The sequence below is a fragment of the Globicephala melas genome, chromosome 2 (assembly GCF_963455315.2).
Source record: "Globicephala melas chromosome 2, mGloMel1.2, whole genome shotgun sequence".
NCBI classification, from domain to species: domain Eukaryota; kingdom Metazoa; phylum Chordata; class Mammalia; order Artiodactyla; family Delphinidae; genus Globicephala; species Globicephala melas.
In genome coordinates this window covers 103300804-103420032 of record NC_083315.2, presented here as the reverse complement: position 1 = coordinate 103420032, position 119229 = coordinate 103300804, and the positions used below count along the sequence as shown (strand labels likewise).

Below are 119229 nucleotides of genomic sequence, written 5' to 3'. Positions count from 1 at the left end.
TTTGTAGTATAGTCTGAAGTCAGGGAGCCTGATTCCTCCAGCTCCATTTTTCGTTCTCAAGATTGCTTTGGCTATTCGGGGTCTTTTGTGTTTCCATACAAATTGTGAAAGGTTTTGTTCTAGTTCTGTGAAAAATGCCAGTGGTAGTTTGATAGGGATTGCATTGAATCTGTAGATTGCTTTGGGTAGTAGAGTCATTTTCACAATGTTGATTCTTCCAATCCAAGAACATGGTATATCTCTCCATCTATTTGTATCATCTTTAATATCTTCCATCAGTGTCTTATAATTTTCTGCATACAGGTCTTTTGTCTCCTTAGGTAGGTTTATTCCTAGATATTTTATTCTTTTTGTTGCAATGGTAAATGGGAGTGTTTTCTTGAGTTCACTTTCAGATTTTTCATCATTAGTGTATAGGAATGCCAGAGATTTCTGTGCATTAATTTTGTATCCTGCTACTTTACCAAATTCATTGATTAGCTCTAGGAGTTTTCTGGTAGCATCTTTAGGATTCTCCATGTATAGTATCATGTCATCTGCAAACAGTGACAGCTTTACGTCTTCTTTTCCCATTTGGATTTCTTTTATTTCCTTTTCTTCTCTGATTGCTGTGACTAAAACTTCCAAAACTATGTTGAATAAGAGTGGTGAGAGTGGGCAACCTTGTCTTCTTCCTGATCTTAGTGGAAATGCTTTCAGTTTTTCACCATTGAGGACGATGTTGGCTGTGGGTTTGTCATATATGGCCTTTATTATGTTGAGGAAAGTTCCCTCTATGCCTACTTTCTGCAGGGTTTTTATCATAAATTGCTGTTGAATTTTGTTGAAAGCTTTCTCTGCATCTATTGAGATGACCATATGGTTTTTCTCCTTCAATTTGTTAATATGGTGTATCACGTTGATTGATTTGCATATAATGAAGAATCCTTGCATTCCTGGAATAAACCCCACTTGATCATGGTGTATGATCCGTTTAATGTGCTGTTGGATTCTGTTTGCTAGTATTTTGTTGAGGATTTTTGCATCTATGTTCATCAGTGATATTGGCCTGCAGTTTTCTTTCTTTGTGACATCCTTGTCTGGTTTTGGTATCAGGGTGATGGTGGCCTCATAGAATGAGTTTGGGAGTGTTCCTCCCTCTGCTATATTTTGGAAGAGTTTGAGAAGGATAGGTGTTAGCTCTTCTGTAAATGTTTGATAGAATTCGCCTGTGAAGCCATCTGGTCCTGGGCTTTTGTTTGTTGGAAGATTTTTAATCACAGTTTCAATTTCAGTGCTTGTGATTGGTCTGTTCATATTTTCTATTTCTTCCTGATTCAGTCTTGGCAGGTTGTGCATTTCTAAGAATTTGTCCATTTCTTCCAGGTTGTCCATTTTATTGGCATATAGTTGCTTGTAGTAATCTCTCATGATCTTTTGTATATCTGCAGTGTCAGTTGTTACTTCTCCTTTTTCATTTCTAATTCTATTGATTTGAGTCTTCTCCCTCTTTTTCTTGATGAGTCTGGCTAATGGTTTATCAATTTTGTTTATCTTCTCAAAGAACCAGCTTTTAGTTTTATTGATCTTTGCTATCATTTTCTTCATTTCTTTTTCATTTGTTTCTGATCTGATTTTTATGATTTCTTTCCTTCTGCTAACTTTGGGGTTTTTTCGTTCTTCTTTCTCTAATTGCTTTAGGTGCAAGGTTAGGTTGTTAATTTGAGATGTTTCCTGTTTCGTAAGGTAGGATTGTGTTGCTATAAACTTCCCTCTTAGAACTGCTTTTGCTGCACCCCATAGATTTTGCGTCGTCGTGTCTCCATTGTCATTTGTTTCTAGGTATTTTTTAATTTCCTTTGTGATTTCATCAGTGATCACTTCGTTATTAAGTAGTGTATTGTTTAGCCTCCACGTGTTTGTATTTTTTACAGATCTTTTCCTAGTCTCATAGCATTGTTGTCGGAAGAGATACTTGATACAATTTCAATTTTTTTTAATTTACCAAGGCTTGATTTGTGACCCAAGATATGATCTATCCTGGAGAATGTTCTATGAGCACTTGAGAAAAATGTGTATTCTGTTGTTTTTGGATGGAATGTCCTATAAATATCAATTAAGTCCATCTTCTTTAATGTATCATTTACAGCTTGTGTTTCCTTATTTATTTTCATTTTGGGTGACCTGTGCATTGGTGAAAGTGGGGTGTTAAAGTCCCCTACTATGAATGTGTTACTGTTGATTTCCCCTTTTATGGCTGTTAGTATTTGCCTTATGTATTGAGGTGCTCCTATGTTGGGTGAATATTTACAATTGTTATATCTTCTTCTTGGATTGATCCCTTGATCATTATGTAGTGTCCTTCTTTGTCTCTTCTAATAGTCTTTATTTTAAAGTCTATTTTGTTTGATATGAGAATTGCTACTCCAGCTTGCTTTTGGTTTCCATTTGCATGAAATATCTTTTTCCATTCCCTCACTTTCAGTCTGTATGTGTCTCTAGGTCTGAAGTGGGTCTCCTGTAGGCAGCAAATATATGGGTCTTGTTTTTGTATCCATTCAGCCAATCTGTGTCTTTTGGTGGGAGCATTTAGTCCATTTACATTTAAGGTAATAATCGATATGTATGTTCCTATTCTCATTTTCTTAATTGTTTTGGGTTCGTTATTGTATGTCTTTTCCTTCTCTTGTGTTTCTTGCCTAGAGTATTTCCTTTAGCAGTTGTTGTAAAGCTGGTTTGGTGGTGCTGAACTCTCTCAGCTTTTGCTTGTCTGTAAAGCTTTTAATTTCTCCATCAAATCTGAATGAGATCCTTGCTGGGTAAAGTAATCTTGGTTGCAGGTTTTTCTCCTTCAACACTTTAAATATATCCTGCCAGTCCCTTCTGGCTTGCAGAGTTTCTGCTGAACGATCAGCTGTTAACCTTATGGGGATTCCCTTGTGTGTTATTTGTTGTTTTTCCCTTGCTGCTTTTAATATGTTTTCTTTGTATTTAATTTTTGACAGTTTGATTAATATGTGTCTTGGCATATTTCTCCTTGGATTTATCCTGTATGGGACTCGCTGTGCTTCCTGGACTTGATTAACTATTTCCTTTCCCATATTAGGGAATTTTTCAACTATAATCTCTTCAAATATTTTCTCAGTCCCTTTCTTTTTCTCTTCTTCTTCTGGAACCCCTATAATTCAAATGTTGGTGCATTTGATGTTGTCCCACAGGTCTCTGAGACTCTCCTCAGTTCTTTTCATTCCTTTTTCTTTATTCTGCTCTGCAGTAGTTATTTCCACTATTTTATCTTCCAGGTCACTTATCCGTTCTTCTGCCTCAGTTATTCTGCTATTGATCCCATCTAGAGTATTTTTAATTTCATTTATTGTGCTGTTCATCGTTGTTTGTTTCATCTTTAGTTCTTCTAGGTCCTTGTGAAATGTTTCTTGCATTTTGTCTATTCTATTTCCAAGATTTTGGATCATCTTTACTATCATTATTCTGAATTCTTTTTCAGGTAGACTGTCTATTTCCTCTTCATTTGCTAGGTCTGGTGGGTTTTTATCTTGCTCCTTCATCTGCTGTGTGTTTCTCTGTCTTCTCATTTTGCTTATCTTACTGTGTTTGGGGTCTTATTTTTGCAGGCTGCAGGTTTGTAGTTCCCGTTGTTTTTGGTGTCTGTTCCCAGTGGCTAAGGTTGGTTCAGTGGGTTGTGTAGGCTTCCTGGTGGAGGGGACTAGTGCCTATGTTCTGGTGGATGAGGCTGGATCTTGTCTTTCTGGTGGGCAGGTCCATGTCTGGTGGTGTGTTTTGGGGTGTCTGTGGACTTATTATGATTTTAGGCAGCCTCTCTGCTAATGGGTGGGGTTGTGTTCCTGTCTTGCTAGTTGTTTGGCATAGGATGTCCAGCACTGTAGCTTGCTGGTCGTTGAGTGAAGCTGGGTGCTGGTGTTGAGATGGAGATCTCTGGGAGAATTTCACCATTTGATATTATGTGGAGCTGGGAGGTCTCTTGTGGACCAGTGTCCTGAAGTTGGCTCTCCCTCCTCAGAGGCACAGCACTGACTCCTGGCTGCTGCACCAAGAGCCTTTCATCCACACGGCTCAGAATAAAAGGGAGAAAAAGTAGAAAGAAAGAATTAGTAGAAGTAGAAAGAGAGAAAGAAAGGACGGAGGGAGGGAGGAAGGAAGGAAGGAAGGAGGGAAGGAAGGAAAAAAGAAAGGAGATAAAGTAAAATAAAATAAAGATAAAATATAATAAAGTTGTTAAAATAAAAAAATAATTATTAAGAGAAAAAGAAAAGAAAAAAAATTTTTTAAACGGACGGATAGAACCCTAGGACAAATGGTGGAAGCAAAGCTATACAGACAAAATCGCACACAGAAGCATACACATACACACTCTCAAAAAGAGGAAAAGGGGGAAAATATCATAAATCTTGCTCTCAAAGTCCACCTCCTTAATTTGGGATGATTCGTTGTCTATTCATGTATTCCACAGATGCAGGGTACATCAAGTTGATTGTGGAGCTTTAATCCGCTGCTTCTGAGGCTGCTGGGAGAGATTTCCCTTTCTCTTCTTTGTTCTCACAGCTCCCAGGGGCTCAGCTTTGGATTTGGCCCCGCCTCTGCGTGTGGGTCGCTGGAGGGCGTCTGTTCTTCGCTCAGACAGGACGGGGTTAAAGGAGCCGCTGATTCGGGGCTCTGGCTCACTCAGGCCGGGGGGGAGGGAGGGGCACGGAGTGCGGGGCGAGCCTGTGGCGGCAGAGGCCGCCGTGACGTTGCACCAGCCTGAGGCGCGCCGTCCGTTCTCCCAGAGGAGTTGACCCTGGATCCCGGGACCCCGGCAGTGGCGGGCTGCACAGTCCCCCCGGAAGGGAGGTGTGGAGAGTGACCTGTGCTCGCACACAGGCGTCTTGGTGGCGGCAGCAGCAGCCTTAGCGTCTCCTGCCCGTCTCTGGGGTCCGTGCTTTTAGCCGCGGCTCGCGCCCGTCTCTGGGGCTCCTTTAAGCAGCGCTTTTAATCCCCTCTCCTCGCGCACCAGGAAACAAAGAGGTAAGAAAAAGTCTCTTGCCTCTTCGGCAGGTCCAGACTTTTCCCCGGACTCCCTCCCGGCTAGCCGTGGCGCACTAACCCCCTGAAGGCTGTGTTCACGCCGCCAACCCCAGTCCTCTCCCGGCGCTCCGACCGAAGCCCGAGCCTCAACTCCCAGCCCCGCCCGTGCCGGCGGGTGAGCAGACAAGCCTCTCGGCCTGGTGAGTGCCGGTTGGCCCTGATCCTCTGTGCAGGAATCTCTCTGCTTTCCCCTCCGAACCCCTGTTGCTGCGCTCTCCTCCGCGGCTCCGAAGCGTTCCCCCTCCGCCACCCACAGTCTCCGCCCGCGAAGGGGCTTCCTAGTGTGTGGAAACCTTTCCTCCTTCACAGCTCCCTCCCACTGGTGCAGGTCCCGTCCCTATTCTTTGGTCTCTGTTTATTCTTTTTTCTTTTGCCCTACCCAGGTACGTGGGGGCTTTCTTGCCTTTTGGGAGGTCTGAGGTCTTCTGCCAGCGTTCAGTAGGTGTTCTTTAGGAGTTATTCCGCGTGTAGATGTATTTCTGGTGTATCTGTGTGAAGGAAGGTGATCTCCGCGTCTTACTCTTCCGCCATCTTCCTTATCAATTTGTCCTTTAATGAAGCATGCTTTTGGTGTCATATCTAAGAAGTCTTTGCCAAACTCAAGGTCACAAGGATTTCCTCCCATATTTTCTTCTAAAATGCTAGAAATCTAGACTTACAGTTTTGTATTCACATTAGGAATATGATTCATTTTGAGTTAATTTTTCTATATGATTTGAGGTATGGATTAAAGTCCTTGTGTGTGTGTGTGTGTGTCTTTTGTTTTTGTTTTCTTCATATAGATATCCAATTGTTCAAGGACCATTAGTTGAAAAGATCTTTTTTAAACTAAATTGCCTTTGTCAAAAGTCAGTCGTCTATGAGAAAACAATTCCATTTACAAAAGTATCAAAAAAGAATAAAATACTTAGAAATAAATTTAACCAAGGAGATGCAAGACTTGTACATAGAAAACTACTTAATATTGCTGATAATATTACCCAAAGTGATATACAGATTCAATGCAATCCCTATCAAAATCCCAATGGTGTTTTTTGCAGAAATTGAAAAACTCATCCTAAAATTCATATGGAATTTCAAGGGATCCAGAATAGCCAAAACAATCTTGAAAAAGAAGAATAAAGTTGGAGGAGTTACAATTCCCAAATTTAAAAGTTACTATACAAAGTTACCATTATCAAAACAGTGCAGTGCTGGCATAAGGATAGACATATAGACCAATGGAGTAGAATTAAGAATCCAGAAATAAACTCTCACATCTATGGTCAATTGATATTCAACAAGGATGCCAAGACCCTTCAATGGGGGGAAAAATAATCCCTTCAACAAACTGTGCAGGGAAAACTGGATATCCACGTGAAAAAGAATAAGGTTGGAACCTTACCTTACACTATATACAAAAATTAACTAAAAATGGATCAAATATCTAAATGTAACAGCAAAAAACATAAAATTCTTAGAAGAAAATTTAGGGGCAAGTCTTAATGACCTTGAATTTGGCCATGGTTCCTAACTATGACAAAAGCACAGACAATAAAAGAAAAAGTGGACAAATTGGACTTCATTAACATTAAAAACTTTTGTGTATCAAAAGACACTATCAAGAGAGCAAAATGACAGCACACAGAATGAGAGAAAATATTTGCAAATCATATATCTCCTACAACTTAACAACAAAGACCCAAACAACTCAGTTAAAAAATGGGCAAAGGACTTGATTAGACATTTCTTGATTAGACAGATGGCCAATAGACACATGAAAGGATGCTCAATATCATTACTCATGAAGGAAATGCAAATCAAAACCACAGTGAGTTACCATTTCACACCTATAAGGATGGCTATACTTTTTTTTAAAGAAAGCCATAGTGTTGGGGAGGATGCAGAGAAATTGGAACCCTTGTATATTGCTGGTGGGAATGTACAATGGTGCCTTTGCTGTGGAAGACAGTTTGGTGGTTCCTCAAAAAGTTAAACATAGAACTACCCTACCATATGACCTAGCAATTCCATGCCTAGGTATATACCCCAAAGTATTGAGAACATGGATTTAAACAGGCACTTGTACATCAACGTTCACAATATTGATGCAGCATTATTCATGATAGCCAAAAGAAGGGAACAACCCAATTGTCCAACAATAGATAAATGGATAAACAATGTGGTATATACATACAATGGGATATTTTTCAGCAATAAAAAAGAATGAAGTTCTGATACACACCACACCATTAATGAACCTTGGAAACAATGGTAAATGAAATAAGCCAGACACAAAAGGACAAATATTGTATGATTCCATTTATGTGAAATATCTGGAATAGTCAAATTCATAGAGACAGAAAATAGATTAGAGGTTAACAGAGGCTGAGAGAAGGAGAGAATGGGAGTTGTTGCTTAATAGGTACAGAATTTCTGTTTGAGGTGATGAAAAATTATGGAACTAGAGGTGATGGTTGTACAACGTTGTGATGATATAATTTAAAAATGAATACTACTTGGTTAAGGTAGTGTTTCCCAGGTTTCCCCACTTTAAAGTTAATGTTTTCCCTTTCTGTATTCTTTGGAAGCAAGACTGCAAGTCCAGCGCAGCCTCAAAACTAGAAAGAAGTGTTTAAGTACCACCTCTTATAAGGAAGAGTATCTCCATACATTACTTGGAATTCTTCTGTAAAGGTTTGCTTCTACTCCACCAGTTAGTTATGTATTCAGTCATTTATGTGTCTCAGTATGGACTCATGTACATTTATTTTGTACTTTGGATTATAATCTAATAGTACATTATTTATTTTGTTGCTCAAATTATTCCATTTGGCCATTGGGAAAATCTTTCAGGTGGACTCCTACATCCTTTTAAAATTTTAAACATTTCCTTTTTGGTACTACAAGATGCTCCAGAATTATTTTGTATTTTCCTTGCCCCAGCTCTAAAATTAGACATTTCTCCAAGGATCTTTGGTTACCTTTATTGGAGAATGGTATTTTGAAAACAAAATTTGGACATAAGGTGTTCTCATCGCTATGGAGATGTCATTGTTTCTAGGCCCTTTCAGTGGACAGAGCTAGGTAATATATGTACGTATACTAACTTGTGGATACACACTTTTTCTCATTGTTTCTGTCTGTTTATTTCTACATATATTAAGCTAAACATGAGTTCATGCTGATGTCTCCAAATCTATTTCCAGTACCACAGGGTTCATTCCAGTCTTCCCTTCTTGCTTTCTCCCCGTCTTCTCTTTCTGACAGTGAGAACCCTAGCTCCCAACACCCATTATACATTTACTTATTTGATCAACCCCAGTATACATGTAAAGCAGTTTTTTAAAAAAATTGATATCAAAGAATTATCCTTAATTTTTAGGTGTGATAATGACCTTGTAGTTATATAAGAAAATGTCTGTATTTTTAAGAGATGCTTGTTGAGATATGTTGGATAGAATGTCTGGAATTTTCTTTAAAATATGCTGCAAGGGAATTGCCTGGCGGTCCAGTGGCTAGGATGCGCTTTCACTGCCAGAGTTCCACCCCTAGTCAGGGAACTAAGATCCTTCAAGCCACGAGCGCAGCCAAAAATAAAAAAGTGATAGGACTTCCCTGGTGGCACAGTGGTTGCGAGTCCGCCTGCCGATGCAGGTGACACGGGTTCGTGCCCCAGTCCGGGAAGATCCCACATGCCGCGGAGCGGCTGGGCCCGTGAGCCATGGCCGCTGAGCCTGCGCGTCCGGAGCCTGCGCTCCGCAACGGGAGAGGCCACAACAGTGAGAGGCCTGTGTACCGCAATAAATAAATAAATAAATAAATAAATAAATAAATAAGAATCCACCTGCCAACGCCGGGGACATGGGTCCCATCCCTGGTCAGGGAAGATCCCACATGCCGCGGAGCAAGTGCGCCACAACTACTAAAGCCAGCACACCTAGAGCCGTGCTCCACAACAAGAGAAGCCAGTGCAATGAGAAGCCCGCACACCGCAAAGAAGGGTAGCCCCCACTCGTCGCAACCAGAGAAAGCCCGCGTGCAGCCAAAAATTAAATATATACATATATATAATTTCAGACTTACAAAAAAGTGAAAATATAGAAGAATCCCTGTTTACTTTAATCCAGATTCCCCAAATGTTAACATTTTACCACATCTATTATTTTTTCTGTTCCGTTTGAGAATCCGTTGCAGACGTAAGGCCCCATTACTCCTAAATATTTCACTGTGAATTTCCCATAAACAAGGACATTCTCTCCCATAAAGTCAGTACCATTATCAAAATCAAAGAATTAACATTGATATGGTACTATTATCTAATCTAGAAACCTTATTCAAATTTCACCAATTCTTCCACAAATGTCCTTTATAGAAAGAGAAGAAATGTTTTTTTCTATCCAGGCTCACATGTTGCATTTAGTTTTGAAAAAAATGAAAACACAAGTTTATAAATTGGAAAATGAAAACCCATCACCCCGACCCTATTCCCCAAAGACAAACATGGTTGACAGTCTTTATGTAAATCCTTCCAGAATTTCTTTCAATGCATATACCACCACACAATACACATATGTTATACGCATTTAAACAAAAATGTGATATTATACACATAAGATCAATTTACAATTTGTTTTCAGTTAATATTTTTATTTTTATACATCATTCTTTTTATTGTTTTTATTGGAGTGTAAGTGCTTTACAATGTTGTGTTAGTTTCTTCTGTACAATGAAGTGAATCAGCTATATGTATACCTATATCCCCTCCCTCTTGGACTCTCCTCCCACCCCCCATCCCACTCATCTAGGTCGTCACAGAACATGGAGCTGAGCTTCCTGTGCTTTATAGCATGTTCACGATAGCTATCTATTTTACGCATGGTAGTATATATATGTCAATCCTAATCTCCCATTTCATCCCACCCTCCTCCTCCTCCCATGTCCACACATCCATTCTCTACCTCTGTGTCTCTAGTCCTACCCTGCAAATAGGTTCATCTGTACCATTTTTCTAGATTCCATATATATGCATTAATATACAATATTTGTTTTTTCTCTTTCTGGCTTACTTCACTTTGTATGACAGACTCTAGGTCCAGCCACATCTCTACAAATGACCCAGTTTCTACATCATTCTTTTTAAAGTTTGCATGCTTTGATTAGTAATAATTTAATTAATCTCATATTGATGGACATACAGTGTTTCCAATTTTTAATTATTGCTAAAACATGATGTAATAAACATCTTTACATTCATTTATCTTTAAGCACCATGCAATTATTTCTGTAAGTAGTTTTCTAGACATACAAGTGTTCATTGAGTATATATTTTATAAATATACCTTGAATCCATCATCTTTCTATTTTCATCACTCTTGCTTTGTTTCTCTTTATTCCTTATTTTGATTACTCTAATCACCTCTTAACTGTTCTCTGCCTATAGATTTGCCCAATCAATTCCATCCTACCAAGCTGCCAGATCCAATCACTGTTCTGCTTAAAACTGCCCAACACTTTCAAGACAATTTACTGAGTATGGCACTAAAGCTCTTCATGATCTGCATTTTTTTTTTTTTTGCATCTCTCAATGTTTGATCAAGAGGATGGTGCACTTCAGTCACAATGAATTTATTTATTTATTTTAATTAATTAATTTATTTTTATTTTTGGCTGCGTTGGGTCTTCGTTGCTGCACGCGGGCTTTCTCTAGTTGCGGCGAGCAGGGGCTACTCTTTGTTGAGGTGCGCAGCCTTCTCATTGAGGTGGCTTCTCTTGTTGAGGAGCACGCGCTCTAGGCGCACGGGCTTCAGTAGTTGTGGCATGGTGGGCTCAGTAGTTGTGGCTCGCGGGCTGTAGAGCACAGGCTCAGTAGTTGTGGCGCATGGGCTTAGTTGCTCCGTGGCATGTGGGATCTTCCCAGACCAGGGCTTGAACCCGTGTCCCCTGCATTGGTAGGTGGATTCTTAACCACTGCACCACCAGGGAAGTCCTAGTCACACTGCATTTAAATCACACTCTCCTGCTGGTGTGCCTTTTGGGCAAGCTGTTTCCTTTGTTTGGCATATTCTCCAGGTTAACTTCTACTCGTCCTTCCAGACTCAGCTCAGAGATCACTTTCTCCAGATGCCTATTCTGGCCTGCCCACTGAGGGGTGCTCCCAGAGCAGCCTTTGCATGTCACTATCATGACCCTTGTCCCATTGTGTTCACTTCCGTCTTTAACCAAACTGGGTCTATATTTTTACTTTGGGCTTACCAGTCCTTCCACAGTGTCTGATATGTGGTAGGTGCTCAGTAAATATTTGATAAACAATGGAATAGGAAAGGAAATTATCAGGGAGAATTTTACCTTGCTTCAAGACACACTTTAGCACACTCAAACAGGAATACATCTCAATGGGAGAAGAGAAATTTAGGAATAAAATGAAGATTAGTGGTTAATACCACCAGGAACTATGGGAGAAGGCTCTATCTGGTAATTATAATCATTCAGCCAACAAATATTTACTAAGCAAATGCCAGGGACCAAGCACTATTCTAGCCCCTGGGGATATGGCAAGGGAGAAGACAAAGTCATGGCTCTCTTGGAATCTGCATTCTCCTGGGATATTCATGGGGCAATTTTATCTAAGTTTCCACTCTATCCCAGGCACAGATCTAGGTGGGGATAGGGGTGTGGTACAAAGACATAAGAAATTTTATCTGTCTCTTCAAAAAGCCTATGGCTGAATAAGGAATCCAAATATATACAGATATAATTACACACACTACAAAACAGAATATATGATCATTTCAAAACCATTAATTAACCCAGTCAACAAATGTTATTGAGCATCTATATTATGTACCCTCTGTACATGGTAATAGATATGGCTCTTGCCTCCAAGTCACTTCCAGTATAGTAGGAGAGGAAGACATTTTCTTTAATCTCAATAATAGGTATATAACTATTAAGTACTTTAAGTACTGTCATATAAGACAAAGCACCAGTTACTATGGGAGCATACAGTCCGGGAAGGCTTCCCTGAGGAAGTAGGGAATGCTATGAGAACACAGAAAAAAAGAGAGATAAGGTCAATTTGGGCAGGTTTCCTAGAGGAACAGGCATTTGAATGAGCCTTAAAAAATGGGAAAGTTTTATCCTGCAGGTGGAGAGGAGGGGCATTCCAATCAGGGGAAAAGCATCAGTAAACACATTAGTATGGGAAAGTACAGTCTGGTCCAGTGTGGCTAAAGGGAAGAGTGAATGGGACACCAAAAGGATGATGAGGATAAGAAGATATTATGGGGAAGAAGCTAGAGAGATGGATTGATGCCTCCATCCAAGAGTTTAGACTTTATTTGTTAAGCTAGTGGTTCCCCCAACCATTAGGCAGATCCATCTTAATTAGAATCTCAGAGGGAATTTTGTGGGTAAAATGAAAGTCAGCCATTGCATGGAGTTGCCACCAGAGGGTACCATAGGAGAAGGTCTACCTGAGCACTTCCCTGTGGCCAGTATATTTTTTAATTTTAAAAGCTCCTTGGGTGATTTTGATGCTCACTCAGCCAGCCTTAGGGACCACTGCTTTATACAATAGAGAACCATCAGAGGCTTTTAAGCAGGATAGAAACATGATCAACCCCGTGTTTTATGAAACATAACTCTGGGGACAGAATGAAGGGATGGAAGGTTGCAGATGGGGGATTAAGTGGTAGGCTATTGCAATGGGACTGGATGAATAGTTCTGGAGTAGGGCAGCAGCTATGGGATAGTAAGACAGCTGTGAGACAATTTCAGAGGCAGAACCAACAGGACTTGGTGACCAATTGGATATGGGGTTAAAAAGGGAGAGGGAGGGAAAAAGATGAAGGCCTCAGGCCTGGGTGATTGAGATCATGATGCTATGATAACGTGATACTATGGCCATGACAAAATGAGGAACACAGGAATTTGGTTTTGTCTGGGGAACTGAGAGGAGTTTGGTTTTGAACCAGTAACTGGCATGACCTAATGGGGCTATTACCTGGCCTCAGAACTGGGTCCTATCTTCTCACTCTAATTCCCCTTTCTGAGTATAGTAATTGTAATTTTTTGGAAGTTTTCTTCTGCTTCTTTCTTTCTTTCTTTCTTCCTTTCTTTCTTTCTTTCTTTCTTTCTTTCTTTCTTTCTTTCTTTCTTTCTTTCTTTCTTTCCTTCCTTCCTTCCTTCCTTCCTTCCTTCCTTCTTTCTTTCTTTCTTTCTTTCTTTCTTTCTTTCTTCATGGCTGTGTTGGGTCTTCGCCTCTGTGTGTGGGCTTTCTCCAGCTGCAGCAAGTGGGGGCCACTCTTCATCGCAGTGCACTGGGCCTGTCACTATCACGGCCTCTCCCGCTGCGGAGCACAGGCTCCAGATGCGCAGGCTCAGTAGTTGTGGCTCACGGGCCTAGTTACTCCGTGGCATGTGGGATCCTCCCAGACCAGGGCCCGAACCCGTGACTCCTGCATTGGCAGGCAGACTCTCAACCACTGCGCCACCAGGGAAGCCCTTCTTCTGCTTCTTGCATCACCTATGTTTGTTATTGTCATGCTGGAGCTTTCCTCAAATGTCCAGTGATCCTTTGTTGGGGAGTCAAGATGTTGCAGGAAAATAGGGCATGATAGGCTGGTCAGGTCCCAGGTCTCAGGTGAGTCCCCGGAATGGGCCACCAAGTGAGGGTCCTGGCTTTTCAGAGCAAAAATTCAAGAGTGAGCCACAGTAAAGTGAAAGCAGGTTTATTTAGAGAGGAATACACTATTCCATAGGCAGAATGCTGTCCACCTCAGAAGGCGAGAGTGGCCCTGGGCTGCAGGGGTGGTTAGTTTTTATGGGCTGGGTAATTGCCTATGCTAAGTGGGAGGAATATTCTAACTGTTTTGGAGAAGGGGAAGCAGTTTTCAGGAATTGGGCCACCGCCCACTTTTTGGCCTAAAATGGTCAGCCTCTGTCGTCATGGCGCCAGTGGGTGGCTGTCATTTAGCATGCTAATATATTACAATGAGCATACAATGAGGCTCAAGGTCTATTGGAAGTTGAATTTTCCGCCATCTTGGGCCTAGTAGGTTCTAACCAGTTTTCGTCGTATCCTCAAGGGCTATGTCATTCTTTTAAAGGTTGTGTCCTGCCCTCTTCCCTCCTGTCTCATAGGAAACTAAGCTGCACCTGGACTTTAGGAGGAAAGAGAAAGATCTAAAGTGTTGGCATCTAAGGTCCTTGTCTTAGTCAGGGTTCCCCAAAGAAACAGAATCAGTAGGAGATATATGTGTGTATATATATGGGGGTAGGGAGAGAGAGAGATTTATTTATAACAAATTGGTTTACTCAATATGGAAGCTGGGAAGTCCCATGATCTTCTGTCTGCAGGCCAGAGGCTCAGGAAAGATGTTGGTGTAAGTCAGTCTGTGTCCAAAGGCCAGAGAATCAGGGAAGTCAATGGTTTAAATCCCAATCTGAGGGGTAGAGAAGGTGAGATGAGATGTCCCAACTCCAGCAGGCAGATAGGAAGCAACAAGGGGTGAATTCCTCCGTCCTTTGCTTTTTCTCCTATTCAGGCCCTCAACAGATTTGATGATGCTCACTCACGTGAGGAAAGGCAATTTACTTTAATGGACCCGTCAATTCAAATGCTAATCTTATCCAGAAACACTCTTACAGACACACCCAGAAATAATGCGAACTCTGGGTACCCTGTGGCTAGTCAAGTTGACACCTAGAATCAATCATCACAGTCCTTGAGGTTCTTGAAGGCAGATGGTGTTTGTCGCCATTATATTCCCTGTATCTATAGCACAGTAAACAGTTGATCAGTATTGGCTGAATATGCAAGTGAAATTAATTGAGCACATCCCTGTATATGTAATAAAATTTCTATTAGAATTTATTTCTCTATTAATCTGATTAATTGTGTAGTATTGAAGATTTCCTAAAAGACCACATTCTCTTACTATAGATTGTACGTTCTACATCAGTGAGCTCCACACTGTAGCCTTTTATTTTTTATTTTTTATTTTGGCTGCGTTGGGTCTTCATTGCTGCATGCGGGCTTTTCTCTAGCTGTGGCGAGCGGGGGCTACTCTTTGTTGCGGTGCGCGGGTTTCTCATTGCGGTGGCTTCTCTTGTTGCAGAGCACGGACTCTAGGAGAGCAGGCTTCAGTAGTTGTGCTTCACGGGCTCTAGTTGCTCCGCAGCATGTGGGATCTTCCTGGAACAGGGCTCGCACCCGTGTCCCCTGCATTGGCAGGCAGATTCTTAACCACTGTACCGCCAGGGAAGTCCACTATAGCCTTTTAGATTTTTGTATTTTCTTCCCAACTTTGCTTCACAATTTTAGTAGTATAGGAGATGACGGTTAATTATCATGATTTGGTGAGAAAGAGGTGAGAAATTAAGCCATATATATATAGTAAAGATCTTTATTGGAGTATAATTGCTTTACAATGGTGTGTTATTTTCTGCTTTATAACAAAGTGAATTAGTTATACATACACATATGACCCCATATCTTCTCCCCTCTTGCATCTCCCTTCCTCCCACTCTCCCTATCCCACCCCTCCAGGCGGTCACAAAGCACCGAGCTGATCTCCCAGTTAAGCTATATTTTTAAAAATTGCTCTTAAGTTTAGTTTTTGGCATTCCCACAATTAAGACATTCTTGGATGTGAAGCCTGGAAGGGAATACTCTTTATAAAATCTCCTTTGGAACTTAGATTTCAACAATTGGCAGTAAATGATTAACTTTTATCTTGAAAATATACCTTTACTCTCCTGATTCAAAGTGCAATAACTATTAAATAAATATGTATTTATTGAATTCCTTCTATATGTCAAGTACTGCTCTGGACATTAGGGAGATGATGATAAAGAAACGAGCAAAGATTGTGTTTGTTTTTATAGGAAAATGTAAACATATACAAAGCTAGAGAAGACAGTATAATGGACTCCTACCTACCCATCACCCAGCTTAAACAATATCAACTCACAGCCTTCTTTCATTGATAAACTACCGCTCTATCACTTCCCCTTATATTATTATTATTTTTTTTAATTTTTATTTTTTTTGCGGTATGCGGGCCTCTCACTGTTGTGGCCTCTCCCGTTGCGGAGCGCAGGCTCCGGACGCGCAGGCTCAGCGGCCATGGCTCACTGGCCCAGCCGCTCCGTGGCACGTGGGATCTTCCCAGACCGGGGCACGAACCCGTGTCACCTGCATCGGCAGGCGGACTCTCAACCACTGCGCCACCAGGGAAGCCCCCCCTTATATTATTTTGAAGCAAATCCAAGACATCAAATTATTTCATCCATAAATATATTGGCATATATAACTAAAAGATAGGGACTTCCCTGGTGGCGCAGTGGTTAGGAATCCTCCTGCTAACGCAGGGGACACGGGTTCCATCCCTGGTCTGGGAGGATCCCACATGTCACGGATTAACTAAGCCCGTGCTCCACAACTATCGAGCCTGCGCTCTACAGCCTGTGAGCCACAACTACTGAGCCCTCATGCCACAACTACTGGAGCCCACATGCCTAGAACCCGTGCTCCACAACAAGACAAGCCACCTCAATGAGAAGACTGCAACAAAGAGTAGCCCCCGCTCGCCACAACTAGAGAAAGCCCATGTGCAGCAACGAAGACCCAATGCATCCAAAAATAAATAAATAAAAGAAGACACCCTAAAAAAAAAAGATAAAGATTCTTTACTTATAACTATAATATCATTTCCCTACTTACATTTTAACAGAGGAAACAAGGAACAAACAAGCAAATGAATAATGTTAGGTAATAATGACAAAAAATAGGTCCAGGTGATGGAATAAAGATTGATTTTCTATTGGGTGATCAGAGAAATCCTCTGCAAGGTGACATTTGATGAGAGATAAGCCTAACACGAGGGAACAGAGCATGTGACTGTCTAGAGGAAGAGTGTTCCTCACAGAAGCTCCAGCTAGTGTAAAGGCCTGAAGCAGAGCTCGGTGTTCACAAGAATAGGAAGGAGTCTGGAAGGACTAAGTGGAAGGAAGATTATACGGATATGATTTTGGAGTGGTCACCAGAGGCCATGAGAAAGATGACTTCAGATTTGATTCTAATTAGGTGTGATGAGTAGCCGCTGGAGGATTTTGAGCAATGGAGAGATATGACCTGATTTACGATTTTTAAAAAATATTTATTTATTTATTTGGTTTCACTGGGTCTTAGCTGTGGCTCGCCGGCTCCTTAGTTGTGGCAGGCGGGCTCCTTAGTTATGGCAGGTATGTGGGATCTAGTTCCCTGACCAGGGATCGAACCCAGGCCCTCTGCAATGGGAGCTCGGAGTCTCATTCACTGCGCCACCAGGGAAGTCCTTGACTTATGATTTTAAAGGATTATTCTGGTTGCTCTGTTGAGAATGATGTATAGGAGGACGTTTTAGGACAACAGGTGTCGAAACAGGGAGCCCAGTGGAATAGTCCAGGTGAGAGCTGGTGAGGAGGCGGTAATAAACCAGGGTAGTAGCAGTGAAGATGGTAAGAAGTGAGTCATTTCTAAATGAGTTTAAATTAACAGCTAACAGGATTGGCTGATAAACCAAATGCTGAATAAAAGATAAGAGAAAAAGGTAAGTCAAGGTTAACTCCAAGATATTTGGCCTGACCAAGGAGTGCCATTTACTAAAGTGGGGAATACTGGAGGAAGAGCAGGTTTGAAGGGGCATGCAGGCACTGGGCTTTTTAAGTTTCAGATACCTATTAAACATCCAACAGAGACATCATGTAGACAGATAGCTAATTCTAGAATTTCTGGGAGAGATGAGGGCTGGATTTATAAATTTGGGAAATATCAGTGTGTAGATGCCACTGAAAGTCATAGGGCTGGATGAGATCACCCAGGTAGTGAGGGAGGATAGAGGAGAGGTTGGGAAGAGAAAAGGATCCAGCTGAGGAACCTAAGAGGCCAGTGAGGTAGGGGAAAGCCAGAAGAGTGGATCCCAGGAGCCAAGGCTGCTGTGAGATCAGTAAGCCGAAGACTGAGAAACGCTTGCTAGATTGGGCCCTGCGGTGGCTACTGGTGACCTTGACAGGAATGGCTTCATCATGGGGATAGGGACAAAAGCTTAAGACTAGTGGATTCAAGCATGAATGGAGGTGAAGAAGTGAAAACAGGGGAGCAGAGAAGTTGGGTGGCAGCTGAATAGGGGAGTAAAGTCAAGGGAGGTTCTGTTAGTTTTGTTTTTTTAAACAGAAGCTGTTACAGCATATTTGCATGCTGATAGGAATAATCCAGGAGAGAGTAAAAAACTGATAATGCAGGAAAGAAAGGAGTAATTGCAGGAGCAAAGTTCATGAGTAGGTAAGAAAGAACAGGGAATCGAGTGCACAAGTCAGGGAGATAGATACACAGGAGCATGGACACCACATCTGTTTCTATGGGAGGGGAGGTCGAGTATGTGGGGAAAGATGTACAGATTTAGTGGTAGGAGGATGTGGATGTTTTCTTCCACTTATTTCTATTTTCTCACCATGAAACAATAGGCAAGAATGTCAACTGAAAGTGAGGATTTGGGGGATGGTGTTGCTTTGCAGAGAGGAGGAGATAAGTGGAAGAGGCAATGACTACAGGACTGTGGTAGGATCGCTGTGCAGGGTTGAGGGCCTGCTTGAGATCTGTGCTCTGTAAGAAATGATCTTTAAGTCAAACCCTGGATGGTGTTTTTCCCCTCTTTCCACAATCCAGTCCCTCTCCAGGCACTGAGGACTACACCTTGCTACAATTAGTCGGCACATCAGTCCATCAGTTATTATGTGATTTATGCATTTATTATGCATTAATGCACATCACCATTCATTCATTAAATTATATATTTTTTAAAATTTATTTATTTTATTATTTATTTTATTTTTGGTTGCATTGGGTCATTGTTGCTGTGCGCAGGCTCTTCTCTGGTTGTGAGGAGCGGGGGCTACTCTTCATTGTGGAGCACAGGATCTAGGCACGCGGCCTTCAGTAGTTGTGGCACGCAGGCTCAGTAGTTGTGGCTCACGGGCTTGAGAGCACAGGCTCAGTAGTTGGGGGACACGGGCTTAACTGCTCCATGGCATGTGGAATCTTCCCGGACCAGGGCTTGAACCTGTGTCTCTTGCACTGGCAGGTGGATTCTTAACCACTGTGCCACCAGGGAAGCCCCATTCGATTATATTGATTGAGTGCCAGGCACCATTTTAGGTACTGGGGTTACAGCAATGAACAAAACAAATCTCTGACCTCAGGGAACTTCTCTTCCACATCTTAAAAGACAGGAACTCTCAGGACTTCCCTGGTGGCGCAGTGGTTAAGAATCCGCCTGCCGATGCATGGGACACAGGTTCCAGCCCTGGTCCGGGAAGATCCCACATGCCGTGGAGCAACTAAGCCCATGTGCCACAACTACTGAGCCTGTGCTCTAGAGCCCGCAAGCCACAACTACTGAGCCCGTGTGCCACAACTACTAAGCCCGTGTGCCACAACTACTGAAGCCCACCCACCTAGAGCCCGTGCCCTGCAACAAGAGAAGCCACCGCAATAAGAAGCCCACGCAATGCAACGAAGAGTAGCCCCTGCTCCCTGCAACTAGAGAAAGCCTGCACGCAGCAATGAAGATCCAACGCAGCTATAAATAAATAAATAAATTTATTTTTTTAAAAAAAGACAGGGGCTCTCATCTTTGGTAAACACAAATCTTCAGTGAAAACCAATGAGGAGGTGGAAGTTTCCATATTTAAGTACTCAGAACTGAAGTCACCTAAATCCTTAAAAAGAATACCAAGTCGCCATGACAGATGGGCCCAGTGAAGGAGTGAAGGACATGCAGCCTGCCTCAGGGAATGCATCTTTACTTCCTTCCCACTGGTGCTGGGCTGGCTCCATGGAATCTGGCCAAGTGCAGCAGACAGAACAGTAATCTGCTGGAATTTTTATCTCTAGTGTCAGAGCAAGAATTCATCGTTATCCCAGAAGAGCATGAACTAATGGACCATCATAACGGAACAGGGTCTGCTCCATCCAAATTCTCAGGACTACATAGACCTTACAAGATACAACTTCCTTTGAATTTAGGAATATGTCCGAAAGGCAAACAGAGCATACCCTGAAAAGGGCTTATTAACTGAGGGCATCTCCTCATTTCATCTTCCTTTTTTTCTTACCTGTTTTGGCCTTTTCTTTCTTACTTCCTTCTTCTTTGCTCACTAATTTTCATCTGCTTTCCTTTTTTTTTTTTTTGCAGTACGCGGGCCTCTCACTGTTGTGGTCTCTCCCGTTGCGGAGCACAGGCTCCGGACGCGCAGGCTCAGCGGCCATGGCTCACGGGCCCAGCCGCTCCACGGCATGTGGGATCTTCCCGGACCGGGGCACGAACCCGTGTCCCCTGCGTTGGCAGGTGGACTTTAAACCACTGCGCCACCAGGGAAGCCCTGCTTTCCATTTTTAATTAAATAAAGTCTCTTAGAACCACTAGCTCAGGAAGCCACTGTTTGACTATAGGCAGTGGTCGCTGGAATTCTAAGAAGAAAGCTGGCTTTAATTGAAATCAGGGTTTCCTTCTGACTCTGGGCAGGTAGGTGCGAGAAGAAGAGTAGAGTGGGAGCATGGACTGTGAGTTCCCTCCCGGAAGAGATTTGGGAATTCTCTTAGTGACCTCAGACCTTATAGCTCTGCTACAAAGAACAAGAATAAAGTGCTTGTCTATTGGGTCCAGAAAAAAAAACGTCAAGGGAATTCCCTGGCGGTCCGGTGGTTAGGACTCGGCGCGTTCATTGCAGGGGCCTGGGTTCGAACCCTGGAACTAAGATCCTGCAAGCCGTGCGGCACGGCAGGAAAAAAAAAAAGTGAGGAATGGAGTGAATGTGCTTTGTGCATTAACTCTACCCCTTTGCATTAACAGATACTTCTTACCTGTTGTTTCAAAAAGGGAATATTGAAACATGACAGCGTTTTTGTTCAGCTACCATACAAGCAGCATGCCCCCATGCCATATCCCTCTTTGTGCAGTAGATGTCAGCCTCACACAGCCTTTCTCTTCCTAAGTACAGATTCCTAAGAAAACGACCCTCTTACCCACCCTTTCCCTGGGTAAAAAGATCAATTTCTTCCCATTTTCAGCGTGAAAAACAACAGTAAACAGTGACTCAGATATTGGAAACAGAGTTGTACTAAAGTACTTGGAAACTAACCAAACCGAGGACTATGGGAAGTGGTGACAAATGGAGGGGTGGGGGCAGATTAAGACCTGTGGATCTCACTGATGTTAGGTGTGGCATCAAGGTGGGTCTCTAAAAGCACAGTTATGACACCAATTCAAGAAGCGTGGACATGGCCCTGATCAAAGGTCTTCTGTTTCCCTCAGAAGAAGCTGAGGCATCAGCAAGTAGCTGTAATGTCCTGGGAAGATCTCAGTGTAAACCATTGATATCCCACTTGTCCAAAGGTGTCTTATCTTTGTCCTCAGGTAAGACATTCTCTGAGCTTCAGCTTCCTAATCTTTATAATAGGGAAAAATTACAGCCTTGTCTCCCCGAAGTATTTAATGAGGGGAAAAAAAAAATCAAGATATTGTGCAGAAAACAGTTTGTAGATAATGTACTATTTAAATGTAGACAACAGATCTAAAATTATAAAGGCAAATGTAGAATTGAGTTATGAATAAAAAAGAATTCAGCACTAAAAATTTAATAACCTTCAGTTAATTATTTCTATAGATTTTTCTCAACATATCTCGCGAAGACTTTTCTTTCTCTCCTGCGCTCAATGTTAACCATGTGGAATTTTGACACACTTAGGATTTATTCCACAAAAAGATCCAAACCTGAAGGAAGCCTTATAATATGAATAAATGGTCCTGTTTATTTAGGGGGTGGGGTGGGGAGATTCCTTTTCTACCTTTTCCATTGTACCATTAATAGACAATCATAAGCCACTTATAAACTCCAAGTGCAAAAGAAACAGAAATATTAAATTTCAAAAACACTTTCTTTCCAATTGGGTGTGCTTAATACCATTGCATCCCAAAGTTGTATTTGATCCCACTCCCCCTTTAGCTTCTTAGTTCATACGTTGAGATGGCTAAAGCTTACCATATTGTGATCAGCTAGCACCAGTTTTGGCAAGAGACCTCAAATTCATCACATTCATGTTTTATCTCGTATTATATCTACACCATTTGAATTGAAACATTACTGAAGGAATTCATGTTTGAGAGCAGAAAGATTATTTGTTTTATAACTTGACATTGAAATTTGAGCAGAAGTCTTCAAACCAGATGGTTGATGCTTTCTGATATTGTCAGGAAAGGCCAAAAGCAATTCAAAATTTTTTCATTTCCCATGACTCATCCCCTCCCATGGAGTTCTGTGCTATATATTCCCTGCTTTGTCTGTTCTTTTTGTTAAAAATCCTTTTTACATCACCACCCCACTTTTTTTTTTTTTTTTTTTTTTGCTGAGGCTTTCAATTTGCTATATCTTGAACTGCAGAAGGAGAAGCTGTTGAACTCCTAAACTTTGAAACCTCTTAATTCTTACTGAGTGTTCAAGGGGGCGAAGTAGAAAAGATTGCTGATTGGACTTTACCCCATGTGGAAAAGCCCTTCCTACAATAGCTCAACAATCCCCATTTTAAGGAATTATTTACTTCCCTTAAAATCCAAAATCTTTTGGAACATTCTGTAAAAAGTGAGGCCAATTTCTGTACTTAGTGGTCAGCTTGGGGAACTTTATTTTTTAGACCCACTTTAAAATCAAGTGCTTTTGCATAATGTATGTAATACAGATTCAAAATAATTTCATTTTAGACTTAGTGTTGTCTGCTATATTGCTTCTTGCTGTTTTTTTCAGAGTACTTTGCAATTATAAATAGATGTCATTGCTCTCACATAAGGCAGTAGTTTCTGGGTAAAATTCTTCACAGAAGCCAAGATACAGTATCAGTATGGAAATAAGTCATCTCTTAACATAAACAATCTGCTTCATGATCAGAGAGGTGCTTATAACTCCCCACTCCCACTCCAGTCTGCCTTTCTAATAATTTATAGATGCAAAAATATTAGAAGCTGTAAAAGGCCCCATTCCACCAGATTTTGTGTCATTCTTTCCTGGGACCAGAGTGGGGGTCTTTCCCCCCCGTCCCCCGCCCCGTTTCAGATAACACTAAATAAGAGCTGCGAACGCTGAGGCTGCCACCTCTTCCGGGTAATTTTGTTTCCACGCTACTCTTCACAGCTGCTCACAATTATACTAAATGAACCTCTTTACCATTATTCTTAATTCTTTCCATTCCCCTCTCCCACCCTGAGTTTCCTCCTATTTTCAGATACTTGAAGATAATGTCCCTACAGCCTTCTCTCCTGTATCCTCAAATCTTCCAGACATAAATATTTTAATACATTCGCCAGTGTATTTCTGATGGTACTAAAGTGTCTGCACAACCGGTGCCTTATTTATAAAGCCCACATCTGCTGAAAGACCTGTAATGCTATACCAGCTCATGAAACTCTCCCGGAACGGTCGACATAGGAGGATTTTTAATACTTCCACTACCTACAAAGAGAAAGATGGAGAAAAGAGAGCCTATCGATTACAAAAGGAAATCTGTTAATCCATCTTCTCGGTGATCTTTGGCGGCTGTGTGCTGCTATTTACATTGAACAGAAAGGAGGAGACAGAGGATGGATAGGAACGGAGGAGGTGGGGGGCGGAGCTAGCTCAGCACATAAAACCCCTCGCTAAAAGGGGAACACGTTCGTTTGTGCCAGAGCCACTCTCCTGTAACCACGGGAGATGGGGCAGTCTGTGCCGTGAGGACGGAGATCGGAAGAAGGAAAACAGGGACAAGAAAACAAGCGAGACCGAAGAGGACATCTGGAGAAAGCGGAAGGCAGGAGACGGGGAGGGGAAAGAAACCCACGCCAGGTGGAAACAGGACCTAGAGCAAACCGGTCGGGTCCACGTTGTTTCTGGGAGAGAAGAGAGTACGGGAGGATTGCCTTTTTTCCTGTCAGTTAATGAAAACTACTTTTATCCTCATCATAAAAGAAAAGGGTAAGGGGAGGTAAAGACAATCTGTTTTCTTAGGGGAAGAGCTGAGGGAAATCCGGACTACCTCTTTGAAGCATCTGAAATAAGCCACTGCCTGGTACACATTGCTGAAAGGTCCTGGTTTCTGAAGAGCTACATCCTTTTTCAGGAGAATTCCAGCCGGAGTAGCTGGTACAGTTCTATTTTTATATTTAAATATCTATGCCTCCCCCTTGCCGCCCCCAACAACACTTTCCTTGTTTGTAAGCACGAGTGACAAGAAAGTGTCACGGCAGAGTAGGAATATTTTCATTTTTCTCTTTTATCTGCCTGGGTCTTTTTTTTTTTTTTAAAAGAGGGTAGGAGTGGTCCTTATCACATCACGGAAAAGGACGTCTCCATTTGAAAGGCTTTCTCTCTAAATATATTTACATCCATATGCATTAGAAAGAGAGATTCCTTTCGGAGGTTGAAATCCTACTGAGAAACATGGAAAAAGGAGCCAGGCACCGAAACAACACTGGAAAGAACCACCCAGGTGGGAGCGAGTCGGAGGCCAGCCCCGAGAGTTCTGCAGGGGGCGGAGTGGCCCTGAAGAAAGAGATTGGATTGGTCAGTGCTTGTGGTATCATTGTAGGTGAGTCCAATTCCTTTCCCCACCGACCACTCCTCCCCGTCTGGAGGTCCTCTTGTAGAACCTTAACCCCTCATTCCCCCAGCCCCCGTAAAGCACTATTTCTACTTCCTGCTCCCTTAGAAAAGAGTTGTCATTCACCTGTGCTGTAACCTATTCCCACTGGTCAAGTTTGAGGTATAGGAAGTGCTGTATGTCATACATCTCTTCCTCCAAACCCGGCTGAGAAGTTCTGCCCAGCGTTCACGGAATGGAGCAAATAGGGGCACACATCTGGCTGATGGTCATTGTTGCCTGGGAGCTTGTTGAAAATATCGGTCTCCGGGCTCCACACTTGAGGGTTCTGATTCAGCTGACTTAAGGTAGGGCTGGGGAACCTAGATTTTTAACAGGCTTTCCTGCAGCCATCTCCTTAGCAGGCTGTGGACTGGCTTTTGAGACATACTTAGTCACTGTTTCATTGTTTACATTATATGAGACTATGGGCCTAGGGGGTGTGTCATAATAAAAATAGCTACAAACAGCAGTATAAGAATGCTTTGCCTTTCTATAGCTTTTACACCTTATACAGCACTTTCTCTTGGCAAAGCACATGTGATAGGGCTGTTATTCCCATTTCACAGATGAGGAAATAACTTATGGAAGGAAAGAAGAGACAGATTTTGCTTTTCTGTACATGTAAATGTGCAGTTGGCAGTTTCTCTCGTCGCTTGATGGGGTCCATGTAGCATCCACGTCTCTTAACATCCACGGAAGACCCTGTGAGGTTCTCAAAGGGAAATGGGAATAACTAGAATGGGGAGTCCGGCTGGGAGGCTTTGAAACTGGGGGAGCCTGAGTGTCCCCAAGAGTGCCAGTGCAGGCCACTCCAACCCCCTAACTGTACTCTACCGGGCAGGGGGTCCCAAACATGGCTCCATCTCGAGATAACACATATTCCTCTTTCCAGAGAGGCCCTAGAGATCGATGGGCAATGGGTCATTACTGTCCTCACTCCAGAGGGTGAGAGTTTCTTCTGCTGTCTTTGGTAGAGGGCTTTACCTTTTTCCCAGAGAAGGGGGCATGGGACAGTCAGGACAGATAGGTTTCTGTGCAGACTTCCTTTTGAAGGCATGTAGTGTCCTGGTGCCCACAGCACTTGGATAACCCCATGGTCCTCATGGTAGCACAGAGGCATTTTGGCACCTGAGCAATGGTGGCACTGGAGAACACCCTTGAAATCAAATCAAATCAGTACAATATTCAGATAGTCCTCTTCACCTCTACACCCAGCCTTCATACATCACATTATCTCCACTCTGCTTTCAAAGTGGAATCCCACTTTATCTAATTCTCTGACTCTGGGAGGTTTTCCAGGCATCTACAGTTTTAAGAAAGGTAATGTTATTTTAAACAATTATAGTCATGATTTGAATCTCTCATGACCTTTTCTGTCTCTCCCTTATTTCAATTGCTCTAAAAAATGAGATCAGCAAAGTACTCAATATGTATAGCACATGCCAATTTAAGGTCTGTAAATAGCCCAGAGCCTGTTACCTCTTTCACCCGTTTGACTGAGAGGATTAAGAATTTTCCCCCCTTTGGGAAGGTTCTGTTTTATCCACAGAGTGCACACCCACATACACACAAGCACAGTCAGACCTCCTTCCTGCCTCAGCCTTGTTCACCCACCCCTACATATGTGCAGGTATTCAAAGGTAGAGAATATTCTCCTATATACTGAGCTTGTTTTTGTCTCTTCCTTTATCGTTTGTCTAAGACTATGAAGAAATGGGCGTGTCCAGGTATAAGAGATATAGTTTTAGTTGGGTGAATGCTACTACTGATTTGTCCACAGCCTCATGGATAGCACTTCACAGTAAGAATAGTCCCAATGCTCCCATTGGTATTATAGCAACCAGAATAATAACTCTGGTGGTCTATGGTGAAAAGAGATCCCAAATATGTGATTTCAGAGAAATCAGGATATTTTTCCAAAGTGCAAGAGTCCTTGTACCGTTAATAGTCACGATTGTATCTCCATTTAAGCTGAGGTACACATTTCCCCTTTAGGGTGATGCGGAGATGAAATCCTTTCCATTTCCCCTCCTGTGTGGCTGTTGATTTACAAATGTGCTGAGTAGCTGCCCTGTCCTCTAGAGGGGTTTCCGAGTGGATGACAGTGAGTCACGTTTTTTCAAGGCCAAATGCAAAAATAGAAATGGCATTTTTCACATGGAATTCAGTGATCTGGTGTGCACTGTCAACACTGTGGAAGGAAGAGAATTTGAAGGCAAAAAGAGAAAGGAAATTTCCTAAGGTCATGAGGTATGGGAAAGTAGCAACTGCCCCAAATCTATCTCATATCCAATTGACTTAGAGGGATAAGTTAAACTATGTTTCATAAAACCTCATAAAATTTCACTCACAATCGTCATTGATGATTTAAAGTAGGAATAACAAAATGGCAGGTGTTACAAGAATATAAAATGAACTAATAGAAGACTCATGCCCTAGAATTATTTATAATCTGACTGGGGAGATGAGATTTATATACATTAGACAGAGAACATTGAAAATTTATGATACGGTTGAGCTGTGTAAGGAGGACAAAGTTAGGTGAATGGTGAGAAGCACAAAGAGAGAGAAGTTCTCACCCAGAACTAGATTAAGAAGCATCTTGAAGGACATGGAGAAAGATGGAGTAGAGAAGGTAATTCTGGGAGATTCGGTAGGTAGACGGAAAATGACTAAACTGTGATTTCCTCGAGCAAAAAAATGTGTCGTATACGTCTCTGAATCTTTAGTGCTCAGCAGTGTCCCTGACATGAAACAGTTACTCAAATGATTGTTGAATTTAATTGAGCCTTGGACAAAACTCTGAAGAGCGTAGTAATAAAAAGTATTTATCTGAAGGGCTCTTGGGAACCTGGCTTGAAAATCTTTAAGCCAGGAATAATTTCATCAACTTAGAAATGAGGTTGACCTGTTTTTAATTTTTTAACATCACCTCTGCCCTAATCTAACCAGGCTATTGCTCTCCACATACTTGGCCAAGGAAACCTGTTGGCAACAGGTGAACTTAGATTTCTCCATGAATGTGGAGTCTCCCCCAAATCTAAGGAGAGTATGAAGGAGCAGCAAAATTCATTAATTGATGCTATCAAAGCTACTGTTAATAGCTGTCATTATTAAACACTTATTATGTGCCAGACACTGTCCAGTTTCCAAACATACATTGTCTTATTTATCCCTCACAATAATCCCGTGTGGTAAGCACTTCCTCGCCCTTCATCCAGATAAGAAAATAGAGGCTCAGAGGGACAAGCAACGTGTTGAAGGTCACACAGCTGAAAAGTATTGAAGACTCAAACCTAGAGCTTGTCTGAATCCTGAATCAAGCTTGTAAGCATTGTTCTCTACTCTTTTAATTTTCGTGTCCTAAAAGAGGTGTTTTCATTTAGATCCTGGGCAGAGGTCCTTATTTGTTTTTATAGATGGAGCAGTTAGTGTTGCATTCCAGGTGAGGAAGTGTCCCAGTATAAATGAGAACTGAGCAATCGGCTGGGAGTGGAAGAAGGTACCGTTCTGGTACAGCTGCAGGAACACTTGTGGGGGAGCCTGAGGTGCGCTGGCTCAGCTACTGCAGGATGTGATCAGCACAGACCACGCTCCCATTAACTCTCCCACATGCACACCTTTCCTTTCTGGACCAGCATTCTTTGCAGCCATGGTAGAGGTGCCCACAGAGTTCCTGGCTGTTTAGGTCACTTTATATCAGTTATGTATTTAGGTATGCACCCAGAATCTAGGTCTGAAGGCGCTAGTTCAGCTACAGAGCCTACAGAAAAGATTCATGATTTGTTAGACCATTTTGTTTTTAACACAATGTATGTTTATGGGGTACCTTGGTATATTTGCTGCAGAGCAATATTGGATGCAGGTCTAGCTATTAGACCGCTCTCTTTCAGCTAACAAGATGTTTAAAAAATAGTATTTATTGAGCTCTTACTAAATGCCAGTTCCTGTGCTATAAACTCTTTACATATATTACCTTATTTAATCCTGACTACAGTCCTATGGAAATAGGTATTATAACTCTATTTTATTTTATTTTATTTATTTATTTATTTTTGGCTGCATTGAGTCTTCGTTGCTGCACGCGGGCTTTCTGTAGTTGCAGCAAGAGGGGGCTACTCTTCGTTGCGGTGTGTGGGCTTCTCATTGCGGTGGCTTCTCTTGTTGCGGAGCACGGGCTCTAGGCGCGCGGGCTTCACTAGTTCTGGCACGCGGGCTCTAGAGTGCAGGCTCAGTAGTTGTGGCGCACGGGCTTAGTTGCTCTGCAGCACGTGGGATCCTCCCGGACCAGGGCTTGAACCCGTGTCCCCTGCATTGGCAGGTGGATTCTTAACCACAGTGCCACCAGGGAAGTCTCTATAACTCTATTTTAAACATGGGGAAATTGAGTCACAGAGCTGGGAAGTAATTTGTCTGGGATCACACAACTGACTACTGAGATGGTCTGACTCCACAACCAAAGCTCTTAGCCATTCCCCGTTTCTAATTGGTAACCAAGAGAGGCAGGAGGGAGGCTGGTGTGTATGTATTGTGTGGTGGGGCAGTGGGACATGCAGGACCATAACCCTGACACTGGAGTCTGGAAAGACTGTGGATGTCTGATGCTGGAAAAGTTGGGGGGAAACTTCTTTTTTTTTTTTTTTTTCATCTTTATTGGAGTATAATTGCTTTACAATGGTGTGTTAGTTTCTGCTTTATAACAAAGTGAATCAGTTATACTTTTTTTTTTTTTTTTTTAAGGGGGAAACTTCTTTTAAAGGCTATTTGTCAACAGAGGAGTGTGGCTATAGGTATAACCATACTCAAATGGCACTGGACTGATTTGGAAACATTTCAAGGCCAAAAGATTTTCAGACCCGTGTGTTTTTACGCCACTTTAGAAAATTTTACATTTTAGTCTCTAATTTGATGTATTAGCTTCCTAATCCCCAAAATGTCAATTGGATGTTAACCAGAGGCTGGAGTGTGAAAATTGCTTCTCGAGTTTGTACTTCAATTTTTTTTTAAACATGGAAGGATTAGCATTTGGTTCATTCATGATGAAAGCATGTTTAAAACTGTCATTGTTCTCAAAGAAAACTCTGAGACAGAAGCCAACTTGGACACTTGTCAAAACAAACACATCTTAGCGAATAGAGAAACGCTATACCCAGCGGTGTAATAATAATAATATAAGTAGCTACCATTTCCTGAGCACTACTATGCACCCAATTCGTAGTACCTGATCAGTGCTTTATGGATATTCTCATCTAATCCCATGAAATAAGTACTGTGGTAGAAAGGACGGCATTGAATGAATAAGTAACTGAACAGTGGCAGAGCCAGGATTCCCATCCAGGTCATTGAACTCTGAAGCCACCGGGCTTAATCAAAATGCTCCACAGCATGGAGCTCAGGGCGGCTGGAACCAGGGATCTTGTTGCTTCGTGCCAGGAACCAAGGAGCTCGAGGAGCAAGCTGGTTGAGCCTGCTACTGTCAGGGCTGCAATATGTTCTCTCAAAGAGCAGAGTTATGCAGAATAAGTGAGTAGCACGAGACACTTAGGTTAGGGAAAGAAAATAGAAACCCAGCAGGTAAAAAAATATGTTCCAAGAAACAGAAACAAACAGCCCATTCTGTTTAGAAAAACAGCAACAACAAAAACACCCTGTACCCAGATCAGATGACCTTCTCAGAGAGGCCAACACCATATATATCACTTTTTCTGAATGAAATCGGCTTACTGAAGTGGCATGGAGGTATGGGGCAGGTGAGGCTTTCAAGTTGCCCAGCAAGGTTTTCTGCTTTCCTCTGAGGGTTAATCCAGCAGCGCAGCTGCCTGCAAAGAAACGCTTCAGGAATGTCTGTTGTTGCTCTTGTTGTTTGGTGGTTATTTTTGGGGGGGGGTGGTGAGGGATTATCAAAAAAGCAGGCATGAGCAAATAATCCCAAGAATATATTCTGAACCACCCCAAACAACAGAAAGTTAGGAGTCCATCCCTTCTAATTTTTAACTCCCAGCTGAGCGTACAGAGCAAGAAGGATCATGCCTTGTTCCCCTCCCAGAACTTGCCTGCAAAAGAGCCCTCCCCACCCTCACCCCCCCCACCAGCTCTTCTCCCTGGACATCTGGAATGGAAAAGTGCAGACAGCTCCCTGGCTCAGGGGTAGGGACTGCTGGTCATAGGATCCGGTCGGCCCATATTTTAACATTTCGCAAACACTCATTCAGCGTTATGTGCTAGGCCCTGTGCTAAGCACCAGTAAATTTTACTTCTAAGAAGCCAAATTATCTCTCAAGTCTATTTTAAGCTGTTTCATTTATAGAATGAATGAAGTCTGAGCTGAAAAGCTTTATCGATTGCATCTCATCCCTCATCCTTCCACACGGTCATGAGTCTTCCCATTGGTTTGCTCCCTGCTGTAAATATCTTCAGCATTACCAGTGATGTCACTCCTGGGGAGAGGATTTCACATTATGCCTTAAGATGTTCTGGGCAACCTCACACTGAGCAGCATATTGTGAAGGCCGATTACCCAGAGGGTGTTCCGTTGCTGCAGAATTGTTAGTGTACTTTTCTCAGTATATATAGATTTTCAAGGTGTCTGCTTGTACATCTGTGAGATGCGTACATTCTTTAGCTGCCTCTTTAGAGTACAATTCTGCATAGGGTGTTGACTCAGCAGCTGATACAGCCAGGTCAGGTTGCCTTAGGGATAAGGAGGCGTTTGTTAAGTGGGCCCTGATGCTGGAAGTAGGAAGCATAGAATGAATTTTTCCATGATTTGTATTAGCATGTTGTGGAAAGGGAGGAACCACTGATGATATCACAGAACAGGAAGAGCTTTGTAGATAGTTCTGGATTTTTAAACTACTTCCCTATTTACAAGCTTGGTAACCTGGAACCAGTTAATTATCAGTAAAATAGAAATTTCTTGTGGAGTATTAAAATAAGGCTGGTAGGGCTTCCCTGCTGGCGCAGTGGTTGAGAGTCCGCCTGCCGATGCAGGGGACACGGGTTTGTGCCCCGGTCCGGGAAGATCCCACATGCCGTGGCGCAGCTGGGCCCGTGAGCCATGGCCGCTGAGCCTGCATGTCCAGAGCCTGTGCTCCGCAGTGGGAGAGGACACAACAGTGAGAGGCCCACGTACCGCAAAATAAATAAATAAAATAAAATAAGGCTGGTATCCTATGGTATATGTTCAGTAAATATTAGTTTCGTTCTCTCCTTTAAGCTCATCGTCCACCACCCCCTCTTCCCCCAATCCCCACTCTCACCCCACCTCCACACTCATTAATTCTGGTTTAGAAACGTAGATTAGATTAGGTTGATTGGGTGATGGGAAGAACTGGCCAATTCAGCCCAAGTCTGACCCGTTTATCAAGCAGCCAATGCTTTTCCTTTTCTCTCTGTTGACTTGAGTCTACTTACTCAATCAGCTTCTTGTGCTTCCCCTGTTCCAGGAAGCTTTTTTTGAATAGCCTCCATCGGTGACCTTTTCCATCCCTAACATCTTGTCATGAGTCACAATTGCGCTCATGCAACTTCTGCTGTCCCTGGTGGTGTCAATTCTGTGTCCACATGCATCATGTTCACTTCTCTGCACGATTCCCTGAGGGCAGGGACTGAGTCTTTCTCATTTTCACATCCCCATGTATTCAGCCTGGCACAGGGTAAGTGCTCAGAAAGTATTTGTTGAAAAATAGCAGTCAGTCTAAGCCAGATCATACATTAGAGACCTGTCTGCCAGCAATGTGAATATGCTTTATTTTTTTGGCTGCATTCGGGATCTTAATTCCCTGACCAGGGACCGAACGTGCACCCTCTACAGTGGAAGCGTGGACTCTTAAACAATGGACAGCCAGGGAAGTCCCTGAATATGCTTAACAATACCGTACACTTAAAAATGGTTAAGGTGGTAAATTTAATGTTGTGTGTTGAAAACAAAATTTTTTAGCTTAAAAATGAGTTATTCCCATGAACAATAAATTTTTGCACTTAGCAAAAAGCAAACAAAACACCAAGCACCCAAATCTCATTTAAGTTCAGATTTGAAAAGGACTTTAGGAATTAACCAGATGATGACAGGCTGATCTCAACCTTGGCACTATTACCTTTTGGGCCAGATACTTTGTTGTTTAGGGGGGGCTGTCCCATGCAGCATCCCTGGCCTCTACCCACTAGATGCCAGTAGCACCGCCTCCCCAGTTGTGACAGCCAAAAATGTCTCCAGACACTACCAGTTGTCCCCTGAGGGTGGGGAGATGGTGCAGAATTGCCACTGGATGAGAACCACTGATGCAGACAAAGCCTCTCACTGCTGGTGCCTGGTTTCCCAACCAGACAGGGAGATGCTGGAAGCCCGATGTGAATCCTTAATGGTCATTTTTGAGGGCTCAGCACTCTTAGCCCCTCAGGCCAGGATGCCTGTCTTTTAATGGCTAGTGGATGGTGGTTGGCTCCATCTATGTTAAATGGCTAGTGGATGGTGGTTGGCTCCATCTATGTTAAAAGTCCACGTGTGAATAAGTGCTTCCCAATTACCTTTCGAAGCAAGCATGTACAGAGTGGGTGCTCAATAAATACTTCTTGAGATGTAATTACCTGTTGGCCACCTGCCTGTGGCATCTAAAAATTGTACCCAGACAATGCTTCATGGTCCTGGCTCTGTAGTGCTATTTCAGAACCAAACTTCCAAAGCAAGACCATTATTGGTGTCTTCTAGAGATTATTTCTATCCCTACGGCTCTAAATCCTAGTAGCTTCTTATATTTGCTGGCATTAAACAGATTATAAAATGTTTCCACGCATGTGTGATCACATTTCATCCCCACAACAACTCTGTGAGGTAGGCAAAGCGGGAGCAAGTATTCCCATTTAACAGATGCAGTAGGGACTCTCAGAAAAATTCAGGTCACACGGCTTATGAGTGGCAAAGCAAGAACTCAATGGCTCCTCCAACTCTAAGTCTAGCACCCATTTCACTCTTTAGCATGGAATCCGAACCAGCAGAGTCCTAGAGCGCCTTCCACATCTCTGTTGGGCAGGAGATGGCAACATCACAGGGTGTGTGTTGGAGTCGTGACCAGCCGTCACCCTGAGGTAGCTGTTTGTACAGTCCTGATGGGAAATAGACACAGGGTGAGAGGCATGGTGAGATTCCAGGCCTGCCATGAGGATCAAAGCCTGACCTCGATATGCTGACCCTACTTCCATGCTGTTCCCCTAGTCCTGAAAATCCTGAGACCCTCCCAGCCACTTTGTGGGAGAAGCACAAAGAAGGTTCACCTTGGCTTTCTCTGGACATCATAGAAAAGGACAGAACCTCCAAGGGCCAGGAGAAGCTCTGGCTAGATTCCAAGAGGAGCATGAGTCAGTAGGAAAGGCCAAAGCCTTTTGGATTTGAGAGTCTCTTGGGCATTAGAAGTCTGTAATTCCATGCCCTAGGAAATTCTTTGATGGCTACAGCATTCTAGCATGGACAGGCCTGGAAGTGAGTAAGGCCTTAATATGAATCACATGGGTATTTGCCCACAGGTGAAGTCAGCAGTTATTCATGGCAAATGTGGATTTTCTCAATTCCAGCAGTTTTTCTAGTGACAACTTGCCCACTGATACAACTTGGCCCCCTTTTTTTTCTTTTTTTTTTTTTTTGTTGGGGGTAGGAGTTTATTAATTAATTAATTTATTTTTGCTGTGTTGGGTCTTCGTTTCTGTGCGAGGGCTTTCTCTAGTTGTGGCAAGCGGGGGCCACTCTTCATCGCGGTGCGCAGGCCTCTCACTATCGCGGCCTCTCTTGTTGCGGAGCACAGACTCCAGACGCGCAGGCCCAGTAGTTGTGGCTCACGGGCCTTGTTGCTCCGCGGCATGTGGGAATCTTCCCAGACCAGGGCTCGAACCCGTGTCCCCTGCATTAGCAGGCAGATTCTCAACCACTGTGCCACCAGGGAAGCCCCTAGGCCCCTTTTTTTTTTTTTTTTTTTTTGCGGTACTCGGGCCTCTCACTGCCGTGGCCTCTCCCGTTGTGGAGCACAGGCTCTGGACGCACAGGCTCAGTGGCCATGGCTCACGGGCCCAGCCGCTCCGCGGCATGTGGGATCTTCCCAGACCGGGGCACGAACCCGTTTCCCCTGCATCGGCAGGCGGACTCTCAACCATTGCGCCACCAGGGAAGCCCGCCTTGGCCCCTTTTTAATGGAGTGGTTCACTTGGCTTTTCTTTGCCAGAACAAGCCAAGCTGGACCTCATCGTCCAGGCATTCTAGGACTGATTTTTCACTAAAGAAGATCTATGTGATGAGATGGTTATTTTCCCAATTGGAGTGGATGAAAGAGAGGATTGAAACCCTGACCTCCAGTACCTTGGCTCTACCAGGCAGTTGGGCATCTCATTCTTGAATGGCTTTGTAGATGATGAGCCTAAGAGGAAAACAATGGAGAAAAAAAAATCCCTGCCATAATCAACTTTCTTCCAACCTCTCATCAAGAAAGGTTCATAGCCAAGGTAGAAAAGCCCTTTCCCAGTTCTCCTTTTTCTTTTTTTCTTTTTTATAAATTTATTTAATTAATTTATTTATTTCTGGCTCTGTTGGGTCTTCGTTGCTGCACGTGGGCTTTCTCTAGTTGTGGCGAGCGGGGGCTACTCTTTTTTGCGGTGCGTGTGCTTCTCATTGCGGTGGCTTCTCTTGTTGCAGAGCATGGGCTCTACGTGCGCGGGCTTCAGTAGTTGGGGTGCGCAGGCTCCGCAGCACGTGGGAGCTTCCCAGACCAGGGCTCAAACCTGTGTCCTCTGCATTGGCAGGTGGATTCTTAACCACTGCACCACCAGGGAAGCCCCCAGTTTTCCTCTTTCAAAGCCACTCCAGATAACCCTCATTTGGACAGTGTAAAGTTTAAAAGCCCTGCAGTTAAGGTGTGTGTTGTGTAATTTCTAGAGGAGAGGCAGCTTGGAGTAGGAGGAACCCTTGGACCAGGAGTCCAAGGTCATGCCTCTCGTCCAGGCCTTGCTACCTATGCAGTATGTGACTTTGATCAAGGCTCTTCACCTCTCTGAACCTCAGTCTTTGCAAAGGTAAATAGGGATGATAGTGCCTGACCTGTGCACCCAAGAAAGTAGCTGTGAGAATCACGTAAGGTAATGGACATGAACATTTTGTAAATCATCATTGAACGTGGTATTGCAATAGAAGGAAATAATCAGATCTGTGTTCCAGTTCTTTAATAAGCATCTTCTGTGAACCATTCTCATTGACTATAGGGTGGAGCATGTAAAATTGACAATTTTCAGGGAAAAGCTTAAGGCTGTGACAGAAGATTTAGGTTCTAATCCAGTTACTACTAACTTACCCTGTGATTTAGGCAAATAACTAACCTCTCTGGGTCTCAGTTTCTTCATCTGTAAAATAGGAATAATAATATCTCCCTCATTTTCTCCATTTGGAAAAATGAGAATAATAGTTGCCCCACTTTCTTTCCCCATAAATTAAAGATGGTAATAGTAGCCAGTCTACTCAGCAGTGAAATGAGTAGGTTGCTTTACTCATTTGCCTACAGTAGACACTTGACATATTTCAAAGCTTTTGGAGGCTCCAGATAAATAGGTATATTAAATTGCTCTGCGGAGATCAGTTCTAGATTGACATCAGACATCATTTATTCGGTAAATATTTATAGAGTGTTTACTATGTGACATTTCACAGGTAAGCAATACAGTTTCTGCTTTCACAGAGCTTGCAGTCTTAGTGGGGTAGATATATATTAATCAAATAATTACACTAAAGATTGTATATAATAGGCACCACTTTTTAAAAATTTATTTTTATTTATTTTTTTATTAATTTAATTTTATTTATTTTTTATACAGCAGGTTCTTATTAGTTATCTATTTTATACATATTAGTGTATATATGTCAACCCCAATCTCCCAATTCACCCCACCACTCCACCCACCGCCCCCCCCCCATTTTCCCCAATTGGTGTCCATACGTTTGTTCTCTACATCTGTGTCTCTATTTCTGCCCTGCAAACCGGTTCATCTGTACCATTTTTCTAGGTTCCACATATATGCGTTAATATACGATATTTGTTTTTCTCTTTCTGACTTACTTCACTCTGTATGACAGTCTCTAGATCCATCCACGTCTCTACAAATGACCCAATTTTTTTTTTTTTTTTAGATGTTGGGAGTAGGAGTTTATCAATTAATTTATTTATTTTTGCCGTGTTGGGTCTTCGTTTCTGTGCAAGGGCTTTCTCTAGTTGTGGCAAGCGGGGGCCACTCTTCATCACGGTGCGCGGGCCTGTCACTATCACGGCCCCTCTTGTTGCGGAGCACAGGCTCCAGACACGCAGGCTCAGTAGTTGTGGCTCACGGGCCTAGTTGCTCCGCGGCATGTGGGATCTTCCCGGACCAGGGCTCGAACCCGTGTCCCCTGCATTAGCAGAAAGATTCTCAACCACTGCACCACCAGGGAAGCCCCCAAATGACCCAATTTTGTTCCTTTCTATGGCTAATATTCCATTGTATATATATATATATATACCACATCTTCTTTATCCATTTGTCTGTCGATGGGCATTTAGGTTGCTTCCATGACCTGGCTATGGTAAATAGTGCTGCAATGAACATTGGGGTGCATGTGTCTTTTTTTTTTTTTTTTTTTGCATTTGCCTGCAATTTGGTCAAATAATATATATATTTTTAACATCTTTATTGGAGTATAATTGCTTTACAATGGTGTGTTAGTTTCTGCTTTATAAGAAAGTGAATCAGTTATACATATACATATGTTCCCATATCTCTTCCCTCTTGCGTCTCCCTCCCTCCCACCCTCCCTATCCCACCCCTCTAGGTGGTCACAAACCACCGAGCTGATCTCCCTGTGCTATGCGGCTGCTTCCCACTAGCTATCTATTTTATGTTTGGTAGTGCATATATGTTGATGCCTGTCTCGCGCTTTGTCACAGCTTACCCTTCCCCCTCCCCATATCCTCAAATCCATTCTCTAATAGGTCTGTGTCTTTATTCCCGTCTTACCCCTAGGTTCTTCATGACACACGTGTCTTTTTGAATTATGGTTTTCTCTGGGTATATGCCCAGTAGTGGGATTGCTGGGTCATATGTTAATTCTAATTTTAGTTTTTTAATGAACCTCCATACTGTTCTCCATAGTGGCTGTATCAATTTACATTCCCACCAACAGTGCAAGAGGATTCCCTTTTCTCCACACCCTCATCAGCATTTGTTGTTTGTAGATTTTCTGATGATGCCCATTCTAACTGGTGTGAGGTGATACCTCTTTGTAGTTTTGATTTGCATTTCTCTAATAATTAGTGATGTTGAGCAGCTTTTCATGTGCTTCTTGGCCATCTGTACGTCTTCTTTGGAGAAATGTCTGTTTAGGTCTTCTGCCCATTTTTGGATTGGGGTGTTTGTTTTTTTGATATTGAGCTGCATGAGCTGTTTATATATTTTGGAGATTAATCCTTTGTCCATTGATTCGTTTGCAAATATTTTCTCCCATTCTGAGGGTTGTCCTTTTGTCTTGTTTGTAGTTTCCTTTGCTTTGCAAAAGCTTTTAAGTTTCATTAGGTCCCATTTGTTTATTTTTGTTTTTATTTCCATTACTCTAGAAGGTGAATCAAAAAAAATCTTGCTGTGATTTATGTCAAAGAGTGTTCTTCCTATGTTTTCCTCTAAGGGTTTTGTAGTGTCTAGTCTTACATTTAGGTCTCTAATCCATTTTGAGTTTATTTTTGTGTATGGTGTTAGGGAGTGTTCTAATTTCATTCTTTTACATGTACCTGTCCAGTTTTCCCAGCACCACTTATTGAAGAGACTGTCTTTTCTCCATTGTATATCCTTGCCTCCTTTCTCATAGATTAGTTGACTGTAGGTGCGTGGGTTTATCTCTGGGCTTTCTATCCTGTTCCATTGATCTATATTTCTGTTTTTGTGCCAGTACCATATTGTCTTGATTACTGTAGCTTGGTAGTATAGTCCGAAGTCAGGGAGTCTGGTTCCTCCAGCTCTGTTTTTTTTCTCTCAAGACTGCTTTGGCTATTCGGGGTCTTTTGTGTCTCCATACAAATTTTAAGATTTTTTGTTCTAGTTCTGTAAAAAATGCCAGTGGTAATTTGATAGGGATTGCATTGAATCTGTAGATTGCTTTGGGTAGTATAGTCATTTTCACAATATTGATTCTTCCAATCCAAGAACATGGTATATCTCTCCATCTGTTTGTGTCATCTTTGATTTCTTTCATCGGTGTCTTATAGTTTTCTGAGTACAGGTCTTTTACCTCCTTAGGTAGGTTTATTCCTAGGTATTTTATTCTTTTTGTTGCAATGGTGAATGGGATTGTTTCATTAATTTCTCTTTCTGATCTTTTGTTGTTAGTGTGTAGGAATGCAAGAGATTTCTGTGCATTAATTTTGTATCCTGCAACTTTACCAAATTCATTGATTAGCTCTGATAGTTTTCTGGTGGCATCTTTAGGATTCTCTATGTGTAGTGTCATGTCATCTGCAAACAGTGACAGTTTTACTTCTTCTTTTCCAATTTGTATTCCTTTTTTTCTTCTCTGATTGCCATGGCTAGGACTTCCAAAACTGTGTTGAATAATACTGGTGAGAGTGGACATCCTTGTCGTGTTCCTGATGTTAGAGGAAATGCTTTCAGTTTTTCACCATTGAGAACAATGTTTGCTGTGGGTTTGTCGTATGTGGCCTTTATTATGTTGAGGTAGGTTCCCTCTATGCCCACTTTCTGGAGAGTTTTTGTCATAAATTCGTGTTGAATTTTGTCAAACACTTTTTCTGCATCTATTGAGATGATCATGTGGTTTTTATTCTTCAATTTATTAATATGGTGTATCACATTGATTGATTTGCGTATATTGAAGAATCCTTGCATCCCTGGGATAAATCCCACTTGATCATGGTGTATGATCCTTTAATTTGTTGTTGGATTCTGTTTGCTAGTATTTTTTTGAGGATTTTTGCATCTGTGTTCATCAGTGATATGGGTCTGTAATTTTCTTTTTTTGTACTATCTTTGTCTGGTTTTTGTATGAGGGTGATGGTGGCCTCATAGAATGAGTTTGGGAGTGTTCCTTCCTCTGCAATTTTTTTTTTTTTTTAATTTGGCTGCATTGGGTCTTCATTGCTGCGTGCACGCTTTCTCTAGTTGCGGTGAGCAGGGGCTATTCTTCGTTGTGGTGAGTGGGCTTCTCATTGCGGTGGCTTCTCTTGTTGCAGTGCATTGGCTCTAGGCACACGGGCTTCAGTACTTGTGGCTCGCGGGCTCTAGAGCACAGGCTCAGCAGTTGTGGCACACGGGCTTAGTTGCTCCATGGCATGTGGGATCTTCCCGGACCAAGGCTCGAACCCATGTCCCCTGCATTGGCAGGCAGATTTTTAACCACTGTGCCACCAGGGAAGTCTCCTCTGCAATTTTTTGGAAGAGTTTGAGAAGGATGGGTGTTAGCTCTTCTCTAAATGTTTGAGAGAATTCCCCTGTGAAGCCATCTGTTCCTGGACTTTTGTTTGTTGGAAGATTTTTAATCACAGTTTCAATTTCATTACTTGTGATTAGTCTGTTCATATTTTCTATTTCTTCCTGGTTCAGTCTTGGAAGGTTATACCTTTCTAAGAATTTGTCCATTTCTTCCAGGTTGTCCATTTTATTGGCATAGCATTGCTTGTAGTAGTCTCTTAGGATGCTTTGTATTCCTGAAATGTCTGTTGTAACTTCTCCTTTTTCATTTCTAATTTTATTGATTTGTGTCCTCTCCCCCTTTCTTCTTGATGAGTCTGGCTAAAGGTTTATCAATTTTATTTATCTTCTCAAAGAACCAGCTTTTAGTTTTATTGATCTTTGCTATTGTTTTCTTTGTTTCATTTATTTCTTCTCTGATCTGTATGATTTCTTTTCTTCTACTAACTTTGGGCTTTGTTTGTTCTTCTATCTCTACTTCTTTTAGGTGTAAGTTTAGATTGTTTATCTGAGATTTTACTTGTTTCTTGAGGTAGGCTTGTATTGCTATAAACTTCCCTCTTAGAACTGCTTTTGCTGCATCCCATAGGTTTTGGATCATCGTATTTTCATTGTCATTTGTCTCTAGGTATTTTTTGATTTCCCCTTTGATTTCTTCAGTGATCTCTTGGTTATTTAGTAATGTATTATTTAGCCTCCATGTGTTTGTGTTTTTTACGTTTTTTCCCTGTAATTGATTTCTAATCTCATAGCGTTGTGGTCAGGAAAGATGCTCGATATGATTTCAGTTTTCTTAAATTTACCGAGGCTTGATTTGTGACCCAAGATGTGATCTATCCTGGAGAATGTTCTGTGTGCACTTGAGAAGAAAGTATAATCTGCTGTTTTTGGATGGAATGTCCTATAAATATCAATTAAATCTATCTGGTCTATTGTGTCATTTAAAGCTTGTGTTTCCTTATTAATTTTCTGTCTGGATTATCTGTTCATTGGTGTAAGTGAGGTGTTAAAGTCCCCCACTATTATTGTGTTACTCTCGATTTCCTCTTTTATAGCTGTTAGCATTTGCCTTATGTATTGAGGTGCTCCTATGTTGGGTACGTATATATTTATAATTGTTATATCTTCTTCTTGGATTGATCCTTTGATCATTATGTAGTGTCCTTCCTTGTCTCTTGTAACATTCTGTATTTTAAAGTCTATTTTATCTGATATGAGTATTGCTACTCCAGCTTTCTTTTGACTTCCATTTGCATGGAATATCTTTTTCCATCCCCTCACTTTCAGTCTGTATGTGTCCCTAGGTCTGAAGTGGGTCTCTTGTAGACAGCATATATATGGGTCTTGTTTCTGTATCCATTCAGCAAGCCTGTGCCTTTTGGTTGGAGCATTTAATCCATTCACGTTTTAGGTAATTATCGATATATATGTTCCTATTACCATTTTCTTAATTGTTATGGGTTTGTTTCTGTAGGTCCTTTTCTTCTCTTGTGTTTCCCACTTAGAGAAGTTCCTTTAGCATTTGTTATAGAGCTGGTCTGGCAGTGCTGAATTCTCTGGCTTTTGCTTGTCTGTAAAGCTTTTGATTTCTCCATCGAATCTGAAAGAGATCCTTGCTGGGTAGAGTAATCTTGGTTGTAGGTTCTTCCCTTTCATCACTTTAAATATATTGTGCCACTCCCTTCTTTCTTATAGAGTTTCTGCTGAGAAATCAGCTGTTAACCTTATGGGAGTTCCCTTGTATGTTATTTGTCATTTTTCCCTTGTTGCTTTCAGTAATTTTTCTTTGTCTTTAATCTTTGTCAGTTTGATTACTATGTGTCTCGGCGTGTTTCTCCTTGGGTTTATCCTGCCTGGGATTCTCTGCACTTCCTGGACTTGGGTGGCTATTTCCCTTCCCATGTTAGGGAAGTTTACGACTATAATCTCTTCAAATATTTCCTTGGGTCCTTTCTCTCTCTCTTCTCCTTCTGGGACCCCTATAATGCGAATGTTGTTGTGTTTAATATTGTTCCAGAGGTCTCTTAGGCTGTCTTCATTTCTTTTCATTCTTTTTTCTTTATTCTGTTCCACGGCAGTGAATTCCACCATTCTGTCATCCAGGTCACTTACCCGTTCTTCTGCCTCAGTTATTCTGCTATTGATTCCTTCTAGTATATTTTTCATTTCAGTTATTGTATTGTTCATGTCTGTTTGTTTGTTATTTAATTCTTCTAGGTGTTTGTTCTTTAATTTTTCCAGGTCTTTGTTAAGCATATCTTGCGTCTTCTCGATCTTTGCCTCTGTTCTTTTTCCGAGGTCCTGGGTCATCTTCACTATCATTATTCTGAATTCTTTTTCTGGAAGGTTGCCTATCTCCACTTCATTTAGTTGTTTTTCTGGGGTTTTATCTTGTTCCTTCATCTGGTACAAAGTCCTCTGCCTTTTCATTTTGTCTGTCTTTCTGTGAATGTGGTTTTCCTTCCACAGGCTGCAGAACTGTAGTCTAATTTATTTATTTGTTTGTTTGTTTGTTTATTTATTTTTGGCTGTGTTGGCTCTTTGTTGCTGCACACGGACTTTCTCTAGTTGAGGTGAGCAGGGGCTACTCTTTGTTGTGGTGCGCGGGCTTCTCACTGCAGTAGCTTCTCTTATTGCGGAGCATGGGCTCTAGGTGCATGGGCTTCAGTAGTTGTGGCATGGGGGCTCAGTAGTTGTGGTACACGAGCTTAGGTGCTCCGCAGCATGTGGGATTTTCCCAGACGAGGGCTCGATCCCGTGTCCCCTGCATTGGCAGGAGGGTTCTTAACCACTGCGCCACCAGGGAAGACCCAGCATCACTTTTAAGTAAATGTAATGTGAATATTCTTTGGGCTCCAGTACACAGCTGTGCTCTGAGTGACATTCCTCCCCCTGTAGAAATTCTAGAGGCTGCTAAGGGGGAGGAGACATCTGATTCTGGTTTTCTAGGTAGCGGCTTCCTAGAATCAGGGCAAGGCATTCCTCTCCTTCCCATCCCGTAGTGCTCAGTTTTGGTTAGCATAATTCAATTTTTTTTCCCACTTTTATCTTTATCATTTTAATTGGTCAAAATGAAGATTGTTGATGGGGAGAGCTCAAGTTTTATAAAACGAGAACTCTTGTCCCAGTGCCAGCCCTCACCATCTACTACGGCAGCTCCATGGAAGGACACGTTATCCAACAATCAGTGGAGACAGGAAGTAGTCAGACCCTCGAAAAGGGCTGTTGGTGTTGCACCTCCCACCCTCCACCTAGGGTGATGGGGAGGGGCACATACTGTGGAAATGTCAGAACGAAAGCAGGAGAACCGAAGTGCTCACTCGTCTCCACTGCGGTGTTTTCTAAGAACCTTAGTGGAACTTTGACACTCCTCATTCCTGAGAAGATGGAATCTTTTCAGTTCATCCACCGCCCTTTTCCCTGTGGCAGCAGCCATTCCTCGTTCTGAGAACTGCCTAGCTATCTCCCCATCACCCTTTCGGCACCTTAAAGACCAAAGCCAAAACCTTGTTTTTCTCCCATATTGGTTGTTTTTCTAACCCCTCGAACTAGTTTTATAAGCTTCTATTGCCCTCTTCTCATCTGGCTTTAAAATGCCCTACAGATGACTCTTCTGATAAATTCCTGCCAGGCAAGGAGTTTACTATTACCTTTCAGCACTATCAGCAATCCCATCTCACGTTCAGTGTGGCAGATGAAGGGTCCGTTGACAGGGTGACTGTGTCCTGAGTCCTGGGATGCTACCAGGAGGCCCTTTTAGTCTCCACTGACCCAACATCCATGCACAGCACACATGGGGACAGGTTGAGGACAGAGGAGGGCTGAAAGGTGTCCTCTCATTCCAAGCCTAGGACTTTAAATAAAAATACCAAAAAAAGGAAAAGCCTTTAAGAACTGGTGGCACCTGGGATCTCATTTTTCTGTCTCTCTTTGCCTGATGTTTAGATCACAAACTTGAACGTGAGGGTTTGTTTCTTTTAGCTTCACTTCTATATGCAGCCCTGTTCTATTGGGATAGAGTTAGCACTAGGGGAAAGAAGGCCTGTTGGAGACATAAATGTGCCTCCTTCCCATCGGAATCTAGCTGTAGCCCCAGGCCCTCCGATTTTGTACTTCAGTCTCACCGCTTGGCTGTTCTTTTGATCCTCCTGGGCCCTTCCCTCTCTCATTACTCATCTCACGCAGCAACTTTTTAGTTTGAAAAGGGGCAGCATATTCTACGTCCCGAAAGAATGAAATATTACTGCTTTTAGGATGTGAATATTCTCTTCTCTTCCCCTTTGACTGAATTTTGGTTTAGAAGTGAAAGTTTCAGGACTGGATTGAGGTTGAGTTGTAGTTGAGATCCGAAAGTCAGTTTTTGAAATTCGAGCATAAAATCGTATACTCTGCATCTTACTCAGCCCAGAACTTGTTCCAAACCACTGGAGAGAGGGCATTCTTTTTTTTTGGCCATGCCGTGCAGCATGCAGGATCTTAGTTCCCTGACCAGGGATCGAACCCGAGCCCCCTGCAGTGGAAGCTCAGAGTCCTAACCACTGGACTGCCAGGGAGGTCCCCAAACCACTAAAGAGAGATGGTGGGAGTTTGAAGTGTTCTCAGAACACTGTCAAATCCAACTGGCCTCAGCTGGCCCCCAGCTCTGTATTTCGACCTGGATCTATTTAGTCTCTGCTTCTTCCCCCAGGCCCTCATTAGTTTGGCAGGGTGGGGCACGTAGAGGGAGCTTTCAAAACACCTATCCCTGGATGCATAAGAAGTGAACAAAGGAAAGCTTAGGAAGGAACATGTCAGGAGCTGCCTCCACACTTCTGCTCCTCCCCCGCCCGACACACACATCCTAGTAGCCAACATTCAGTCCCTGGGGCCAGCGTCACCTCTCAGGAGCAGACCATCCCCTTGCACACAGAACAGAAGTGGATTAGTGGAAAGAGCCCTTGGATTAAGCAACAGGAGACCGACTTCTAGATCCAGTTTTACCTACCTTACCAGCCTTAAGTAAGGCCTTTGTCACCACCTTTGCTGGACTACGTTCAGCCCAGTCAGTTCAATCTGCACCACCACTTAATACTGTGTGGACTTCGGCGACACACTTGGTATCTCTGAGACTCAGTTTCCTCCTCTGTAAAATGGGAGAAGTGGTATCTGACTCTATAGGCTTGTCCTGAGGATTAAATGATGCATGTAAAGTACCCGACCAAGTTCCTGGTCTCTACGTGTCCAGTGTCTGCTCCTCTTTCCCCTACTTCTAAGGAGAATTATTGCTAGACACACCTGCCTGGAGGGGATTAGCGCATCCCCCAGGCACTGCATCAGATCAAAGGTAAGAGCACCCCTGCAGGTGCTGGTCCTGCCAACTGTACTGACTGTACCATCTCCCCTGGTACCCTTGGTGCCTCTTGCAGGGAACATCATTGGCTCCGGAATCTTCGTCTCACCCAAAGGTGTGCTGGAGAATGCCGGCTCCGTGGGCCTCGCCCTCATCGTGTGGATCATAACAGGCCTCATCACAGCTGTGGGAGCCCTGTGCTATGCTGAGCTCGGGGTCACCATCCCCAAATCTGGAGGTGACTACTCCTACGTCAAGGACATCTTCGGAGGACTGGCTGGGTAAGAGGATGTGCAGGGGACCGAGCGGTCCCAGAAGCCAAGGCCAGGGCTTTCCAGCATGCCGAAGAGCGCTAGAGCTTGGGATTCCTCTTTTGCCTCTAAGTCACGGTTGCCAGTTCAGCCTGTGTCCCCTTGATGCCCCTGAGAGTGGCAGAGGAACCAGGCTGTCGTTTTAATCTCTGTTTAGGGTTTTTTGTTTTCTGTTTTTCTTTTTTTTGCTGCGCCATGAAGCTTGTGGGATCTTAGTTCCCAGACCAGGGATCGAACCTGGGCCCTTGGCAGTGAAAGCATGGAGTCCTAACCACTGGACTGCCAGGGAATTCCCTTAATCTCTGTTGACCTTAGTGGGCAAGATTCTATGAGTGAGAACAAGTAGAACTAAGTGACAACTCTGACTGGAGATGCGCGGGGAAAGCGCGTCACAAAAACAAAGCCCTTTTATCCTGACAGATGAGAGTGACCACTAAGGTACGGGGTACTTTTCACGTTACCAAGGATAACGGTATCCCTGATTCCAGACCCTGATCTTGAATATCCTCAGCCCTTGCAGCCCTGTTACTGAAGAGCTCAAACCTCACCAAGGGGCCCAAGGGCGTGGAGGACAAACCCCCAGCCGATGCCTCCCCTTGGCATTTGCTTAAGTGGCCACGCCTTTAGCATGCCCTGACTGTGAAGATTCCGGGGTTGCAAATTTTCTTTTCCACCAGTGGATGCTGGGGGCTAGAGTGGTAGAGAAGAGATGATGAAATGATGAAAGGAGCAGGGAGAGAGAAAGAACACCAAGACGAGTCAGTACTAGTTGAAACAGCTCATCGTTAAACCAATTTACCGTCCTTGCAGAGGGCTAGGTGTCTCCTTTGAGCAGTGGCTGGGTTCCTTAGCATCCCTGAAAACAAAAAGGAACCGCACCCCTTTAGCCCACCTGCCTCTCCTAACACTGCCCGGTGACTTGCTCGGGCTTCCCTGATGGCTTCTGAATCCCTGCCCTGCCAGGCGATGGGAGCGGGGGTCTTTTTTGATGTCTTGGCTCAAGTGCTGTCCCATTCCCCCACCAGGTTCCTGAGGCTATGGATTGCTGTGCTGGTGATCTACCCCACCAACCAGGCTGTCATCGCCCTCACCTTCTCCAACTATGTGCTGCAGCCGCTCTTCCCCACCTGCTTCCCCCCAGAGTCTGGCCTTCGCCTCCTGGCTGCCATCTGCTTATGTAAGTGCCACCTGGGCCTTGCTCCCGGGATGGCGTCTTCTAGCCTTCCTCATCTCTGGTTCTCCTTCCTCTCCCTCTTTCTTTCCTCCCCACCTTTTTTTTCTTCCTTGTTACTTTTCAGTTTCCAATTTGCATGCTGTGGACAAATGGATTCCACATAATAATTATCCGGTGTTTAAAAAAAAAAAAAGAAGAAACTTAAGTGTTTTTTTTTTAAGAAGATGTTGGGGGTAGGAGTTTATTAATTTACTTATTTATTTTTGCTGTGTTGGGTCTTCGTTTCTGTGCGAGGGCTTTCTCTAGTTGCGGCGAGCGGGGACCACTCTTCATCACGGTGCGCGGGCCTCTCACTGTTGCGGCCTCTCCTGTTGCGGAGCACAGGCTCCAGACGCGCAGGCTCAGTAATTGTGGCTCACGGGCCCAGTTGCTCCGCAGCATGTGGGGTCTTCCCGGACCAGGGCTCGAACCTGTGTCCCCTGCATTAGCAGGCAGATTCTCAACCACTGCGCCACCAGAGAAGCCCCAAAACTTAAGTATCGATAGCTGTTCACAGGCACAGTAATTTTCACTGGGAGGGTTCTTTACATCATATAAAGTAGTTTCACTTGTATCATCTGACCCGAGCCTCACAACAAATCCATAAGGCAAGCTGGGCCAGTCTTACAATTTTCCTAGAGCAGAAAAGGAAACGGAGCCAGGAAAGTGAATTAGCCAAGGTGATTCCTTCTCTTTCCAGCGCACACACCACGCTGGAGACTCCCTACCTCTCATGGGAAGACTTTTCTGGCCTCTCAACCTGCCAGCTCACATCTTAAAACTCTCTGGGAGGGCTTCCCTGGTGGCGCAGTGGTTGAGAGTCCGCCTGCCGATGCAGGGGACGCAGGTTCGTGCCCCGGTCCGGGAAGATCCCACATGCCGCGGAGCGGCTGGACCCGTGAGCCATGGCCGCTGAGCCTGCGCATCCGGAGCCTGTGCTCTGCAACGGGAGAGGCCACAACAGTGAGAGGCCCGCATACCGCAAAAAAAAAAACAAAAAACAAAAAAACAAAAACAAAAACAAAACCTCTCTGGGAGGAGAGTGTAAAGGTGTGAGTTGGGAGAACACAAATAGCAGCATGTCCATGGTCCCCGCCCTTGATGAGTTTTCTGTCTAACTAGGCAGAAAAGCCATATAGACAGATTTCATGGTTAGGATTCAATTGCAGTAAAAATTCCGAAAAGGGGAAGAGATCTCTGTGAGCTGGAATAGGTTAGAGAGGCTTTATGGAGAAGTTTGGCAACCTGTATTTCTAGGAAGTCTCAACACTTAATCTCTGATAATCAGGGATCTCAATGGATTGGGGTATGTTGTACCTTTTAGCCAAAAACTAATTTCTAAAGTAAATATTTGGACTTTTTCAGAGGCTCCACTTCTAGAGTCAGCTCAGTCCCTGCCTTCCCACACCTTCCAAACACACATCCACCTGGCTGAGGGCAGTGACCATCCTGGTCACACTCTGTCCCAGGTCTTGACACTTCCTTCTGTTCTGCTGGGGGGAAGGGGAGGGAGGGGTCACTCGCCCACCCAGGAGCCGGGGTGGGACCTGAGGGGTGTGTGCCCTCATTGGCAGTGGTGTGCAGCCCCGGGATAGACCCCATCATCTAGGCAAGTGGCACTGTGGAGCCAACATACTTGTACGGAGCGTACTCCTTGTGCCGGTTGGGCCTGCTCGTGGATCTGGAGGCAGAGGGATGTGGGCTCCAGAACCGGGCTTCCCGAGCCTGCATCTCTGCACCACTTTCTAAGTGCAGCCAGTGCTTGGCCAGGTCACCGGCCCACCTCTCGTGAGATGAGGCTGAGATCTCGCGTGTGCTGTACGTGCCGTGGCAAGGATTGCCCAAGACAAGAGTATTCTTAGCACAGCATTGGGCACCTCGTGATCCTGTCGTGTAGTCACCGAGGGTAGTCACGAGGATAGTCACTTGGTCCTTGCTTGCTGGCTGGATCTGGAGCTGCAGGAGGTGAGAGGAGGGGGAAGGGGGCATGGGAATGCAGGAGGAGTGGCTGTTTCTGCCATCAGATAGGTTAATGGGGGTGGGAAGGGGGACCACAGAGTGCAGGCCACTGCTGTTTCAGCATCTCATGCCCACAGACACAGTTTCCTTTTTCCTGCTGATGCTGCTGAAGTATCTCAGACGACAGGCCACCCTCACCCTCCAACTATAAATCAAGAACCCTGAGGCTGTTCAGTCCTCCCCTAGGAGAGAAACCAGGCCACAGGGGAGAGTTCCCCGGGCAACTAGACCCCACGGCTTCCTTTGCGTTCCCCAAACCCGCCAAGCCTAGGTAGGTGACTCCTTGCGCAAAGACCCTCTAGAGTTTTGGAAAAGATCGGATGAGAAGTGATGGTGGGAATGTCCGGATGCGGGTGGAGAGGCAGAAAGAACCTGCTGTAACTGGCTTGCCTTCTCATAGCCTGAAGGGAGTGAAGCGGGGAGGAGAGGGAGAGAGAAGGAACTGCAGATTTGGCTCCAGCTTATGCAACTGCAGCTGCCACTTTGAGTTATTCTGTTATTTAGGTCAAAGCTGATTATTCACTGCTGAGTCAGCAAAATATCCCTAGCCACCAGGCAGTAAAAAAAGAAAGTCTTTTATATTTTAATTAAATGAAAAGCCTTTCTCCCTTCTCCAGAGCAAGTATGTTAGTGGGAGGAGGGAGTTAGGAAGCAGGGGAATGAGAGGGATTAGAACTTGGTTTTGGTACCTTCCTTTTGTGATTTGCTTGGGTATTTCTCTTTTCTTTCTCTCTCTCTCTCTCTCTCTCTCTCTCTCCTCTCTCCCCTCCCCCTCCCTTCCTCCCTCCCTCCCTCCCTCCCTTCCTTCCTTCCTTCCTTCCTTCCTTCCTTTCTTATTTCATAAGTAAGTGACTATATTCTCTAAGTAAGAGTCAAGTAATATATAAAGAGAGTTGACCAGGAAAGCTTCCTCTTATCTTTACCCCTCTCCCCTGCCCGGGAGCCCTTGTAACAGTGGATAGGTATCCTAATAATTCTAAGTAAAATGCATCTCTCAGCACACACATCTGGGTATTTAGACATACATTTTGACAAGTTATTTCTGCAGCTTGCACTTTTATCCTTTAGCCACATCTTGTGGCTACTACCTGAGTTTCTAGTTACAAACAAAGTGGTCCCAGTGCCACAGAAGGAGTGCCAGGTGTTCTGGGGTCCCTCATTTGTATATCCTGCTCCCTAACTATGGGTTTTTCTTCTGTTTGTCCCCCCTGTCTTGGGGACTGGGCCACCTTTCACTCGGGCAGCTCCTAACCTCCTTCCTCTCTTTTGGGGCTGGGGTCACATCCAGCATCTGAATTAGAATCTTTTCTTCTCATTCAAGTCCCCCTCTTCCAGAATGCCTTGTACAAAAGAAGCTCCTTCTCCTTTCTTGCCCTGAGGAGAAAGGAGTACCCTGCATGCATTTCACAAGCAAAAAAAATAAAAAAAATGCTTCTTATCTTGTTTTCTATCTCTCTGCTATGATTCTGAAGAGGCTAGTTTTCCAGGGCTTCAGATTTCTCCTCCTTCCTTGAGTGATTTGGAAGGTTAAGGATTTCACTGTAGGTATTGCTTTTAACCCTGAGTTGCTTTGCAGTTCCTCTTCAGGAAGTTTCCAGATGTATGATGCATGATGATTTGGTAGATACCTGTGTGTGTTGTTTTGCAGATCTCTTACAAATTAATCCCTTGACATCAGAGTGTTCAGCAGTCCTTCCTAACTTCTAAATCCCTTACTCTCAGTTCATTTTCCTTTGAGGTTTCATATTCTCGAGGCCCAAACGTCTCATTCCCATGCACTAAGCATATCACCACAGGTACCTGGACAGTGTTGTCTTCTTGCCCTCCCCTGGTCCCCAAAGAGTGCTGTGCGTGTCTCATCAGCCTCGTAGGTATTGTTGAGAAGGAAGAAATTTTTCTCTACCCTTCTAGGTTCTTCTGGCTGGTCTAAGAATTAAATTGACATGAGACAGATTAACAAGAAAAAATCAAACAAAAGTTTAATAACAACTATACCTAGAAGAGACCCAGAAAAACTGAGTAACTCGCCAAAATAGTCAAAACCCTCACCTTAAACACCACCTTCAGCTAAAGACAAAAGAGAATGTTGGGACTTCGAAGGGAGGAAGGTAATTGACATGCAAATGAAAAGCAAATGTTTGGTAAAAACTGTTTGCTGAGCCATGTGGAGACAATGGGACAGAGAGTGGACTCTAATCTTTAATCTCCCCACCACCCAGCCCACATTTTGCCGATATCTCTGGTGATAGCACTACTCCAGGAACAGGTCCTCTATCTAAATTCTTTTTAGGCAGCTGCGGGGAGGGGCAAAATTTCTTCCTGAGTCTTTTGGGCCTCGATTGTTTTCAACTTGAACTAATCCGCATGCCAGAGACATTTTGGGGAGGCACATCTTGGTCCCCTCCAGTCTTGCCTTCGAAACTTCTTCTAGCATTGTCACAGTCAAAAAGTTGAGTTGATAGATTGCTTTATATCTCGTCGAACGAGTCTCTTCGTCCTGACAATAGGTCACTTCAGTTACTCATTTCAGGAGGTGGTGATGCAGGTGGGCCCTCAAAGTTAGGCCCACAGGGTATAAGCCACCAGGTATTTAATAAGAGGCATTTCTGTGGAGACAAAGAAAAATAGAGGTTAATGGGTGAAGCAAATTATAAACCCAGTGTCTGAGTCCTGAGAGTTGCCAGCTGAGATTTCTAGATGTTAGGCTCAAAGCATCTTTTGTGGTTTGAAATCTCTTGTGATGTCATCTGGTGTTCAGGTAAACTTCCTGAGTGGCTTACAAAGCAATAGGCACAAAGATTGTCTAAACGTGGGTTATTGTGCTGATCTTGCTTAAGTTTATATCAGGTTGTTCAGTTACGGTTTGTAGGACTTCAAGAAAAGGACAGCTTTAGTTCTCAATAATTTCAAGTCAAAAGTGAGAGAAAAATTGAAAGTGTAAGCTTGGAGAGCTGTAGCCAAATATGTGAGGAAACTAGAAGAATTCAGGGTCCAGTCCAGTTTACAGGTAGAAAAACAAAACCTCAAAGATGATTAACAGAATTAGAATCTAATATCCATAAGCGTGTATTATAGTTTCTATTGAAACATAATTTTTTCTCTCTCTCTAAAATCACCTTTATCTTTACCAAAGATGGCCAAATTAAGACTCATTTGTTTGTAAAATAAATTTAATTGTATTAAACTTGGCCTGATTATTTACATAAGTCCAGGCCTTTTAAAATATGCTTTGCTGGAACTGTTCATAAGGAATTGCCAGATTGAACTTTTTTTTTTTTTTTTTTTTTTTTTTTTTTGCGGTACGCGGGCCTCTCACTGTTGTGGCCTCTCCCGTTGCGGAGCACAGGCTCCGGACGCGCAGGCTCAGCGGCCATGGCTCACGGGCCCAGCCGCTCCGCGGCATGTGGGATCCTCCCGGACCGGGGCATGAACCCATGTCCCCTGCATCGGCAGGCGGACTCTCAACCACTGCGGCACCAGGGAAGCCCCAGATTGAACTTTTAATTGCCTCTCGAGGCCAGGAAGCCACACCGAGGACATGACATTAGATTCACCTGTAATACCTATGAATTTGGGTGAATTTTTCTCTCCTTGAGGTTCCCAAAATTATCTTGAGGTTCTTGTGCCTGCAAGGAAGGAACTTTCCTTACTCATCTGGTAAAGCTGGTGGGAACCCTGAAGGCAAGGTACCAGGTTGTTTTTCCAAGGGGCTTTATGGCTCCATGAAGTCAACCTTAGTTCTTTAAAGCTGTCTGGTCACATCTAATTCTATGTATGTCTCTCTCAAATATGACAATCCAGTCAAAGCCCTGGTAATATAACCAATATTTCTTTTTAAAAAAAAATATTTATTTATTTTGGCTGTGCTGGGTCTTAGTTGCAGCACGTGGGATCTTTGTTGCGGCATGCAGACTTCTTAGTTACAGCATGTGGACTCCTTAGTTGCAGCACGTGGATCTTAGTTGCGGCATGCATGTGGGGTCTAGTTCCCCAACCAGGAATCGAATGCAGGCCCCCTGTGTTGGGAGCTCGGAGTCTTACACACTGGAGCACCAGGGAAGTCCCATAACCAATATTTCTAATTGTATCATGTTATAAGGAGAACAGATTCGTACTGAACTTATACAAATAACTATATTGCCATGAAAATAAGAATACTCACTGAGTTTCCAAATTTTAGAGACATCAGGTAGGGAGAAAAAAGATAATTGTTTTGTCTTTGTTAAGCAGTTGTAAACTGTCATACCGGTATTTTTTTGATTGGCAAACTTATGCATGCATATCATAATTTCTAAACCATACATTTCCTCATAACATAATGCTTTTTTTCCAGTGTGGTACATGACATGTTTTTAATACATATAAACTTCTTTAGTTTTTCTGTAATAAGACAGAAGTAGGTAAACTTAGACTTCTTTAGCAGTTAATGTTTCAGTATTTTATCTCATTTGGAAGTGATCTAGACATTCAGTGAATCCCCATCATTTAACTTATCAAAACTCCAAAGTTTTAAATTACTAAAAGATTTTGAGAAACCATTTTTAAGTGGACATACCATAAAACATAATAATTATTAAAGAGTTCACCTAAAAACTGTTATCCCATTTACATTTATTTAATTTACTTGTTTCCAACAATTAATGTTTAGATTACCCATGCAAACTTCCTGAGACATTAGACAAAGTCAACCATCATACCAAGCTATTTTTCTTTTCTTTTTTTTAATTAATTAATTTATTTATTTTTGGCTGCGTTGGGTGTTCGTTGCTGCGTGTGGGCTTTCTCTAGTTGTGGCAAGCGGGGGCTACTCTTTGTTGCGGTGTGCGGGCTTCTAATTGTGGTGGCTTCCCTTGTTGCGGAGCTCAGCTCCTAAGCGTGCGGGCTTCAGTAGTTGCAGCATGTGGGCTCAGTAGTTGTGGCACGCAGGCCCTAGAGTGCATGGGCTTCAGTAGTTGTGGCATGTGGGCTCAGTAGTTGTGGCGCACAGGCTCTAGGGTGCACAGGCTTCCGTAGTTGTGGCTCGTGGGCTCTAGAGCACAGGCTTAGTAGTTGTGGCGCATGGGCTTAGTTGCTCCACAGCATGTGGGATCTTCCCAGATGAGGGATCAAACCCGTGTCCCCTGCATTGGCAGGCGGATTCTTAACCACCGCGCCACCAGAGAAGTCCCTCTGCTTAATTTTCTTTAAGCCAACTAAATGGAGCTCTTTTACAAGTTAATTTTGGCAATACCGCTTGGAGGTAGAAAATACCACACATCTATAACACATGTATATAGACATATACAAACACGCAAACAGGCACAGCGACCCCATAGTCCCATTTCAAAATTTCAGCCATGAATTGGGTACAGTTACACAAAATCCACTCAATTGGGTTTCTGGCAGATGGACCAAATCAGGGTCACCTGTTTAAATGGATTTCCAAGGCAAAAAGAAACTGCAAATCCATCAGTTAATTACCACACTGAGCTCCTACGTTGAGTGGAGGTGAGGCATTATTTATACAGTCTTGAAAGAGATTAAAGGCTAGTGAAAAGATGGGTGTACAAACAAATAATTACAATATAATGTGATGACAAAAGAATGTACCACACAGAGAAAGGTGCTTCAGAGTTGGGACAGGAGTGCTAGGGAAGGTTCCCAGATTGAGCTGAGTCTGGAAAGGTAAGTAGGCAGTCTCCAGGTGGGCATACAGTAGAGCAGCCAGGTAGAGGGAAGAGCATAGGCAAGACTTGGAGTCAAGAAAGAAATGACTCGTTGGAGAAAAGCAAGTACTTTTGTGTGGGTGAGGCCTAGGAGAGAGACGGGAGATAAGGCAAAAGAGGTGAGTACGAGCCAGATCGTAAAGGATCCTGCATATCATGCAGAGAAGAGCAGACTTCATCCAAGGAACCACCAAAGGAGTTTGTGCAGAGGAGTAACATGATTACGTTCACGTTTGAGTGAAGAAGACCGTGACACTTGAAGCAAGGAGACGAGTCAGCAGGCTAAGCATTTTTCCAGGCCAGAGAGGTGGTGGCCCAAAATAAAAACGAAGTTACAAGGTGACAAAAACAAGAAAGGATTAGAAGTAGAATCAGCCAGCCGTGTCGACTGATTGACTACTAAGAGAGAGAAATCTAGCTGATCTACAAATCAAAATTAAATAAGTTTCAAATGAAATATGTTTCTACTTAACTGTCTCCAGCATTTGTAGTGAGCAGTTAACAATGTTTTCTCTCTATTTCTGCCTTCCACGTCCTCTCCAAATCCCTGAGATGCTGAGCAGGTCTTTGGTTGGAAGTCTTCCTCAGGGTGGTTACCCCAGGATGCTGCTCAAAAGCCTGCTCTGGAACAGAAGGGGATTGGGACCCCGGGGAAGCCTTATATAAATGAGAATCACAGCACTTTGTTCATTCAGCGAACATTTATCAAGGGCCATGATGTGCCCGTTACTGTTCTTGGCCCTGAGAATTGGGGCATGAGATAGCTGGAATTTTTTCGGCCTGGGCTTGAAAAGTAATGAGTAGGAACTAAAGGGGGCTCCCCCAGGTAGCACAGCATGCTGTGTCCTGTCTCCCCTGCTTTCCCTGTGTCTTCCGTTTTTCTCTTCTCCCCCACCCCAGCTCAGGAGCCATGTTTAGCTAATGCTGAAGAATTACTCAGCTCTTGGAAATCGCTGAGCTGGGTGTTCGGGCTTCTTGGCTGAACTAAGTACTGGATGGTGATTCAGCAGAAACTTGAGGTCCAACAACTGGCAGAGAGGGATCAGGATAAGAAGGAAGGGTAAGAGGGAGCCAGGAAGGGAAAGGGGTGGAGCAGCATGGGCAGGCGCTTAGCTGGAAGTGTCCAGGTCGAGCTGTATGAATCAGGATGTCCAGAAGCTGCAGAGCATCTGTGCACCCCTCCTCCGCTGCTTGTTTGTCCTTGGAGGAGAGAGGCCCTTCCAAAGCTTCAGCACATCTCTCCTTAGAGGCGCTTCTTAGATTTCTAAAATATTGCCAGTGCTTCAAGATGAAAAGGGCTGGAGAAGGGAAAACTTGCTGTAGTGTGGTAGGTAAGATCTGTTTCAAAGCCCCACTGTGTACCATACAGGAGCTGGAATCAGGGCTTAGTTTATAGGGAAGAGCTGCTTTGACTTTGCTGTTGCTTTGTTTTGATTTTCTTGTCTTTCACCAGTCAAGTTATTTACTCATGCAATAATACCAGCCTTTGTTGTGGGTAGGCAGAAACTTGAGACTTTATAACTCGGCTCCTGGTCCCATGTGAAAAATGTCTCCCAGGCTCTCAGAGGTCTATGAGGAGGAAAGATAGCTCAGGCTGGCCTGTGTGGGCAGAACTGGAACCTTATCCAAGTCTCAGGATTGTGTGCCTTAGAACTCAGATGGGGCTCCGGTGTTTTCTTTGCCTATCAGTGCCTTCTGGCAGCCGGCAATGGTTACCTCCTAGATCTGGAACCGGCTGAGGTTAGGCAGGCTAAGGGAAGCAGCTTTTCCACAATTAGAAACACGTGCCCAGTTCCTTCTAAGGAGCCGGCTCCAGCCTATCACAGAGCCAAGTGCTGCCACACCCGCCAAGGCAGGCGGCGAGCTCACCCGCTGCTGGGTGAGGACTGGTCGGAGGGGCATCATCTCGCCCCTTTTGCTCCAGGTCTAGAGGGAGGGAGTCAGGGGGAGCTGGCCAGAGCAAGGCAGAGGGCGGAGAAGTGCATGCCCCAGCAAAAGGGGAGACTAATAAACCAGCGCTTCTGGCTGGCCCGTGACCCATGTGAAATTTATGGCTGCTTCAGAGGGCTGGGGAAAACTCCATCCCGGAAAGGTGCTTATTTTGAAGCTCTGGAGGGGAACAGGGTGTTCTGATTTCTACCAACTGGCGTCACTAGCTTCCCTTTCAGAAGCTATCTGCTTTAATACATTCCATCTTTCTGTTTTCTGTCCTGGCCTTCTCTCTCTGTTATGCTCCTCTCAAGCTCGCTCTCTCTCACTCGTAATGGTGTGTATTATTCCTCCTTTTCCTTCCTCCCCCGTGTTGTCTCTCATGCTCACTCTTTTCCTCTCCTCTTCACCATCTGTCTTTATGGACTTTGGCAAGTCTGGGCATTTTGACTGCCTGTTTTCTCTTATCTGAAAAGACAAAGAAAGCCCTGGTTCTGGAAATGCTAAAGGAAAACAAGCCTTTCCAATCTGCCTCCAGTTTACTTCTAGGAATGAGCCAGCAATACCAAGAAATCCGAATGGAGTTCCTGGAGTTGGAGGGAAATCTGATGGTGACATTGAAAAGGGACCAGAGGAGGGGACACAAGGCAGAAAAGCAAGTCTGTTTGTGGGAAATAATTTTCCAAAACCCTGGGGGCGATGAGCACAGCGCTCCCGGATCCTGAGGGGCAGCCATCCTAGTCTTCCCCTTTTTCACACTGGCATCTTACTTCCTGCTGCCCAGAAAGCAATCTGGCCAGCATCTTCAGGTGACAGACTCAGAGCCCCTAGTGGCACTGTCAGCAGTGACCATAGGTACCACTGACAGGAGCAAGGGAGAGAGAGGATGTGGGAATGAGAGAAGGGAAAGAAGGGTGATGTGCATATGATACAAGAAAGGCTGGTGTAGTGGCAGTATAAGCAACTGGGAATTGGTGGGGGGGGGCAGGGGGCCCAAGGGGGGCAGTCCTGTCTTTGACACAAATAGCAGGGGTCTTACTTCACTCACATATAAGATGAGATTCTGGGTCTCTCTGACTGCCCATGAGGCTGGAAATGTGCCTCTGGGTAGTAGGGTGCAGACCTCTCCCTCCAGTACCAAGAGCTGTCTGCAAATGAGCCCCAACCAGGTCATTCTAATCAGCACTTATAACAATCAGTTCTTATAACTGATTGTTCTTATAATAATCAGTCCAGCCCCCTGGGCTTCCCTGGTGGTGCAGTGGTTAAAAATCCGCCTGCCAATGGGTTTGAGCCCTGGTCCGGGAAGATCCCACATGCTGCAGAGCAACTAAGCCCGTGCACTACAACTACTGAGCCTGCGCTCTAGAGCCTGTGAGCCACAACGTCTGAGCCTGCATGCCACAACTACTGAAGCCCCTGCTCCTAGAGCCCATGCTCCGCAACGAGAAGCCACCACAATGAGAAGCCCGCGCACTGCAACAAAGAGTAGCCCCTGCTCGTTGCAACTAGAGAAAGCCCGTGCCCAGCAACAAAGACCCAACACAACCAAAAATAAATAAATAAAAATCCAGCCCCCTATCCAAATGGCCCCTTCCTGACTTTCACCCATCAGACCAGACCAGTATGGTTCATGGAGCAGAAGCTGGCTTGGCATAAAGAATGAGTTTGGTTTGGGGACCCGTGTGGGAAAGTGTTCGTTGGCCCTCTGATGAAGACACAAAACGACCCTTTGCCAGCCCAACTCAGCCAAAGTCTTGTGTCCAGAAGCAAGGGAGGACCTGAAGACGGTCATCCAGTGGTCACTGAGGGATAGCCTGTGCTTTGTGAGCTCTCTCGGGGGAAGGAGAAGAAGCCATGATATGTACCCTGCCCCCAACTTTGTCTAGCATCACCGGCACTTGCCCTCCCCACTTCATGGGGCTGTCCCACGATGTAAAAACCCTGATATTTACTCCCTAGGGAAGAACAATGGCTCCTGTGCACACTTGGTATTTTCTGACTAGATTTGTTCATCTATCCATCCTCTATTCAGTAAGCGTTAGCACCTACTGTGTGCCAGGCAGATACAAGACCTCAAGATCACCCTGGCCAGCAGAGTGTTGTTAATGGCTGTGTGCACTATTGGCTGCAGAAGAATAGGGAAGTTTCATTCTTCTCTGGGCCCGACGGGTAGAGCAGGCGCAGCAACAACAGCATTCCTTGCTTTCTGTAGGGCATTCCGTCCTGCTGAATGGGTGGTGCAACTTTCTCGTGGAGACCAAGGCACAGGGACAAGCTTGAACATCTGGGCTCCTGGTTCAGTGGCTCGGGCTTATGCTTACCAGCCCCATGGTCCCCTAATCCACCTTTGTGCCCACACTTTCAGACAGTTTGGGTTGAAGGACCCCAGAGCAGGTAATTTGTGGATGAGTACCCTCCTGAGAAAAAGGCTGAAACAGATAAGAAATTGAAGCAAAGGGTCAGGGATGGAGGAGGAAGCAAGAAGGGAGAAGCAATGCAACGGTGCAAGATAGGTCCTGATGTGTGATACGGCGTCTCTGAGACCCTCCAAACCGCCCCCTTTACCATCCACTCTGCTTTGCTGCCAGTCGTCAGCATTATCCTGAGCAAGTCGTGGATAATGAACTAGAACTAGTTCATTTTCGAAAAGAAACTAGTTCTTTTCGAGTTCTAGTTTCTTAGCATATGAACAATAAAAATAACCACTTAACATTTTATACAGCCTTACACAGGTTACAGAGCATCCTCGTGGGATTAAAATGGACCACACTTCCATTTTACAGAGAGGAAGGGGAGGTTCAAAGAGTTTTACTGGCTTGTCCAGAGAGTAAGTGACCATGCCAGGAAGGGCATCATGGCCATTGGGTTCTTCAAGTTCTAAGTTGTCTGATTCTTAGTCCGCCCAGGCTGCCAGGTCCCTCCGAGGGAGCCATCTCTGCTTCCATCCTTCCGATTTGCTCAACCCCACCTGCGCCGTTACCACTTCACTCCGTATACAAGCTGCTCTGAGCTCTACTTGCTTGCTGTGCACTTGAAAAAGGCACCAGAAACCCACGTGGTCCTCCACCCGCCAGGTGTTGCTGGGTAGAGGTGAGGGAAAGAGTGATAAAGTCACAGCCCTGGTTCTGTGAAGGTTGTAGGGACTTAAGACCAACCCCACAATCCCCTAATCCATCCTTAAAATTTTCTGAAGAAGATTTATTTATTTATGCTAATGACTCACTGATGTTCTGTTTCAAAATGGACTAGAGACTGATTTTCAATTGCCTCTTTTACCGATAGTCTTTAATGTATTAATTTAAGGTAAAATTTCCCCCCAAATGTTGTTTCTATTCTTCCCTTCCAATACTCATAATCCTTGGAGCTCGTGTGCCTCACCTCTCCCACTCCGTGGGGTGAACTCCACCTGGGGAAGCCGCAGAGCGCTGGGCGTCATCCACGACAAGATTGCACACAGTGGGGCCACTCTTTACCCTCTGCTGGGAGGAATGAACTCAGACTCTGGACTCTGCTTTGTTCATCTCTTTGCTTTCCATCATGATATCTTTTTATGACCTTTGATTGTAGCCTCTGGTCTGTAAAGTTAGGAGACCAACAAAACTCTGGGGGCAGAGAACAAAGGACTCGTGTCTGTGAACATTGCGGCACTCCACCTGCCTCACAAAAGGTTGGGCCTTTTGTAACTCTTGGGCCTCTGGGTGTCTGTGCATCTGGGTTGCATACGTGCGCCTGAAGTTGTATGGCCTATGGAGGAGACAGGAGGAGAAGCTGGGATTAGTTGAAGGAGGGGTATGGGGAGTCTTTTGCCCTGAATTTTTCGGAGAGGAAAGGCACAGCTACAGTTACCCTAGGGCATGCCTGTTTACTACTGTATTGAGTTACCGAGGGGAGGAAGAGGAGGCACTGACTCTCTAGCCATAGGATCTGGGTGTGTGGAAGAGCTGGGATGCTGTCATGTGGTGCATGTGATGTGGAAATTCGCCAACCAGGTCAGCACATTGGTGACCTCACTTTCGCTGCCTGCTCTTAGAGCTCCTCCCTCCTTCCCTCCACTTGGTGTCCTGCAAGGCCTGTGACACACACTCCTTTGAGGTCCCGGTGTGTGCTCCCTGGTTGCCATTTTTTTCTTTTTTAATAAATTTATTTTATTTATTTACTTATTTTTGGCTGCATTAGGTCTTCGTTGCTGCGCGTGGGCTTTCTCTAGTTGCAGCGAGCGGGGGCTACTCTTGGTTGTGGTGCGCGAGCTTCTCATTGCGGTGGCTTCTCTTGTTGCGGAGCACAGGCTCTAGGCGTGCGGGCTTCAGTAGTTGTGGCACGTGGACTCAGTAGTTGTGGCACACGGGCTTAGTTGCTTTGCGGCATGTGGGATCTTCCTGGACCAGGGCTCGCACCCATGTACCCTGCATTGGCAGGCAGATTCTCAATCACTGCGCCACCAGGGAAGTCCCTGCCTGGTTGCTTTTAAAAAACTTTCCTCTTGAAGGGTATGCCCCCTGCTTTCTGGTCTTTCTGTGTGGTGTCTGGCCCTGTATTTGTTTCCTATTGCTGCTGTAACAAATTACCATAAACGTAATGGCTTAAAACTACACAAATTGGGACTTCCCCGGTGGCGCAGTGGTTAAGAATCTGCCTGCCAATGCAGGAGACACAGATTCGATCCCTGGTCTGGGAAGATCCCACATGCCATGGAACAACTAAGCCTGTGAGCCACAACTACTGAGCCTGCGCTCTAGAGCCCATGAGCCACAACTACTGAGACCGCGTGCCACAACTACTGAAGCCCGCGTGCCTAGAGCCTGTGCTCTGCAACAAGAGAAGCCACCACAATGAGAAGCCCGTGCACCGCTGCATCAAAGAGTAGCCCCAGCTCGCCACAACTAGAGAAAGCCCACGCTCAACAACGAAGACCCAATGCAGCCAAAAATAAATAAATAAATGGATAAATTTATTTTTAAAAAACAAAAAAACTACACAGATTTATCACCTTACAGTTCTGGAGGTCAGAAGTCCTAAACTCAAGGTGTCAACAAGGCTGTGTCCCTTCTGGAGGCTCTCCTTTGCTTGTATCCTTGCCTTTCCCAGCTTCTAGAGGCCCTCTATATTCTTAGGCTCATGGCCCCTGTTTCCATCTTCAGAGCCAGCAGCATAGCATCTTCAAATCTCTCCCTCTCTCTCTCTCTCTTTTTTAATTGAAGTATAGTTCATTTACAATGTTGTGTTAGTTTCTGGTGTATAGCAAAGTGATTCAGTTATGTGGATACTTTTTCTGATTCTTTTCCATTATAGTTTATTACAAGATATTGTAAAAAAGGTATTGAATACAGTTCCCTGTGCTATACAGTAGGACCTTATTGTTTATTTTATATATAGTAGTGTGTATATGTTAATCCCAAACTCCTAATTTATCCGTCTTCCTCCCCTTCCCCTGTGGTAACCATAAATTTGTTTTCTGTAAACTTATGGAACGCTTCACGAGTTTGCGTGTCATCCTTGCGCAGGGGCCATGTTAATCTTCTCTGTATCATTCCAATTTTAGTATATGCGCTGCTGAAGCGAGCGCTCAAATCTTTCTCTCTTTTCTGACTTCTGTTTTCCATCATCACATTTCCTGTGTAACTCTGACCTTCCTGTCTCCCTGTTATAAGGATTCTTGTGATGACACTGGGCCCGCTCAGATAATCCAGGATAACCTCCCCACCTGAAGATCCTTAATCACATTTGTGAACTTCCTTTTGTGAGGTAACATTCACAGGATTAGGATGTTGACATCTTTGGGGTGGCGATTATTCTGCCTACCACAGGTCCCATGAGTTCTGGTGTCATTGTCAGAGGGAGAAGTGAAGGAGAGGCTTCATGACTCCCCAGGGATCAGAGCTGACCTGGGGTGAAGGGTGCCCTCTCTTAGAGAGCGGGAGCTTCCCCACCCTCTCCACCGTGGACACGTTCCAGGTCAGCCACAGGATCTGCACTGTCATGGCTCAGACAAGGACTCTGCATCTCTGCCAGTTCTGCAGCCTTTCCAGGGCAGAGAGCGTTGAGCCCACCTCTCCTACTTGGAGGTTGCTAGGCCCTGGGCTCTGGGCAGGGTACGAGATTTCTGAGTTCTGAGTCCCCCACTCCTGCCTGCCTCATTTTTTTGTCTCCCTCCCATTTACGTTGACAATAAGCTTTTCAAACTGGGCAGGTTTAAGTAACCAACCCCTGACTTCAGCATCTTCTTGAAGTCTCATCTTCTTGATGAGAAGATGAGACTTTTCACCACCACCCCCGCCAGCTTTTTTTTTAAACCAGGAAACAGAAAGAAAAAAGGAAAAAGAGAGGAGAAAACGCCCAAGAAATACACAGAAGGCTGGTATTCCATGGGGCTGTACCACCCCCATGGCCAGATTACAATGGACAAGAACCAGAGTCTTATGCCTTCTTGTTTATTTTGTCCAGCTAGCCCCAAATTATAAAATCCTCTGTATTGCTAGGGTCTTCCCCACCTACAAGAAGCATCTCTGATTTCCCTGGGCTGGGCTAGGGGCTCCTCACAGATGCCTGCCAGCTTCTGTGAAGAGCTGTACTGTCACCAAATTGCTTTGTGATCATGTTTTAGCTCATCCATCTCCCCTCTTACAGCGTCAGCTTCCTGAGAACAGGAAGGGACTTGTGTCTTATTTATAACTCCCCGCACCAGAGTGTCTAGCACTTGTAGGCTCTTCATAGATGGTGGTTGGATGGATGGATGGTTGGATGAAAACCCTCACATCTCAAACTGCAGTGGCCACTGATCCCCATCTACATGTGGCTTCCCTGAGGTCACTGTATCCCAAGCATGCAGAACTCAAGATCTGGCTGGGAAGAGGGTGGGGACATAGCCCTCAGCAACAGAAGGGGCGCTGGGTACAGACAGACAGAGGCAGGACGCCTGAGCAGGGCAGGGGCTTGGCAAGTGTTGCCTTCACTCACTGACCTTTCCTCTCCGGATGGAGGCTCGGGTTTCAGCCTGCTGTGAGGGACGCTATCCTGTGGTACCAGGAGACTGAAAGTACCCTCTTACCCCTCGTCACATGCTGTGATCGCCCAACTGCAGGGCAAAGGGTCAGACGGGGCCTGCAGCCGTTGTCCAAGGTGATAAGTGTCACAGGCAGCCTGTCTCCTCCGCCCTAGTCTCAGGATATCTCTTTTATGTCTGAAAGATCCCCGAAAAGGCTAAAGGTCAAAGATTAGTCAAAGGCTGGGTTCTTGTGTGTATATAGGCTCGGGCAGGACAGAAGACACCCACAGTAAGTTAATTTGACAAATTGTCCCTTCCTCAAACATCTCGATCCCCCCAGGAACACTGTGGAGAAGTCTCTCTGGCTGCCTGGATAAGGTCCCATTGTGTTTTCTATGCCAGCACATGGGAAGGCGACCACATTCCTCCTCCCCGCCCTTGCCCTCTCCTCCCCTTGGTGAGGATGGTTTTCTTCTCTGCATGATGAGATCGCGATCTGGGTCCTTATTCTGTAATCCTTACCTATCCTCGAGCCACAAGGGTGTTGTTTCCTAATCTTCCTTTCATAGATCAGTCTCCTGTATCCTTTAGTCATTATTGTTTGTATCTGTTTGAACTTCTGGGTCCCAGGGGCCTGGCCTTGTACCCAGAGGCCCTAGAGAGAAATTGAGATTACAGGCCCAGTTGCTTGGAGTGATTTAGGTTGAATTGTTACCAGGCATGTGATCCTGAAATCCTTATTGAATTGAGCAAGATAAACCCAGTGTGTATTTATCAGGACATCTCGGTCCATACAGAACATTTACAAAATGTTCTCCCCGTTCAGGCATATGAAATCCTTCCTCTGACAACATGTTTTGGTTCTCCTTCTATGACACCGTCTTGGATAAAAGCTCCTCCACTAGGAGTCAAGAGTTCCTACCCTTGAAGTTATGCTTCCTGCTGCTCTTTTGACTCTGTGAAACCAACTGAGGAGTTTCCTGGGGAGCTGGGGAGATTGGTATGCGTCTTAGAATGTGTAGACTGAGATGAGATTGGAGGACTGATGAATTGTGGCATTTTCTTTTTCAAGTATTAAGTATTTGTTGAGCACCTACTATTTGCAGGCACTACCGTGATATGCCCTGGGGTTAAAAATATGAAAAAGTCACAGTGCCACCCTCCTAGTCTACAAGGAGACAGAGAAAAAGAAACAGATAATTGTAATACAAAGAAATAAGTGCCAACCTTATTAACAAGGTGGTCTGGGAGTAGAAAGGAGGGGCGAACTTTGTTCCTTGCCTACAAAATGCGGCTGATACATCTTACCTGGCAGGCACCTTGTCAGGAATAAATAAAATAATAAAGACTCACGGATCAGGTGACATTTGAGCTGGATCTGGAAAGCTGAGGAGCTTGCCAGGTAGAAACAGCTCAGGGAGGAAGGTTACAGATGGATAATAATGTCAGGTCCTTACCCTGCAGAAATGTTCTCAGAATCAAGTAAGGTTGGAAAGTACTTGAAAAGAAAAAGCACAGTTTCAGGATAAGGTAATGATATAACTTGATCAGCTGTTCCAGTGAAATCAGAGGCCTGATTAGAGGCTCGAGAAGAGAGAGAGTCTCGTGCATTTACACGTATGGCTTGTACCCTTGGAGGACTAGGGGGCGTCCTGGTCACTGTTTCAGGGGAAAGGGAAGCAAGAGGGTTTTAATTTTTTTCCCACATTCTCAAGTACTTCATAACCACCAGGAAGTTGGGTTCCCACAGCCCCCGGTCTCCCATAAGTTGCTTAAGGAGTGTGGCAGTACAACTGTCCTACAGCTCAGCCTCTGAGCTCTCCGCCAGCCCTTGGAGGTTCCATGTTGTTGGCGTCTCCGTGGGAGCCCTGTGACTCCAAGCCCTCCATGCCACCAAAGAAGATATAGGGATGGTGGCAAATAAGCCCATGAAAACATGCTCAACAGCATTAGTCTCTAGGGAAATGCAAACCAAAACCTCAGTGAAATACCTACCACTACACATCCTTTAGAATGGTCAAGCTTTTTTTTTTGTTTAATATTCCATTTTATATATGTATCACATCTTTTATTTATTTATTTTATTTTGTCTGTACTGGGTCTTAGTTGCGGCATGTGGGCTTCTTAGTTGCAGCATGCATGCGGGATCTAGTTCCCCGACCAGGGGTTGAACCTGGGTCCCCTGCATTGGGAGCGTGGAGTCTTACCTACTGGACCACCAAGCAAGTCCCTAGAATGCTCAGACTTTTGAAGCTGATAATACCAAATGCTGGCAAGGATGCAGAGCAACAGGACTGTGCGTTGCTGGTGGGAATGCAAAATGACATAACCACTTTGGAAAACAGTCTGGCAATTTCCTATAAAGTCAGACACATTCACCATATGACCTAGGATCCCATTCCTGGGTATTTACTCAAAAGAAATGAAAACTCCCCTCAAAGACCTCTATGATCCACTCAAAGACTTCTATGCAAGTGTTTATAGCAGCTTTATTTATAATAGCTCCAAACTGGGAGCCACCCAAATGTCTATCAGCCGGTGAATAGAAAACTAATAATACGTTCATATAATGGAGTACTACTTGACAAGAAAAAGGAACTATTAATATACATAGCAACATGAATGGATCTCAGAAGTCCCATGTTAAGTGAAATAAGCCAGACACAAAAGGCTACATACTGTGTGATTCCATTTATGTGACATTCTGGAAAAGGGACAGAAAGCAAATTGGTGGTTTCCAGAGGTAAGGGAAAGGGACTGACCTCAAAGGAGTACAATATACAAGAGAACTTTCTGGGGTGTTGGAAATGTTCTATATAGAGAGTGTGGTAGTGATTAAACAATACATTTGTCAAATCTCATCAAACTATACACTTAGAAAAATGAATTTTACTAAATGTACATTATAACGTGATAAACCTAAGTAACAAAGGATTCCCCTAAACCTAAAATCAGGTTCAGGAAGATGACATCCAGGACCTAGCAGCTGCTCAGGGCTCCTCTTGAACATACAGTATCTTGAAAACAGAGCCCACACTCATGCCCTGATGAGAGTCTTGATTTTTCCCCAAAGCCAGTGCCTGCACTTCCATGCTCACTTCTGGCTTCCAGCCCTGGGCAAGGCATGTTCTGACGAAGCTCTAATTTGTGGCACGTAATCCCCATTTGTAACCCAACCTACTACCCTGGCCAAAGTTTCTGGACACTGGGGCTGAGCTTGCGGCATTTTTGGCTTACCCGTTACAGTCTTATCATCAGGAGCAAGGAGCGTTTCTACTTCTGTGCAGAGGGGTCATGTAGCCTCCTTATGGCCCTGAGGGTATGTTTGGGGGTCTGTCATTTCAGTGCTCCTCACATGGGTCAACTGCGCCAGTGTGCGGTGGGCTACCCGAGTTCAAGACGTTTTCACAGCTGGGAAGCTCCTGGCCCTGGGCCTGATCATCGTCATGGGAGTTGTACAGATCTGCAAAGGTGGGTGTCATCAGAACTTGCCACCCCTTGTGTGTACACACACCTCACACTGTCTTTGGATGTGTACACACCCTGAGATGTCCCAGTTCTCTCCTTGAATGACTTTTCTTCTTCGCTTGCTTGACAAAGGGGATGAGAAACCATTTTCTCCACGGTGGCCTGACTGGGTGGCCTGGCCGGGAGCTGGGCACGCCCCCTGGTGTGCAGAGCTCAGTCCTCCCATGCTGATCTCATGGCTCCAGCACAGGTAGATAAAGATTCCAGATTTCTGGAATACTATCGCCCTTTTGTCCCAGCTCCAGGGAAGCTCTTTGTATCTTATATTTTATCTTGTCCATATCTTAAAATGGGAGACAGAGGAGCTTTTTATACGTTTCAAAATTACTCATAATCTCTACAGGAGAGAGCGCTAACATTCCTGGGGCCCCTGCCAACATTCCCCATTGGATTTGGCCCTTTCCAAGCCCGAGCCTGTATTTGGTTTCCATGGGACCTGTGGCAGCACTAGACTCTGCCCAGTGTCACTGGCTCCTGGAGAAAGTCAGATGACAAACAGGGAGAACTCCCACCCACCCACAGGCTCTGGAGGCGGTGTGGGGGTGCCTGGATTTTGACTCCAGGAAACATAATTAAGCTTCTGCTGTATAACGTGCCTAATTATTTTCATCCGTTGGATTAAATTCATTAGCAGGTTGTATTGTTTTCGGGAACTTAGACTCAAAGAAATCACTGGGTTGTCTTTTCGAAGATAAAAGACGGCCCAGTCTTTATTGGGACCTCCTAATCTGGTCCCAGTGCTTTCTCCTGATCACTCTCATCTCGTTATTTCCTGTCCAAATCCTTGATTATGGATGAAGATGTAAAGTGCGGTCAGCTGCTCAGTATCTTACTACAACTTTAATCAGCAGCCTTTCTTGAGGACCCACTGTGTGCAGGATATGGTGCTGAGGGCTGGGAAGGCCATTGAAAAGCTCCTCGCTGAAGAATCCCTGTCTTCAGGAGATCTGTTCCATGAAAGGGGAGACCAAACACACACCTTAGGAAGAGACAGGAGGATATTGACAAAGAAAGCCGAACAGGCTTGAGCTAATAATAGCATCACGGAAGCTTATGTTTGAGTGTTTGTTGTTCTTGGTGCTTTCTCCATGAAAATGTACCAACTTAGATATGAGGGAAGGTGATCAGGAGATTGCCAGTGACTCCCATCCTGCATCTCCGAATCCCGGCAAGCCAGTTCCAATTTACCCTGCCCTGCCCAGTAACCTCCCCTGGCCTTTCTTTCCAAGGAACTCTGCCTTTTAAAAAAGGAACATTCAGAACTGTGCTTTGAACCTGAGCCGCCATTTGGACTCATCATTACCATGTCCTGGGGGGTCCTAGACCTCTACTTCTCTGCGCCTTTCGGCCCCGCTTCTCCAATATGTGGCCTTCACTGGAGACCGGGGGCTGCCGAGTTCTGACGTGTCTCTCTGAGCAGCCTCCTGTCCCTGTGCCCACAGGACAGTACTTCTGGCTGGAGCCAAAGAACGCATTTGAGAATTTCCAAGAACCTGACATCGGCCTCATCGCGCTGGCTTTCCTTCAGGGCTCCTTTGCCTATGGGGGCTGGAACTTTCTAAATTACGTGACGGAGGAGCTTGTCGATCCCTACAAGTGAGTTGCAGTAGCCCAGCTCTCCCTCTCCTCCTTCAAACTCCATGACACCTGCCACTGGAAAGAGGGAGCCACACAGGTCCAGTGCCTACTTCTCCCCTCAGTCCCCTTCTGACCATGACCTGGTCTATCCTGAAGAGCCAGTTCATTTCCCAGGAACTTAGACCATTTGTCACCCACCCTACCAGGAGAAAAATGATCCAGTGACTATGCCAGAGCAGGTGAAAAGCTGAAAAAAATGGTGCTGAGATAACACCACTGCCTTAGAGAATGAAATGTGCCCTGAGAGGATTCCAGGCCTCTTACTCATCTGTCTCATGACAGGCAGGTCTTTGTATCTTGAGGTGTGTGTTCGGGGAGAGGGGGGAATGCAGGGTGGAGATTCTGGTCAGGAAGAAGTCAACAGGTATGGAGCATATTCCCAACCTAAGCTGTTTCATTTCCTTTCAATTATCCTGCCCATATGGAGACAAAATCCACCCCCCAGGGAGAGGGAGCATCGCAGAAGGCTGCAAGGACAACTTCGTGCAGAAAGACAGAAGGCACTCCCTGGACCCCATGACGAGGCAGGTGGTCCCAGGTGCCAGGCCTTCCCCCTCTCACCTCCTCTCCCTCTACAGGAATCTTCCCAGAGCCATCTTCATCTCCATCCCACTGGTCACATTTGTGTATGTCTTTGCCAATGTCGCTTATGTCACTGCAATGTCCCCCCAGGAGCTGCTGGCATCAAACGCAGTCGCTGTGGTAAGAAATCAAACTCGGGGAGGGATAAATTAGGAGTATGGGATTAACAGATATGCACTACTATATATAAAGTAGATAAACAATAAGGACCTACTGTATAGCACAGGGAACTATACTTAATATCTTTTAATAACCTATAATGGAAAAGAATCTGAAATAGAAGATATTTATATCTTTATATATAGAGATTATATATAAATATATATATAGCTGAATCACTTTGCTGTACATCTGAAACACTGTAAATCAACTATACTTCAATTTTAAAAAAGGAAAGAAAGAAATCAAACTCCCATGCCCTCAAACCGGGAATGATGATATAGACTTGCGGGCTTAGCCCCCCTCACTTTCCCCTGATCCATGGCTTTGTGGGACTGGAAGTCTTCTCAGGTCCTCAGGGCAGAAGCCACGTCTTCAGGTGCCCAGGAGCAATAGGATGGCCAGGTTGTGATGGGCAGCTACAGCTGCAGAACTGAGTCATTGTCACAGACTGTATGGCCTACAAAACGGAAATATTTACTATCTGACTCTACAAAACTCCTGATCTAGGGCACTTTAAACTTTTATTTATTTATTTATTTATTTATTTAGGCTGCGTTGGGTCTTTGCTGCTGTGCATGGGCTTCCTCTAGTTTCGGCGAGCAGGGGCTACTCCTCGTTGTGGTGCGCGGGCTTCTCATTGCGGTGGCTTCTCTTGTTGCGGAGCACAGGCTCTACGCATGTGGGCTTCAGTAGTTGCGGCGCATGGGCTCAGTAGTCGTGGCTCGCGGGCTTAGTTGCTCCACGGCATGTGGGATCTTCCCAGACCAGAGCTCGAACCCATGTCCCCTGCATTGGCAGGTGGATTCTGAACCACTTGCCACAGGGAAGTCCTTAGGGCACTTTAAACTTTAAATATGATGATTGTATAAAGGAGATGCGCTCCTCCTTAGCAAGACATAATCTTGCACAAGACTCGCAGTTTCTCTCTGCCTCCGTATCCTCACCTGGACAACTTGACTCCTTCCCTCATTAGGGAAAAGCATATGCAGTTTGTGCTCTTTGGGGAAAGAGATCTTACAGGTCCAAGGCATTGGGGTCCTTGATATCTGGGAAAGACCTGGGAGCCATGCAGTTCCCTCATGTGGCTTCACCTGGGCCACAGCCCCACACTGCCACTGTCATCATGTGTCTCATCTCTGAAGACCATAAAAAAAAGAGGCCCTCCACTGTCCTGTGGCAGCCTGTTCACATGACCACTAACCCTCCCCAGCAGGACAGCGCTTCTAAACAACCCCATCCTCATAATGTGCTATAAATTATATATAAATACAAATGTGCTATAAATCAAGTATGTACTTGGCTCAGAGAATGTTGAAAAAGCTGATTCCCCAACATTTTATATCCTTTCTTTTTTAAAAAATAAATAAATAAATTTATTTATTTATTTTTGGCTGCGTTGGGTCTTTGTTGCTGCATGCGGGCTTTTCTCTAGTTGCGGCGAGCGGGGGCTACTCCTCACTGTGGTGCGCGGGCTTCTCTTGTTGCGGAGCATGGCCTCTAGGCGCACGGGCTTCAGTAGTTGTGGCTCGTGGGTTCTAGAGCGCAAGCTCAGTATTTGTGGCGCACGGGCTTAGTTGCTCCGCGGCACGTGGGATCTTCCTGGACCAGGGATCGGACCTGTGTCCCCTGCATTGGCAGGCGGATTCCTAATCACTGCGCCACGAGGGAAGTCCCTCTATCCTTTCAATACATGAAGACTAGTCTATAGCTTCACCACCTTTTATTTCTTGGCCTACGTAGTGGTTTTTTCTTATCACTTCCCCCACACACAATATCTTCTGTTTCTATGAATTAGGATTTATCTCTGTTTTACAGATGGGAAAACTGAGGCTCAAAGATTAAGAACTTTGCTCAGGGTCTCACAGCTCCTAAATGTTGGGCTAAGATTTGAAACCCAGCCTGCCCAAGTCGCTCTAGTATAATGTACGCGAGGCCTGGACTCACACAGCTGGTTTCTGGTCCTGGCCCTCCACTTCCTGGGTGTGTGATCTTAGGCAAACTGTTTAATTGCTTTGTGCCTCAATTTCATTATCCATAAAACAAGGATAGCAAATGTTAGTTGTTTATTGTATTATCACCACCATACACAGTCTCGTTCATTAGTTAGTCAGTCCCAAACATTACTGAATCCCCACGGTATAGTCATCACCAAGGGAAGTAGGGGTGCAGGAGGGGCTGGGGCAGGGAAGCTGTGGTCCCTCCTCTCAAGGACTTCAGCAGGGGTGGGTTTGGGAGGGAACATTCCCAGCAGTGACACGCAGGTGGGAGGCTGTGACCTCTCCTTTTATGCTCACCCCCTTGTTTTCTCTCCCAGACTTTTGGAGAGAAGCTCCTAGGGGTCATGGCCTGGATCATGCCCATTTCCGTCGCCCTGTCCACATTTGGAGGAGTCAATGGGTCCCTCTTCACCTCCTCCCGGTGAGTGCCGTCCAGGCCCTTCCTGGGCCAGAGGCCACTCTGCTGTGCATATTGCTCTGTGTATATGTGGGGGGGCTTGTCTCCGTCAGCGGGGTTCTGTATGGGCATCTGGGTGGTGACCTTGCAGGGGGTGATTGCTCACACGAGGGCGTGTGCGTGTGTCTGTGTGGACACGGAGGAGCCTGTGCTGCTCGTGTGGTGACGCACGACGTGTGTGGCTTTAGCTGCGGTGGCAAGAAGCGCCATCCCACCTCATGTCCAGAGGAGCAGGGGGCTGAGGAGTCCCCAGGCTGTGTGCTTGGCAACAGAACAGTGCCTTGCCTGCAGCCTCAGAGCCCCTTTCCCACTCGCCTGGAAGCAGGCTGTGCTGGCTGGAAAGGAACCCCACTCTGAAAGGGACCAGGGAGGGACCTATGCCTGGGGCCTCTGGCTGGCCTCATGAAAGTTCTGGGCCCAGATTACAGATCGAATGGGCTCATCTCTGAGTTCCCTGCGGGTGCAGGCTCCTCCCTGTTAAACTGACAGGTGGCTGTAGGAGGCCCTTGTGTGGCCACCCATGAGACCGGGTAGGGGTGTGAAATGAGATGGGTGGGGAAGAACGGAAGGAAAGCATTTGTCCAAAGCCACGTCCCCTACCCCAAACACTCTGGAAAGCCCGAAGCATGAATGGGCCCAGGAGTCCCCAGCCCCCGCCTGCACACATCCAGACGTCTGCCCCCTTCTTAATGTCCCTTTTTGCTGTCTCCAGATGGGCGGTTGAGGCTGGCAGATGCTGGATGATTTCCATTGATGTGGTCCAAAGGGTCCTCCCGGGGTTCTTAGAAAGCCCCCTCCTCCAAGGGCACAGTCCTACTCAAAAGATACAGCAAAAGCAGTGAGCCCCCGAATTCAGCTGCTTCCAAAGCCAATGTCACATTGGGGAGGAGTTCCTGTGAAATGACAAGGGAGTGTCATGTTTTCAGGACCCAGGGCAAGAAAGAGGGAGTGTGGGCATCCCCCATACCCCAGGACCCTCCGACACTCACCCACGGCAACCTCGTGTGCGTGTTACACAGGAGCAGTGACCACCTGGAGGCCCCAGCCGAGGGCAAGCGGTGGAAGAGCAGTGACCCATGAGGCTCTCTGGGATCTATTGAAGGAGAGTGACTGGCTCCAGTCGCTTTAGAGTGGGGTTTGTCCCTCGGGTAGGCCGAGCAGCGGTCTGCGTGCATGTGGTCCAGCTATGTGTGCATGCGGGAGGCGGCGGCCCGGTGCGCTCGGCCTCGGATTCAGAGGCACAGCTCACCCGGCAGGCCTCCTCAACTCATCTTTCCAGTTCCTTCCATCCTTCTTTCTTCCTCCCTCCCTCCCTCCCTCCTTTTCTTCCTTGCTCCATCCCTCCCTCTTCCCCTCCTCTCTTCCTCCCTTCCTCCCTTCCTGCCTTCCTGCCTCCTTCCCTCCTTCTCTCTCTTACTCTTCTGTTTGGGGGTATGGAGAGGATGATCCTTCCTGAGGAGTAGGAGCGTGTGTGCGTGTGTGTCACGCTTAATGTCATGTCTCCTCTGTGGTCGGCTAGCTGGGCAAGGATTGTCTCTTGTGAACTTGACTTGCCAATGCTGTTGGACCTGCCAGCTCCACTTGGTCCTGGCTGCATGTGGAGGAGGGATGTGAACTTGGGACCCTGGTTATGTGCATGGTGAGGCCCACAGAGCACCTGGGGCTCCACTGGGTGCATGAGGCTGCACTGCAGAGGGGCGATGTCATGTGGCTGCATGAAACTAGTGACACAGGACGAGGTAGTTGATGATGGCAACTGGTGGTGTACATACGGGTACTTGGGACCATAATCGACTCCCATGCTTCTGAGGAGCCGCTCCACTCTCCCCCATACACAAATCACAAAGTGACAGTTCTCTTCAGACCCCCCAGTGTGCTGATTCTGTTCCTTTCTGTCCCCATCACACCATCCCCTTCCTCTCAATGCTTAGGTGCTCCTTTCCCTACAAAGCCCTAGAAAAAAGGAAAAGTGGCCTAATTTCCAATGAAAAGTGGCCTAATTTCCTAATAACAGCTTACAGTATTCTCTCTTTTTCTTAGGAGAGGAAAGAAGAAGAAGGCTGCTCTTTATGTTAAAATTTCTCTTTTTAAAAAGAATTTGTAAACATCAATATCCTGGTCGTGAAATAGTAGTATAGTTTTGCAATATGTTACCAATGGGAGAACTGGGTGAAGGATACACAGGGTCGCTCTGCATTATTTCTTACCACTGCATGTGAATCTATGATTATCTCAAAATAAAATTTTAATTTTTTTAACTTAAAAAATAATTTTGGGGGAATTCCCTGGCAGTCCAGTGGTTAGGACTCCGTGCTTTCACTGCTGAGGGCCCGGGTTCGATCCCTGGTTGGGGAACTAAGATCCTACAAGCCGCCACGCGGTGCAGCCAAAAAACAAAGAAAGAAACAAAAAAAGTTTATTCTAATTATAAGTTTCCTGTCTATTTAAAAAAAATTTTAATTTATAAAATCTAAGAAAGAAAATTTAATTTACTCATAATTCTACCACCCAGAGGTAATTGGTTGATATTTTAATGTTTTTACATGCCTGTAAATAATATCTTAGTTAATAGGAATCATACGGCATGGAATCGTACAGTTTTCTATCTTGCTTTTTTCATTTAATGTTATATTGTGAGCATATTCTCACACAATCAGTTTTTTTTTCAAAAGCATTAGGTATGCATAATATTCCATTTTATAGATATACCATAGTTTATGTAATCATCTACTTTATGGCATTTAGGGTATTTCCAATCTTTTTTATCATCACAATATTTTTGTATGTACACCTTTCACTAACTCTATTCATTTCTTCAGGATTTTGGGGGAGAATAGAATAAGTAGCTTAAGGATATAAATGTTCAGGTATAATTTACATACAATACAATACACAGATCGTAAGTGTTCAGGTTGATGAGTTTTGAGGATTGTAGACAACCATGTAACTACCACTCAAAACAAGATATAGAACATTTCCACATATCCCCCAAGTTCTCACGTGTCCCTTCCTGGTCTACCACCCATTCCCCACCCCACAAAGGCAGCTACTTCCTGAGTAGGATAGGCATGTTTTTAAGGCTTTTCATGTACAGTTTGGTCCCCATGTCTCAAAGAACCTATATCCCTTGAGGAGGAAGGAGGCACATTTTTAAAGGGATTAAAGCTTTAGGCAAAGGAGAGAGGCTACTCCTACAGCACTCCAGGTTTTGTGAGAGACCCACAGAGTGACAGCACAGTCATCAGTAACCCCAAGCCACCCAGACCACACTCAGGGTCTCCACACTCCAGAATCCATCCACTTATATCCATTGACTGCCTCTGGTTTGCCTGCACCTGCCTTGTGAACGTGGGTCATTTGACTAGTGGGCTGGAAGGTGTGCATGAGAAGGCAGGTACCTGGCTGGAGGGGGGATGCTCCTGTGTGAGCAGAGGTGGGCATGGATGAGGGAGCCGGACTAGGGAGGAAGCATCCTGGGATGGTCCATGGGCCATCGCAGGCTGACCTGCTTTTCTCTCTGCCAGGCTGTTCTTTGCTGGAGCCAGGGAGGGCCACCTTCCCAGTGTGTTGGCCATGATCCACGTGAAGCGCTGCACCCCAATCCCAGCCTTGCTTTTCACAGTAAGGTTCCCTCCCTCTGCCAGCCCTACACACACCCTCCCTCTTTGTGCTGCTTTGAGCTGGGAGTTCACAGTTCCCACACACGCCCCTGTCACCCTTGTGCTCCTAGGTTTCTCTGGGCCGTAAATAATCTGGCAAATGGTATATACATGGGCCTGATTAACATCAAGAGATATAGCAAGGAGAGACCCTGGGTCCTGAAATACCTTAAGGTTCCCAGGCTGGCTCATTTCATTCTCCCGTACTTTTGGGTCAGACTGAAGTGGCTGCTTCAAGATTTTACAACCTCACAAAGAAACTTCTTTCTTGGCTCCCCCTGCACCTGTTACCCACAGGGTAGTAGCTTTGGGCCTCTGCTCCTGGCTGATCACTGCACACTCCCAGCCCTCCCCATCAACCCTCCTGCTCAAGGAGGCTCTGCCAGGCTCTTGGGAAACATCACTGAAACAAATTTGGTCTCAGGGTACACCAAATAAGAAAAATCATAAAGGAAGACTGGTAAACTGGTAAACCGAAAATGGAGAAAAGGAAACTAGGGATGGGAGGGGTAAATGGGAAATGGTGGTAAATGGAGGTGGAATTACCCCAGAGTAGAAGCATTTAGAGAGAGCAAACAGAAGGAGCAAAGACTTGTTCCTGATGAGTCTTTGGGGTTATTTTTTTTTCTTTCTGGATCCTGACTAAAATATCAAAAATGATTTTGGTTCACCAGAGAAGCAGTTAGACCAGGGTAGTAGAGCTCTCAGGAGTGAAGGGCATTCGCTGTACAACATGAGGGGGAATTTCAGAATGTTCAGATACAGGAAGAAGGTCATCCTGGTTGGTTAGTGGTGAAAGGCAACTGGAGAAGACTCAGTGCTCCCAGTGAGCCACAAACCTTTTTCAGTTTAAGCCAATGGTGCAGGCCTATGACTGCAAGGCAAGTACAGTAAGAATCTGGCTTTTTCATCTCTTAAAATCTTCCCGATTATTTCCACCATCAGATCTTACAGGAGAACCGAGCCTTCTGTTGGCCTGAAACAAATTAGCAGAGGGAAAGAACATGGTTCCGAGAGAGCCACTGAGATGATTTTGAAGTTAGAAAGTGAATTCTATCAAGAAAACGTCACAGGGACGTTATGAGGGTTACATGAGTTAATATTTGTAGAATGCTAAAGAAAGAACCTGACACTTAAGAAGTGCTATATAACTGTTTATGATTTTTTTAAAAAAAAAAGAAAAGGAAGGAAGAAAAATAAATTAGATGACTCAACCAGGAAAAGAGGATGAGGGCAAGAATAAAGCCTTAATCTGCAGTTAACAACCTTCCCTAAGGGATTAAAAAAAACAAAATTAGCTTGAGCTTCAACCAAGGAAGAAGTATAAATAAGACCAGGGTGGCATAGGGCCGGCTGCCACCAGTGTGGCCAGTCCAGTTGTTTACAGCCAGTATCTGTTCTGATTGGTTAGTGCCCATGCTGTACCTGCTGTATCTGTGGTTAAATGTTTTGATTATCACCCATGTGGTGAGAAAGAACTTCCTGGTGTTGAAAGTATTAGTAATGACCTGGGTTTCTAGGAGAGGTTGCAAAGTCTCCATTTTGAGAGATCCGCTATAAAATGGCATCGTCTGCCTAGAGGCAGGGGAACAGCCCCGACCAGTAAACAGCTCCTCCAGTCTCCTAATGCCTTTCTGATCACCGATGAGCTTCTCCCACTCCCCCCAGTGCATCTCCACCCTGCTGATGCTTGTCACCAGCGACATGTACACACTCATCAACTATGTGGGCTTCATCAACTACTTCTTCTACGGCGTCACAATTGCTGGACAGATAGTTCTTCGGTGGAAGAAGCCAGACATCCCCCGCCCCATCAAGGTGCGAGAACCTCCCTTTGGGGCCCCTCCCCCTCCTCTACTGGTTCTAACTAAGCTCAGATTTTTACATCACCTTGTTCTCGCTGCTGACCGCAGCTCATCATCTCCATGAGTGTGGGAGACCCTCTGGGAAGCAAAGGCCATGTGTGAATGGGGCAGCCATTTCCATTCTCCACTGGGGACAGGACCAGAGCAAACTGCAGCTGGAGGAATAGGTTAGATGAAGTGATACTTCCATCCTGTCATTCCTTTGTTTCCTATGGCTCTAAGTCTTTAAAAAGTCTGATTTTCCCTCGACCTTCTAACCTGACCAGTCTCCTACTCGTCCCTCCAGGTAGCTGGGTTCACTCATGCAATCTCTCCGTCTCATCCCGGAATGAGTTTCCTTCTCCCAACTGCCTCTCCAAATTTTAACCATTTTCCACACTCAAGGACCTCTCTTCCTTGAAGCTTCCCAGTCCACTCCAGCCTTCCGTGATCCTCCCTTTTTAAACTACTATGGCCCTGCACGTAGTAGGGTGCCTGGTGAAACTCTCGTTTGTACCAGGAATAAATTTGTGATAGGAACAGATGGGAGTGCTCAGAACAACATATGCCAGAGTGCTATGGGTTCTCCTGCAAATTAGAAGACTAGGGTATACCCCTGAGCTATTTGAACAATCCTATTCTGGAAACACAGACTAGATGCTTCTAGAAGATTCTGCCAGCTGAGGAGTCGAGGGCTCTCGAAATCTCTCTGCCACTTTCCTACCATTCTTAGAAAGCCTGCTAGAGAGAAGAGGAAGTAGAATAACCCCATCTCCCTACCATACGCATACCCTCTAAGAGGAGAGGACAAGAGGAGAAAGGCAGATGAGTCTAGCATCTTGAAGACTCTACAGGGGCCTCCCACCTGTGGTCACAAGAGCGGATGGAGCCCACAGAGTTTGCTTCTTCCTGAAGTGAATAAGGCCCCGGGCTGCCTTATGCCACACTAGGTTTCCTGATTTCTCTCGTCTTGGCAGAAACTCCTTGAAACAAATTGGGACTGTCCCTGCTGAGAGGGAGGGACATTTGCCACATCCTGCCAGCCGGGGGAGGGGAGCCTGACTGACAGGTCCTCTCCTTCTTGCCCCTCACTCATTTCTCCTGCTCGCCTTCTCCCGAGGACCTCGGCAAACATATATCAATATACCAGCAAGCTCCTCCACCTACACGGGCTTCTCTGGCCGTTACAGGCGCACAGCTGGATGATGAGGCCTTGTTTGATCCCACCTCGGAGGACAACGAGAATTGTCCCCTCCCTAGGCCCCCCCACCCCTCTAACTGTCCCACTGCCGACGTTCGCCAGCGTCTGCTGACACAGCACTTGCCCCATCAGGGCTCAGGGTGTGGGAGCCACAGAGCTGAGTGAAACCCAGCTTTGCCCTCCAAGCGCTTCCCTGTGGGTGAGGAAGGGGGAAGGTGCCCGGATGCCGGGGGCCGTAGCATCCGTGCAGGTAATGGTGCCTCTGATCCACAGGTCAGCCTGCTGTTCCCCGTCGTCTACTTGCTGTTCTGGGCCTTCCTGCTGGTCTTCAGCCTGTGGTCGGAGCCCGTGGTGTGTGGCACTGGCCTGGCCATCATGCTGACAGGGGTGCCTGTCTATTTCTTGGGTGTTTACTGGCAACACAAGCCCAGGTGTTTCAATAAGTTCATTGGTAAGTTGTTGAAGATTCTGAGTGGCTAGAGGGCCCCCTGGTCTGGAAGAGAGTGGTCAGCAGTCTGGCTGGGGAACCCCACCAGGATCGGGAGGCGGGGCCGTAGAGCACTGGAGAAAGGGTCGGGACGGGAGAGGGCAGGTGCCTCCCCAGAGACCTCTGAGGAGAGGAGAACAGCACAGACCTTAGGCCTGCCAGAGTGGCCATCCTATAGCAGCTGCCCTGGGCTGCGTGGAGACCAGGAGACACCCTAGAATTGGCGGGCGGTGGGCATGGAGCCTTGAGGAGTAGGAGCGGCCAGCAAAAAGGCTGTCCAGAGACAGAGGAGGTAGGTGAGGTGACCGTCTCCTGGAGAGGGAGTCCCCTCACGGCGCTGGCGGCTCAGCTGAGGCCAAATGCTGCGGCATGAGAGCTGGGAAGGGCCCTGGTCTGGCTGGCCAGGTTGGTTGGACGCTCAGTGCTGATCTGCTTTCTGTGTGGCCTCCTCCTGCAGAGCTGCTGACCCTGGGGAGCCAGAAGATGTGTATGGTTGTGTACCCCAAGGTGGAGGAGGACTCAGGGACAGAGGAGCTACAGGAAGACATGCAGGAGCAGCGGCAGCCCACTGCCCCCAAGGACAAGGATGCAGAGGAGCCCTGAGGACCACCCTCCCCTCTCAGCCGCTTCCCTCCTCCTTCATCCCCCTCTCTGCCCTCCTGCCCTGCCTGGGTCCCCCAAACACACACACACCCCTCTGCCTCTGTCATTCCGGGGTCAGGAACTGGGTGTGGGTGGTGAGAAACTATAAACAAAGATACTGACATTTGTACCCAAAGATCCAGCCTCCTCTCACCCCCAAGGCCTGTGTCTAAAGCAGTGGAGCTTCCGGGGTGCCCTACACGGCCCTCCCTCCTGGGCCCACACCCTTAGTCACTTCCTCAGGAACCTGAGTTCAGGGCTGCCTTCCCTCCCCATTCCTGAGCCCGAGGGAGGCCTCAGCTCCAACAGAAGTGGCAGCAACAGTGAGTCACTTGGGGACAGACTTGAGCAAATCTGTCACCATTAAAGGTCAGCTGCAGAGACCCAAATCCCCCTCCCTTCACCAGTGACCGAAGACATCAGAGGTGATGCTTCCCTCTGCCCCCTCCCCCTCCCCCTCCTCCCCCCTCCCCCCTCCCCTCCTCCCCCCCTCCCCTCCTCCCCCCCAACAGCCTGGGCCTTCTGTGCAGAGTGAGGTTCCTGTCAGGACAGCATCTCCCCACTGACCTAAGGACCAATGTGCAGGAGGACTGCCCCCTCCCCTAACCCCGGCCGGGCCTGTGGAACAGATTGGGAAAGGCTCAGATTGTAGAAACCCAGCCTTGCCCCTGCCTCCTCCCCCCAACTCAGTGCCAAAGCTTCCTGAAGCCAGAAAGCTGCTTATTTCCAATGTAGCAGACATTTCTCTCCTAATGACAAAGCAGCTCCTCTCCTCCTCCCTCCCACCCCCATGGGAAGGAGCCCGCCACCCTGTTACCCCCGCAGTGATGCTCCAACACAGCCCCAGGCAGCCAGCTCTGCCGGCAGCCCCATCTTGCCCTTCTCCTCCTCTCTGGACTTTTGCTCCTGGGGTGTGAAGGCTCCCCAAGCCCTTCATGCCTGAAAGTCGAGCCAAATCAGCCTTAAGTCACCTCCCATCCAAGAACTGGACCTAAAAATACCCCCTTATTTCCAGCCCTCTGGTCAGATCTGGCATGAAAAGCCTTCCAGGGAGGGAGGGCTATTTCCCATCTCCCCAGAGGTACCCATCCCATCACCTCGGAGACTGTTTGGGGAGAAAGTGTATTCTGAAGGCCATTTCCTCCCCCAACTCAGATCACCCCTCCCTCCTTTCTGCTCACACCACTGTCCTGTCTGGACAGCCTCCAGGACAGGATGAGAGGACAGTGGCAGAAGGTACCCACTTTGGAGGCTCTCGGAAAAGCCCGTTCTCTATGGTTTGCTGACTTGTGGCCATCCTGTCCTGCAGGCAGGAAGCTGCCATTCCCTGTGCTCCAAAGAAGGTGCTGGTGTTTGCCCTGGGCCCTTGCAGCCTCCTAGCCACACCTGTTGTGCTAAGGACTGGGATTCTTTTATCCCAAGCAGGAGTCCCCCCCTTCCCCCAACTCCCTATCCTGTCTGCTGAAACTGGAAAACCTGGGGAGTCCTCCTGGCCTACTTGGGTCTCCCAGCTTCCCACCCAGCCTGCTTGAGCCTGCATTGGTAAGATGCGGGTTTGGTCCGAGTTGTGGTCCCTTCAGAGTGGACTCCAGGCAGACTGGGGCTGGCCCCTGGAGGGTCAGGGGACCATCCTCTTGTTCCCTCTTCTCATTCCTCCAACCTTCAATTATTGTTTTTTTGTAAAGTGGATGCCTTACTTTTTGGATAAATATTTTTGAAGCTGGCATTTATATTTCTTTTGGATTTTTAAGGTTTTGTTCTTTTTTTTTCGGGGAGGGTTTTAGTTATAGCTGGATAATCATCTTCTGTCTTTGAGTTGGTTTAGGTTTTAGTTGTGTGTTTTGTTTTGTGAGGTTTTTTTTTTTTTTCTGTTGATGTAATAAAATTTTAAATGGAAATGAAGTTGGTGGTGTTAATAATTCAATGACCTTCCAAGACAGAGTCTCCAGGCACTTCCTGTCTCTGTCAGGAGGGAGGTCTTTGGTTGCCAGGTTCCTTCCAGGATGGCATTCCTGAAAGTCCTTGCGCTCCATAGCTTCGAGCTGTCCCAGGGCCCAGTGCCAGCGCGTTTTAACAGCTCCCTCTCGTTTTGAACCGAAAACTTTCTCATTGCTTCTGTGAAGTCACGAGTGTTAAGATCCTGCCTATGTATTGTGCTGAGAGCCTGCAAACTATCTGGGAAGAAGAAACTCATCCCTACCCAGGGTGGGAACATGGGCGACAGAGAGACAGCACCAAGCTGAGTGGAGAGCGGCGAAGGCATCAGGAAGGGACAGGCTGAGCCTGTGGAGAGACCCCAGTGAGGGTGGGGGGGGTTAGGCAGTTAGGAGAGCACCCAGCTGGATGCCAGGGGCTTGATGGGAGGGACTGGGAGGTGAGGTGGGGTCCACTCAGCTGTCTGAGTGAAAGACTAGGAGGGCTGAGGGATCAGGGAAGAGGAGGAAGCAGTTGAGGTAAGGACAAGTACCTCCTGGCGCTCTGGGTTAATCGCTGGAGGAAGTTGACAGGATTAGTCCTTGCTTGGAGTCCCTCCTTTGTGGGCAGCCCTCCCGGCTGCCTGTCCTGAGACAGCATCATTCCAGAGCCAGCACTGCTGACAGACATGCGGAGGAGGCAGGGCCGGGGGGCAGGGGGGGTGAGGGGTGTGTTAAGACATCAACCTTCACCATCTGGAACACTGTGAGGACACTGGCAGGCAAGATGCCTCCACTCCCAGTCCCAGCCTGGCCCCAACACGCCTGTTTTGTGGCTGGCGTTCTAGACTGAGGCTGGAGGCTTGCCATTCACAGGGGCACAGACTCTTGGCTCTGAGACCCAGCCCAGCCACCAAACAGCTGTGTGTCCTTGGGCAAGTCAGTTAACCTATTTAGCACTTTTAAAGGGATGAAAAAAGAAGACTGAATCTAATCTCAAAGGGTTCCTGAATCTCCCAGCCCATGGCTGTCCCAAAAGAGTGACAGCAAACTGGGCAGAGGCCAGTCTTATGCAAGAGGCCCTTCTCCAAGCTTCACATCCCCCTTGGGGATTCCCCCAATTCCCCAACACACACTTTTCCTTTCCCCAGGCTCCCAGAGGCTTCCTCATGTCACCCCATTCCAGCAAGTCCAGCCCTCCCCAACCTTTCTCAGTCCCTGGAGACACCTGTCCCTGGGGGCCCCCTCTCTTTTGTAAGGTGACACTTGCTGATCTTTTCAACCTGCTCAAAAGGGCAAATGTGGGTCTCTTCCTAGGCAACATGCATTTATTTTTAACCTGGGCCTTTAAGCTGTCTTAACCCTGTCAGTCACTTTAATGTGAGGAATTTCAGACGCTCTGATCTGGGGGAATTTGGGAGCCTTTGGAGGTCACTGAAATCACAGCTGCTTATGCATTCATTTATTAATGTAGTCGAACAATAAATATTTCTCTAACCATTGTATCCAGGATTTTGCTATATGCTGTGGGAATAGCAAACTTACTCTTGAATTTTCCAAGTCAGCACAGACTTCAAATATCTTGTGTCACTGTCTCCGTAAGAACACTCATATATGTCAACACACCTGTCCTCAATTTTAGTTCAGGCAATGTGGTCACCCTAGCTGAACAAGTATCTGACCTACCTGTAAGGAGCAAATAGTCTTGGGGGAAAGAAGATAAGAATGCACATGGCACGTACGTGTGCACATCACAGATCACTGCCCACTCTGCTGGGCTGCGCGCGTCTGCAGGCAGGGCTGGACCCGCCCTGCGCAGTGCCTGGGACCTACGTGCAAAAATGCCTGTCCAATTGAGGCTTCAGACAAAGCTGCAGGTAGCGTGTCACTCGGGAGACACAGATACACCCGCAGGGGGGCGGTCAGAGGGCCGGAAGGAGACTGACGTGACTGAGACCACTTGCTTTCCATACATTATCTTATTCAAAGTTTAATTAAACAACCGACAAAGTAGGCATTACTACTGCCCTTTTACAAGTGAGATTAAGTAACTGGCCCAAGGTCACCGAGTGGTAGGTGACAGGGAGATCTGAGCCAGGTTCTATCTGACATGCTCGCTGCCTCCCTGTTGGAAGGACTTGGTGAAGGAGGTGGTGTTTGAACTGAGGCCTGTGACAAAGTCATTAAGATACTACAGGGGCTGGGCTTCCCTGGTGGCACAGTGGTTGAGAGTCCGCCTGCCGGCGCAGGGGACACGGGTTCATACCCCGGTCCGGGAAGATCCCACATGCCGCGGAGCGGCTGGGCCCGTGATCCATGGCCGCTGAGCCTGTGCTCCGCAACGGGAGAGGCCACAACAGTGAGAGGCCCGCGTACCGCAAAAAAAAAAAAAAAAAAAAAAAAAAAGATACTACAGAGGCTTTGTTTCAGTTAATGCACACAGGTAGCAGCAGCAGCTGCAGGGAGAAAATGATCCTGCTGACCAGGGGACCGCGGGGGGCTTCCATCCGCTCCGGAGCAACCCCGCACAACCCAAGAATCCCCCAGCCCTTGACTAGCACTGCCCTCCCTACCCCCTTCCCCTCCAGCGCCCCCTCCTTCCCTAACCAGACGTCCAGAGCGCCCCGGTTACTGGGAAACGCGGCAACGTCAGCCAGAGAGGTGAGGGGCCGAGATCACTTATCTCCTCCACGGCGGAGCTCCGAGCGTTCTCATTTCCTGCCGGCCTATCTGCACACCTCCCGGCTTCCTCCAGCCTCGGCTCGCCCGCTCCTGACGCAGTCTCCCCCTCCCACAGGGTGCCGGACTGAGGGCAAAGAAAGCTCTCTGAGTCACACAGCTCCCCCTTTCCCTAGCCCTTCTTCCCCGGGGGGGTTTAAGAACTAGACCCCTGCCCTTCCCCCCCCCCCCCCGCCACGTCAGCGCCACAGCCTTGCCTGACCTTGGGTGGCCGCCTCTCAGCCTCGTTTTCCTCCTTTATAAAGCAAGGATAAGTACACCGTCTACCTTGCTTACTTTCCTATCTGATTCACAGGGAAATGGTCTGCAAGGAAAAGGGTATGTTTCAATGACTGAAAAAGCATAACACCGGAAAATGCAAGGCCTTAACTATCATCACTAGTTCATCGTCAGGGAGTGAACAGAATTCCTCCTCACTGAGACAAGGGCCTGACCCTGGTCCTCTCCGCCTGCCCACTCTCCCTGTAACTGCACTGCAAGACCCCCATCTTGGCCATGTTTCCTCTTCCTCCTTCCAGGCGTCTTGCCCTTGCCAGGGCTGTGGGAGGCTGCCCTCTGCCGGTTCACCTGATTCCTGACCGCAGTGGCCCCTCGAGTCCTGAATTTTGGGCCAATATTACCACCTGGTGTTTAACTGAGGCACTGCTGCCAAACTGGTGCAGCTCAGCTTTGGTACCTGTTTGCCACAGCGTCCTCTGAAATGGAGAGAAGGCAGAAATCTCCCGGTCTGAGACCTGAGATCTGTCTCCCGGGTGCAAGCGGACTTCCTCAGGCCAGGTCAGGGCTTTCAGAGAAAATACCTCAAGCTAGGCACAGAGAGGTGGGGGGGGGGAGGGAGGAGGGAGGAATGCTAAATAGAGGTGTAATTGCCTGATTTGCAGGCCGCCCCGTCTCTGTCTGCATACTTTATTTTAGCATCCAATGCTGTACACAGCCCCTCGGCATTTGCACCACTGAGGCCTGGCCCTTGTTGTGCCCGACTTACAAAACTTCTGGCCTCCACAGGGCGCTCACAGCTTTTGCTGGTGACAAAAGAGCCAGTGACACATTTCTATGTGTCCTTTCCTTCTCACTGTACCTATAGTCCCTTTTGCAGATGAAATGCAACAGGTAAAAGCAGGGCCACAGCGGTACCTCTGACAGGAGGGAGTGGGTAGTTCCCAGAGGAAAGAGAAAAGGGAAGGGAGAGGGGGCCCCCATCTGAAACTAAAAGCACAGAGAGCAAACCATGGGTTTCGCCTGGAGACCCTGAAACAGAGCCCCAGGAAGAGGTGATGACAAAAGAGAAGGCTTCTCAAGCCTCACAAGAGGAAGTGGACCCAAGAGAGGTCAGAGAACGGCCATGCAGAAGGAAAAAGAGCAAACTGAACTGCTGCGAGCGCCTGAGCCCTGCGGCACAGGAAACGGGCAGAGCCCTCAGGACCCGGCTGGGGCAGAGCGCCAGCCCGAGGCTCTGGCGGTGCAGGCCAGGGGCCGGAGCCACCGGAGGAGTGCAGCTGTCAGTTCCTGGGGCTGCCAGGGTCTGGGGCACAGGGCCCAAGCCCTGACCAGGTGCCTCAGCTGAGCCTGGGCAGTCAGGGATGGTGCCAGGCTGCTAGAGCTAGCCCGGGCTGGAAACTCGTGAGGGCTTGGGCTGTTACACAGACCCTGTGCAAAAACCTAGCAAAAAGAGCCTGCTCTGCACCATGAGACAAGCCCTAGTGTATGACTTGGTCCCAGACGTCACTACTTCCTAAACCCCTCAAACAACACCCCGTGGCTTGCACCCAGGAGAGTGGCTCGGAGAGGTGGGGCTACAAAAAGAACTGAGTGGCCCTGGGGGTAGGTGGAGACCAGCACTGTAGGGGGGGACTGTGAGGGAGGGAGGCGTGTCCAGGGAGGAGCTCAGATCAGGCTGGGGGTCAGCACTGGAAGAGGGTTTTCTCTGTTCCTTCTGACTGGGCATTCATTCTGCACAGGACTTTTTGGAAGTTGGAGGGAGGAGGATACTCAGAGTAAGGTGTTGCCCTCAAGGAGGATTCTGGAATCCCCTGGATTTGACAGGGAGGGGGAGGCATTCCCAGAAGAATCAGCTCCTGGGCACCTCAGAACCCTGGCTTGGAGCCTAACCAGAGTACCCCCAACTGCTTAAATAGGCCAGGGGCCCCATTTCTTTAAAGCCTGCATCCCTCCCTCTGCGGTGCGCCCTGCCCCTCCCTGAGTCACCCCAGGGAGAGCTGGGGGAAAAAAGGGAAGAGAAAAGAGGCATTGACTACAGAGGAAGGAAAAGGAAACAGCAGAGGAGGGAGGAGAGAAGCCACACAGGAGTGGGTGACAGCGGAGATCGGAGAGGGCAGATCTAGGGCAGGGGGAGACAGCAAGCCGAGCATCCCAAAGGGTGCCCCAAGAGCAAGGCGGCCAGGGGCGGGGAGCCGAGGGGGCGGGCCGGCCATGTCCCACGGGACCTACTACGAGTGCGAGCCCCGGGCTGGCCAGCAGCCACTTGAGTTCTCAGGGGCCCGAGTGGGGCCTGGGGAGCTGGGGGACATGTGTGAGCATGAGGCGTCCATCGATCTGTCTGCCTACATCGAGTCTGGGGAGGAACAGCTCCTCTCTGACCTCTTTGCTGTGAAGCCGGCACCTGAGGCCCGAGGCCTTAAGGGCCCTGGAACCCCTGCCTTCCCCCACTACCTGCCGCCTGACCCGCGGCCCTTTGCCTACCCTCCACATACCTTCGGCCCCGACAGGAAGGCCTTGGGGCCTGGCATCTACAGCACCCCAGGGAGCTACGACCCCAGGGCTGTGGCTGTGAAGGAAGAGCCTCGGGGGCCCGAGGGCAGCCGGGGGGCCAGCCGCAGCGGCTACAACCCTCTGCAGTACCAAGTGGCGCACTGTGGGCAGACGGCCATGCACCTGCCCCCGGCCCTGGCAGCACCCAGCCAGCCCTTGCGCGTCCTCAAGGTAAGAGTGGCTCAATTCTCCTCCCCGCCACCCAGGGTCTGGAGGGAGGCCCGTGTGGATGGGGTCTGTGTGTGGTGTTGCTCTGTGAAATCGACCCACCACAAGCCCTCTGTGTTCGCCACCCAGTCGTAACCCCTCTTGGCTTCTCTGTGAATTCACTCCCCCGCCGATCCCCACTGTGTGACCGGAACCAATGTGTCCTGCAGTCCCTGTGACCAGCTGACCTGCTCTGATCTCAGCACGCCCCCTTCCCAGTTTCTCCGCTGCCCACCAGCTCCCTCCTCTCGTTTCTGTGTCACCTCCTGCTTCTAGAAGAGGAAATGCCTGCTGATGATAGAACTGGAGACTCAAGATAGATGGAAGGAAAGTGTCCTCAGAGAGTGTGGGGACATGAAAAGGAGTTTGGGTCAGAGCAGAGGACACTGTACGTCTGGCAGGGCAGTGGCTGTTCTACTGGGGGCCAGGAGCTGGCTCTGAATCCCACATCCCTCTGACGCTCCAAGTGTGCTCTGACCACTGGGATTCCTGCCCCACCTTTGCTCTACTTCCCCACAGCCCTCACTCTTGTCCCTCTGTACCTTCCCCTCCAGGCCCCTTTGGCGGCTGCCGCGCCCCCCTGCAGCCCCCTCCTCAAGGCACCCTCACCGGCCGGCGCCTCGCACAAGGGCAAGAAGGCCGTGAACAAAGACAGCCTGGAGTACCGGCTGCGGCGGGAACGGAACAACATCGCGGTGCGCAAGAGCCGCGACAAGGCCAAGAGGCGCATTCTGGAGACGCAGCAGAAGGTGCTAGAGTACATGGCCGAGAACGAGCGTCTGCGCAGCCGCGTGGAGCAGCTGACCCAGGAGCTGGACACCCTTCGCAACCTCTTCCGCCAGATCCCTGAGGCCGCCAACCTCATCAAGGGTGTAGGGGGCTGCAGCTGAGCCCGCCTGGCAGACTGTGGGCACCAGCCCCCGGGGCTCAGCCTGACCCTGGGGACCCTCACCCTAGAGGCCCCACAGGCCGAGTCAGAGACAAAGACCATGGACAAATGGCAGCGGGGGGGCAAGACAAGGAGGAGGGCGGGCCCCAGCATAATGATTCTGTGGCTGAATAAAACTGCACTATGGCACAGTGCTGGGGCTGTACAGTGGGCGTGTGTGTGTGTGTGTGTGTGTGTGTGTGTGTGTGTGAGAGAGAGAGAGAGAGATGGGGGACTCCAAAGGTAGGGAATGCACGAGGCTAGGCCTGCATACCTCTTGATTCCAGGCCCAAATAAACATTCGGGAAATTCAGCAGACAAGCTGCCCACAGCTCTCCCACAGTGCACCGCACAGCCAGGCCCTGTATCTCTCCCTCTGCTCTTCTCTCCCTCCACCCAGCCCACCCCACAGGACCTGGAGCAGCCTCTGGACACTCCCCTAGCAGAGCTCTGTGGCTCACAGGGAGATCCCAGCACCTCCAGTCCCTCCTGCCTGGGCCTGCTGACCCCAGTCCTGTTCTATCTCACCTTGAGGTATAGGTCTGGGAGTTCCTGCCCCAGGAGATCAAGGGAAAATTCCAGATGGTTCTGATGTATTTATGGTCCCTTAGCTCTTGATCCGGGACTCAATCCCTTCTCCACAGTTCCCAAACTTCAGTCTGCCAGACTGACAGACCCCCATACCTCCAACCTACTCGCTCCCACCCTTGTCCCTCGTTCCCTGGGCCTTCGGTTCCCTAAAGAATCTGAGTGCTGGGGGGACAAATTCGTTGGGAAAGGCCCTGAGACCTGTTCGTATACGAGAAAATTGGTAATGAGGAGGATGACAACGCACCTGTGCAGTGAAACCCCATGTGGAAAACAGTTTTTTTTTCATAGAACTCTAGCCTGGGAGCCATAAGAGGGCAGTGCTTGACAGCCTCAGTTTGAATTTCCCTCTGCTACTTTCTAGCTGTGTGACCTCGTGCCAGTTACTTCTCTCTGTGCCTCAGTTTCCTCATCTGCAAAATGGGAGCAGTAGTAATGCTGTACGTTCATAGATAAACAAGGCCTGGCCTACGGTGAGCACAAATACTTGTTATCACTCCCTTTTGCTAGAACTGAAAGGACCTCGGAGATCTCATCTAAACTTCTCATTTTGCAGGTGAGGAAACTGAGGTCTCAGACAGGGAAGGGACTTACCCAGAGTCTTGCAATGGGTCAGAGGCAGAACCAAAATTAGCTCTGTAAAATCACAGATCTCAAGAGGGGCTGGGAGAGACCTCAAGAGATCATCTGGTAGGCTTTGCCCTCAGACAGCAAGATAGTATAGGCCACATTTAATAGATAAAGCAGTCGAGAGCCGAGGGAATAAGAGACATTCTCCGGAAGCTCACCCAGGTGAACTTTGCTGTCTCCACACGCACACCTGTCTCTACTTTGCCCTCACACCCTCCCCTCGGAGGCATATGGAAAGGTGTGGGGCCAGAGTCAGGGACACGAGACACAAGATGGGCTGGTTAGAGTCTCTCCTAGGCCACCAATGACTTATAGGCCACTGCTGAGAAAGCAGTGTTAGACACCAAGGAATAACCTTCTGAGAGGGAGAGAGACTGGGTCTGGATCCTCCTGGTCCGCTCTCTCTCCCCGCACTTCCACCTCCCCAGTGTCAGAGCCTTCCCACATTGAGGACGTCCGGGTGTACCACTCCTGCCTCACCCAGGACTCAGTCTCTTTCCTGCCTTTGCCCCTGTGTCTCTCAGGCACCATCTCCCCCCACATCTGTGCTCTAGATACCCCTGCCCCAGGTCTGGTTTGGGCAGACAGATCTGAACCTCACTAGATGGTTTATTCTACCTGAGTTGGGAAGAAAGAGGCACCTGTCTCTGTGGATGCCTGGGAGAATCCCACACCTTCCTTTCAGCCCAGGGGAATGCGTTGCATAAAGGGGGTTTGTACAGAGCACGGTAAGTGACTCAACCTCCGGATTTCCTCCTCGCAGCTCAAGACCACTGCCCCTGGACTTATGTTCAAGGTTCTGGGTGATGGGACCTGGGTTGCTTCAGCATCAGCCCCAAGCTTCTCTCCCACAGTTCTGAATCGTGTCTCCTCCCAGCCCACAGCACCCGGGGGCTCCTCAGGGCAGGTGTCTGGCACCAGGTCTGGAGAAGATCCACAGCCCCAGCTGAGAGAAGAGAACACCTGGTCCCTGCCTGACGCCGAGCGGCAGGCACACCTCGATCCTCTGTGGCAGATCATATCCCGGGGAAATGACAGGTAGCCGGAAGTCACACTTTTAACCCTGAGGTTTTAACCTGACCTCAACTGGTTTGGGCCAAGGTAACTTATTCAACAAGTATTTGTTGAGCATCTTTCCTGTGTCAAGCCCTTGCAAGGTGCTGAGAACACTGTGGTGACCAAACTCTCGGCTGAAGGACCCCTCCACCTGTCGTGTTCAGGCAGGGCAGGAGATTGTGGGTGGCAGGAGAAGGAAGTCAGGTGATTAGCCCCCAACTCCTAGGGACAGGACAGGTAGTCTCTGAAGCTGCCCTCACGGCCTGGGGGTGGTGATGGCTCTCTGCTACGGCTGGAGCTTACCACTGCTGCAGCTCTTCCTTAAGCCTGACCATTCACACCTCTATACATTCATGAATTACCCCCTCTGAATATGCCTCTTGGGGAAACCTACTAAACCAGCAGAAAGGGAGGTGGCTTTTTGTTTGTTTGCTTTGTTTTGTTTTATTTGTTTATTTTTGGCTGCATTGGGTCTTCACTGCTACACACGGGCTTTCTCTGGTTGCGGCGAGTGGGGGCTACTCTTCCTTGCGGTGCACGGGCTTCTCATTGCGGTGGCTTTCTTGTTGCGGAGCACGGGCTCTAGGCACGCGGGCTTCGTAGTTGTGGTACGCGGGCTTCAGTAGTTGTGGCGCACAGGCTTAGTTGTTCCGTGGCATGTGGGATCCTCCCGGACCAGGGCTCAAACCCATGTCCCCTGCACTGGCAGGTGGATTCTTAACCACTGTGCCACCAGGGAAGCCCAGAGAGGTTGTTTTAGCTGGGGTGGTCAAGGAAGGCTTCTCGGAGGAGGTGACATTGAAGTCGAAACCTTAAAAATGTCCAGGAGGAGGCAGATGTGCCAAACTGGGGGAAAGGAGAGCAGAGGGGTGAGCAAATGCCAAGGCCCCGAGGTGTCCCGGTCCAAAAAAAGAAAGGAAACCGGGTGAGGCTGGAGAAATGGAAAGCAGGAGGAAGGGTACGCAAGAACACCGCCTCCCTCCCTCCAGGACCGTCTTCATTCCCTCTGCCGGGAGGAGGACCGTCCCTAAGGAGCAGGCTCCCCATGCCACGCCGGGCGGAGATGCCGCAGGGTCCACAGGGTCCGCGGGGTCCGGAGGCTGCAGAAAGAAGGCACCCCCAGGAAGGGCGGGCAGCCTCACCCCTGCCTGGGGAAGGTTCGAGGCCCAGGGCGGGGTCACGAGAACTTTGGAAAACCAACAAATCAAGGTCCAAACAGCACACATGTGCATTCCCTTGGCTTTACGATCCACAGCTCAGGCCCACTTTTCCTTCCTGGGCAAAACAGGGGACCAGCATGAGAGTCCTGAGCTGACAGGATCTCAGGCCCCAGGAAAGCAGAAGAGGAGAAGGTAGGATGTTGGAGATACCGCCAAGAGGGAGGAAGCTGTCCAAGGTGAGCCCGCCAAGGTCAGTCCACGGTGGCAGCTTGGCCTTGTGAAAGTCGCTCCCCCTACTCGGTGCGCACCTCCCCACCCCACCCCCACGGGTTGCCACATGCCTGGGCCCCCAGGGCCCCCATCCCAGTGTTGCAAGATCCCGGTTGGGGCTGTGAGGGTGGAAAGGGGCCTCTTCACCTCCACTCCCTACCCTGCCCCAAGCCATGAGGGGACTATGGGATGGAGGGGGCTGTACAGGAGATGCTGAGGCAACAATAGCCAAGGCTGGCCGAGGGCCTGTGCACCTCCTCCAGGCCAGTCGCTTACTATCACCCCCAGCAGGCAGACCTTTCCTCTCAGGACTCAGCGGGGCTGCACCGCAGTAGGAAGGGTCAGACCTGCACGGGACTCCAGGCTGCCTCTATCAGCTGCTGCTATAAGCAGATCTGGCTTGGCCCCAGAAAAACTTCCATGAGCAGCTCATTGAGAAGGCCCATCAGAAGTCCCCTGAGACTACCCCATGGGGAAATGATGGGTGTTTTCAGAGGAAAATGGCTGCCCCTGGCCATCAATTCTGACTTCAGGGAGCAGCAGAAGCGTCCTAGGACTTGGGAGAAGGAAGCCTTCCGACTAGGGAGACACCCCCCCTGCAGCGCTGTAACCTCCCCTTCTCTTTTAGAAACATGGATCTGAGCTAGGTAGAGGCAAACCATACGTAGCATGGATCCCCCCACCCCACAAGCCAAGCTTCACCCCAAAGCCCCAAACTGTCCAAAACCCTATTGCTCCCCACACCTTGCACTGTCACCCCTGCCCAGACCATCCAACCCTGCTGCAATCGGGACGGTTTGCAAAACGCCTGTAGCTCCCGCTTTGTCACCGTCTGAGGTTAGGACTGCACTCGGGAGATAAGCCCAGGCCCCATCCGCCGTCCTGAGTGAGACTGCTGGCCCTGCTGCAATCGGGACGGTTTGCAAAACCCCTGCTGGCGCCAGCTCTGTCACCATCTGAGGTTAGGGCTGCGCCCCAAGATAAAGTCTAGCCCCGCCCACCAGCCCTGCCTTCAAACCTTGCAAGCAGCATGGCCAAGAGACAGAGCTCCAGGGCAGCCCACTCAGGGTCTGGAAGCCTTAGCCAGACTCAGGGTGAGGACCCCTTCTTCCTGGTCCTCTCTCACCTCCTCCCCTTCATCCCCAGCCTCACCTTTGCACACTGCCCTCAGCACCATCCTTTCCCCTCACTCTCCATCTACGCTTCTCGATTCCATCTTCCGTCCTCACCCTCCCTCCTCCCTCACCTCCATCCTGCCTTCTCATCACACTCATTTATTCATTCATTTGCTATAAAAATACTTAATAACCCCTGCTCCAGGCACCTTGCTTGTTATAGGAGCTACAGGATAAGCAAGGAGGACAGTCCCTGCCCTTGCGGGGCTTATAAATTCATGAGGGGGACAGACAAACATACCACCACAAATAAATAGATCATTCTAAATTGCAGGCAGTGCTACGGGGCAGAAGTAAAGAGTGACTGTGACAGATATTAGTAAGGGAACCTGATTTAAATGTGAGGGTCAGGAAAGGCTCTTTGAGGAAGTAACATGTAAGCAGATGTCTCAAAGGTGAGTAGGAGTCAGTCTGGCAGAAAGTGGGGCTTCCCAACAGAGACAGCAGCTCTGCCTAGGCCCCAAGCAGGTCCTTCCCGGCCATTGACAGAGGCTGGGGTTGAGGGCAGACTAGACTGAGGGGGAGAGGTGAGGTCAGAGAGGGGCTGAGGCCAGATCTCACTCAAGGGGATGCAGAGCATCAAAGGGAGGAAACACCTTCCAAAGGAAGAAGACATTTCCTCTCTCCTAAGGTGAAAGAGAAGAGATGCAGCAGGCGCAGATACAAACAGGTCTGTAGCTCGCTGAGGTTGTTCCCGTCTCATGGCTTCTATTTTTACCATGAAAGAAGAGGTGACTGCAAGTGACTGAGCAGGAAGCTCTGAGAAAGGCTTAAAGGTGTAAAATCCCAGCTTCTGAGAGTGGAATCGGGAGCTGAGATTTCTGGCTTGGAAGCGGCCAGTCGAAGTCTAAGATGACAATTTTAGGCGACAACAGTCTGTCCTCTGGAGGGACTTCCTTCAGTGGTCCTTAGCTTCTCGGGAGCTAGTATGGACAAGACAGATGTTGGGTTCATCTGGGCGTGGGGCTCACCCAGGGAGGCAGGATGGACGGGACAGACAGGGAAGGGGAGGGATTTCGTGGTGAACCTGGAACTTAGGGCGGATAAGGAGAGGTGAAGAGACAGGAAGGGCCAGTGGTTCTTCAATGAGCTTGTAGAACAGCAGCAGTGAGCCGGCTTGAGCAAACAAACCATAAGGAAAGGAGATCATATCAGAGAGTGGGATGTTTGATTCAGTTATTTCATAGTTACTGCAGTTTCTGGTGATGATAAGGCCTGGGTCTGACCCTGGGGGTGGCCTGCTAAGGTGGATGAGAAGCATGTAAGAGATGAGAGGGTGAAGGAACTGAGAAGTGGCCACGCTGGATGGAGTATCCATAAGGATGATGACATCACTTGGACGACTGCCTTGCTCAGCCCCATCCTCTTTCCACACCCCCCGTCCCATATCCCACATCCTCTCATTCACTCCACCCCCCATTAACATCCTCTTCCCTAATCCCTAGTTTCCTACCTCCACATCCTCTTTCTCATCTCCATCCTCATCCTCTCAAACCCCAGCGTCTCTTAACACCTTCATCCTCTCCTTACCCCATTCTCACTCTTCATCCTCATCTTTCTCATCCTGTTCCTCTCAGCACTTTATTTCTCCTCCACACTGGGCACTTGAAAAGCACTATTGCATGGTGGGTTAAAGCCTGTGCCCAGGAGCCTATCGACGTGGGCTCAAATCCCACGTATACTGCCTGCCCACGTTGCCTCGCTTGTAAAAATGGGGTAATAATAACACCTACCACATAAGGTTGTCAAAAGAATTACCTGAGTCTAAAATGCTTGGAACAATGTCTGGGCTCGATACCATCATTGTTATCCTCCCCCTCTCCTTGCCTCATTGCACCCTTCTCCATCTTCTCACCTCCATTATCCCTCTGTACCTACTTCATATTTCTTCTGAGAGGCAGAGATGAATCAGACTCAGCCCCTGCCCATGGTCTGGTAGGGAAACAAGCACAAAAATAAATGTCAGGGACTTCCCTGGTGGCGCAGTGGTTAAGAATCCACCTCCCAATGCAGGGGACACGGGTTCGAGTCCTGGTCCAGGAAGATCCCACATGCCGCAGAGCAACTAAGCCCATGCGCCACAACTACTGAGCCTGCGCTCTAGAGCCTGTGAGCCACAACTACTGAGCCCACGTGCAGCAACTACTGCAGTCTGCGTGCCTAGAGCCTGTGCTCTGCAACAAGAGAAGCCACAGCAATGAGAAGCCCACGCACCGCAAGGAAGAGTAGCCCCCACTCGCCTCAACTAGAGAAAGCCCACTCGCAGCAACGAAGACCCAACACAACCAAAAATCAAATAAGTCAATTTATTTTAAAAAAATGTCAGGAGAATGTAATAAGTGCTACTTCAAAGATGTGAAAGAAATGCTCTCGGAGATCAGAGGATATGCAAACTCTGCCTGGGGGGAGTAAAGAAAAGTCTCAACAGGCAGATAAACCTCTCAGCTGTATCTCGAAAGATGAGGAAGGATTTGCCTGGCAAAGGCAGGAAAGAGGTATTCCAGCCAAAGGAACACGAGGTGTTTCTAGTGCTGCTTCTGCTAGAAGGTCTGAAGTTCTGCAAGCTGGTGTGAAGTTAGGATGAACCCCTACCCCGGCAGGGGCACGACCTATCCCAGTAAGGCCACAAGGGGGCAGCGAAGCATTAAGAGAGGTGGAGGATGGGGCCCAGAAAACCTCAAGAGAGCCTCACAGACCTCCAATCCCTTGGGCAAGCCCTGACCAGGAGGGTTTTCCCCAGACTGGGCCGGCCCAGCCAGGAAAAAAAAAGACTCTGACACTTGGAGAAAAAGACTGGGTTTGTCTTAGAAAAAGAATAAAAGCCCTCTTAGTATGTCCTCTAACACATGTTGGTAAGAGCAGAATAATTCGCACTGAGTTGAAAGTGTCTGTGGAATACCTCCTCTTGACTTAGTATTTACCATGGTCTAGACTGTTCTTGGCACTTTACAAATCTTCACTTTCTCATAACAGCCCTATCAGGTGAAGTACAGTCACCCCCCTTTTGCAAGTGGGAACCCTGAGGCATTGGGCCCAAGTTACACTGATACAAAGTAGCAGAGTTGGTTTGGCTCCAGAGTTTGGAGGCCTCCCTTGCAAGGGGTAGCTCCAGCCACAGCCCTAGTGTGTAAAAGCATAAAACCCAGCCCTCCCAACGCCCCCGCCCCCTGGAAGTCAGCAGTCCTCTAAACTCTAGTCCTTGTCCATCACTAACGAGCTCTGTTCCCTTATGTCACTTCACCCCTGACCGGCATCTTCAAAAGCTAAATCATGGGGTTAAGCTCTGTTCCTTCACCCACAAACTGGTGAGTAGACCCTCTGGGCTGTGTTGAGTGCCGTGGATACCAAGATGGGTGGGAAACAGGCTTGAGGGACTGTGGGATGTGGAGGGGGAGCCTCGGAGCTACAGTTACAGCAGAGGATGACAAGCTAGGAGGCAGGGGAGAGGCCCCTCCCGCCTCTGGCCGGTGTGGAATTTGGGCAGGAGGTGTTAAGAAAGGCTTCCCAGAGTAATTACAGGGAAGGTAGGAATTAGCCAGACAGGCGGGGAAGGAGGGTATCCAGGCAGGGGAAAGAGGATGCGAAAGCACAGCATGAGCAGAGAAAGCAAAGGGTGTGCTAAGAGCTCGGTCAGAACATCTTTGAACATCTATTAATGCCAATTTTCAGAGTTTACTTCTCCTCCTGACGTGCCAATAAGCAGCTTCTGCAAAGCCTCACAGAACGTGCTAACACAAGGGCCTCTCACAGGAGGTGGTAGCCAACCCACACGTGTTTAAATGGTGAGCGCCTAAGTGCCCTACACAGGTGGAAGAGATGCCTAAAAGCCTTGCAGTTTGGAGTTCACCCAGTTCTGACATGGGGGCTAGTGGAGTGCAAAAGCCTTGTTTGTCCACCTCCAATGAGATAGGCAGGCATCTGTGAAGCAAAGAATGCCCCCCCCACACACACACCATTATGTTAACCCCAGTTTTTTGGGGTTCCTGAGAAGGTTCCAAGGTTGTCCACTCAGAATGGCAGAAGAATCAGGCTGAGACGGAAGAGGGATAGGAGAGTTCCTTCATGGATGAGGCAGGCTTCTCTTTGGAAAGGTCAGTTGAGTCCTCAGGAATGAATACTGCCCCCCTCCAGCTCTCTACTTCTGGCACCCCAGGGAGGAGAGGTGGGGGGCTGCAGCTTTGGCCCTTGTAGTAGTTCACATCGGACCTCTTGGCAGGAGCTATAGATTTACTCAACAACACTCAAATATTGACAAAATAATGCAAGCATGGTGGAGGAGCTTTGGAAAGAGATGGTCAAGAGAGGAAAGCCAGAAATAAGTAAGGCGGGGAAAAAGGGAGTAGAAGGCTGGATCCAGGGCAGCCTATGGAAAGATGTTTGCAAGACGTTGCTGCTGCAGCTGCTCCCCCTGGGGAGGTGTCTACATGACAAGACACACGTTTGAGCTTTCTCAGGTCCTGTTTCTCCCGACTTCCCCCAAATTTCCGTTCTTCCTCCCTCACCCTCCCTGGCTCCAGGATCCTCAACCTCTCCGAATCCAAACCTGCCATATGGGAGATCCTATATCAGAGGGAGCTTGGGGTCCTGAGGGAGGCAGGGTGAGAGGGGGATCCCAAGCCCTGGCGGCAGGGCGAGAGGCTGCTCAGCGGCTCCAGGGTGTCCTAGCAGGTGAGTGGGAGAGCAGAGGGCTCCGGAGGACTGAGGGGCAGAGAGGGCTAGTGCAGCAAGGCCACACAGAAAAGAAACTGACGTCTAGGATGTTGAGGTGAAACTGATCTATCATCTTGTTAAGCCCCTCCAAGGCAAGGACCCCTGCTTCTGCGTCGAGACCCTGCACAGTACTGCCATGCTGTCTGAGGAGACCCAGACACCCCAAACTACCACAGGTGAGTTCATGTCATTGAGAGTGTATACAACACCTCTTCAGGGATACCCAGAAATGTCTCCAGCTCACCTACAGGTATTCATTCTTGCCAGGTGCAGCCTCCTGAAACCAGGATACCAAGGACAGAGTTGCTTGGGGGCCAAGGTGAGAATGACTCAGCAGATTTGGGGATCTGAAGATCTCTAGCTTGCCTAGATCTCTACAAGACCACCAGCATCAGAATTACTTAAGGTGCTTCTTAACAGTGCAGATCCCTGAGCCCCCTCTCCCCCTGACAATTTATTAAATCAGAGACTGGAGGAGAGCAGGGGAGAAGACTCCCTATTCTAACCGTCCACTAAGCCAGATGTGACATTTCACTCGCTGTCACATCCCTGATGCCCATCTCCGTGGTTATGCCTTGTGGCCAGAGCAGGAACCCTCACAGCTAATCCAGCCAGGTGGGTCTGGGGTCCAAAACACTGATTTTCTCCTGTATGTGTGGGTTGCCCACACTTCCAAGTGCCACCAAGAGGTGAGGTTCAAATCAAATTCCTTTGCCCGGCTCTGCTTCTCAATCTTAAATGTCATGGGAAAGGGTAGGGAGCATACAAGCAGTTTTTATTAAATTGGACTTCCCTGGTGGCGCAGTGGTTAAGAAACCACCTGCCAACGCAGGGGACACAGGTTTGATCCCTGGTCCGGGAAGATCCCACGTGCCGCAGAGCAACTCAGCCCGTGTGCCACAACTACTGAACCTGCTCTCTAGAGCCCACGAGCCACAACTACTGAGCCCATGAGCCACAACTACTGAAGCCCGCGTGCCTAGAGCCCGTGCTCTGCAGCAAGAGAAGCCACCGCAATGAGAAGCCCGCGCGCTGGGACGAAGAGTAGCCCCCGCTCACTGCAACTAGAGAAAGCTTGCACAGCAACGAAGACCCAACGCAGCCAAAAATAAAGTTAAATAAATAGAAGATTTAAAAATAAATAAAATCCCACAAGTCGCGTGGCACAGCCCCCCCCAAAAAATTGTGCTTATTTGGGGTAACTTGGGGCATGCTGATGAAGTTGGGTTGGGGGCTGAAAAACCTCCAAGCCATCCCTTGGTACCACCCCTGCCAAGTTTCCTGGGCCTCCATTTTCAGGAAGACTTCTGCGTTACCCCAGTCCCCTCCTTTCCGCCCTCACCTTGTCCTGGCCCATCCACAGCCCTCTATCGTAACCTATGCTGCCTGCTGCCAGCTGGACTCAGAAGACAGGCCCCTTGCTGGTACGATTGTCTTCTGTGCCCATCTCACCAGCCCCAGCCTCAGCCACAGTGACATGGTCATGGTGACTGCTGCATGATGAATAGGAAGAAGCAAACAGGTTGGGGAGGGAGCGAGCACAGCTCACTCAGCTTCCCATGAAGTGGAAGGACCTCCTCAGGGTGCAGTAGAAGGTACCTCCAGCTCTAAGAAGAGCTGATTGTGCAGAGGGGCGAGAGAGTGCAGTCCGTCCTACTGCGGTCCCCTTCACTCTGCAGTCATTTGTCCTCAGGCCACACTCCATGAACTGCTCCATGCCCTGGGTTTCTCTGGACAGCTCTTCGAGAAATGGAGGGATTGCCCTTCAGGACCCAGAGGTAAATGAGAGGAATGAGGACAATGTCTCCTCACAACATCAACCAGAGAGAACCACTGTTCTCTCACCAACTCCTTCCTTTCAACTCTTCCTGACCCTTCTGAGGTCTCCCTCTCCTCAGATGCCTTCTTCCCTTTCTATACTCAGCGAGAACTGTTCTACAAGTCAACAAGTGACAAGGCCAGATGAGTGGGGACAGCTGCTTCTCAGCACAGCCTGGCCCAACACTTGGGACTGCTAGGGGTTTCACTGGGCACTCCCTTGGAAGAAGAGGTGAGGATGAGAACACTTTGGGGTGATGGAAGGAAGAGGGAACGGTCAGGTGGCACCAGCTATCTCCTCTCAAGGGGCCCTTTGTCTTCACACTGGGAGGCCTGACTACTCCAGAACTGTATAATGACTGCTACCTACGATGGCGCCCAGCACACTCGGCTTGACCCAATCACTCTCGCTGCCTTCAAAGACTCAGGCTGGTACCAGGTCAACCACAGCACAGCAGAGGAGCTGTTTTGGGGCTGGGGTCAGAAATAAGGGAGAATTGCAGAGGGCACTCATGACCCGAGTCAGCTTCGGGGGAGTGAGAGAGGTTGGAAGGGATTATCTGCTGCTAAAGTGTAATTGAAGCTGTGAGCATGGCTGGCCCTGACGGGTCTGGGGGCTTCATTTCTTCTGAGGGCTCTTCTATCTCTCAAGCAGGGTCTGGCCTGGAATTTGGCCTGGTGACCACCTGTGGAAATGGCACCTCAGACTTCTTCTGTACTGGCAAGTGCGTGTGCTGAGGGGCTGCACAGCTGTCAGTGATTCTAGTGTCACTCTACCGTCCCCTACACACAGCAGACTGGGCTGCCACTACCTGCACCTGGACAAGGGAAGCTGCTCCTCAGACCTCATGCTGGAAGGCTGATGCAGGTATCAGCTCTTGGCCAATGGGGTGGGTAGACTAGAGAATGGGGAACGAAACCGAGTGGGGCTGGAGAGGAGTCTCCTTCTAAGGCATCTGGACAAACAGTATTCTACCTTCTGCCCTGCCCTTCAGAGTGAATGCTGGAGGAAGGAAAATGGATTCCCACCTGGGGCGGAGAATCCCCATGGGGAGATCTACCATCCCCATAGTTGTTGCTTCCTTGCCAACCTCACTTCACAGATGCTTCCTGGGGACAAGATCAGGCATCCCTCTCAGATCCCACACCTCAAGGAAGCAAACCCCCTGGCCACTGCTACTTACATCAGTGCACAGAGAGGGGAGTGTACAAGGTGCAGGTGGAAGGATCACCCTGGGTCCCATGCCTTCCAGGAAAGGCTATTCAGGTGGGTATCAGAAGTGGAATAGCTGTAGCACACTGGCAAAAAGTTTGGAAGTGCTCTTATGGTAGTACCATCCAATGTGTTTTGATGTTCATTAAATTTTTTATTATTATTGGAGTATGGTTGATTTACAATATTATATTAGTTTCAGATGTACAACATAGTGATTCAATATTTTTATAGATTATACTCCATTTAAAGTTATTATAAAATATGGGCTCTATACCTTGTGCTGTACGATATATCCCTGTAGCTTCTTTATTGATGTTTATTTATTTTTTACTAAGTACCCTACTGAGTCCATGAATCTGATTTAGAATGTACATTTTCCTTAGAAGGAGGGCTTGAGCAGGTGACTGAGGCTATAACTATACCCTGCTACATATTTCTTTGTAGACACCTGGGAACAATGACCATCTCTTCTGTCCCTGGGGTTGGCTCTGTTACACAAATGAAGGTACCGATGCTATCAATATTACTTACCCAGCTATAAGTCTTTCAACCTGACCTATTATTTAGCTGGGCCCCCCCAGGCCACTCCCTGGGGAAGGAAGAGGGCGAAGAGCTAACTGAAGCAGTCCTACAAGGCTCTGGTGAGCACTGGTGGGTAAATCAATGGTTCAGGCTAAGGGTTTATACAGTGGGCCAAGGAGAATGTTCAAGTCCTTTACTTGATAACCCTCCTCTAAAGACCTTCCGTTCATCCCAGTCCCAAGCCTGCACCTGTTTCATGAGATATACTCTTCCAGGGACTATACTTCCATTAAGAGATCCAAACGTCCATTTGGCGCTATTTCCACAGTCTCTTGATTACCACCAGTCTGGTCTTCACTGTGCATATGTGGAAATCCCCTGGCTGCCAAGGGCCTTCAGCTGGTATGCTGCACAGGGCCCTGACCCTGACTCTCTGGAAGAAACCTCTAGAAGTATATTATGGAGGAGCCACCTTTACCATAGAATACAGCAAGTAAGATAACATTCCAAGGAGTTTTCTTTCAAATTCCTGGAATGCAGATATTTGAAACTATATTAAACACTCATTCATACATACACTGTCCTATACAGTTAATATTTCAGAAAACAAGGATCCCTAACATGGTGCCTATCACCATGGGACACCTCTCTCCCCAGCAGTAATAGAGTTCACCTATCTCTAGGACATAGGGGTCCTAGTCCCCTTCTTTTCTTTTTAATGAATTTTTTTTTCTTTTTTGGCCACACCATGCAGCCTGCGAGATCTTAGTTCCCTGACCGTGGATCTAACCTGGGCCCCCTGTAGTGGAAGCGCAGAATCCTAACCATTGGATGGCCAGGGAATTCCCCCTTTCTTTTCTTAAGCACTACCCAGGCAACTTGCCTGAACACTATAGTCTTAACTCTTCCCCTAAGCCATTTCCTCCTTCCAACAATTTAAGTTGCTGGCAGTCTTGGATCTTGGTCTTCTTCCTTTCAGGTTCTATATCCCCTTATTGATTTCCCGTTCAGCTTACTGTTTGGATGAAGAATGAGTTCTAGGTGTTAAAATAAAGGTAGGGCACTTCACCTCCTAGGCCTAGGCATTATTCCAGGCCAAATATTACCCCTACATCCCGAGGTTTCTAGTTACCTCAGACCATAATCCTTCCATGACCCACCTCGGTCTGTCCATGGGACTCTGCCTAATGTCGCTTATCCTGGTGGTTGCACTGGGAACCATGGCCTATCAGAAACGAGCTACTCTTCAGGTGGGACCTTCTGCCCCTTACCATTCACTAGAGCCCCAAGGCGCAACAGGGGGCCCAGTTGGAGGAATGAGTGAGGTGTGATGTTACCCAGAGCATGACACAGGTTAGGGCAGAGATGATTTCTTAGGAGAAACTGGATGGAAAGTCGATCTATTGTCTATACTTAAGTTCTACTTTTCTCAGAATGCCTCCTTCTGTGTATATCAACATTACACTAGCCTTGCAATGAAAAAAAGGTAAAGACTTACGGTTCTGAAAATCTGTTCTTTATTTTGATACAAAAAATAAACCCTTCAACCTGTAAAGAATGTCACTTGTTTTCATATTGTTGTAAAGCAAACTTATAGAATAGGAACATCTGCTACCAGCTCCAAGGATGTCATATATACTTTAGAAAAAAATCATTGCTACTTGGATTCATACCAACATCAGTGTGGAGGAAGGAGTAGCTAATTATCTCCACCTCCTGATTTTTCCATAAGTTTACTAAATCATCACTAGGAAAGCTAGTAGTTGGGATATCACATAATTATGCCAGAATTTGGTAACAGTGGTGAAAGCAGCCATCTGAATCCAGCTAAATTATAAGAACATGACCTTTTATTGTCCTTCTCTCTTGTTTCTGGAGTAGAAGGGCTCTATTTTATACCCCTATGGGCCGGCAGTAGGCTTGAGTTATAATGTGTAGATTCCTTTCGGTTATAGTTGTAAAAGCAGCCTTTAAATTCTTGAGGGTTTGACATCTCTTGGAAGCAAGTAAGCTAGGAGACAGATTGCTGATCTGGATTTGCTTAGATGGAAAACATTTACACTAGGAATCCAGTTGATCGGCTGTTGAAATCACCAGGCTTGTATTGGTCAGCAAGTTCAGTCAGCTGATCGGGACACCATCCCCAGGCCTTTAAGTGATACATTTGAAGTTCTCATGGTAAAGTTGTGGCCTCGGCTCCATTAGCTCTGGTTATCTTCTTTGATTTTAATGCCTATCAGTCTTTACCAGCGGTAGCAGCCACTGCTTGGTAAAACTTTGCCACGAAGTCTGGCTCACTGATCTCCAGCTGCCTGACAAATTCATTGCGCTCCTGCTCAGCCCAACCTCGAAACCACTGATCCCAAAGACGTAGCTGGCACTCAAAGATACAAGGTGGTCGGTTTGCTCCAGACACGCTAAGCTGCTCCAGACTTTCCAGCAGTGGCTGCAATTTTCCCGGTACTGCCTTAGCTACCAGGTCCTGTAGGAAACGTTCACGCTGAGGACCTGACCAGCTGGCAAACCAGTGAAGAATACACTTCATCTCCTGGGAAGTGATGTAAGACATTGGGGGAGGGGAAGAGTTAGAAATATTGTCTGGTACCGAGGGTAAGGGAGAAGGGAAGGGTAGCGGCATCGAAGAGGAAGATGATCCCAGTGGCATCCTGAAACATAAGAGCACTGTTATATACTCTCTGGATAGAGCAACCAAAATACAGCTTCCCAACAACACAGAATCTTATCACACTCCATCAATGTCTACAAAGAAAATTACTTTTCACCAATTTGGTTTACAGAAAAACAACAGGGTCCTTTATTTAGGTTATTATCCAACTTAGACAAGGTACTCAAGAATAACCTAATTTCATTATTTGCCAACCTTCCTCTCTCGTTTTCAAACCCATTACCCTTCCCAACCACTGCCTCCCTCCATCATTCTTATAAACAATCCAAAAATAACCAAAGTATTCCTTGTTCATTCTTTACCACCTAATTCTATGTTCCAGATTCAGTAAAGAAAAAAAACCAACGATTAATATTGGTCCAACACATCTTCCCTAAAATGAAAAAAAGGTACACATTTTTTAATTTACCAAGCAGCTGGTCAGGGCCTAGATGCTAATCATTCCAGAGCTATCAACAGAAGGAAAAAAAAGAAAGGGAAAACATCATATATGACGAAAGAGCCTTCTCCGCAATGTGCATGTAGCCTCTGAAATATGCCAAGAACTTCATAACTCCATTATTTTCTTATATTTCCTGTAAAGCACCAGGAAAAATTAAAGAGCAGAGTTAGTGAAGGCGCCTTGTCCAAAATAAGATAACAAAGTAAGAAAAACAGAAGAAGCCAAGTGTTTATTCAGTACTGAAAAAACAGTCTGATTGGTTTGTTGGCTTAGGGATCTAACAACTGTTATACTGTTGTAGCTGTGTGACAATTCATGTCTGAACAATTTTCCTTCATGTTTAATATAATACCTATTGATGACTTGCCATTGATTCGCATCACTAATGCAACTGGAAGGTCAGCCAACTTGAATAGTTTTCAAATCCCACAGTTTGAATCTCTAACAAGGAAAACAAACTACTTGTTTACGACCTATTTTACTGTTTGTGTTTCTTCTGCTCTAAGTTGGAGTGTTTGTAGTGACAAAGGAACCCCGAAGCAATTAACATCAGTTCTGTACCAAAACGGTCCAGCCGAAGTTGCCTTTTCACAGTGGCCCTACAAGAAGCAATTCCTCCTAAAGGAATTTTATTCTCTTACTCGAAGAAAGGGCTAACTTTTCCCGAGTCTCGCGACATGGCTTCCACGGCAAGCTCAAGTTCAATTATCACGAATTAGTTCACAGGCTGGGTCGAAAGACACGGTGCTGCCGCTTGCCACTTTGGAGGCCACGGAGCCTGGCATTCCGTGGTCCCAAAGAGCAACGTAGCCTTAGATGGGAGTGGCGGGGATTCGGAGGATGGGAGGCGGCAGCTGTTTCCGTAGGGGAGCGGGAGGCTTGCCCTACTAAGGGCAGCCCGTAAACACCGAGTCTGACCCGGCCCAGGGAGGTACTTCTACCCCGCTTACCTCCCCTTTCCTCTCACAGGGCACCCGGAGACCGTCACAAGAGTGTTTAGACTTCAACTATCGCCGCCGCTTCCAGGTTTCCTAAAAACCCTAAGGAGGGCCAGCCGGGAAGCCCACGCACTTCCGGTCCCGGACCAGCCCCAAACACCCAAGCGCCACAGCGTCTCAGCCTTAGGTCCGGAGATAGCCGAATAATTCCGATTATGGTTATGCCAGAGTCGAGAGCTTCCGAACAGATTCGATTCAAAGCCTCGGTAAGACGAAGAGAACCGAGCTCTGAAAGCAGGATGAGGGAGGGGGAGCGACTAGGAGGATGGAAAGAACCAATTGGTGCCGATGTGGAGACGGAAACACCCGAGAATTTCCGGAGGAACCCGGGGAGTTCTGAGTGGTAATCGAGGGGTTGACTATGGAAGTGGGCGGGGCCAACTCGGTACGTTCGAAGGGCGTTGGCGGAAATTACCGAAGATGCCCGAAGCCGTCGGGACGGACCCGAGTACCTCACGCAAGATGGCGGAGCTGGAGGAGGTGACTCTGGACGGGAAGCCTCTTCAGGCGCTGCGGGTGACCGACCTGAAGGCCGCACTGGAGCAGCGAGGCCTAGCCAAGAGCGGGCAGAAGAGTGCCCTGGTCAAGCGGCTCAAAGGGGTGAGTAGACGGCGTTGCCGGGGTGTCGGAGGGGAGCTGACCCGGTAGAGCCGAGTCTCTGCCGCGGCGCAGGCGCAGTGTCCGAGCTCGGCGCGAGCTCGCTCAGGCCGCCAGCGCCAGCCTCCGGATCCGCGCGCACGGTGGTTGGGGAGGCTCGCGCTGGAGTGGAAATAGCGCTGGTTCCCGCCTTAACGGTAGCGGCGCGATCCCAAAATGGGAGGGTGCGCGCTACTCTCCCGGAGTGTCTTAAGCTCCTTCCTCCTCCCCCACCCCCTCCTTGTTTGTGTCTGTGGTTTCGGCGCATGCGCTGCAGAAGGAGTTAAATCCCACTACAACCACCGGCGTTGCTGGCCTGAGGGGGGCGAGATGGGCTAGGTCGGAGTTAGGTGTTTAGTTGGGCAGAGGGGATGAGGGGTTGGTATCGGTATCGCAAAGAATAGAATTGGGGTAGGGCAAAAATGTCTGCTTGATTAGATTAGGAGGTGAGATGAAGAGAAACCTTGATCTGAAGGGACTTGGTTAGGGAGGGCTGTATAATTTATAGGGCGTCCAGAAGCAATTCGGGTGGATAAGAGTTTGGTGATTATTGATGAGAGAGGTGAGGCGGGCTGGTATGTGTTGGGGTTTTGAATCGGTTTGAGTAGATTAGGGTGGGATTGTCAAGAGGTAGATGGATGGATTGGTGTGTATAGGTTTGGTGTAAGCGGAGGGAAGGTGTGGATTTCTTGGTTTTAACTAGGGTAAGTTAGGATACGTGAAGAGTAACAGATTCGGGCTGGGTTGGCTCAAGGGTTAAGTTGGCAAACCGTTGCTTACATTGAAGCTGACAGTTCCGTGTGTGGAGGGATTGGATCAGGACACAGTTTATAGAGTCTGTGGTCATTTTGTTCTGTAGCCTCCTCTGAAATTTTTATAAATTTGGTAAATCTAGGTGCCACTCTTTTGGAAACGATACAAGTTCACTCAAGTAGATCTAGTCCTGGGTAACTGACCAAGGAATTCAGTCAGGCCAAAACCATGTTGGTTTCATGTATTTGAACCTGGTTTGAATATTTGAAGTGAAGGGCCAGATTTAGAAGGGACACTACTCAGAAGTGCAGAAGATAATAGGGATTGTAGTACTGGTTCTGTCACTGTCACTGATTTTATTGCATAGCCACATTTTCCCAATATGCCTGCATTTTACATCTGTACATTTGGGAGCAGTAACCATGGCTACCTTTAAGGGTCTTCTGAAGACGAATGAGGACGGAATTAGTAAAGGGCTTTTAGGTCCCTGGAAGAGGAGTACAGTTTAAGTGTGTACGGTTAGTCATTGCCTTTGATGAAGAGATTGGGGGAGGGTTTTTTTCCTCCTGGTTTCTGACTTTTGCCCTTCTCTGTACCAGGCTCTAATGCTAGAAAATTTACAGAAACACTCAACACCCCATGCTGCATTCCAGCCAAATTCCCAGGTAAGAAAGAAGGTTCAGTAGAAGGGGGGGCTCTTTGGATGCACGGAGACATGGAAGGACATGATGTTGTATATTTGATGCTTGATTTCTCACCAGTATTTTCCTCAGTTCCCTGGGTTGAAAATGTTTTCATACTAGGACAGTTGAATTCTAATAAAGAATTCACGAATCAGAAGAGCTGTTAGTTAATTTCTGATTCTTGAAACGGTGTGTTCAGAAAGATGTGGCTCTAGTTGATTAAGTGGAGTACAAGGATCTGAAGGCATTTGTTTGACATCAATTTGGAAAAAGTAGTTGATGTCTTTGAATGTAGATATGAGTAGACAATCAACAGGGCAGTATAGGAAAATACTTGCTGATCAAGAAGAATTCTTGTGTTGACATAGATTTTCCAAGAATTCAGTCCTTTGGAAATCATCCACCATTGCTAGTTTTAATATTAACCGTGCAGTTACTCCTAAACGTCATTAATTGCTGTTACTTTGGGCAAGAAACTTAACCTTTGGAGGCCTTGGCTTCCTCAGTTTCCCTGTGTGTAAGATGAGAAAGAGTTGGACTGGATCCATAGTTTTATAACTACTCTGTTGGGATCTTGTGGAGCTGCTTTTGGAGACTTCCTAGAGAAAATTTCTTCCCAAATGAGCAGGGGTTCACATTCCTCTCATAAACTAGATTAGATCTACTTCTGTCTGCTTTGAATATTGAGTTTCTGCATAAGATTTCTTTGGAAGAAATCATTCCCAGTTTCAAAAAAAAAGTCTTAGGCTGTGTGGTCTCCTAAGATTCTTTTCAGCTTTTAACATCCCCTCATATTGTGTCATGCACTTAAAGGAAAAATCCAGGTCTTTGTTAGTGCAGTGGTGTGCAGCTCCAATACTAGATGAAGTCCCAAGATACAGTGGAAAAACAAGAGAGCTTTCCTACTCCCTTGTTATTAGCTCATGAAGCTGAAAGTATAATCTAACTAGCTTACAGAGGTTAAGTATTTTAACAAGCATAAGAAACTGCGTAAGTTAATCACTTTACCATTCTATTCCTTTTGCCGATTACATTTGCAACTTTGAAGTTTTGCTTTTATTAACATAGGTTTTTTGCAACAAATACATACGTTCTCTAATACTTGCAACCCACGCTTCATCAATGTCCACTGACTACCAAGAGACTCATCTCTATTTTAGGGGGGAAAAAAAACATTTACCACGCTTAGGAAAGATGACTAATGACATAGAAAGTATTTATTCAGATTTTTTTCCTTTTTCTGGAGTTCTAATAGGACTTGTTAAGCAAGAAGCTTCTCGGGAAGAGGACTTGTGATGAGAAAGCTGAAGGGCAGAATAGTGACATGGGAGTCTGTGTTGCAGAAAAAAATGGGAAAAGGGATTAAGCTCCTGGATTTTAAAAATTGTTACCAAAGATTTCTTCTCACCCAAAGAAAATGGAGTTAGAACTCTGTCTAAATGCTGAATCCCTTTTCTTAGTCTCTTGCTTTCAGGCTTTTAAGTCTAGTAGTTGAATTTTGGAGATGTTTAACAAAATGTTTCCTGGATAGGTGGAGGTTGATCTTTTGTGTGAACAAAAGATGAATTAGTATGAACTAGTATTTTTTTTCCTTCAGTTTTTGATATTATTAAAAGGAAAATTTAGATTATCTTTATATAATTTAGATTATCTAAAAATTTAGACTAAAAGGCATAATTTTATAGGAATTTTTATTTTTTTGAATTATTTGTGTATCATTCTTTGGCTGGGAACTGAATATTTAAAATAAAAAATTATGTGTGCAAAAAAAAAAAAAAAATTATGTGTGCAGTTCCTCTTTGCCATCTTTTGTGAATCGTAGGGCTATATATTTTGGTCCTCAACTTAGGAGTAGCTTAGAAAAGGGCCCTCCAACATTTTCCGTATCTTTCCATGGAATTTTGTACCTTGCGTTTTCCTGGTTTGTTTTCCTAGACTATCTTTTTCCATGTCTTCTACACAGATTGGCGAGGAAATGAGCCAGAACAGTTTCATAAAGCAGTATCTGGAAAAGCAGCAGGAGCTGCTTAGGCAGCGTCTGGAACGTGAAGCTCGAGAAGCTGCAGAACTTGAAGGTAAGCCCAGACTGTCACTTCTTACAAGGAGTTCTTCCTGCTTATTCCTTTCACTGAGTAGATGGGCCTGTTTCACTAGGCAGTTTCAGGAATATAAGTCAGGCTGAGACTGCCAGTTATTTGCTTTGGTAGTTTATGGAGCCAAGTGAGTTACTATTTACCTTTTGTCAGGGAAGAAGACACTTAATTTGACTGTCTTGACTAGAAGAGCATTCCTGCCAACAGGAAGAGTTATAAGTAAATTAAGCTACCCTTTAGATGAACAAGAGCCTTATCTTAGGGAGTTTTTCTCTATGGACAGTGCTCTTTTTAGTATATACTCTGTATCCGTGACTTTGCCTGACCTCCTTCACTCCTCTACATATTCCCACATGCTGAGCCCTTCACTCCCTCCCTGCCCCGACCCAATCTGTACTTTGCAGAAGCTTCAGCTGAGTCGGAGGACGAGATGATCCATCCCGAGGGAGTGGCTTCCCTGCTGCCTCCTGACTTTCAGAGCAGCCTGGAGAGACCAGAGCTGGAGCTCAGCAGACATTCACCCAGTACGTATCTCCCTCCCCACTGCGCTGTTTTGTCAATCCTGCGTAGTTGGTGGGGGGAGGTAGTTACACCTCCTTTCACGCTAAGCGTCCATTAAAGTCCCAGGGCAATTCTGTGACAGTGTTATTTGACATCTGTTTTTCATGGAAATTATGTCCTTTTTGAAGTCTGCGTTCACCTCTATGTTGTGTTGACCTCTCAGTATTTTATGAGGCAGTCTGATTTTTCTTCTCATCTGTATACCTCTCTAACTTCCTCTGCCTCTGAATTTAGCAACAGTCAAAACTCTTTTTCATCTCTTCACCAATTGTATATATTGTGTGTTACACATCCAGTCATCCCCCCAAATGGGCATCTGCAGTTTATTAATTCATTCAACAAGTTTTTACAAGTAAAAACTTGCCTGTTGTATGCCAGGCTTGTGCTAGGCACCAGGAATATAGTAGAGAAAAAGACAAGTCTCTGTCATAATGAAACATACAGTCTAGTGAGAAGATGGACATTAAACAAATTATTACATAATTAACTGGAGTTACGCTGTGTACTATGAGAGGCAGTGCAGAGTATTATTTGAGCATATTACGGGGAGCTCAAACCCAGTGTGTGGAATTGGTTCAGGTAAGATTAATTTTTTCACATTTAAAAAATGTTAAGCACCCACTTTTGCATAGTATCTCAAGCAGAAGTCTGTAAATGCAGCCTTTGTCTTCTAGGAACTACCTGTCAAAACAGTGTGCCTTTAGGGGAACATGCGTATAAGACATGTGAATAGTAGGTAGATAAAGTAAACCAGTGTGTAAATTAACAAGTATTTTGAATGATTGTTAATGTTAGTGGTCATGGAGAAGGTGATCATTCCATATTTAATACTTCTAGAATGTATAGAAGTTGCTAGCTCTTCTGGTTAATATGGAACTCTTTCCGGAAAGCAGATTTTTAGGAGATATTTAATGATGGGAGAGAAATAATTTCTTTTAGAGATCTCTTTTCTCTTCAAAATAAAAACAGCAAACCACCAATTGATTCATTTTGCTCTTAGCACTCTTTTTTTCCCTAATTGTAAAGCCATGTGGAAGGGGAAAACTCTTTTATAAATTAGTTGTCAGCATTGCTTCTTAAATAAAAATAAGCCAAAAAATTACGTATAGAATTCCTGCTGTATACGTGTCTCTATGCTAGAGTGTGTGGGGAGTCAGCACATTGTAAAATCTATTAGGGAGAGAGAAGACAACTGCACATAAAACTAACAATGGAAGATGGTATGTTTTAGGTGACATACAAGTAGTACGGACACACGTACCACTGGAATTCCAAAGAGTAAAAAATTCTCTGAGGATTAGAGAGATTAGAGAGAGCCTCATGAAGGAGGTGTAGGATTTGAGTGAGCCTTAGAAATACGTAGGATTTGAGTTGGCACAGAGAAGACAAGAGGGTATTTTTAGGAAGGAACAAAGGCACAGAGGTAGGAAGGAAGGTGGTATTTAATTTTAAAGGTAATGGGGGAACCATTGAAAATTCTTGATAGCAATATGATTTGATAAGGAACTCTTGAAAAAGAGAGAGCCTCTTTCTGTTCTAAATGTAACTTGAAGTGAAAATGAGGAATGTCCTGAAATAAATACAAGGTTTCAAAAGCAAGTAAAGATTTAGAGTGAGGAAGGTGGCCAGTAGTCTCTTAAGTGCTTTGTGTCTTCAGCAGGACTATGCCTATGGCTGTAATTGTTGGAGGAGGGGAAAAAAAACAGGTGAAAGGAAAGAGGTGAAAAAAAAGTAAGAAATGAATGTAGTAAATTGTAGAATACAACAAACAATTGCTGTGTGTCCTCTTCGGTATACTCTATCCATAAACTTTCCTACCTCTGATCTTGGTTAGAATGTGAATTTCATAACAGATGTGGCATAAAATTTGGTCAAGGTCCTAAATGGAGTGGTAGTTTGGAGTTCTAGCAGTGCTTGGTTGGATCGGTAGTAATGCCTGGAGTTTACCCAGAAATTAGATTTTTTTCAGGTGTACAGCGTCAGTCTGCCGTAGGCTCGTAAACTATTAGGCTTCCAGCTTATTTGTTAGCTTTGGATGTTTGGGGTTCCTTATTTAGTAAGGTTTTGATTAAGGTTCCTAGTAACATATTTTGGTAATCAGTAGTGGTACCTGAGGATTTTTTTTTTTTAATAAATTTATTTATTTATTTTGGCTGCATTGGGTCCTCGCTGCACGCAGGCTTTCTCTAGTTGCAGCGAGCGGGGGCTACTCTCCGTTGCAGTGCGCAGGCTTTCTCTAGTTGCAGCGAGCGGGGGCTACTCTCCGTTGCAGTGCGCAGGCTTCTCGTTGCGGTGACTTCTCTTGTGGAGCACGGGCTCTAGGCGCGTGGGCTTCAATAGTTGTGTCTTGCGGGCTCTAGAGCACAGGCTCAGTAGTTGTGGCGCGTGGGCTTAGTTGCTCTGCGGCATGTGGGATCTTCCCAGACCAGGGCTCGAACCCGTGTCCCCTGCATTGGCAGGTGGATTCTTAACCACTGCGCCACCAGGGAAGCCCCTGAATATTATTTTTTTTAAGAATATGAATTCCTGGGCCCTGCCCCAAGAATCTCAAAGAATGTAAGTCCTGAGACCTTACATTTTTAAAAAGTCCCCTGGTAGTTCTGTTGATCAGCTCAGTTTATGAATGACTAAATGAAAGAATAGTTTTTCAGCATTATAGTTAATCAAGATCCTTGGCTTATTATATGCCAGCAACCTTGCATTAATGTGCTGTAGTCACAATCCCAAATAGGAAGGAAAAATTGGTTTATAAAATCCTGCCTGGCTCTCCTTCTTGACTTCATATCTTTCCATCACTTTCTTCAGATTTTTCTAAGATGTTGGGAGTCAGTATTCACCCTCCATAGTCAGAAGTTGCCTCCTAGATCATGACTGGGTATACAACAGTCCTTATTATCTTCAGTTAATTTTTCCAAAAAGAGCCCACTCTAGGAAAATTAGGAGGAAAAATACAAAAACATTTAAAAATGGATATTCAGAATACAGATTGATTAACAAAGGTATAGCCCCAGGGGATCTTAGCCAGCCTTTGGCTTACAGAGCATTTAGCCCTCATTCCTGTTCTCGTGTTAAATCTGGATGCTGAGATTATAAAGAAATGTTAGGTAAGTTACTTATACAGCTAACATGAGTCATATTTAGGGTTGGCATCATTGCCAGGTCTCCATTCTCTTAATTTCTGCTGCTTTTTCATACCCAAGGATACCCTCTGGCCACAGGCTTTGCTCTGATCTCTGTAGCTACCTAACCTGGATCCTGCAAATCCTGCCCAGGGATTTGTTTTCCAAGATGAAGAAACTACCTTCCTATATGACCCTTAAACATTCTTCAGTCTGTTTTTTTTGTTTGGTTTTTTGTGGGGTTTTTTGCCAAGCTGTGCGGCATCCGGGATCCTCTGATCAGGGATCGAACCTGTGCTCCCTACGTTGGGGGAGCACAGAGTCTTAACCACTGGACCACCAGGGAAGGCCCCATTCTTCACTTTAATACATTCTATACTGCCTTTGCTCTCCTGAAGGCTTCTGGCTTTGGAATCTTAGAAATCTTACATTCACCCTGGCTTGCTTTTTAACTCCTGAAATACATTTATTAACCTGTTACCAGTATTCGTACCACTCTTTGCTAAAGGTGCTCAGTTTCTGCACACATTATTAACATCTGGCTGAAGACACTCGTGTGGCCATGTTCACATAATAGAAGATGGCACCTTTCCCAGAACCTTGTCTGCATCACATCAGCTCCTTACAAGGAGCTGGAAGAAATTCCTCATCTCTTTCTTATATTTTGTATTGCTTACTAGGCTCTTGTTTTCATGTCTGAGGTTCCCCTCCAGTTGTCATTTTCTTTGCAAAACAGTGATGTCCAGAACTTTCTGACCAGCCCTTCCCATTTTTCCCACACCTCTTTGATGACTTATTAGGCAAGTGCTTCTAGAGGAGGGATCATCTAGAATCCTGTCATTGCAGTTTTACAGTATCAAAATAACATTATGATCTAATAGAATAGCATACAGTTTATAATTGATGGAGATAAAGGCTATTTGCTTGTGCATACCTAATTTTAAAATCACAGCTCCAGAACTCTTATTTGATCTGTTTAGCACATTTATCTCTGGTAAACTTTGTACGTGCCTTTTTTCCCCCCTTAAAATCACATTTATTTATTCAGAGCATATATGTGCTTTGTTATTCACTGCAAAGCATCTTTGGTATATGTGCTTGTAACACTTGCTTTTAAGTTGAAAATAAACAACAAAGAGAATGTTTCTTATATAGAACTTGCAGTGGTAAAAGCAAGTACTTGGGTTGGCTAGGCCTGTGAATTTTAACTGTTCGTAGTATTTGAGGCGTATCAGAAAATCTCTCCTGTAGGTTTTCCCTCCAGGGTATAGGATTTTATTGTTTTAAAAATGTTTGTTTTCTTATTACAAAAAGTAGTGTGTATTCATTAGAAAATTTTTGGAAAAACAGGAAAAAACAGGTTTTCGTTTGTTTTATTTGGCTGCGCTGTGCAGCTCGTGGGATCTTAGTTCCCCTACCAGGGATCGAACCCGGGCCCCGGCAGTGAAAGCACCGAGTCCTTACCAATAGACCACAAGGGAATTCCCTAATTTTTAAAAATTTTTATTGGCATATAGTTGATTTACAATGTTGCGTTAGTTTCAGGTATACTGTAAAGTGAATCGCTTATACATATATATCCACTCTTTTTTAGATTCTTTTCCCATATAGGCCCTTTAAACAGGTTTTTAAGTCATCAGAAGTCCCACAAACAAAAATAATAGTTTGCTATATAATTTTCCAGTCTTTGCCTATTTATAAGCTTAAGATATCTGCAATTTTCAAATCTTTACCTTCCCTCCAACCTGGGTAACTTTTTCTTCTTCTTTTTATTTTTATCTTTTAATTTATTTTATTTATTTTTGGCTGCGTTGGGTCTTTGTTGCTGCATGCGGGCTTTCTCTAGTTGTGGCGCACGAGCTTTCTCTAGTTGCGGCGAGCGGGGGCTACTCATCGTTGTGGTGCGCGTGCTCCTCATTGCGGTGGCTTCTCTTGTTGCGGAGCACGGGCTCCAGGCAAACGGGCTCAGTAGTTGTAGCTTGCAGGCTCTAGAGTGCAGGCTCAGTAGTTTTGGCGCACGGGCTTAGTTGCTCCGCGGCATGTGGGATCTTCCCCAACCAGGGCACGAACCCGTGTTCCCTGCATTGGCAGGTGGATTCTTTTTCTTTTTTTCTTTTTTTCTTTTTTTTTTTTTTGCAGTACGCAGGCCTCTCACTGTTGTGGCCTCTCCCGTTGCGGAGCACAGGCTCCAGACGCGCAGGCTCAGCGGCCATGGCTCACAGGCCCAGCTGCTCCGCGGCACGTGGGATCTTCCCGGACCGGGGCACAAACCCATGTCCCCTGCATCGACAGGCGGACTCTCAACCACTGCACCACCAGGGAAGCCCTGGCAGATGGATTCTTAACCACTGCACCACCAGGGAAGCCTCTTCTTTTTTTTTTTTTTTTTTTTTTTTTAATTCTTGAGCATCTGGATAGTGATTTTTTTTTAAGACATTATTTTTTTAGAGCAGTTTTAGGTTCACAGCAAAATTGTAAAGGTACAGAGATTTCTCATACACCCTCTGCCCCCACGTATGCATAGCCTCTCTTAATATCAACATCCCGCACCAGAGTGGTACATTTTTTACAATGGGTGAACATACACTGACACATCATAATCACCCAAAGTCTATAGTTTACCTTAGGGTTCATTCTTGATGTTGTACATTCTGTGGGTTTGGACAAATGTATAATGACATGTATCCATCATTAGAGTATCATACCAGGGTATTTTCACTGCCCTAAAACTCCTCTTTGCTCTGCCTGTTCATCCCTCCCTCCACCCTCTGTCTTTTTTTTTTTTGTTAAACTACAATAAGTCAGCTTCTTTCCCTTATTTTGATACATGCCAAGGAGCTTTTCCTGAAATTCATGGAAAAGGTTTTCTTTTGCTTTTCCTCATTTTGTAATTTAACCTATTCCAGGTCATTTAATTATGAAATTATTGATTATTATAGGCACCACATTATTTATTAATATCTTACAGATTACTCTTTAAATCTTTGCTGAAGAATCTGACCTGTCACTGAATATCCTAACCCTAGTTCCTGTACACACACCTGTAATGCAAGTCTTTATTCTCTAACCCAGATATGAAATGGTATATATTCAAAGATCCTGTTAATCAAGTGATCATGGAGTAAAGTTTTATGAAATATGTGCAGTCTTCTAGTTCATTCTGTAAGTTTCTTTTCTTCTTTTAGTTACAGAAGCAGAGACTAGTTTAGTTTAGATTGCTGGAATAAAATAAGAGAGAAGACCTTGGATGAGAGCTCGCACCATCTGCTTTATTTGCACTAGTTTAAATACTGTTCGGGTAGCACAGGTTTTTATGGATCATTTAAACCTTTTGTACTGTATCGTACGTATCTGAAATATAATTATATTTAGGCTGTTTTCTAAACTGGTTCACATCAATATTTGCATTGCTACTCTGTAATATTTTAACACTGGTAGGAAACGTAGAGGTCTTCCGGTCCATCCCCTCCATTTTCTCAGTCAAGACACTGAGACCCAAATTATTTAAGTGATTTACCCACAGTTACCTTCCTTCATGGAACGTAAGTGAAATTTTTTTCCAGTTTTACGTGGAGTTGTTATTTGGAATGACCAACCTGTGCCCCCTGCAGTGTAAGCATGGAGTCTTAACCACTGAACTGCCAGGGAAGTCCACAAGCTTTCTTTTAATAGTAGAGCTTATTTTTCTTTAAAATAATCTCACCTTGAGCTCCATATATAAAACATAATTGAGAGGGGCCATTTCTGAAGCCCTGAGCCCTGAAAATCATTTCTCTTAAGTACTTATATCATGAGATAATTGTTTTACAAACTGGTATATTAATCATGATGTTTTGGTCAAAACTAGTGGTGGCAATAGGCAGTCCAAAAAAATGGACACTGAACACAGTGAAGTCTTGGGCTTTGATTCAGTGACAAAACATTTTACAGAAATAAATGTACTTTGTGCTAGACAATTTGAAGCCCTTGGTAGTTATTTTACATTTATTTGAATTATTTATAATATGTGAATTGGCTTTGTGACATTAAAAACATTCCAGATGTGCATAGCAGGAATTATCAACATGACCCTGACCCTTAGGGCTTTATATAGTCTTTTCTTCCACATAGAAGTCAGAGAGATTAATATAGATATGTATTGAGCCGCTCATATGCTTTGATCGATTGAATTTTAGAAAGCAGTCTTGAATGAATGTTCATGTTATGAGTCTGACTTGGTTTTTTTTCATTTGATAGGAAAAAGCGCCTCTATTTCCGAAGAGAAAGGTGAATCTGATGATGAGAAACCAAGGAAAGGAGAAAGACGATCATCCAGAGTCAGACAGGTAACTCAGTTACCTCTGAAAGCATCCTTCACCTCTTTGGGTAATGCCTTGGATATCTCCTCCTCCTCCTCTTTTTCCTCAAACTATTTCAGAGTTGGTATCTCTCTAGCTTTCTGTATAGTCATCTCCTTTCTCTTCATAATCATTTTTCTTGTTTTTTGTTTTCTAATTTATATCTGCTCTGGCCTTTGGATTTCTTTTTTAGCCATGCTGTGAGCATGTGGGATCTTAGTTCCCTGACAAGGGATCGCACCCACATCCCCTGCATTTGGAAGCGTGGTGTCTTAACCCCTGGACTGCCAGGGAAGTCCCTGGCCTTCGAATTTCTAAAAGAATATATAAAAAAGTAACTGTGGGACTTCCCTGGTGGCGCAGTGGTTGAGAGTCCGCCTGCCGATGCAGGGGACACGGGTTCGTGCCCCGGTCCGGGAAGATCCCACATGCCGCGGAGCAGCTGGGCCCGTGAGCCATGGCCGCTGGGCCTGCACTTCCGGAGCCTGTGCTCCACAACAGGAGAGGCCACAACAGTGAGAGGCCCGTGTACCTCAAAAAAAACAAAACAAATAAAAAAATAACTGTGAAAGTTAGTAGGCTGGTCTGTATTCCTAAGGTAGCACATTATTAGAAAAGATATAATTCATTATTCAATTAAAACCTTAAAGCTGTATGATACAGTGTTAAGTAAACAGTATACAAAAGCATATGTATAGTGTAATTACAACTGTGGAAAAGAAACAATGGGAAAAAATTAAATATACCCCAAAGATGATCAAAATAATCGCATTTATTGATAATAGGTCAGTCCCGCCCCCACCCCCTTTCTAGATGTTCAGTTTATATATATATATATATTTTTTTTCTTTCTTTTGGTATGCGGGCCTCTCACCTCTGTGGCCTCTCCTGTTGCGGAGCACAGGCTCCGGATGCGCAGGCTCAGCGGCCATGGCTCATGGGCCCAGCTGCTCCGCGGCATGTGGGATCTTCCCGGACCGGGGCACGAACTCGTGTCCCCTGCATCAGCAGGCGGACTTTCAACCACTGCGCCATCAGGGAAGCCCTATATTTATTTTTAAAGCTTGACGCTAACAAATGAAGTACTAGCAGTTTCATTATTTTATTCTTTTTGGTCACTCTTATTTTGATTCCTGTAAGAGCCCATACTAGTCACGCATGTCTCTTGTCGCATTTGTTTTCTGTGTTGCTGAAAGCATATATCATTGAGTTTCTTCGTCATGTGTGTGTCTTGTGAGATACTTTTTCTCCTCTGTTGATAGTGAGCAAATATACTTTGG

General features: G+C 46.3%; 5 protein-coding genes and 1 non-coding gene across 8 annotated transcripts in view; 4 read left to right on the top strand and 2 right to left on the bottom strand.

The window, feature by feature from the left end:
- The first annotated feature begins 23790 nt into the window (after positions 1-23790).
- SLC7A8 (solute carrier family 7 member 8) lies at positions 23791-80035 on the top strand. Of its 2 annotated transcripts, XM_030854553.2 has the most exons (11): positions 23791-24721; positions 45658-45862; positions 46918-47069; positions 67089-67214; positions 68714-68867; positions 69488-69611; positions 71968-72071; positions 75632-75728; positions 77435-77584; positions 79085-79262; positions 79756-80035. In XM_030854553.2, exons 1-11 carry the CDS (start codon positions 24574-24576, stop codon positions 79899-79901), a joined length of 1584 nt encoding a protein of 527 aa, XP_030710413.1. In that variant the 5' UTR covers positions 23791-24573; the 3' UTR covers positions 79902-80035. The 2 variants fall into 2 exon arrangements, with proteins under 2 accessions (XP_030710413.1, XP_060150569.1); XM_060294586.1 differs by lacking the exons at positions 23791-24721; positions 45658-45862; positions 46918-47069; positions 68714-68867 and having other exon boundaries at positions 67099-67214.
- Positions 62218-62324, bottom strand: LOC115852485 (U6 spliceosomal RNA). The gene has a single exon (XR_004039164.1). It is a non-coding gene; the product is annotated as a U6 spliceosomal RNA (small nuclear RNA).
- Positions 80036-87022: 6987 nt separating the features above from the next.
- CEBPE (CCAAT enhancer binding protein epsilon) lies at positions 87023-88500 on the top strand. Its single transcript, XM_030854552.3, has 2 exons — positions 87023-87532; positions 88123-88500. Exons 1-2 carry the CDS (start codon positions 87023-87025, stop codon positions 88456-88458), a joined length of 846 nt encoding a protein of 281 aa, XP_030710412.1. The 3' UTR covers positions 88459-88500.
- A 9142-nt stretch (positions 88501-97642) lies between these two features.
- Positions 97643-102972, top strand: CIROP (ciliated left-right organizer metallopeptidase). Its single transcript, XM_030854478.1, is given in 18 exon segments — positions 97643-97811; positions 97814-97888; positions 97891-98043; positions 98168-98261; positions 98353-98404; positions 98607-98774; positions 99449-99571; positions 99779-99863; positions 100006-100074; positions 100077-100382; positions 100559-100628; positions 100697-100793; positions 100899-101064; positions 101067-101170; positions 101564-101667; positions 101669-101760; positions 101936-102134; positions 102762-102972. Coding segments are annotated over 18 exon segments (2337 nt in total).
- Positions 102973-103135: 163 nt separating this feature from the next.
- On the bottom strand, positions 103136-106492 carry C2H14orf119 (chromosome 2 C14orf119 homolog). Of its 2 annotated transcripts, none has more exons than XM_030854550.3 (2): positions 104737-106492; positions 103136-104307 (listed from the first exon to the last, which is right to left on the bottom strand). In XM_030854550.3, the coding sequence occupies exon 2, from the start codon at positions 104304-104306 to the stop codon at positions 103878-103880; it is 429 nt and encodes a 142-aa protein (XP_030710410.1). In that variant the 5' UTR covers position 104307; positions 104737-106492; the 3' UTR covers positions 103136-103877. The 2 variants fall into 2 exon arrangements, with proteins under 2 accessions (XP_030710410.1, XP_030710409.1); XM_030854549.3 differs by having other exon boundaries at positions 105720-106463.
- The window catches only part of LOC132596710 (apoptotic chromatin condensation inducer in the nucleus-like), a 14153-nt gene continuing 1104 nt past the window's right edge, over positions 106181-119229 (top strand). Inside the window, exons 1-4 of the mRNA XM_070045036.1 lie at positions 106181-106367; positions 107756-107821; positions 109803-109914; positions 110337-110460. Of these exons, the coding sequence (XP_069901137.1) occupies positions 106188-106367; positions 107756-107821; positions 109803-109914; positions 110337-110460 (482 nt within the window). The 5' untranslated portion in view covers positions 106181-106187. The remainder of the gene's footprint in view (positions 106368-107755; positions 107822-109802; positions 109915-110336; positions 110461-119229) is intronic.

What these genes read in the sequence shown, in the direction of transcription:
- SLC7A8 (XM_030854553.2), top strand. Translation starts at nt 24,574, where the DNA reads ATGGAAAAAGGAGCCAGGCACCGAAACAACACTGGAAAGAACCACCCA. An exon ending in TGCTTGTGGTATCATTGTAG is followed by an intron (nt 24,722 to 45,657) that starts GTGAGTCCAATT and finishes TGCCTCTTGCAG; the next exon opens with GGAACATCATTGGCTCCGGA. An exon ending in ATCTTCGGAGGACTGGCTGG is followed by an intron (nt 45,863 to 46,917) that starts GTAAGAGGATGT and finishes TTCCCCCACCAG; the next exon opens with GTTCCTGAGGCTATGGATTG.
- CEBPE (XM_030854552.3), top strand. Translation starts at nt 87,023, where the DNA reads ATGTCCCACGGGACCTACTACGAGTGCGAGCCCCGGGCTGGCCAGCAG. An exon ending in AGCCCTTGCGCGTCCTCAAG is followed by an intron (nt 87,533 to 88,122) that starts GTAAGAGTGGCT and finishes CTTCCCCTCCAG; the next exon opens with GCCCCTTTGGCGGCTGCCGC.
- C2H14orf119 (XM_030854550.3), bottom strand. Translation starts at nt 104,306, where the DNA reads ATGCCACTGGGATCATCTTCCTCTTCGATGCCGCTACCCTTCCCTTCT.